The sequence below is a fragment of the Pseudorca crassidens genome, chromosome 1, assembly GCF_039906515.1.
Source record: "Pseudorca crassidens isolate mPseCra1 chromosome 1, mPseCra1.hap1, whole genome shotgun sequence".
NCBI lineage: Eukaryota > Metazoa > Chordata > Mammalia > Artiodactyla > Delphinidae > Pseudorca > Pseudorca crassidens.
This window is the reverse complement of record NC_090296.1, coordinates 193,946,951-194,091,129: the sequence shown is the minus strand read 5'-3', so window position 1 is coordinate 194,091,129 and position 144,179 is coordinate 193,946,951. Positions and strand designations below refer to the sequence as shown.

The window sequence follows — 144,179 nt, the reverse complement described above, 5'->3', positions numbered from 1 at the left end:
TTTGGTAGGGAGATGACACAGACACACAGGTAGGACCTAAGAAGGTGTACGGAGTGAGTTGGACAGCCCTACCCTGCCCAGGCCTCCACCCCCCTCCTCTAGCCACATCTGGATGAACAGGCACGGGGCTACAGAAGGTCCAGCCGTCTAAACGTGGCCTGGCATAACCTAGGCCAATCACTTTCTCACCCACAGGAATCTGAACTAAAAAAAGTGGAGAATTTGACAAGTGGAGTTAAAGGAGGCCATGATTTTGAGTCAGGATCAGAGCGGCTCAAACTGTATGTGCTAGAACCACCCCTGACATGTGGTCAAACTCAGTAACTAGCTGAATGAATGAGTGAGTGAATGAATGAATGAGTGAATGAATGAATGAACAAATGGAAGCCAAATGGTGAGGGAATAGAGGTCAATCCAGAGAGTGAGCTGACTGGGACAGATCGATGGGGCAATACAAGCACACAAAGAAAACCAGTCCCCCAGCTGCTCGACTCTCCAGGTCACCTGTATTCTTACAAAACAGGGCTTCCATTCTTTGCAACCAAAGGGCTTGAATATAAGACAAAAAAAAAAAGAAAAATGTGTTTATGAGCAGGGGTCAAATATCATACAGATACAATATGTAAAACTACTGGATGATTCAGAGGAGAGGATTGAAAAAAAATCAAAGTCAAGTTGATTAGAGGTGAATTTTGACCTGCATTGATTTTTCTTTTCTTTTCTTTCCTCTTTTTTTTTTTTTTTTTGGTTTCACAGGGGAATTCTAAGAAACCTTTATTTTTAAAAAAAATTTTTATTGCCGGATAGTTGATTTACAATGTCGTGTTACCTTCTGCTGTACAGGAAAGTGAATCAGTTACGCATATACATACATCCACTCTTTTTTAGATTCTTTCCCATGATATCACTTATATATGGAATCTAAAAAAAAAATGGCACAAATGAACTTATGTATCGATTTTTCTATTGACTCAAAGCAAGATCTATATATTGTTACAGCAATCTTCTTTATATAGTATAATTGTATTTTCTCTGAAAAATAATTTTAAGAATTTTCATGATGCAGTGAGGTGGGGAGAGGGGTGGGAGAGAGAAGAAATGGATGTTTGTTCTGAAATACTATAGTTGTAGATTTAAATGTAAATTTAAGATCCAGAAAGATAGTCCACCAAACTGTTAAGAGTGATATCCCTGGGGAATGGGTGAGTTGGGGCAGAGGGGTTTTTGCGTTGTTTTTTAAATTAATATTTGCATAGTTGGAATATTTCACAAGCATAAAAATTAGAAAATAATTTTACACTAATAAAAGTCAATTGGGGGAGCTTCCCTGGTGGCACAGTGCTTGAGAATCTGCCTGCTAATGCAGGGGACACGGGTTCGAGCCCTGGTCTGGGAGGATCCCACATGCCACGGAGCAGCTAGGCCCGTGAGCCACAACTACTGAGCCTGCGCGTCTGGAGCCTGTGCTCCACAATAAGAGAGGCCGCGATAGTGAGAGGCCCACGCACCGCGATGAAGAGTGGCCCCCACTTGCCACAACTGGAGAAAGTCCTCGCACAGAAATGAAGACCCAACACAGCAAAAATAAATAAATAAGTTAATAAACTCCTACCCCCAACATCTTAAAAAAAAAAAAAATTAAAAAGTCAATTGGGGCTTCCCCGGTGGCACAGTTGTTGACAGTCCGCCTGCCGATGCAGGGGACGTGGGTTTGTGCCCCGGTCCGGGAAGATCCCACGTGCCGTGGAGCAGCTGGGCCCATGAGCCATGGCCGCTGAGCCTGCACGTCTGGAGCCTGTGCTCCGCAACAGGAGAGGCCACAACAGTGAGAGGCCCGCGTACCACACACACAAAAAAAAAGTCAATTGAACAAAGAAATCCCAGCTTAATAAAAATGTTGTGCTCTATCTTTTAGAATCTTCCTTCCACAAATTTGTTTTCCCTCACTTCCAAGCAAAATGAACAAATTTCACTCCCACTTATCCCTGCAGTGGCTGTAGTTAATAGCAGTGAAATAGCCAAGAGGCAAGCAGGAGATGGGGGAATGCCCTGAAGAACTGTTTCCTCCCTGGGCAGTTAGGGTTGAATTTGAATGTCTTCTCCTGACCTCACAGGGCAGTGTGAATAAGTGTAGTCTTCACCCTTCAGCCCCAGATTAAGGGTTTTAGCCTCTGTGAAACCTTTCCTTACTCTCCTTCTCCAAGTAGAAGCGAGTATTTCCTCCTGTATGTAAAATAGCTTTCAAATACTCCCACTGGAGCACTTGTCTCCCTACAATGTTTGCACACTGGTTTCCCTACAAAACTGCAAGCTCCTTGAAGGCAGAGAACATCTGCTTTCATCTTTGTACCATCATTTCTCAGCACAATGCCTGGCACACAATAGGCCCTTAGTACATACTTGGGAAAGGAAGGAATGAACAGATGAAGGGTAAGAGAAGTGGTGGGCAGCGGGGAGAATGTGCTAGGCTGTGAAAATGGCTAACTCGTCTTTCATTCCAAGAGAATGCAGTTCCTACACTGACCCTTCAGAAGGAGAAGTCATGTACTACCTGTCCCAATACAATCTGTTCACTCAGCTCATGAGTTTCAATGTCCTTGAGTGGTCCCAATGACAGCCGCCATGTCTCCTTCCTAGATAGCCATGGCTCCAAGGGATTGCAGAGCTTGTTAATCTCACGATGCGTGTTCAGAAAAGACTATGCCCCTTACAAGCATTCACAAAGACTTTATAGGTCCCAATGTTACAATGTCTTTCCCAACATTTTCCAACCCACATGCCCTCAAGAATGCATATCCATGATGAATTTGCATCGTTAATGAAGGACGTTGGAGAGGACTGTCTGGTAATTGTCTGGTCCGAGGCATAGCCTTTAATCATTTCAGGGTCCTCAGCCCTTCCAAAGTATCATTTGTCTAAATTTTCCAGAACAGAATGGGAGGCAGGGAAGTTTCCTTCATGAGGGATAGAGTAACTAGCGAGCTTGCCAAAGAAAAAGAAAGCCATGATGCCAGCATTAAGCTACTGGGGAAAAAATAATGCCACACCCCTGACTCGGAGACAAAGACAAAGGGATACAAGAGAGGGTTTACGATCACCTACCCCTTCAGCTGGGACCAGTTTATGCCAATCCTGATTCCTTCCCTTCTAAGTCCCCTGATGAGTCCACCATGCAATTGCACTGCCAGTAATTAGAAGGACACGGAGGGGGACATTTTCAAACCACCCAAATTCTTTACTTGGATTTGCACAAGACTGATTTGAAGAAATCTGTCCCTGAGTCTGCTCTTTAATGCTGGCTTTAACAACTTCCTGGTAGGAAACAGATTTGGTTTTCTGAAGCTGGGTCTGTGGTGGAAAGACTGAGTCTTGTGGTTAGAACTCACTTCCACACTGGAGTGTTGATGCAGTGTTTTTTATTTTAGTAAGCAGAAGATATCATGCTGTCCAGGGTAGCACCTGTTCTCCACACTTCCAACTGTCATTTCCTTCCTGCAGGCAGGAAGTCAAAAATTGAAAGTCTCTTAAATTGTTAGTAAGATCATTTGTAATCTCAAGTTTTGCTCATTGTTTTCGGCATTTCATTCTGTGAAACAAAATGTACAAACTGCCAGGAATGTTCTGGCATATCTGTGGCTTGTTTCCTGTGATCACGTGGTGTTGATATGCAAAAAGGCAGGGTCTGGTGGCAGTGAAACTGCTCTCGGGATCAAGCTGGATCTACGAAGAGCCCAGGGAAGAGGCAAAAGTGTGTCCCTACGCTTAATTTACTGATTATTTATCATTTCCAAAGAGTATTTCCAAAATACATTACTGATCCTCATAAGATGATGTCATCAAATAAATCACCTGAAGTAAACTCAGTAAGATTATGTTACCATGTGATATAAGCCCCTTTACTAATGTTATGCTGTCATAGTCCAGACTATACAAATTCATATTATAGGGAAAGGATTAATTTCATCTCTCTGGCTATTTATAAATAAACAACTCTGTAAGAGCAAAGACGACAGCATATTCACTCTTGTAACCCTTTTAATATCTGGTATCTAGTGACTTTATGCTTCAAATTAACAAATTGTATAGAATGTCCTTACTTTTTTTTTTTAATAAATTTTATTTATTTATTTTTGGCTTTGTTGGGTCTTTGTTGCTGCACGCGGGCTTTCTCTAGTTGTGGTGAGTGGGGGTTGCTCTTCATTGCGGTGTGTGGGCTTCTCATTGCGGCAGAGCATGGGATCTAGGCATGCGGGCTTCAGTAGTTATGGGGTGTGGGCTCAGCAGTTGTGGTGCACGGGCTTAGTTGCTCTGCGGCATGTGGGATCTTCCCGGACCAGGGCTTGAACCCATGTCCCCTGCATTGGCAGGCGGATTCTTAACCACTGCACCACCAGGGAAGCCCTAGAATGTCCTTACTTTTTAAAAGTAATGGTGCTCTCTTGTAAAATTTTTTCTATCATAATTGTCCAGATCTCAAGAAAGCAGGAAAGAAAGGAAGAACTAAAACTTCCCACTCCTGCTATATAAACACAAATTGTGTGTAGTGGTATATAAATGGGACCTAAGAATCAGAATATTAAAGAGGGGCAGGAAGTCACTTCATTCTTTACAGTAATTCTCAGTTTTTATTTTTTAAGGGACTACAATAATCTAGTTGACCTTTGAGTATTCCAAAGTGACAAATTTAAGCAAAGAAATAAAATCCATTTGAGTGTAGATGCAGCCCTAATTTAACTACCGCATATTCATCCCAAAGTTCACAAGAATGATTGAACCTAAATTTCCCAAATCTTCATGGTTAAGGATATGATGGTAGGTTTGCAGCACTCCAACTGTTCCTTACTTAAGATAAAATAACTTGAGAACAATGTGAGTAGATATACCAGAAGTGACAATTATCCAGTTATTTTGGTTAATCTAGCTAGAACAAAATCTCTAAGTGGTTGGCCTAAAGGCAATGCTCCCTAAATCCATTGCACGGTGCAGGTTTGTTTTGGTTTGTTTTAAGAGGATAGTTTTAAAGATATTGTGGGTTTGGAATCTTCTGACCTAAATTACCATTTAGACTATAAATGTACATAATTAATATGTCTTCTTGGACTATTTAGTTTGATAAACATTAAATGAAGTAAGTCAGCTGATCTCTTCTCTGTCAAAAGCCCCCCATTGGCTTCTCATCTCATTTAGAGTAAAAGCCCAAGGCTTTACCAGAATTTTCAAGGCACTACCACTCAGTACATTTCTCTCTGACTTCATTTCCTATTACTCTCTCTCAATATTCTTCAAACACGCCAGGCGTCAAGGCTTCACCCAGCCCTCCTCCTTGCTGCTGTCTCCTGCAGATATCCAAAGAGCCAACTACCTCATTTTCTTTAGGTCTTTACTTAAATGACACTTTCTCAGTGAGACTGCTTATCCAAAACTCCAATATTCTCCCTCTTCAATTTCTTATCCTTCTCCCCACTTTTTCCTTTTACTTATTAATAGCATAACGTTTATTTGACTTATTTATTACGTTAATTGTCTGTTCCCCCAACTAGAAGGTAAGTTTCTTTAGGGCAGGAATTTTTACCAGTTTTGCTCTCTGTTATATACTCATACTAGACTAGTGCTTAGCACATAGTAAGATCTCAATAATTATTCATTGAATGAGTGACATAATGAATTCACAAATGAACTGAGTGGACTCTCTATGCTAGCTACTATGCTAATGCAAGGATACAAAGATGACCAAGACATGATGCTCTCTGCCCTTACAGGCTTACGACCTGGTTGAAGAGACGGATAGAGCCACGAATCATTTCAGTACGAGTGCAATGAGAGATGCGTGTCCGAGTCATCTTCAGTGCAGAGAGGAAGGGGACGTGGTCAACCCAGAGGTTCAGATAAAGTTTCCTGAATAAAAGCAGGCACATTCTCGAGCTCAAGAAACTAGTCTAGCTAGAGAAGTAGAAGATTCCTTCAAAGGTCTTAATAGAATAGACTTTTAAGTTTGCTCCAAGGTGTGACATCTGCAAGATGGTGGAATGGGAAGTCCCCAGCCCTAGTCTCCCAACAGAAACACCAGTTTAGCAACTATCCATGGACAAGAATGCCTTTGTGAGAATTCCAGAACCCAGGGAAGAGGCTACAGCACCCCAGTAGAGCATGAAAACTAAGAAAAATCACATTTAAAAGGATAAGAAGAACAGTTTCACTTTGTCTGCATTGCCCCCCAACGCCCCCCAAGCCGGCACATCAACACCAAGAAGGATCCCCTTTGGCCCATGATTTCTCTAGTGGAGAAAAGAGAGACCAAGGTGCATATCCAACTTTCCCAGCATTTCAGGGCACTCCTCAGGAGGCCCACTTCTGTCTCACCTCATGCAGAAAACTGAAGAAATTGGCACAGCTAGACCACCTGGAGACGGTTAAGAAGTTAAAAACAAGTAGGGGTTTTCAGCGGCTAGTACACACAGATCTCAGAGACGGCACCGCAGCCACACAAACGACCCCACCTGACCACAGAGCTCCACCAGCCGGCCCCATTCAACTAGAGACCCCACTAGCCAGTCCTGCCCATCACAAACCCCACAAGCGCTGTTGAACTACAGACCCCAAGGACCCTGGAAGTGAACCCTCCCTGCCTGTGGATGCCACCAAAATACAGAATCCCAGGATCCCAGGCCAGGCTGAGTCACACTGATGAAGTCCTTTCCCTTCTGGAGCCAGCCTGTTGAGACGGTCTTGAAATTCACAGACACCAACAAAGGATACAAACATCACCAAGAATCAGGGAAACATAACACCACCAAAGGAAACATTTACTTCTAGTTACTGACCCTAAAGAAATGGAGTTCCACAGACGGACAAAGAATTCAAACTAATCATCTTAAAAAACCCCATGGACTACAAAGAACACAGATAAACAACTAAGCAAAATCAGGAGAACACAGGAACAAAATGGGATGGAGTAACATCAGCAAGACGGCAGTATTAGAATTTCCAGTGCCCATCCTCTCCCAGAAACATCCGCTGGAACAACTATCCACCTGTAAAAATACCTTCAGAGGAGCTAAGAGCTCCAGGTGAGGGATTACAGCACCTGGATGGAGCACAGAAATAAGAAAAGAGCATTGAAGATGGCAGGAAAGATAATCACATTATGTGAAGTTACCTAAACTTGGGCAGCCCATTGGGGAAACAGACATCCTTCCCGTGGCAGGAGAATGAAGTGAGCACCCAGCTTCACTGCAGAACCCAGCACTGCCAGCTTCCACAGCCCCAGGTGGCTCCTGTGGTGTCAGGCTTCCGGTGGGCTGCTGTAAACCCAGGATCCCAGCCCATCCCAGCACTGGCACCAGACTGGCCCCCATGAACCCAGGCTCCCGGCCAGGCCCAGTGCCAGGTCTGCTATCACAGACCCAGGCTCCCAACCCACCCCAGCACCATGTCAGCTCCATGAAGCCAGGTGCCCAGCCTAGCAGCAAGCCAACACTTGCAGACCCAGACACTGGGCTCACCCCAGGTTCACACCCCAGGTTTAGCTGGCTCTGTGGAGCCAGGATCCAGGCTTGACCACAAGGACTCAGGCACCAAGCCTGCCCATCTGCTGATCCAGGCACCAGAGCTGCCAGCCCAGGGCCTCCATCAGCAAGGCCAACCACAGACAACACCAGATGGTTCACCTGGAATGTCTCACTAGTAAAGGGCGTTCCCTGCTGAAGCCAATCTGTAAAGACTGGAAGAGGTGCCTACTTCCTCAAATGCACAGAAACCAACACAAAGCCACAGGATCACTAATAATCAAGGTAACATGATTAGCTCCAGTGACTGACCCTAAAGAAAGGGAGATCTATGAACTGTCTCACAAAGAATTCAAAATAACCCTCTTAAAGCAGGGACAACTAAAGGACACTAGGAAAACAGCATGAACAATATAAGAAGTTCAACAAAGAAACAGAAACTATTAAAAAAAAATCCTAGAGTTGAAGAATAAAATGAAGTGAATAACTCAACAGAGAGCCTTGATAGCAGACTTGATCACACAACAGAAAAAGTTAGTAAACTAGGATATAGGTCATATGAAATCCTTCAGTCAGAGCAGCCCAAGAAAAAAAAATGAAAAAGAGTCAACAAATCCTCCAAGAACTGTGGGACACCATTGAGAGAAACGATCTACACATTACTGGAGTCACAGAAGGAAAGAGGGAGAAATGACAGAAAGCTCACTGAAAGGAATAATGGCTGAGAAGTTCTCAATCTGGAGGGAGACTTGGACACCCAAGTTCATGAGGCTAACAGGTCGTCCTGAAATTTCAATTCAAAAAGATTTTCTCCAAGATACATTATAATAAAACAGCCTAAGATCAAAGAGACAATTAAAGAAAAAGGATAAATAAATTCGTCACATATAAGGGCCCACATAAGTCCATCAGCAGATTTCTCAGCAGAAACCTTGCCAGCCAAGAGAGGGTCAGATGATATATTCACTGTGTTGGGGAAACAAACACACAAACACAAAAACCCTGCCAAACAAGAACACTTTACCCAACAAGGCTGTCTTTCAGAAATGAAGGAAAGATCCAGACTTTCTCAAAAAACAAAATCTGAATGATTCCATCACCATTAGATCTGCCCTATAAGAAATACTAAAAGTAGTTCTTCCAAGTTTTTTTTCATCAAGGAAAGGATGCTAATCAGTAACTTGAAAACATGAAAAGATAAAACACTGGTAAAGTATATAGTCAAATTTGAAATACTCTAATACTGTAATATGGTAGTGTGTTAATCATTTATGCTAGTATAAAGGTTAAAGTACAAAAGTATTAAAAAGACAGAGAATTCCCTGGCAGTCCAGTGGTTAGGATGCTGCGCTTTCACTGCCATGGCCCGGGTTTGATCCCTTGTCAGGAACTAAGATCCCTCAAGCTGCATGGCATGGCCAAAAAAAACCACAAAAAAACTGTAGACACAATAATTTGTTAATGTATACACAATATTAAAAGAGATAAACAGTGACATCAAAAACATAAAGTGGAGGGAAGTAAAAGGGTAGAATTTCTATAAGTGATCAAACTTATCAGCTTAAAATAGACTTTTATATTTTTAAGATGTTTTACCTCATGGTAACCACAAAGCAAAATCTAACAGTAGATACAAGAAAGATAAAGAAGGGGAAATCAAAGCATACCACTATGGAAAATCATCAGTTCACAAAGAAATACATCAAGACGTATCATGACAGCAAAACAATAAGAGTTGGAGACTATGATACTGCATTTTCAACAATGGATGTACCTTTCAGATGGCAGATGAATAATTAAACAGCCGACTTGCACAACACAATAAACCAATTTGACTTAACAGCCTATACACAATATTCCAAACCAAGAGCAGTGGAATATATACTCTTTTCAAGCATACATGGAACACTTTCTGGGATAGATCACATGCTAAGTCACGAAACAAGTCACTGCAAATTTAAGAAGACAAATCGTTTTTACTTTATTTTATTGCATTCTTCCATGAAATAAAACTAGAAATCAGTAACAAAAGGAAATCAGGAAAACACACAAATACATGGAAATTAAACAACACACTCTTGAACAACCACTGGGTCAAAGAAGAAGTCAAAAGGGAAATTTAAAAATATCTTGACACAAATGAAAAAAAAGAACAAAATATACCAAAGTTTAGGGGATACAGCAAAAGCAGTACTGAGAAGGAAGCTTTTAGTGATAAACACCTACATTAAGAAAGATCTCATGCAACCTAACTTTACACCTCAAGTAAACAGAAGAAGAACAAACTAAGCTCAAAATTAGCATAAAGAAGGAGATAATAAGGACTAGAGCAGAAACTGATGAAATGAAATAAAGAATAGAAAACAATACAAAAAACAGATAAAACTAGTTTATTTTTTGAAAAGATAAACATATCAACAAACCATTAGCTGAACTAACTGAAAAAAATGGAGAGAAAATTCAAAATCAGAAATAAAAGAGGAGGCATTACAACTGATGCCACAGAAATTTAAAAAAAAAATAAGGGACTATTATGAACAATGATATATCAACAAATTGGATAACTTAGAAGAAACGTTAAAAACTACCATGACCGTGTCAAGAAGAAACAGAAAGACTGAACAGATCAATAACAAATAATGAGATTGGATCAATAATCAAGAATCTCCCAACAACCAAAAAAAAAAGCCCAGTACCAGAGGGCTTCATAGGTAAATTCTATCATCGAAATTTAAGAAGATTAATACCAATCCTTCTCAAACTCTTCTAAAAATAGAAGAGAGAACACATCCAAACTCCTTTTACTAGGCCAGCATCATCTTAATAGGAGAGCCAGACAAAAACACCACAAGAAAAAAACAAAAAACTACAGGCTAATATTCCTGATGAACATGGATATAAACAATCCTCAACAAAACATTAGCAAACTTAATTCAACAACACATTAAAAGGATCATAAAGCATGACCAAGTGGGACTTATCCCTAGGATGTAAGGATAGTTCAACATATGCAAATCGATGTGACAACATCACATTAACAGAATGAAGGACCAAAAAGTAATGTCATTATTTCAATACGTGCAGAAAAAAGTATTTGACAATATTCAACACTTTTTCATGGCACTCTAAAAATTATATCAAGTATAGAAGAACTTACTTCAACACAATAGAGGCCATATATGAAAAGTCCACAGCTAACATCATACTCAGTGTGAAAAAGCAAAATTTTCCCTCTCAAATCTAGAACAAGACAACACCTGTTGAGATAGCTATTATCCAAAAAAAATAAAATAAAATAAAATAAGGGTTGGCGAGGAGAGATATGGAAAAGTTGGAATCTTTGTTGTACACTGTTGGTGGGAATGTAAAACGGTACAGCTGCTATGGAAAATAGTATGGAGCATCCTCAAAATCTTAAAAATACATCTACCAGATGACCCAGCAATCCCACTTCTGGGAGGGAACTGAAATCAGGATCTTGAAGAGGTATCTTCACTCCTGCATTCATTGCAGCCTTATTCATAACAGCCAAGAAATGAAAATAACCCAAGTGTCCACTAGCACCAATGGATATGGAAATTGTGGTATATACATACAACGGAATACTATTCTGCCTTAAAAAAATGAAGGAAACCCTACTCTTTGCAACAACACTGAAGACATGATAAGTGAAATAAGTCAGTCACAGAGGACAAATGTTGCGTGATTCCTTTTATATGAGGCATCTAATATAGCCAGACACACAGAAGTAGACAATATAATGGTGGTACCAGGAGATGGAGAAATGGGAAGTTGTTGTTCAATGGGCATAAAGCTAGTTATATGAGATGGGTAAGTTCCAGCGATGGGCTCCAAAACACTGTGCCAGTAGTTAATATTAAAGTATTATGCACTTAAAAGTTTAAGAGGGTAAATCTCACATTAAGTGTTCTCACCACAAAAACAAAACCAAGGGACACAAGGACAATTTGGAGATGATGGATATGGTTATCACCTTGATTGTGGTGATGGTAACACGAGTATATATACATACGTCCAAACTCACAAAAGGGTGCACGTTAATTACGTGGGTTTTTTTGTGTACCGATTATTACCACAATAAAATTGAAGAAAAACTTTTGCTCCAAAACACTGAAATGACTAAAGCCTGTATCTAACTCCCGAGTTGCCATATTAGCCCTTATCTCTTCTTATAGTACTGAATGCCTTACCAAATTCTACCTCGTGCTGTAGTTTTAAAGTACATGTTTTCTTTCCTTACACATTCGTGACCTCCTTTAAGGCAGTGACGGGATCTTGTGGTGTTGTAGGGATCCCAATGCCACCCGCAGTTTTGATGATTCACTAGGAGGCCTCTCGGAGCTCAGCATACTGTACCCATGGCTGTAATTTATTGCACTGAAAGGACTTGAAGCAAAACCAGCAAGGGGAAAAGGCACATAGGGGGATGTCCAGGGAAACCAGGTACAAGCTTCTAAGAGTCCTTGGTCCAGAGTCACACAGGACGAGTTTAATTCCCCCAGAAACAAGCTGTGAAAACACATGTGTAATGTTGCCAACTAGGAAGGCTCTCTAGCCTCAGTGCCTGGGGCTTTTACTGGGGCTGATCATGTAGGTACTCTCTACCTGACAAGTCCCCAGATTCCAGACTCCCAGAGGAAAGCAGGTGTTCAGCATAAACCACATCATTTGTGCAAATAGCTTAGGCCCAGTGAGCCACTCTTGTCAGTTGTGAGAATGGTGGGAACCCTCCTCAAATCCAAGTTCCCAAATGCCAGCCAAGGGCCAACCTTGGAAACAGAACTTTCAAAAAAATGGCAGTCAGGCCTGCTATGCCAACTTTTTTTCTGTCCACTTAGTAGTTGTTAGATCCCCCTGGTGCTCAAACATCTGCTGAATACCATCTTCAACTTTACACTATTGTTAAAAAGAGATCAAGGGGGCTTCCCTGGTGGCGCAGTGGTTGGGAGTCTGCCTGCCGATGCAGGGGACACGGGTTCGAGCCCTGGTCTGGGAAGATCCCACGTGCCGCGGAGCAACTGGGCCCGTGAGCCACAATTACTGAGCCTGCGCGTCTGGAGCTTGTGCTCCACAATAAGAGAGGCCGCGATAGTGAGAGGCCCATGCACCGCGATGAAGAGTGACCCCCGCTTGCCACAACTAGAGAAAGCCCTTGCACAGAAACTAAGACCCAACACGGCCATAAATAAATAAATACATTAAAAAAAAAAATGAGATCATGGGAAATAAATAAATGAAAATCTCATATATACAAAGAACTAACTTTACATTTTAAAACTCTGCATGTGTTTTTAAAAACTTTGTCTTGCCACTCAACATGAGTTATGGGTTTTTTTTCCCTATATTACTTAAGCTTGGATAAACCAATTTTACATAAACAGCTAGCTAATCATTATAATAAATATAGAAGTGAACACAATGTAGTGGTTAAATCACCATCACAGAGGTAATGGCCCAGATATGATTTCTATTTTTAGTATCTATTTGGGATCTGACCTAAGATATTGGAATTAAGTCTATAGACCTTCCTCTGTATTGATAATAATACTTTGAACTTATATTACAGTCAGTAGCAAACTGCTAAGTTGATTCAGACTAGTAACAAACCTATTAGTCTCAATAATAAAAAGAAAACTTTGAGTGACTTGACAGCTCTGCTGGTAGAATCCAGGCCTGGTGATGCCAAAGGAAGTTTTGGAAAAAGACTGAAGAAGCCTGACGTGAACCCTCATGCTTCACCACAGTGCTGCCAGAACACATTTCCCTGTGGTACGCCATGGCCCTAAAATTATGCTCGAAATAAAAGGCTTGTCTTTGAGTCTAGAAAAAAGTGGCTTAACAGGTCAACGCAATCTCCTTTACCACTTTTTTTTCCTGGAAGATGTCAATGATGCAAAATATGAAATCCTGCCTACATCATTTCCTCAATAGACTGTATTCTGTAGTATGAAGAACTCACATAGGCTGTACAGAAACCATACGGGTTCTTTGATTTCAATTTTTCCATTATGGTCAAGAACATAATCTATAAAATCTTTTCATCTTCACACCTCCTGAGTTATGATGGAAATAATGGGGCAAAAGGGTCCATCAGTGGGGTGGGCCGAGGTTAGGGGAAGCCTCGATATCTAGACTGAGGAGTTTTAAACTTATTCTATAGGACAGGGGTTCATAAAATAGCCTCTATAGATGGACTATAAATATCTATGAAGGACTTCTCTGGCGGTCCAGCGGTGAAGACTTGCCTTCCAATGCAGGGGGTGCAGGTTCGATCCCTGTTCAGGGAGCTAAAATCCCACATGCCTCGCGGCCAAAAAACCAAAACATAAAACAGAAGCAATATTGTAACAGATTCAAAAAAGACTTTAAAAAAAAAGTCCACATCAAATAAATAAATATAAATAAATAAATAAGTAAATATCTCTGAAAAACCTGAAATTATATGTAACACTCTAGGTGGGAGAATTTTTCTGGGGAGAAGGTCCACAGCTTTCTTCACCTTTTCAAAGGTGACTGCGACCCCAGAATGTTTGTGAAAACTCAGGCCGAGTGTATAAGGAAACGTAGGCCACAAGAAGGCTGCACGTTGTCAGCATTTTCCAAACCAGTGTGACCACAAGGACTGCTGGGGGCACTTGTTAAATTGCATGTAATTCTCTTCTCCAGGAAATTAAAATCGAACCATTTAAAAAATCTTGATGCACATTTTGATTCATTGCTTACATCTCAAAGCAATGAATCACGAAGGCAATAGTTAATCCCCAGTGTAGCATGTCAGAAAATGATCTATAACACGCCTATCCTTCAGATTCTGTGGAGACACATCCACTGATGCTCCTTTGTTGGGCAAGTCCAGAATATTCCACATATTAAGTAAATCAAAATTCTAAAAATCAATGCTTTTCAGATGTCATGGAAAACAATAAATCAGAAATTGACGGCTCTGTCACATTCTTTCCCACATAACCTGTCTGAATCCTAATCTTTCAGTTAAGTGTCTGTTATAGATTTTTCTGGATTCAATCTCAGCAGCACCACCTACTGATAATTTATTTTATTTATTTTTGGCTGCATTGGGTCTTCATTGCTGCGTGCGGGCTTTTTCCAGTTGCAGCAAGCAGGGCGAACGGGAGCTACTCTTTGTTGCGGTGCGCGGGCTTCTCACTGCGGTGGCTTCTCTTGTTGTGGAGCACGGGCTCTAGGTGCGCGGGCTTCAGTAGTTGTGGCACACGGGCTCAGTAGCTGTGGCACGCTGGCTCAGTAGCTGTGGCTCGTGGGCTCTAGAGCGCAGGCTCAGTAGTTGTGGTGCACGGGCTTAGTTGCTCCGCGGCATGTGGGATCTTCCTGGACCAGGGCTCAAACCCGTGTCCCCTGCGTTGGCAGGCGGATTCTTAACCATTGCACCACCAGGGAAGCCCACCTACTGATAATTTAAATTCAGTACTTTATGTAAACTCTTAGCAATGTGAATATTAAACGATTAACTGGAAAACACCTAGAACATGTCTGGCTTTTCATAAAATATGTGATAATACAATTGATAGAGGAAAATTTTTAATATTTTTGCAAGCAGTGAATCAAATTGCATTCAATGACAATGCACGCTTCAATCATGCTATAGATCGAATACTTATGTCCCCGCAAAATTCATGTTGAAATTCGAAGCCCCAGTGTGATGGTGTCTGGAGGTGGGGTCTTTGGAAGGCGATTAGGTCATGGGGGCAGAGCTCTCATGAATGGGATTAGTGCCCTTATAAGAGAGACCCCAAGGAGCTGCCTACCTCCTTCCTTCTGCCGTTAGAGGTTATAGTGAGAAGACAGCTATGAACCAGGAAGCAGGCCCTCATAAACTGAATCTGCCAGCGTCTTGACCTTGGACTTCCCAGCTTCCAGAACTGTGAGAAATAAATTTCTGTTACTTATAAGGCACCTGGTCTATGGCATTCTGTGATAGCAGCCTGAATGGACTGAGACACATCCAGATATGTTTCTCCCATGCTGGCTGTTCTCCATTTGTCCCCCCACATGGATGTCCCCATCATTCTGTATTCCAGTTGGGTTCAGCCAATGAGCGGCCCAGCAGGAGATCCGAGGGCAGCAGGGGACACCAGGGTATTCACTCCCCTTGCGCCTCTTTCCTGCTGCTGTGCCAGTCACAGCTCTGTCCGTCTGTCCCTCCTCCAATGAGTCCAGCTCTCACTGGGCTCCGTGCATTGCTATGGAGCACTTACCCCTTTTCACTCAGGGGTCCTGACGGTAGAGGATGCCTCAACTTCCCTTGCTCATTCCCTTAGTCTTCAGTAAGTAGTTCTTTCACGAAAGTTTGTGCAGTTGACCTCCTGAGTGTAATTCGACTTCCTGGCAGGTCCCTGACAGACACAGAGCTCTCTGCAGAATCATCTTGCACACTGTAAAACTGAATTGATCATTCACTCAACACTTAAATGAATACAGTAGGAAAAATATTACTCTAGGTACAATACAGATAAAAAGATGAAAAAGATTCCATTCCGATCCTCAAGAAGCTCATATTAACATACATACAGGGGATTTGGTTTGACTAAGAACTTTTAAGGTAAATGATTCAGCATAACTATTTTAATTTCTACACATATCATTAATCTTAGGTATCAATTAAGTAGGCCTTTTGACTATCGTGTCTCCATAGTCCCCTGAAAGAATCTCACCTAGTTTACCACCATCAGATTAGAACCCTGTGGTTTATTTAAGCCATCTTAAATAAACCAGTTAGAAACATGGAACCAATTACTTAACCTGAAAATGTATATTTTTACATTCTAATGTGGTAGGCTCACAGATATCTACCTTGGAGTCCTTATGTGGGATACACACACTCACACACACACACGAGTACAAAATCCTCCCTTAGTGAGAAGATTCTGGAGAGCAGGGGCCTGCCTCATTCTCCACAGCTGCATCCAGAGTTTCCACATGGTACAGAGTGAATCAACGTTTCAATGACAAACTGATGGACAAGAGTGCAACCTTTACCTAGGTTTGAGCCCCCGCTTCACCTTCATCTGGCTGGGTGACCTTGAGCAAATTACCAAACTCTCTGCCTCAGTTTCCTCACCTCCAACGTCACCCTAGTTTAAATGAGTTATCTGAAAAGCACTTAGAGTGGTACCCATCTCACAGTAAGAACGACACAAGTGCTTGTTAAATAAATAAAATTAAAGTGATGCTGTTTTTCACATCACCTGGAGGAAGTGCAGCTGGAACAGAACTTAAGAGACATAACTCACTTTATAGATGATTAAACTGAGGACCAGGAAAAGTGAATGCAATAAGCCAGTGTAGATGTGACCAACACGGATAACCTCACCCCTAGGAAGACTCGCTCATTTACACAGTATGCTTTAGAAATAAATGGAGGAATTTTGTCCAACAAAACAAAAATCTGTTGATGTCAAAATGAACATGTAAATAACCTGTATTCATATTTTCTGATTTGTAAAAGTACTTCTACTATATTTAGTGCTGCGAAATAGGTAAAAATTTAGAAATCAGTTAGTAAACCTTGAAAACCTGGTACACATTCAAAAGTCAGCCAACTGAAGGACAAATTAATAGTTAATTTTAAAAATCAGTGGAAATAATGGCATGATGGCTATGCCCACTTAACTCAGAATATGATGGTTTTCCTTAATTTTCCTTTCTTTTTTGGAAGGAGAGGGGAAGGTTGTAGGGCATATATTCTCACCATAATAAAGCAAAACGCATAATTCTTTGAATTTGAATGTGCTCACATGCTCAACTGGGATCCTTTCTGATCTAGTAGGGGGAAAGAAAGCTTTGTATCCTAGATATCCATAATTCTTATCAATCGTTTAAAAGTATAAAAGGTATTTTTTTAAGTTAGAAATTAATAGTGACTAGCCACTCATTCTCCATCTCTAAATGACTTTGAGAGTCAGTTTTCATATAATGACTGTTTGGAAAACAAAGCTTGCTGCAGGAGAGAACACTGAGGAACAATGTAAGCAAAATGCAAATTCCAGTTTGCGCGGCTTTGTCCAGGAGAAATGGTGGGGGAAGTGCGGAAAACTGCACCCAGCTAAACTGAGCAGCACAGGAACGCACAAAACACACGCAGGAATAGGCAAAACACACACGCGTGCACACCTCACACCACCAGCGCCCTCAGCTCACCCAGGTCTGGTGTCGCAACCTGCCCTCCGACACCAGCGGGCCCTCCGCCCACCTTCAGTCAATCCACAAATACAACCCTTCCCACACCCACTCCCACAGGCATGCCTCAGGTCTCTTTCAAGGCAAAGTGCCATATTTATTGTAATATCCATGGATCTAGAAACCATTTAACATGTAGAACAGTTAATACTGTTTATATTAGATTTTTCTTTTTTTTTTTTTTTTTGGCCACGCTGCACTGCCTGCAGGATCTTAGCTCCCCAACCAGGGATCGAACCCGTGTCCCCTGCAGTGGAAGCTTGGAGTTCAAACCACTGGACCACCAGGGAAATCCCTAAATTAGGTTCTTATTTTTACTCTTTAGTATGTCATTGCTGAGGTTTAACCAGTTTTCCCCACAAAACCGAAGGCTTTTTTAGTTTGCAGTTATGCACAGCACAGTGATTTTTAGAGCACATACACGAATGACAGCAGAATTTCCTGTAGTCTATTATGAGCTCCAGGTCACCAAAATTACAACCATTCAAGTCCAATATACAGGAGTTATCTGCTAGACAACGTTAAGGTTGCCCTTGAATTGATTTCAAACATTATGTATAGAATCTTACATTTCTCAGACAATAGCTCTTGCTGTAAATACCCAGAAAAAAAATGAGTTATACATAGCACTTGATTAATAAGCTGTGAATTACTAGATAAAAAGAATATTTAGAAATATGACTTTCAAAACATACTACACACAGTAATTTAGATCATGCTAGTTAATTTTAATTTAATGACGCTTACCTCTTCGTCAAAAATGGAAAATAATACTTCAAAGTTTTTAATCTTAAAGTGTTTTTGACAAAACTGTTAAAAACAAATATGTTTTATGCCTAAACTCAGCTCCTTTAGCCATTAATCTATGCTTCTCTGCTTAATTTTTGAGAACAATTTCCCTGACCACTGTGAATTATAACATACATAAAACAAACATTTAGTATAAACTGGACACTTACCCAATGTTAATGTTCCCCACTGAAAGCATAAACAGAGTCATGTTGCAAATAAAATAAAATTTGGGGGTGTTTTTTTGCTTTTCAAATAGGTCCTCATAGTTAAATATATACAAGTGCTGGAAAAGAGTTAAAATAAACAATAAAATAAACTCCCGGAATTATTCTTGAAAAAATTAGCATGAGACAGCAAAAAAGATTCTGAAAAGTCAGTGACTATTCCTGCTTACAAAGGGAGAATATGACACAACCAGTGATAACAATTGGAAATTTTGTCTTTCCCCCCCTCTGAAAAAGCTTATCATCTACCTTATTGAATACTTGATATAAGCCTTTTTTATCAGATTCAGCATAAACTAATTTAGGAAAGAATTTTCTTTAATGCCAGCAGGGTATGTAATTGACTAAAGTGCAAACAAGAAAACTAAAAAATATATATTTTACCCTTGGAATTGTTTTATATAACTATATAAAATAACAGACACATGTAACTGATTGACATACAAGAAAAAAGTTGACTAGAAAAAAAACCTTTAACGGCTAATGTTTATGTGTATTAACATTAATAACTTGTAACAATGTATAATGACATTTTTCTAGGCCAAATATTTGTGATGTAAAAAAATGCCGTTGCTGATTGTGTACCTTATTTGGAATTATTAGAAAAAGACTCACTTGGCCAGCCTCAAAGATGGAAACTGCTACTTTCCATAGTTCTCTAACATTTCAGGTAATCTGCTTACTTAGTAAATAAAAGAGCCAAAGGATGGCAAGTATATAGTATGTTGGCTTCATCATCATTTTCACGTCAATAAACCCAACTCTGCCTACAAGAACATCAAAAACGGTAAAATTTCATAGAGTCCAATGCTACCTCTCTCCTTTAGCTTGAAGATATGAAAACAGTATATGCTTCAGTCGTAATTATTTAATTCTTCCCCCAATGAAAGTGAAAGTACTATCAAATGAAAGTGCTTCTACTCAAAGTGCAGATGTTCCTGGTGGGGTCACTCAAACATCAACAAAAGGCTCAGGAGTTTACTAATGAACATCAGGTATCCCCAGATTACTCACAGGGAGTATACTGTTATGACAGTGTGCTGGAAACATGTTCCCGGGTTTCAGTACCTTTTCCTTTTCTGAGCTATGAGGTAACTGCAGTGGCACAGATGAGTTATTCAGGCTGAATGGCAGGGAGGCTGAGGATCTGAAGCACAAAATTTCTGCAAGCTTCAAAGGATCATGTAACAGTTACACTAACACTACAATTTATAAATAAGTAGAAGGCCCAAGAGATTGACGGAACTGCCCAGGATCACATATCTAGCAAGATATTCTTTTGAGAAAAGATATATCTGGGTTAAAACCTAAATTCCTAGGGCAATGAACTGAAATTTCCACTTCATAGCAGAATAGAACTCCAATAAACTCCCATAACGTAATTTAGTTCTTATTCTTTTCTTCAACCAAAAGTATTACCACATCCTTTACAAAAAACCCATGTGGTCAAAACGGACATTTTACAATGCAAATACTGAAATCTTTCATTTTATCCTGTGCCGTCTGCCATTTATAGAAATGGACTTGTTATAATGAAGCTTCTTTGGTAATTATTAAATGAATTTACCTGTATTCTTCACTACAACTTCTTCAGTCATGTTTCACAACTAAGTGTTATCATTGTATTTTTAAATCACAGAATATCAAAGATATTAAATTGAAACTTATTTTTCTCTGAGGGAAAAGGAACAAAATCCAAAACCAGTATATAGGTATTTTTTGTGTATTTTTAGTTCTGAGGAAAATCATCATACCGTATGGACGTTTCACATTTGGCATCTTAAATGCCTAACATAATATTACACATAATTAATCAAAAACATTCTCAATTGTTTATATATCTCTTTTTAAAGTAACAAGATATTTAATTATCCTGCACTTAAGAAACTTCATATATCCTGCCACAGAAACAATGGATTCCAAACATTTATTCTATTTTTTTAAAAGCCATTAACCAACTGAAATAATGTAAGGGCTTAAACAAGCTATTTCACAACCTGATAGTGTACATTATTGTAACTTGCATGTGTTTCTAACTTGACTGTGGGTATAAATTTTAGTTGGCCTGATTCCAATTTGGCAACCAATTCGAGGAAAATAAGTAAAAACTAGAACTTTTAAAAAGAAAGGATTTCCCTTCCTCTGAAGTGATTTCAATATCTTAATAGAAGATATGACTAAAAGGTAAAGAGAAGTCTTTTTAAACAAACATGCCAAAACGTACACATCCCAAAACAAAGTGCTATAATTGTTGACGACATTTCTAAAATACCTAAAAGCCATCCGGAGTGAATCAGGTACATTCACAAGCTTGAGAAAAGCTCATTTGGTTTTGAATGGTGGACAAGGGGAGCCAATTATTTTTTTCAAGGGCACAAATTTTCTTCAGGTACTCTGAACGCAATTTGAAAGGGAGAACACAAAACTGTACTGAGCCACGGTAGCATCAATGGCCTGAGCACACCGCCTCTTATACAGAATAACCATACTTTAGGCTAACAATGTTCATTTATATGTACAGTTTTCTGATACGAGCTTTAAAAATTTAGATTCATCCCCTGTAACCATAAGTCACATAGTTCTGACTGCAATTTGGGGGGATTAATTAATAATAAAGAGTACTATAATGAGAACAGTGCATCAAGTTAATTAAATAACATCATAAAGAAAGAAGAGATAAATCCAGAATGTGGGACACACTATGAGACAACTGGTGTAGATCTTTAAAAAGGCGGGGAAAAAAAGAAGAGATCAATCCAGATTAATAGAGAATAAATGGACATTAAAAATGTGATATATTTCCTGGATTTTTAAAAAACTGTCCCTATAAAACAGTTTGGGGATGTTTGGTAAGAATATTACAGAATTACTGTTAATTTTCTTAGATGTGACAACGGTTTAGGTTATGAAGGAATATGTACTTATCCTTACAAAATACATGATGAAATGCTTAGGTGTCTAGTTTAGTGCGAAGTCTGTAACTTTGTCTATTCACCCAATAAGGTATATGTGCATATGCACATACAGACACACCTATGCACAAACATGGATACACACACACACGTATATATAAACATACATAAAGAGATAAAGCAAATGTGACAAAATGTTAATGATTAGTCAATCAGGACGAAGTGTACTCAGGTGTTCAATACATTATTTCAATCTTTCTGTAAGTCTCAAAATTCTCAAAGTAAGAGTTACTGGGAAAAGCACCACCTGTAGTATCAGATACTGACTTCAAAGGGCCAACTTAGTAACATCGTACTCCCCTCTGCTTAATCTTAACCTCAGAAACAGTGGTCTCCAAATCGGGCATATACATCCTAGGGCACAGACTAAATGAACCAGAGATACGGGAAGAAAATATTAGAATTTCTATTAATAATTTATCTCTGGCCCTGTAAGATTTCTATTTTTGGTGTGTTTCATAATGTGCTATATGTATTAGTAGTATATGTTATTATAGTACTAATACATATAGTATATACTATATATATACTATATACTAATACTATTAGTACTATATGTATTAGTTCTACTACAGTAGAACTTCTATAATTTGTAAATACATAGACACATTTTGAGGCTATAAACTCAAAAGGTATTTGTTACTGATGAGGGCAGCAGATCAATGAATTTGTATATACTCTTTTCTAAACAGACATAACTTTTTTTTTTAAGTCTCTGAACATCAAACGATTATTAGAATCAGTTGCTTTCGCATTTATACAAGGGCTTACCGACACAATAATTTAATTTGCAATCTTTATCAGAAACTCTTGACTCTAAAAGAAGCAGGAAACAGAGAATAATGGCAGAGGGAAGTATTAACATAAAGCTAGGGAGTTGAAAAATCAACAAAGAACAAACAGTATGACCACAAGTTATCACCAATAAAATGTTAGGTTTTGTTCAATAAGGAAACCTAATATTTTAAACACTGAGATTTAAAATGCTCTAGAATATTATAAGGAAAAAATATTGCTGAAGCTAGAAAAACTTCAGGGAAAAAAATTACTAAGTATTATAATTTCAAAGGAAGACCACACTAAAAAAGAATACATAAAACTCAAGGCAGCTTTGCTTAAAAACAGGGGGGCATGTAATTATAAACAGCATAGAAAATAATCTAGATAGTTGACTAGAACACTTAATCGAACCATGATTGTAAAATAAAAGATAACTGAACATAACGTCTTTGAGAAAATATTTAGGTAAGTTTCTTTTATATATTTATTCTAAAGGGTACAAGGATTCATCGACAATGAAAAAAATTTTTTTTAATTAGAAAATGATATGAGTGAAGAATTTAAACTATAATTTTGTTATTAAATATTTAAAGAGTTATATAACAGGATGCTACATAATTGTTAATACAATTGGTAAGATGAGAAAAAGAAAACTAATTTTAATGTATTAAAGAAGTAAAAATTTGGGCTTCCCTGGTGGCACAGTGGTTGAGAGTCCGCCTGCCAATGCAGGGGACGTGGGTTCGTGCTCCGGTCCGGGAGGATCCCACATGCCGCGGAGCGGCTGGGCCCGTGAGCCATGGCTGCTGAGCCTGCGCTCTGGAGCATAGGCTCCTCAACGGGAGAGGCCACAACAGTGAGAGGCCCGTGTACTGCAAAAAAAAAAAAAAAAAAAAAAAAAAAAGGAAGTAAAAATTTGACCAATTATACCAACGGACCTCATTTTAGAAAATAATTATATAGTTTTTGCAGTTGCATGGTTTATCATATAGGACACTAATTTATCTTGTATAAACTTGAAGCTTGGGACTAAAGATAGTTTCATGCTGAATTATACACATGTCATATATGAAAATTGTATCTATCAGAAAAGAATGTTAGGGGTCTATTAAGCATTCTAATTACAAAAATTAAGAGGTATAGAAACAAGGTGCAGAAGTTTTTAATAAAAAGAAGGGAATCTCTGGGCACAGGAAAAGGTTAATCACTGAGTAGGAGAGACAGGTAACGGTGAAGCAGGACCAGGGAGTTAGAAAAGACTGTAAAATCATGGTAAGGACATACTACATATTATTCCCACTAGGTAGGTTTAGGGCACTGATATATTGTCCATCCAACTGACTGTGGGGTTTGTTGGCTACTCAAGCTAGATAGTATATAACTGGGCTGAATTTTTCCATTCAAATGTCACTGGCTTATGGATACACAAACTTTATAAAGGAAACAAACTGAGAAGTAAAATTTGCTTCACAGAAATTCATATTATAGTTAGTTCTTTTTATAAATAATCCTATTCCCTTTAAAAAGGGACAGCTATCTTTTAAAGAAAGATTTTACAGAAGTGCAACACATACACTGGTTGCAGAACAAAATCACTGTGCTCCTAACTGGTCCTTTCCTATTTCCGTCCTTGCCATGTCATCTGAAAGATGGAAAATACAGTGGTTCCTTTTCAGTGGAATTTTTTCCGTCTGCTATTTTCATACCTAATAAGTGAAAACTGCAAACTAATATAGTATCAGTTTTAAGTATTCATCATTTAAATCTTTATAAAGGTAAAGAAACTTGCATATGCATTGTAATAAAGGGAGTCTTTTCTCATTTCACCATTCTTTGACTTTTACAGGGCAAAACACATACTAGGGAATATATCATTAATTTTACATCATGAAGCATATCAAAATAAAATGGGAAAAATGATACATTTGCCATTGGTAAACAGGAATTCATCAAAAGACAAAGAGAAAAATACAATATGACTTGAGACGAAGTGTATCACTTAAACTAGAGTATTCAAATTGGAATGAGAAAGAGTACAATGTTTTGACAATGTTCATCAAAAAACAACGTATTAAAAAAATTTTAATGTAAAGTTTGAATTCAAATTTTAAAATTACTATTTGAGGGCAACGTACTCTAAACTCAGGAAAACACAACACTAGGGTGAAACACCCTAAGTTGAAGATGAGGATTTAAATTTGAACCTACCTTGCCAAAGATGGAATCATTTGCCAAAAGGAAAGCAAGTACCTGATCATAATAGTCTCAGAAAATATAAATTAAATCTTCAATTATGGTGTGACACCTGTTACTAAATCAATTCATTTACTACGATGCTCAACTCAATTTTTCAGTTGTTTAAATAATAGCACAAAACTAGGGAAATTATAAATATTTAAGGAGATTAAAATGTCAGTAGAAAACGTATTACATATGGATTAAAAGAAAAGCATTCATTCAAACTACTCCTGAATAAGAAGCCAAAATAATTCCATTTAGAACTTTAAGAGAGAGAGCAGCCCATAAATCCCGTTTGAAAGACAAGAATAAATAAACTGTTAAGCAAAGCCAGGAATCTAGATGACTTTGAAACATCCACTTACATCCATTTTAATGAAGAATTGAAGGATACACTGTGTTAAAGACATATTTAAAAGACTAGCAGTGGAATAAGACAGATGAATCAAATTTTGTTATAGCCTAAATAATTACAAGAGACTTTGAAAACGTAGTGTAATTCATGTTTTCTTTCCAGTTTCAAAGCTTCTATCCATTGCCTCTATCTTTGGTGTCACTGCCACCAATAAACACAGTATACAGCTTAGAAACCTAATTACTATCTTCAACTAGGAAAAAGTAAATTAACATTATTTCTTTAAAAGTAAGATATAAAGAATGTGGTCCAACTTAATTTTGTCTCATGGTCCCACAGTATTCTGAAATATCATGCCAAAATGTAAAAGTTTAAAAGGGAACATCATCATTTCCTATAAATGCACCAAAAATTTAGCTACTGTACGCTGGTGTGATGACAGCTAGTAGTATGCAGAGGCCACACAACGACATAACATACGTGTGTTCAGCGCACAATTACTCCAAGGAAGGTTCAGTTTAATGGGAAACTGAAACATGGACAACATAATGCCTTCATGTACATATGCTACAGCGTTGTTCTCTTGCAGTTCAAAAGGACAGTGTAATTCTCTTAAATTTACACAAAACATTATGAAACATGGTAGTTGCTCATGATTAAAATAAAACAGCAATGTCAATTAAGTTAACAGTGTTAAATATATTCACATGATCACCACCGTGGTTCAAAGTGGCCACGAGTGAAGTTACACAGCGATCTATGCACACATCTGCCACAACGGTGCTTGCCAGTTTGACTTTCTGCAGACAGGTAATTTTACGAGACAAATAATCTTGCACTGATTCTTTCATATTACGAAAGGAATTAGATGTTGTAAGTAGTTTCATTCCTCTGGGGGAGGGCGAGGGGAGGACCTCTAAAAAGTCAGTGCAAATTGAAGAGAGGTCTCCCTTCTTGAATATTGGAACTTGCTGACCAAGATACGATTCCTATAAGCTGAGGATAAACAAATCGTAAGATATCAAAGAATCTCGTAACATTGTCATCGGCGTTTAGCAGGTATTTGCCACAAAGAGGAATCCCAGCCCTACAGCAGGGCCTTCGGAGAGTACGGCTGCTGGGGCGGAGGCGGCTGGGCCAGCGCCGATGGTAAAGTATAGTTCGGCACCTGGGACAGGCTGCTCCCTGCGTTCTGGTATATGGTGACGTCGGGCGTGGCAGGAGGAGGACTATACACTGAAGCCTGGCTGGGATACGTGCCTCCTTGAACGGAAGTGCCCATCGTGCTGTGGAAGGGAAAGAACACTCGGTTAGGTCAACACTGACTTACCCGGCCGTTTAGAGATGAACAGGAAAGCTGTTCATGAAACAGTTACTCATTCATGCAACGCATTCAATAAATACTTAGTAAATAGCTTAACGTGACAAACGCTGTTATTTGAGGCACTGGGATATCATCAAGAAGGAAGGGGGAAACGTCCCTATCATCACGGAGCTTACATTCTAACAGGATAAAAAAGATGATAAAAAAAATGTATAATATGTCAAGAGTTAGTAACAAGAGGTGGTATAAAGAAACGTAAAGCATCGTGGGAGAACCCCCGAGTTCCTGGGACAAGAGATTCCTGGGTATCCAGGGTGGTCCCGGAGGCTGCCCAGACACAGCTACACTGAAGCAGAGACCTGGAAAGAGGGGGAGGGAGTGACACCGATTAGCTAGGAAAACAGGCTTTCAGGCAAGGAGAAAAGCAGGCCCTTGAGAAGAGAAAAGGCCCGGCATGTTCAAGGAGCTACAAGGAGGCCTGGGCGGCCGGAGCGACGCGGCAGAAGCAGGGAGGAGGAGCCGCAGATGCAGGGCCGTGCAGACTCTGGCGTGTACTGGAGTGGGACGGAGACACACTGGCTGCTTGTGGACACAGGAGCGATGTGATGTGACTTGGCTTTAACAGGCTCACCGGGCCCAGGACAGAAGCCAGGTGACCTGACAGGGGGGGCTGCTGGAATCGTCCCTGTGAGAGCCCGTCGGGCGGCTGGCGAGAGCCATGGAGGAAAGGGGAGGGAAGGGTCCGATTTTGAAGGAACTTCCATCAAAGGAAGTTTACATCATGTCTGACGTAAAATCTTAGAACTAAGTCCTACTCTACTCTGGTATAGTAGCCATTCACTGAAAAGGAAAAGACTACAGATAAGGGCCACGGCAGATTTGGGGAGGGAGAATCAAGCACAGTTTTGGACATGTCAAGTGAGATACCTAGGAGACTGCCAAGAAATGCCAGTGAGCAGGTGGTCAGCTATGCGGGTCTGGAGCCCAGCAGAGAGGTAAGGGCTCGGAGCTCGAATTCGGGGGTCATCGGCACACACAAGCGGCGTTCAGGGTCAGGGACCTGAATGACATCCCCCAGGGAGCGACTGCAGACAGAGGAAAAAGCACTCCGCGTTTTGAGCTCTAGAGCTAGAAGTCAGGGAGATAAAGAGGCACTGGCAAAGAAGGCTGAAGAGTGGCAATAAGGCAGAAGGAAAACTAAGAGAGCACGGTCACGGCCAAGTGAAGAAAGTATTTCAAAAAGGAAGTGACCACTGGGTCTGGCCACACGGAAATGGCTGGTCCCTAAGAGCAGTGCTGGAAGACTAGGGGAGATGAAGACCTGATATCTTCCTTTGTCTTATTCCCTGAAAACAGAGAAGCAAACAACAGAGACCTTCTATCTACTCCCACTAACACATATACCCACTGTCTGCAGCCACACCCACGGCTACATCCTGCCTCGCCTCCTGCTGGGACCGACCACCTGCCAGTGTGCTCCTGTGCAAGGTGCCCCCCACTGTGCACGGATCCCATCCCACCGACCAGAACTCCTTCGAGCTGTCTTGATTCATGTCTCGGCTTCCTCTCTTCCCATCCCCAACCTGACAGTCGAGTTTCCACTATGTGTAAGACACCAGGATACAAAGAGAAATACGAAGAGCTTTAACAAGCAGATTTCCCCCCCACCTCTCTGTGAAAAATGTAAAACAAGCTATACAATGGGCAATTGCCTAAAATTTTCAAAATACTGCCTATTTTTAATCTTTTCTTCAATTCCTAGATTGTTTATAAATCAATGTTGGTAAATCCAATACTCTTGTACTTTGCACAAATTAAACCAATTCACTATTATAACAGATAGTCATTTGCTACTATATTCCACCAACTAATGTAACCATGTAAGTCATGCTTAAAGGTATCACCCATTATCATTCCACAAGTGCTGTGTTGTGAAATATAGAGTATTACAAGAACTCAGGTTTCATGCTATTGGTCACATCGATAAGGGTCACAACAATGCTATTGTTATCATGTTGAGACTAAGTGCTAAGCTCTGGTGCCAAAATGCCTAGTTTTGTATCTTAGCTAAATGGGACCTTAGCCGTTGCTCCCTGCCTCAATTTTCTCATCTATAAAATGGGGATAATAGTGTAGCTACTTCATGGGTTATTACCGTCAATGAGTTAATACACATAAAGCATACAGCACAACACCTAGTGCTTACTACCCCATAAATGTTAGCTATCATTGTAATCATTCCCACTTTGTACTATATTCCTTATCTCAACTTAAAAGTTCTACCATCCACCCAGTTGTTCAAAGGTTAAAACCCAGCAATTCTCTCATATCTCTGCTCTGCACTATCTCCCCACCGTGTTACCCATAGGCAATCATTTGCTCATCTCTAAATAACCCTTTTCTCATCCCTATCTTGTAGTTAGACACTCATCATTTCTTGCCTAATATACTAGCCCACCAGCTCCTCATCTAGTCCCTATGAATCCATCAACACTATCACCATCTGAAGCTCTTTACGGGCTTTCCCAGACAAGACCCAAGCTCCTTAACATGGTATCTCGGACCATCCATTATCCTTGTCAATAAGTCCAAGCGTCTCTCTCACCTCTCCCCCAGAGACTTTAACCCTTTAGTAACACTGCACCACTGGTAATGCCCAACATGCGCCGTGCGTTTTCACTGCTCCCCATTTCATCCATTCCATGGGTACCATGCATTTCACAGCATGTCAGGTAAACAAAAGCATGAGACCCACATCTTTGTCCATGACAGACAATCATTCTTACTTTTTCCTCCAGTCTTAAGAGCATATTTTTCTTGGAAATCTTCCCTGAACCCTGAGGCTCCTCAAGCACTCTGCACATACCTTTATTTGTAATTTGTGTTGTAACAACATACTTTGTGTGTGTTTGCCTCCATTAGCCCCTAAGAGCCTTGAGGCTCAGAAACTCCAAATCAATGGTCAACTAGTACCTGCCAAGGGAGCCAAGAGTACTCAATGGGGAAAGGATAGTCTCCTCAACAAACGGCGCTGGGAGAACCGGATAACCACACGCAGAGGAATGAAAAAGGCCCCCTGTCTTACACCGCACACGAAAATGAACTTGAAATGCAATAAAAACTTAAATTTAAGACCTGAAACTGTAAAACTCCTAGAAGAAAAGACAGGGGGAAAAAGTTGCTGAGACTGGTCTCAGCTGCGGTTTCCTGAATATACAGCAAAAACACAAGCAACAAAAGCAAAAATCAGTAAGTGGGACTACATCAAACTAAAACGCTTCTGCACAGCAAAGAAAACCATCAACAAAACCAAAAGGCAACCTGTGAAATGGGAGAAAATATTTGCAAATCACATTATCTGGTAAATATCCAGATAGGAGTAAATATCCAAAATACACAAAATACATAAAGAACTCATACAATTCAATGGCAAAAAAACCAAAAATCCATCGCTTAAATAAATCATCACTTTGTTTTCTTGACCTCCCCTCTGTCTCTGAATTCTTTCTGCCACAAGAAACTACCCTGGGAACCATCCTTGTTGGAGCCATCCAGGAGAATTCAGGAGGACCTTCAAGATGGCGGAGGAGTAAGACATGGACATCACCTTCCTCCCCACAAATACATCAGAAATACACCTACACGTGAAACAACTCCTACAGAACACCTACTGAACGCTGGTAGAAGACCTCAGACCTCCCAAAAGGCAACCACCTCCCCACATACCTGAGTAGGGCAAAAGAAAAAAGAATAAACAGAGACAAAAGAATAGGGACGGGACCTGCACCGCTGGGAGGGAGCTGTGAAGGAGGAAAAGTTTCCACACACTAGCAGCCCCTTCTCTGGTGGAGATGGGGGGTGGGGAGGGAGGAAGCTTCGGAGCTGCAGAAGAGAGCGCAGCCACAGGGGTGCGGAGGGCAAAGCGGAGAGATCCCCGCACAGAGGATCGGTGCCGACCAGCACTCACCAGCCGCAGAGGCTTGTCTGTTCACCCGCCGGGGCGGGCGGGGCTGGGAGCTGAGGCTCCAGCTTCGGAGGGCAGATCTCAGGGAGAGGATTGGGGTTGGCTGCGTGAACACAGCCTGAAGGGGGCTAGTGCGCCACAGCTAGCAGGGAGGGACTCTGGGAAAAAGTTTGGAACTGCCTAAGAGGCAAGAGACCATTGTTTCGGGGTGCGCAAGGGGAGGGGATTCAGAGCACCGCCTAAACGAGCTCCAGAGATGAGCGCAAGCCACGGCGATCAGCACAGACCCCAGAGACGGGCATGAGACGCTAAGGCTGCTGCTGCTGCCACCAAGAAGCCTGTGTGCGAGCACAGGTCAGTATCCACACCTCCCTCCCAGGAGCCTGTGCAGCCCGCCACTGCCAGGGTCCCGTGATCCAGGGACAACTTCCCCGGGAGAACACACGGCGCGCCTTAGGCTGGTGCAACGTCACGCTGGCCTCTGCCACAACGTCACGCTGGCCTCTGCCGCCGCAGGCCTGCCCCGCACTCTGTACCCCTCCCTCCCCCTGGCCTGAGTGAGCCAGAGCCCCCAAATGAGCGGCTCCTTTAACCCCGTCCTGTCTGAGCGAAGAACAGACGCCCTCCGGCGACCTACACGCAGAGGCGGGACCAAATCCAAAGCTGAATCCCAGGAGCTGTGTGAACAAAGAAGAGAAAGGGAAATCTCTCCCAGCAGCCTCAGGAGCAGCGGATTAAATCTCCACGATCAACCTGATGTACCTGCATCTGTGGAATACCTGAACAGACAACGAACCATCCCAAATTGAGGCAATGGACTTTGGGAGAAACTGCAAACTTGGAGTTTGCTGTATGCAACTGACTAGTTTCTGATTTATATGTTTATTTTAGTTTACTTTTTAGTGCTTGTTATGATTGGTGGATTTGTTTATTGGTTTGGGGGCTCTCTTCCTTTCTTTTTTATTACTTTATTTCTTTATTTTAATATTTTTTTTATTTTAATAACTTTATTTATTGTAATTTTTTTTCCTTCTTTCTTTTTTTTTCTCCCTTTTCTTCTGAGCCATGTGGCTGACAGGGTCTTGGTGTTCCAGCCGGGTGTCAGGCCTGAGCGTCTGAGGTGGGAGAGCTGAGTTCAGGAGATTGGTCCACCAGAGACCTCCCAGCCCCACGTAATGTCAACCAGTGAGAGCTCTCCCAGAGATCTCCATCTCAACGTTAAGACCCAGATGCACTCAAGGACCAGCAAGCTTCAGTGCTGGACACCCCTATGCCAAACAACTAGCAAGACAGGAACATAACCCCATCCATTAGCAGAGAGGCTGCCTAAAATCATACTGAGTTCACAGACACCCCAAAACACACCACCAGACGTGGACCTGCCCACCAGAAAGACAATATCAGCCTCATCCTGCAGAACACAGGCACCAGACCCCTCCACCAGGAAGCCTACACAAGCCACTGAACCAACCTTACCCACTGGGGGCAGACACCAAAAACAATGGGAACTACGAACCTGCAGCCTGTGAAAAGGAGACCCCAAACACAGTAAGTTAAGCAAAATGGGGAGACAAGAAATATGAAGCAGATGAAGGACCAAGGTAAAAAACCACCAGACCAAACAAATGAAGAGGGAATATGCAGTCTACCTGAAAAAGAATTCAGAGTAATGATAGTAAATATGATCCAAAATCTTGGAAATAGAATGGAGAAAGTACAAGAAACATTTAACAAGGACCTAGGAGAACGAAACAGCAAACAATGATGAATAACACAATAAATGAAATTAAAAATCCTCTAGAAGGACTCAATAGCAGAATAACTGAGTCAGAAGGACGGATAAGTGACCTGGAAGATGAAATAGTGGAAATAACACTACAACAGAGCAGAATAAAGAAAAAAGATTGAAAAGAATTAAGGACAGTCTCAGAGACCTCTGGAACAACATTAAATGCACCAACATTCAAATTACAGGGGTCCCAGAAGAAGAAGAGAAAGAGAAAGGGACTGAGAAAATATTTGAAAACATTATAGTTGAAAACTACCCTAATATGGGAGAGGAAATAGTCAACCAAGTCCAGGAAGTGCAGAGAGTCCCATACAGGATAAATCCAAGGAGAAACACACCAAGACACATATTAATCAAACTATCAAAAATTAAATACAAAGAAAAAATATTAAAAGCAGCAAGGGAAAAACAACAACATACAAGGGAATCCCCATAAGGTTAACAGCTGATCTTTCAGCAGAAACTCTGAAAGCCAGAAGGGAGTGGCAGGGCATATTGAAAGTGATGAAAGGGAAGAACCTACACCAAGATTACTCTACCCAGCAAGGATCTCATTCAGATTCGATGGAGAAATTAAAACCTTTCCAGACAAGCAAAAGAAGAGAATTCAGCACCACCAAACCAGCTTTAAAACAAATCTAAAGGAACTTCTCTAGGCAGGAAACACAAGAGAAGGAAAAGACCTACAATAACAAACCCAAAACAATTAAGAAAACAGTAATAGGAAGAAAACATATCGATAATTACCTTAAATGTAAATGGATTACATACTCCAACCAAAAGACATAGACTGGCTGAATGGATCCAAAAATAAGACCCATATATATGCTGTCTACAAGAGACCCACTTCAGACCTAGGGACACATACAGACTGAAAGTGAGGGGATGGAAAAAGATATTCCATGCAAATGCAAATCAAAAGAAAGCTGCAGTAGCAATTCTCATATCAGACAAAATAGATTTTAAAATAAAGACTATTAGAAGAGACAGAGAAGGACACTACATAATGGTCAAGGGATCAATGCAAGAAGATATAACAATTGTAAATATTTCTGCACCCAACATAGGAGCACCTCAATACATAAGGCAAATGCTAACAGCCATAAAAGGGGAAATCGACAGTAACACAATCATAGTACGGGACTTTAACACCCTACTTTCACCAAGAGACAGATCAAACAAAATGAAAATAAATAAGGAAACACAAGATTTAAATGATACATTAAACAAGATGGATTTAATTGATATTTAGAGGACATTCCATCCAAGAACTAACAGAATACACTTCCTTCCCAAATGCTCACAGAACATTCTCCAGGATAGATCATAGCTTGGGTCACAAATCAAGCCTTGGTAAATTTAAGAAAAGTGAAATCGTATCAAGTGTTATTTCTGACCACAATGCTATGACCTTAGATATCAATTACAGGAAAAAATCTGTAAAAAATACAAACACGTGGAGGCTAAACAATACATGACTTAATAAGAAAACACTGAAGAAATCAAAGAGGAAATCAAAATATACCTAGAAACAAATGATAATGAAAACATGACGGTCCAAAACCTATGGGATGCAGCAAAAGCAGTTCTATGAGGGATATTTATAGCAATACAGTCCTACCTCAAGAAACAAGAAACATCTCAAATAAACAATCTAACCTTACACCTAAAGCAATTAGAAAAGAAGAACAAAAAAAATCCAAAGTCAGAAGAAGGAAAGAAACCACAAAGATCAGATCAGAAAAAAATGTAAAACAAATGAAGAAAACGATAACAAAGATCAATAAAACTAAAAGCTGGTTTTTGAGAAGATAAACAAAATTGATAAACCATTAGCCAGACTACCAAGATAAAAAGGCAGAAGACTCAAATCAACAGAATTAGAAATCAAAATGGAGAAATAACAACTGACACTGCAGAAATAGAAAGGATTATAAGAGCTTACTACAAGCAACTATATGCCAATAAAACAGACAACCTGGAAGAAATGGACAAATTCTTAGAAAAGCACAACCTTCCGAGACTGAACCAGGAAAAAAGAGAAAATATAAGCAGACCAATCACAACCACTGAAATTGAAGCTGTGATTAAAAATCTTCCAACAAACTAATGCCCAGGACCAGATGGCTTCACAGGCGAATTCTATCAAACATTTAGAGAACAGCTAACAGCTATCCATCTCAAACTCTTCCAAAATATAGCAGAGGGAGGAACACTCCCAAATGCCTTCTACGAGGCCGCCATCACCCTGATACCAAAACCAGACAAAGATGTCAAAAATAAAGAAAACGATAGGCCAATATCACTGATGAAAACAGATGCAAAAATCCTCAACAAAATACTAGCAAACAGAATCCAGCAGCACATTAAAAGGATCATACACCATGATCACGTGGGGTTTATCCCAGGAATGCAAGGGTTCTTCAGTATATGCAAATCAATCAATGTGATACACCATATTAACAAACTGAAGGATAGAAACCATATGATCATTTCAATAGATGCAGAAGAAGCTTTCGACAAAATGCAATACCTATTTATGATAAAAACTCTGCAGAAAGTAGGCAATATAGGGAACATACCTCAACATAATAAAGACATATATGACAAATCCACAGTCAACATCATTCTCAGTGGTGAAAAACTGAAACCATTTCCACTAAGATTAGGAACAAGACAATGTTGCCCACTCTCACCACTATTATTCAACATAGTTTTGGAAGTTTTAGCCACAGCAATCAGAGAAGAAAAAGAAATAAAAGGAATCCAAACTGGAAAAGAAGTAAAACTGTCACTGTTTTCAAATGAGATGGTAGTATACATAGAGAATCCTAAAGATGCTACCAGAAAACTACTAGAGTTAATCAATGAATTTGGTAGAATAGCAGAATACAAAATTAATGCACCGAAATCTCTTGCATTCCTATACACTAATGATGAAAAATCTGAAGGGAAATTAAGGAAACACTCCCATTTACCATTGCAATAAAAAGAATATAATACCTAGGAATAAACCTACCTAAGGAGACAAAAGACCTGTACTCAGAAAAGTATAAGACACTGATGAAAGAAATTAAAGATGATACAAACGGATGGAGAGATATACCATGTTCTTGGATTGGAAGAATCAACATTGTGAAAATGAGTATACTAACCAAAGCAATCTACAGATTCAATGCAATCCCTATCAAACTACCAATGGCATTTTTCACAGAACTAGAACAAAAATTTCACAATTTGTATGGAAACACAAAAGGCCTCGAAGAGCCAAAGCAACCTTGAGAAAGAAAAACGGAGCTGCAGGTATCAGGCTACCCGACTTCAAACTATACTGCAACGCTACAGTAATCAAGGCAGTATGGTACTGGCACAATATAGATCAATGGAACAGAAAGTAAAGCCCAGAGATAAACCCACACACATATGGTCACCTTATCTTTGATAAAGGAGGCAAAAATATACAATGGAGAAAAGACAGCCTCTTCAAGAAGTAGTGCTGGGAAAACTGGACAACTACATGTAAAAGAATGAAATTAGAACACTCCCTAACACCATACACAAAAATAAACTCAAAATGGATTAAAGACCTAAATATAAGGCCAGACACTATAAGACTCTTAGAGGAAAACAGAGGCAGAACACTCTATGACATAAATCACAGCAAGATCCTTTTTGACCCACCTCGTAGAGAAATGGAGATAAAAACAAGAATAAACAAATGGGACCTAATGAAACTTAAAAGCTTTTGCACAGCAAAGGAAACCATAACCAAGACAAAAAGACAACCCTCAGAATGGGAGAAAATATTTGCCAATGAAGCAACTGACAAAGAATTAATCTCTAAAATATACAAGCAGCTCATGCAGCTCAATATCAAAAAAACAAACAACCCAATCCAAAAATGGGCAGAAGACCTAAATAGACATTTCTCCAAAGAAGATATACAGATTGCCAACAAACACACGAAAGGATACTCAACATCACTAATTACTAGAGAAATGCAAATCAAAACTACAATGAGGTATCACCTCACACCGGTCAGAATGGCCATCACCAAAAAATCTACAAACAATAAATGCTGGAGAGGGTGTAAAGAGAACCCTCTTGCACTGTTGGTGGGAATGTAAATTGATACAGCCACTATGGAGAACAGTATGGAGGTTCCTTAGAAAACTAAAAATAGAACTACCATATCACCCAGCAATCCCACTCCTGGGAATATACCGTGAGAAAACCATAATTCAAAAACAGCCATGTATCACTATGTTCATTGCAGCACTATTTACAATAGCCAGGACATGGAAGCAACCTAAGTGTCCATCAACAGATGAATGGATAAAGAAGATGTGGCACATGTATACAATGGAATATTGCTCAGCCATAAAAAGGGATGAAATTGAGTTATTTGTAGTGAGGTGGATGGACCTAGAGTCTGTCATACAGAGTGAAGTCAGAAAGAGAAAAACTAATACCGTATGCTAACACATATATGTGGAACCCTGAAAAAAAAAAAAAGGTTCTGAAGAACCTAGGGGCAGGACAGGAATAAGGACGCAGACGTAGAGAATGGACTTGAGGGCATGGGGTGGGGGAAGGGTAAGCTGGGACGAAGTGAGAGAGTTGCATGGACATATATACACCACCAAATGTAAAACAGATAGCTAATGGGAAGCAGCTGCATAGCACAGGGATATCAGCTCGGTGCTTTGTGACCACCCAGAGGTGTGGAATAGGGACTGTGGGAGGGAGACACAAGAGGGAGGGGATATGGGGATAGATGTATACTTATAGCTGATTCACTTTGTTATACAGCAGCAACTAACATAACAATGTAAAGCAATTATACTCCAATAAAGATGTTAAAAAAAAACCAACTTAACAACCTGATTAAAAAATGGGCAGAGGACCTGAATAAACATTTTTCCAAAGAAGACATACAAATGGCCAACAGGCACATGAAAAGGCGCTCAACATCACTATCCACCAGAAAAATAAAATCAAAACCACACGGTATCACCTCACACCTGTTGCACTGGCTCTGATCAAAAACACCAGAAGTAAGGACTGCTGGCGAAGATGTAGAGAAAAGAGAACATCTATACAGTTGGTACAGTCAGTATGGAAAACAGTATGGAGGTTCCTCAAAAAATTAAAAATAGAGCTACCACATGATCCAGCAATGCTGCTTCTGGGCATATATCCAAAGGAACTGAAATCAGGATCTCAAAGAGGTATCTGCATTCCTATGTTCATTGCAGCATTACTCACAATAGCCAAGAAACGGGAAAAGTTAAGGGTCCGTCAAGGGATAAATGGGTAAAGAAGGTGTGAGGCAGAGATAGAGGTACACACACACATGAATAGTATTCAGCCGTGAGAAAGAAGGAAACCTTGCCCCTGTGACAGAGAAGGACAAACACCGTATGATCTCACATACCTACAACGTCAAACTCAGACAGAAAACATCTGTTTAACAGATGTAAAATGAAATAACCGACAAGTAAGTACGTAGCTTTGGTCACCTTAGTATCATCGTGGCCACCATCACTCAGGTAGGTCTAGAAAACTGTATCAGTACCACCATCCCCAGTTATCAGTAATATCACCCTAGGGTGACAGAAGTCTGGAAAAGTGACCACCCTGAAGCCAAAATTCTATATAAAAGAATAAGAAATTGCCTCCTAGATACAAACTGAGGGACATGAAAAAACCTGCCTACCAAAAACGGGGGGGGGGGAAAGAATTCCTCCTTGGGCTTCCCTGGTGGCGCAGTGGTTGAGAGTCCGCCTGCCGATGCGGGGGACATGGGTTCATGCCCCGGTCCGGGAAGATCCCACATGCCGCGGAGCGGCTGGGCCCGTGAGCCATGGCCGCTGAGCCTGCGCGTCCGGAGCCTGTGCTCCGCAACGGGAGAGGCCACAACAGTGAGAGGCCCGCATACCACAAAAAAAAAAAAAAAATTGCCTCAAAGCCTGTGTGAAGCCTTTTCAAGGTATTGAAACATATATCTCACCGGCCTAACACAGCCCTTGAAATTACCATCAAATATTTACTGAGTTCCTACCAGGTGTAAAACTCTGTGCTACATAGTGTGGCTCTAAAGGTGAAAGCTGCCGCTCCAGCTCTCAAGATATGACAGTTTAGTGGAGATACAGAGGACGACACGATAACACGAGGTGCTGGGGGCCTGAGACGGCATCAGAGGAGGAACAGTGCTGGCGAGGTGCGAAGGCAAGACAAGCTTCTAGTAAAGACGAAGCTAAGCTAAGAGCTGAAGAATAAGCAGCAATTAGCCCGGCGAAGAGGGCTAAACGTTTCAAGGAAATGCTCTGCAAAAAGCACCTACTGAAATGTGCTCGTGTTTCTGGAGAGGTGACATTTACAGCTACAGCACGTCAGAAGCCAGGCCCTGAACACAGCGCGGGTCCTGCACGGGGGTCTCGCATCCAAATGGCAGAAGAGAACAGAGCAGCCCCCAACAAACAGGGGCAAGGTGCTCTGGCTCTACAGCACGTCACGGTTTAAGAACCTCCCAACAGAGAATCTCACTTACAAGGATAATTCCTCAAGGCTCTGAACTAAGAATGGATCCCAAGTAATCTCCAGTAATGAGACATCCAGAGCAGCATGTGACATGGTAACAGAGGACTAGCTGGGACAGAGGCGGCACTTCTGGCTAATACTAAAGTATCTGAGAGGTTCCTATACACACTACTCGAGTACCCTGGCTAACTTCTCAGCAATACCTACCTCTACTCACTTTGATCTAATTTTAAAGCAGCATGTTACTCTCCTAATAGTTGCTCCCTACCAATTTCCATGAAAGGGTATTCGCTTTTTACCAAACTGAGACTTAAAAAAAAAGAAAAGAAAAGAAACAGAAGTCCTTGGACAAACAGAGTTAGAGCTAACTTTTTCCTAAGCTACATGACCCAGTAGGGGGCGCTGTTTTCTTGTTGCTGCTGTTTGATGCCTGTAACAGGCTTCCGCATCACCATCCTTCTTAAGGTCACTTCAGAATACGAGATGTGACCACAAAATCATGTTTGACAATCCCCAAGCATCCCTAGAGTGTGACTCTTTGGAGGATGAACAATACAATAGTGAGGGCAGTATAGGAGCATTCTGGGCAACTCCAACATTGATGGAAAGGTCCCTAGAAATTGTACCTGTGCCACCAAGAAACTCCTGTTGTGAGTCAGAACATCATGACCTCTGGAGTTACACACTGCTGAATTCTTAAGCCTACCTATTCGATCCAAAGTGATGACTTCAGCTTAGATGCCCACTGAAGTAGAAAAGGCATTTATAAATTATGAATATATGATTATATAAATATAATCATTTACATGATAGGGGCATTCTAAGTAAATGACCAGAACAATGGGCCTGTCGTTTCATACTCAGCTACTCGCCCCATGAACCACAGGGGCGTACAGCTTCTTGTACTGTCTCTTTTCATGTGGTTTATCGTGCTGTGATATATACTAAATTCCCACACAGGGTAAAAAGAAGGGAATATTTGTCTTTAAGAGACAGCCCAGAACTATAAATTCTAAAATAATAACCACAGGAACATTCAGCTTTTATGTGAAATTTGTGTAAAGCATTAAATTATAGTTATCAAAATAAATTTAAGTTACATTGAAGTTCTTAACAAATATTATCACAGACTCAGATTAAAACAAAAGAAATTATGATGGAAGGAATATAAAAAACACAAAGCTAAAACCAGAATACAGCAGTTCAAGAACTCAATAGGACAGAGGGCTGGCATGCTGGCTAGGACTGCAGCACTGCAGGGGGTTCCTACAGAACCCACCTGCCACCACAGACGGGGCTGACCGTCTGGCATCAGTGATGACACCTACCCTGGATTTTTCTTATCCATTTTTTATGATTACAGACGACCAAGGGCACCTGAGAGTTTTAACAACACTAAAAGCAAACAAGAGCCAATGATCACATTACTTGGGGTAGGAAGCCTGAGCCTGCTGACTAGGAAGGGCTGGGCTGGCAGGCAGCACGGCTCCTTGGCTGAGAGAAGACAGCTGCTCTGGGGGAAGGCTGTAGCTCTGGGGCTGGCTCAGCTGCGCGCTCCCTGCGACCAGGTAGGCACCGCTTTGAGGAGGGCCCGGGTACACCTAGGACAGTCAGAGACAAAACACATTAGGGTCCCTCGGATTTCAACAGGCATGCATTCACTTACAAAAGAGCAACGATTACATCTCTGAAATGGTTTTCTGAGTTCCTTCTGGTGACAGGCATTTTATTTTATTTTTTTATGTAGATTTTATTTATTTTTAATTGGGGTACAGTTGCTTTACGACAGGCGTTTTAAAAAGTGCTTTTCAGTGAAGTGGGCTTCTGATGATTTTTGTTTTTAGGGAAACATTAGCTAAACTCGTGTCTGTCTCTGTACAGAAGCAGTAAAGAAACTTACCTTGAAATTTTATACTAATATAATCCCTCTTTCCACGTTGATACTGTATCTCCCTAAAATGAACCCCCAAATGCTGAAGAAGTGTGTTTGAATTCACTGCATTACAGCAACAGTCTGCATTTGTTTCTAGGCATCTACACAGAGATATATCTCCTAAGTTACAGCTTACTGAACATAGAGCAAGCTATCCTCCTAAAGCAAGGTCAGCAGACTTCTTTGTCCAGGGCCCAGACAGTAAATGGGGTGGGCTTTGTGGGCCATGTGCACTCTGTTGAAACTACTGGGCTCTGCCCATAGAGAAAGCAGCCAGCAACGATGGAGAAACGAATGAGAACAGCTGTGTTCCAGTAAAAATTGATTTTAAAAAAGAGGTGGGAGGCTGGACTTTGCCCTTGGGCCATTGTTTGCGTACCCCTGCACCTAAAAACTATACTTGTTTTAAGCTAAAGAGATTAGTCTTAAGTGCCCCCCGAATCTTAAACACACATAATATTCTAATTTTCTGTAGTATCCATTAGATCCTTCCATTTCACATGTTTGAAAACAGAACTCCACTGTCCAGGGAGTGAGACTTGTAGCAGCTGTTAGGACAGTAACACACTCATCAGGAAACAAAACAACAATCATCTGAAGGCTGTGTTAAGCCACACGAGACTCACTACACACAGAATCCAAAAGGTCTTCATTATGGACGCAGCTAGTCCAGTCCTCACAAATACAACTGTTTGTACTTTGCGAACTGAACGTGAAGGGTTTCTCTTTGTCTGCTGGCTCACACTGGCATCAAGACTCATGGGTAGGTGTCATCCAGCCTCACGTTTCTCAGGCCTGGCTGCTCTTCTCCAGGGTTCTGGCCCCTCACTCCAGAAGTGGACTGCGTCAAAAAAAAATTCATCTACACAAAGTTTATGCTACCCTACATGGATAAAATGCTGTGTCTGACTAACTACTCCCTATACCCTGAACTTAGTGAGTTTGTGGGAAATGGGCTCTTGAAATAGTTGCTGGGCATGACGAGAGGAAAAAGCGCTCTCTGTTGCATTACACACATTCTCATGTAAAGGAATGGAAAAAATGCAGATTAAAGAAAGTCACTATAAAACTGAAAATGGTAGATACTCACAAGAATTTAGTAATAATTAGAAATTTTACTCAGACAGACAAAAATTGTAGTTCTTAACTAGATAATTAGATATGAAGCTTTAAAAATATACAGATGTTTGGGCCTCATGCCTGGATTCAATAGGTCTGGGTAGAGTCAAAGTATCTGTTTTTTTTTTTTTTTTTAAAGCTTGACAGTGATTGATGTGCACCCCTGCAGAAAAATAATTTTTTAGAACAAGAACTATTATTATAGCTAGCATACTACACATTGTATTTGTCAAGTGAAAAAATCTTTTTAACTTTATTTTTACTCCAAACATCACTTTTAGAAAGTTTCACTTCTTACAAAAACACAGCTATTCCAAATAATCTCAAATATATTTGAGAATTTAAAATGAAATACTTGCATTTTTAAAAGCTTACCTGAGAACCAGAAACACCAGATGACTGAATATAATACTGCTGATTCTGTAATTTTGCATACATGGAATACATTGGATCTTCATTCATTAACTTGGTATACAAGGACAGGGCCTCCATCACTTTAACATTGAGCTCTGAGAGTTCTGAATGTTTTCTGAAATATACAATAATGTGACACATAACTGCTATTTAAATGATATAATGTTCTAAATAATAAGATGCATCAAAATAGCAAAAATGGCAAAGAGTGGTGTAAGTAGACATTATTAAAAATTTAACCTTGTAATGAAAAAAAAAATATCCTATAGTTTAGCTCCAAGGCAACCAAAACTGTTTCAGATTTAGGTGCTGTGCTGGAAGGACTCTAGCTTATTGTACTTGACTTTACCTCAAATATCCAGGTTTCCCTCATTAATAACAGATGGGTCATGTGTGGGCCCTGATGATGCCGCTTACAGCAAATATGATTATAATAGTTAACCCTTATTTTTAAAACAGACTAACATAATGAAAGTCAAATAAATCCTCATTTAAAAGCAGGAGTGGGGGCAGATGGGTCTAATTTTAATTCCCACATCAAGTAGAAAACAAGTGAATGAGAACGGGCATATCTTTAAAATGAAAATAAAATAAAATACAAGGCAGCTCTATTCCAATATGCAGTTTAGAGAGATCTGTGGAGAAGAAGGTACACAGTACAGACGGAGCGCATGTTCTTTTACCTGTCAATATCTTCCAGCTTCTCATCAATGAGAGGCCCCATCTGGTGACACATGGCTAAGATGACAAGATTTAAAGAAATATAAGAAAATGCAGCAAAAGAAAGCAACTCTCTGATGGATATTCATGTAGTTTAAGGAATAAAAGACCTAATTTGGAATAATAAAAATTCTATTAATTAATCTTAGCCCACAGAACCCAAGACTGATTTTCCTAGCTATTTATAAAATCAATACTTTAGACTGACTGTATTGATCTCAGAAATTTTTAATACCAATTTTCATTTTATAACATTTTAAATGTTGAATAAAATATTTAATTTGGGTAGAAAAGTATATGAATTTGAATTCTACCAAAGGTTCAATTAAGCTGCATATAAACGTGAGACTGGTCACAGAAGAGTCAGAAATGTTAACATTGTTTATATCATTTTCAATTTTATTTAAATATAAAACCACTCTGTAACAGAACACTAGATTTAATCCTAATTATTCTTTATTTGCAAGGGAAATGGAAAACAAGGTTTACCTTCAAGATGAAGTAACTCGGGAAGATCTGGTTGATCATCACTGGGATCCGTACTTTGCAACATCTGTAGCAGTTGGTCCATTTTATCCTACAGAAATTAAACTGTTACTATAAAAAGTAACAAATCATTATGCAACAATACCTTCTCACTTCATTCGTTAGATAGTGGCTAATCCTGTAATGCACAGATATGAAGACTTCAATTTCGCTTCTATGTATTTACTGTCCGTGTGTTCTCTTTACTATCATGTGAAGTCAGAGCCCTTTTGAAACGGCTACCAGAAATTCTCTTAGATGAGAAGAAATAGAGCAACATTTAAACTTACAACATGTGAGTTCTTTAATCTCTTAAGTCATGCTAGTGGACTTCTGTGTCACTTTGTTTAGGGGCAGCTGTAGTCTTGCCATGCTGACAGGTGTAACCTCTCTCTCAAGCTGGCAGTACTTATGACTAACAGCTCCATTACTACTTCTCTACAAGGGAGAATACAGCAGCTGTTTCAGTAAGGCACAGCTCAGCTCTGGTACAGCTGTTCTTCTAAGTAGCACCAGAAGGATTTATTCTACATTCTCTTTCCACCAATGCTTCACTTTGTCATCAAAAAAAGGAGGAAGATTTATGGCTTCTCTATTCTCCTATGTGAAAGGCTGGAAGGCATCTCAAAGCAATGACTCAGATCTATTTCAGAATCTTTTGCTGTAAGACCAACAGAACTAATGAAGGCATCATTACATAAATACATCTATACATTACATTAGTAGAGATGTATCTATACGCAAGTTTTAAAAAACCAAAATATAGATCTCATGTACCAAAGAATATTACTGTAATAATTACAAACTTTTCTCCATTCATGGTTTTTACATGGTTATGCTACTGAGTATAGTTACTTAGGTAAATAATTTAAAGAGTACCAATTCTAAGCAAAGTAGTTATTTATACCAAAACAAAACTCTATACTCTGTACAGAAGGATAACAGTTTGAGAGATGAATTAATCACTAGAGAGTGAAAACGACACACGTATATTAATACACTCTTCTGAAGTCAAAAGAATTCCATATTTAGAAATGGATATTATTTTTCAACGTAAAAGATTCACAATTTTCATTTTAAGTAGTCTAAAAAAGAAGGCACATGTCAGAAAAGTTTGCCTACAGCCAAAAAAAGGAGAGGGGAGTAAAATGAGAGTGAGGGTCAACTAATACATGGATAATTTCTCTTCTCTTTGTTTACAGAATTCTACAACCTATTTGAAATTGTCTACTATCAGAGAAATGAGGTTTCTAGATAGACCGCTAGCATGCATTTTCCAATGGAATGCTATAGCCAAACCTAACTTTCCCTGACTCCAGTACATTCTCTGGGGGCTCTCAGCACAGCTTCTACAACCCGTTTCGCTAAAACAGCGCTCTTCAAACTTTCTGCTTCTGGCTCCTCTAAAAAAAGGCTAAAAACCTACAAATCCCCTCACATAGTTTAAAGATGACATCTCATTTTTCATCATTAGTTTAAAATGTTACAAAGAATATAATTTCCAGAGCATTTAAAAATAAAAGTCACACACGACCTAGAGGGGTGGGATGGGGAGGGTGGGAGGAAGGCTCAAGAGGGAGGGGATATGGGGATATATGTATACGTATAGCTGATTCACTTTGTTATACAGCAGAAACTAACACAACATTGTAAAGCAATTATAATCTGATAAAGATGTAAAAAAAAAAGTCACACATTCTTTTGAATATACCCAAAAAGTCTCATTATGATAGTGTTTGTAATAGCAAAAAACACACAAAGAACTGAAAACAACCTAACCGTCCAACAACAGAATAATGAAGTCATGATAAGTCCATTCTACGGAATATTAAGCAGGAATTAAAATAATGAGGTACAACTATAAGCACTGACATGGTAAGAATGGGACTAGGGAGGAACTTTCCAGGAGAATCTTTGCTTCGTCTGTATTTGAAGTTGTATAACAACAAAACACATGCATTAATCAAGTACTGAATTTTTTTTAAATAAGAGAAGAAAACCATTGCAACTTCAATGGTGAATTCAGTATGATGCTCTCAGGCAGGAAATCACTCACTTCATCAATGTAGGCTTGTTCCGGCTCTGGTTCTATCGTTTCTACCTGAACATCGTCACTAAATTGTACCGTCTTCTTCTCCGTTTTAACTGTAAAACATGTAACATTTATCGTTTCCTTATAAATTTAAAATTTTATTTAAAAGCACTTTAAGGAGAGAACTTGGATTTTTCTTGTATTCCCTTCAATCTGAGAAACTCAGTTTAAGGGATAATTCGGTTGCAGATTTAGGCAACCATGACAGAACATGACATTATGAAATTCTGTGAAGACTTCTTAATTTTTTCTTCTAAAGATTTTATGTTTTCCATAACAGATACTTCACTAAAAATAAGAACTGTATTTCTGGAACAAAGATTAATCACCTATTACATATGAGAGTTTAGTAAACTGCTGAACAGAAAGCAAAGTTTTACAATGGCATAAATGAATTCTGCTATTGAAAATAAATCCTCTTTTCAAATTACCAGTCCTTTCAAAGAAAAATCTCCACTTTTCCACAGGCCACGCTCTTTCAATGTAATGAATTGGGAAGTTAGCTATATATTCCCCTCACGCCACTCAGTCTTTTTTTTTAAACTAAGGGAATGACACCCAGGCCAGTGGAGAGCTTTACAAGTGGCCTTGGCAGGGATCTGAATTTTCCACTAAATCAGTCTGTATTTTTTAGTTACATTATTCTTGCAACTGAAAAGGTGGTTATTAGGGGATCTGCAAACCAGAAGCACGTATTTCTCTTGCTCAACAAAGCAATCTTTAAAAAGATTCAATGTAACATTAACCAGCAAGTATAAGGTTATGATTAACATAGTAATTAATCTTATCCAAAGTAATACTGAGAAACACATACAGCTTTAAAGGAATGAACTTCCTTTTGGGATTTTTTCATCCTGGTATCAATGTAGTCAATCAGTATTCATAAAAATTAAGAATCAGGGGGATGGGAAAGGGGCAGAATTAAGGAAGGGAAATAATATTAATTAAACTATTAAATATGCTTAATGGAATATTGCATTTCCCCCAATGAAGCTCCAATACAATCCTATGAGATATGCCCATCTTGTAAATGAGGTTAGCAGTGGCTTAGAAAGATTAAGAACGCTTGCATAGGAGAAAGCTAATAAACGGCAAAGCCTGGATTTGAACGCCAATCATTCTAGCTCTATTAGCCCACACTACTGGAATCTGGCCTGTGATTTTACTCCGAGAACAAGAAGTCATATCACTTATGTATTCTATGCTATAGAATATAAATGGAAAATAGGTTAATTTCCAATATAAGGAATATAGTCATCCCACACAAGTCACCATAAAGTAAAACTCTACATACAAAACCAGTTTCAGCTGATTTCACTTTCCCATGGAAGAAAAAGAGCCATATGCTATACATATTTTTGCTTTCATATCTTGAGCTATTAACAAGCAGAAAGCTGGGACAGCACTGCATTGGCTGCTACCCATAAGAAACACATGGTAGACTTCACATCCTAACAGCTGACCATGCACAAGTTTGCAGTGTTTTTTCTCTCAGGGACTAATACTATTACTTTGTATGTATGTGTATGTTTGTGTGTATATTATGTGTATGTGTGTATAAATAATATTTTACACACACACACAGATGTGTTTATGCATATACATATATAAAATACAGTGCTTGCACGAAATCTTACTGCCTCTCCAAAACGAAAACAAGCTAAGTAGGTCAGGCACTTCTAATTGACACATTCAGTGAAATGGGCTTCTGTTTGCTCCTAAAGAACGATGCTACAAGGATCTTGCTAACACTCATTTTCCAAGCCTGAGAACTGTAACCACTGTATAAGCTCTGATGCTCTGGTTTCTCTTTTACATGGTCCAGAGTGAAACACATGAAAATAACTAGAATATTCATTTTAAGGCTACATTTCTATATAATGGGAAAAAAAGATGAGATGGCTACTTTATCTACCTGAGATCTTGGATCTCCTCTTGAATGGAAGTCCAAGACAATTCCATCCTTTCCAACAGCTATTTCAAGATTTAAAAAAAAACAAACCCAAACCCAAAAATCAAGCAAAATCCCCCACCACCATCAGCCCAGATTAAAAAGTTAGCACGTTATGCACTGCCATCTAAACAAGGTTCCACAGGACGTTTTCTGAGTTTACCAAAGAGAACTTTATTAAAGGAATGGGTATCACAATCTGTCTCTATAAAAGTGACACAAGACATCCCAACAATAACTAGGAGAGGGCATTACTTTATCAAAGATCTGTAACATCTGGTCTGTTATTAAAGCCTTCTCTTGAAAGAGAAGCATTTTTATGTTTTCAAAGAAAAGTGTATCTTTACTGTTAATACACAGACACTTGCGCTTCATTTACTGTATAAACATTTATATAGTCTGTATTCTGGATAAGATTCAGTACAAAGAACTGTTGGAAATAAAAAGACAACTGAGACAAAGATCTTTTCTTAAAATTCCTGTAAACTAAAAATGACCAAAGCAGATCGTGATTTATAACTTTCTTTGATCTCTTCTACCTGGCATTATAGAAAGATGAGATATTTTGCCAAGATAACTGTAGCTTACCAACTTACTTACAAAAAAACTCTTAAAATTCTAACCATTTCAGTCGCTACAGAAATCTTTCTAGATTAGAACATATTTCTGTTTCCTTAAAAAGAGGAAGGTTGTGACTTAATCTTGATGCCACAAAATCATCATTATGAAGATTCATTACAGTATTGCCTAGAAATACAGTGAACCGCCTACCAATATTTCGATAGACTACTGGCAGTTACATGTCCTGCAATGATTACGCCTGCCAGTAATATCACTTTTCCTCCTTTGCCCCACTTTCTAGTCTGTTTCTCCTAGTCAGCAAAGGTTTGAAACTCAAAAAGTTATTGACATGATTCGTTATAGCTCCTTCTGAATATCTGACATGGTGGCTTAGGAAAGCTATTAAGTTGCTAAGAGGCCACTGCTTCCAAATTTGGGGCTGGACACTAGAGAAATGAGCTAACCTTTGAATAAGAAGAACTCTCTATAAGGTTACACTGCATTTGTCACCCTTTCATCAACTGATGATACCAAAAATACATAATGCATAAATTCTATAACACTTCTTAATCTGCATTTTTACAATGACATATGTATACATACATACATATATATATGTGTGTATATATATACATTTTTTTTTTTTCCTTAAAGAAAAGTCCATAGTCTGTCTTAAGATAATCTTGGTAGACAGATGATTTCAATTCTTAGATGATTAGATGACTCCTCATAAATAATCTGACCGGGGAGCTGCATTTTTAATAAACACCTTGGCAGCACTAACTTTGGAGAGTCTCTGCTCCAGAAAGCTGAATTTTAGAGAGAATTGTGGATCATCATCCAGTGACAGGCTGGAAAATACTTACTCATTTCTGGTTCAGCAGTGAGATCCGCAGTCACAAAATTAGAGGGGAATAACCCCATGCCTTGATGGGTTTCACCCTTCCACCAGTTGGGGTCACTAAGAGAAACAAGAAAGAATGCTTTACTATAACAAAGAACTTTTATTTCTATGTATCTTTACCTTTTATAGTGTTTAACCTATATTATTACCAGATCTGAAGCTCACAACAATCCAGTGGAGGAAGTGAATGTATCATTATTACAAATTAGAGATGAGGCCTCAGAGAAGATAAGACGCTATTAAACACACAGTTCTTTCTCATATTCTGGAAGGCTGGCGAACGCTTCGAGGATCTAGTACAAGGCTCTGAACTCTCTCCCTCAAACAGAGGTCCCCACACTTGAAAACTGTCAACTTCGAATGGTTCATAGGCTCCAGCGTGAGAATCCTTTATAAGATAGACGGTAGGCTCTGAATCCAGACCTCCATTCCTAATCAGTGCTCTTTCTAGCACACATTAGGAAACTTTCCCCCCGACAAGAGAACACACATGACAGTAACACCATTTACAGCACAAAATGTTCACAAGGAACACACTCCCGGGTGCGTACCCACGCTAACCACTGGATCCCCAGCACCTAGGATAAGGAAAGCTAGCAAGTGCTCAATAAATACTTTTTGAATGAATGAATGATCAAGGTTTTGTGCAACTTCCAGCTAACCAGCTCAAACTTTACTTCATTTTCTTCCATTCAAGAAAACATATTAGTATGTAAGTGTGATACTATAAGAATAATCTTAAATGTATTTGAATCGATCTTTAAAAACCACATGCAGGGACTTCCCTGGTGGCACAGTGGATAAGACTCCATGCTCTCAATGCAGGGGGCCCAGGTTCAATCCCTGGTCAGGGAACTAGATTCCACACGCATGCCACAACCAAGAGTTCACACACCACAACTAAGGAGCCCATGTGCCGCAACTAAGAAGGCCTGGAGCCACAACTAAGGAGCCCGTGTGCTGCAACTAAGGAGCCAGTGAGCCACACTGAGGAGCCCGCCTGCTGCAACTAAGACCCGGTGCGACCAAATAAATAAATAAATAAATATTAAAACGAAACAAACAAAAAAACCTAATGCATTTATCCAACCTCAAAAACAAAGATTTAGGCTTCCCTGGTGGTGCAGCGGTTAAGAATCCGCCTGCCAAGGCAGGAGAGACAGGTTCGAGCCCTGGTCTGGGAAGATCCCACATGCCGCACAGCAACTAAGCCCGTGCACCACAAGTACTGAGCCCGCGCGCTAGAGCCCATGAGACACAGCTACTGAGCCCGCGTGCCACAATTACTGAAGCCTGTGCACCTAGAGCCCATGCTCCGCAACAAGAGAAGCCACCGCAATGAGAAGCCCGCGCACCGCAATGAAGAGCAGCCCCCGCTCGCCACAACTAGAGAAAGCCCGCATGCAGCAACAAAGACCCAATGCAGCCAAAAATAAAAATAAACAAAATAAGTAAAAATTTATTTAAAAAAAAACTGCCAGGTCAGCTCTCCCTTTAAAAAAAATAAAGACTTAAAAAAAAAAACACTTGCAAATTTTAGCACTTCATTATGAGTAATAATCGTCAGTAACAACTAATTTTCAAGTAAACATAAAGCTGTAGTAGAAAAATAGATGCACTGTATCACCTCCCCTATGATATAACGTATATAACATCATGTAAAATGAACTTGTTCCACACTGATATGCTATTCTGTGCAAATAAATTAATTCAATATATTTTGTATTTCTTATAAATTCCATATATATACATATATATATATTTGGTGTATTTTCTAAAATCTTAACCTTTTTTTTTTTTACTTATTTAACAATCTATATTATAAGATGGAACCAAAAATGAATAGAGTAAACTAGGCCTCCAAGACATATAAAACCCATTTAAATGATAGACGAGGAAAACTTAAGCTACAAAATACGAATCCAGACAGTATGACACAAGCAAAGCAACTGACCGTCCTACAGAAAAACTACCTGCATCAGTATTTGATTTTATTACGTTTGATAAGGCATTCAGCAAGAATAATATGAAACACAGAATATGTTATATATTTTCACATGAATGTTCAACTTAATAGTAACCATCACCTGTCATCAAGAACTGTAATAATTTCTCCAGCTTTAAAAGTAAGTTCGTTATCTTCAGCAGCTTCAAAGTCGTATATAGCACGAACTTTTCGGCCTTCGTGTTGGTGGTTAGTTAAGAGATTAGATGTACTTGGATACAAATTGGAAAGGGTGGTTGACTGCTGCCTTTGTTCCTTCAGCGACAACTCAATGGCTGGAAAATAATGGGTTTAAAAAGATCCCAAATGTTAATATACCCAGCAATCCTAAGAAGTACAAAAAGATATCTGAAGGTAAAAAGTATTCTTCTTCTAATAATGTAGAGGGAAACTACGACATATCCTGATATAATATTGAACAAAAATAATGTCATCAGTTTTATTCATTCATTCACACTGAGAGCTTAAAAAATAAACTAAAAAAAAAAATGAACAGCATGATGACTATTTTTACTGAACAGGTACAATTTTAAATATTCTGGGTAATAAAAAGACATAAACTCAAATCAATTTTGTTTAATTTAGCTGCAGATATTTTATATTTTCTTTCATCTTTTCAATGTATTTCTGTAGCTTAAGTTTACCAAATAATAAACAAAATCACTTGGGAAGTCCAAAGTCCCAAGCTTGAGTCCTTCACTGGGGGCTTACTAAATAGGAGTCCCAAAGGAAGTATCTGAGAACCTACATTTTATTGTTCCAAAGGTCATTCTTAGGTAATTAGTCTAAGAACTGGAATTTGGAAATAACTATGGTAAAGTCTCACCTAACAAATCCCTCAAAATAGATTTCAAATGTGTCTGCTCTATCTCCTCCCCTAATACAGGCCATCACCATGTGTCACACAGGCTCTGTAACATAATCTTAATGAACTGACTACCCTGCTTTCAGTGCAACACATAACCCCGTCTTCCCTTCCATTTCTGTTCTAGATGAATAAAAGACCAGATGGGAAAACAAAACTTTAAAATTATCATAGAAAAATATCTTTCAGGATCCTGGGGGAGAGAAAAATATCTTAAGACATTAAAAAAAAAACCCAAAATCATAAAAGAAAAGGAAAAATTTTGACTACATGAAAATTTAAAACTTGTTTAATAAAACATGCCATTATCAAAGTTTAAATTGTAAGCCAAAACCCAAGAGTAGATATCTATAACAGGTATAACAGGCAAAAGATTAATATCCAAAATAAAGATGTTCTATACATCATTATTAGAAAAAAAACAGAAAGAGAGACAATCAGAACAGCTAATAAATGTTCAAAAAAGGACTGAACCTCACTAGCAATCAAGAAAATAAAAATTTAAAACAATTAGGTATCATTTCAAACTCATCAGAGTCACAAAAATTAAACTCTGACAATAACAAATGTCATGAGTCTAAAAAGAATAAGTGAATAATAAAAGCTTTCATACACTGCTGATGGAAAAGGAAATACTATAACTATTTAGCAAAGTTAAAGATGCACCTACTCCATAAGCCAACAATACCACAAAACAAAATCTCTCTCTCTCACACACACACACACACACACACACGAGAAGGTGGACAAGGATACTCAGTGCAGCTTACTTGTTATAGTAAAAAAAAAATCAGAAAACCCAGCTGTTCATCAGTAGGAGGATAAATTACAGCAGATATTTATTAGTTCACTGGAATATTACACAGCAGTTAAAACAGATGAACTTGATATACATGTCTCATTATGAACAGATCTCAAACATACTGTTGCATGAAAAAAACAAGTTGTAGATGATACCTAGAGTACACTATTTATGAAAAAGAATTTGTTGGACACAAAAAAGTATTTGGTATTGTTTATGGACACATAGATAGTGTAGTAAAAACATTATAGAAACATAGACTGAACGGACATACATGATAGCAGTTGCCTCGGAAGAGGAGAGGAAAAAAGTGACACTGAAGAGAGGAACAAAGGAGAACAAGTAGATTTCAACTTTAGCTGTGAACTCCTATTTCTTTTATTTTTAAATATCTTGGGGGAAAATAAACATCAAGTAAGAGACCTATCTTCTTTCCATGATCAGGGACTTAAAAATGTACCTTTTGCTAAATCTTCTTCTTCTTTTTTGTTAGCCACAGTACCAGGATCCTTGGCTACCAGAGCTGGGCTTGCTTTTGCTTGTTCTGCAGCCTAACACACAAAAAAGGAAAATGATATTTGAAAGTTGTTCTCAAATTTTCCTACCCCCAACTAATCTAAGAACTCACAAGACCCTTCCCATCAATCCACCACAGACTTCTGAACAAGAAAGAAATCTGAACCTGAGCAGCCTCCTCTTTGAAAGGAGCCAGAGAACAGGTAGAACTGGAGAAAACAGACTGAGAGAGTTTGTTTTCTTAGAGTTAACAGTCTAGCCACACTCTCCCAGGTTTCTGTGAAGAGGTTAAACTAGAAGCAGACACTATACAAACCAGAGAAGACAGACTAGAGGAGATTTCAACAAAAAGGGGTTGAGAGTGGGAAGGAGGTGACTACTTTAAAAACAAGCAGTTTAAAAATTTTTTAAATATCTATTCAAGAGTTTTACTGTTTCCTTCCAGATCAAAAGTCAGGATGTTATCTTTAGGAATCCAGACTGATATACAGTAATACAAATGCTCATAAAATTATACTATTTTCGGGCTTCCCTGGTGGCGCAGTGGTTGAGAGTCCGCCTGCCGATGCAGAGGACACGGGTTCGTGCCCCGGTCCGGGAAGATCCCACATGCCGTGGAGCGGCTGGGCCCATGAGCCATGGCCGCTGAGCCTGCGCGTCCGGAGCCTGTGCTCCGCAATGGGAGAGGCCACAACAGTGAGAGACCCGCGTACCGCAAAAAAAAAAAAAATTATACTATTTTCTAAACCAAAATACTAGCACTTAATTTTGACAATATATTACTCTACCTCTTAAACATATTTTGTATATAAGGTAGTGTACAAGTAAATAAATACATACATTGATTCACACTTACAGAATTACAAGCTTCTAAAGTCTTAATGGCTGCTGAGTTTTTGTGTGGCCATCGAGGCCAATGAGACTCCAGCCTCATTTTTCAACCACTCTATCAGTTACCAGAAACTTGGCGCGCGCGCGCGCGCACACACACACACACACACACACGCTGTGACACACACGCTGTGACACACGTTTGCTTCTACTCATGACGTCCTCCCCTCTGGCTCACTGTACTCCATCCACATTGTTTCCTAGTGAGATTCAACCCACCAGTCAGTGAACAGCTGAAAATCACTTTCTCAGTGAAACGTTCCTAAACCCTCTCATTAAGCCTTCCCTTCTCTGTGCCCCTCTGGTAACACTTTTAAACAAGGTATTATATGATTCGGGTAGTTAAGGACAGTTAAGGACGCAAGCTGGGGAATCAGGCTAATGGGGAGTCAGGCTAATGCGGTTCAAACCCCAGATGCACCACCTTCTAACACATGAACCCTGAGCGCCTAAAAGCCTCCTTTGGCCTCAAGTTCCTCATCTACGAAATGAGGACAACAATGGCCCACACACCACGGGCTGTCATGAGGATTAAATCAGCACACGTAGCTTCCAAAGTCAGATGCAATGAAGGCCATTCAGGGTTTAAATCACAGAGTATATAACGTTGTCTCCTGGGCTTAAAATGTATGCAGAGGTGATACATGCGATACATGTGATAACTACAGCACAAAGGGTGCTGAAGTAGGGAGTAAATAAACTCTCTACAGTTGCAAGGTTTCTACATTTTACGTGAAATAATTCGCTATTAACTCAAAATAGACTGTGACAAGTTACAAATGTATACTGTAATTCCCAAAGCCATCAATTAAGAAAAATGAAATTCTAAAAAATATTCAAATTACCAAATGCATAGCACTTAGATCACTGCCCAGTACATAGTAACAGGCAATAAATCTCAGCTCCTATTATAATTCTCTGCTTACATGTCTGTCTCCATAACCAGGCTGCATGTTCCTTGAGGGTATATGGAGCTAAATATTACAAGAGCTCATAAATGATTGTTGAGTAAATGAAAGGCAAAATATTCAACATTATAGTAAATACCGTGCAATAGTCCACTTATATATTTATAATGTCAAACAAATACACAAGGCATTTATTTTTAGAAAAGCTGATTAGAAGAGAGCTTTTGTATTCAGTGAATAGAACTTCAAGCACTCTCAATCTGACCCACCTCTAGTTGTAAACTTCCTTAAATAAAAATGTTTTAATTATCATACACTTCTGAAAATTGAACGTATGCTTCATCAGAGGCAACCTTTATTGTTATATATGAATTTTTTTCACAATTTGTGAACTTCACAAAATAGACATATTGATCTTTTGTGGTCTGAGAAGGGATCTCTACTGGTCAAGTAGGAAGTGCAGAAACAAGCTATATTAAGCCCTACATTCCTGAACTGCTCTCTTTTCAAAGTTCCTTTCTATCATCAGGTTCCAAGTATAGCAACGCTACTTGTCTGATTAACCAGTCAAACACAGTAGCAGTGCCAGCATCACTTCAACCTCAGTGTCCAAAGTCAGTGCTAAGAGAACCACAGCAGCAAGAGTTAGGTGACTCAAGTATCACTTTTCTTAATATTTTTATATTATTTTCTTCTGTACTTGGATGAAAAAATATACTTTAAAAAATTCTCATTTCCAGAACCTTTTTTAAAAATATGCTAACAAAGGTCTAGTCTGATTAAAATGTAATAACTGCTTAAGCAACTAAGTGACTGTAAGATTTGGAGGGACTTCTGCAGTTGATCCCAGATGATAGATTTTTTTTTTAATTAAACATGAAGCTCTCTACAAACATGGTTTTCAACGAAAACCTCTTCAGAAACTACTATTAAAAAAATCACCATTCTACCTCATCATAGGTTACTTTATATGCATTTTACATATTTCTTGTGGTTGAAAGACAGCAACTATAACAAAATGAGCTTTCACATATTTTATAAGATCTAGATGCAAAAAAGAAAAGTAACTCTTAACTTTACTATTGCTGATCTACACCCTGAATCTTTTGAACAGGAGAGTAGTCTCACATCTACACCAATTAGTACATAAACGCTCTTGCCAGTGTTCACTCCACTTCTTGTCCTTCGAAGCCTAGTCCGGACAGACACATATCTACTAACCTCAATATCAAACGGAAGGCAGGATCGTGTAGTGGAAGGAACACTGGACTGAGAGTCAGGAGGCCTGTGTCCTAGTTCCAGCTCTGTCAACTACTAGCTGTGGCCCTGGGCAAGTCACTTAACCATTCTGGGTCTCAGTATCCTCATCTGTAAAATGAGGGGATTAGATTAGAGGATCACTAGAGCTGTTCCCACAACTATCTGAGATTCTAGGTTAACCAAACAAAGCTACGTATCAAATGGATCAGTAACTCTTCTTCCTTCTCTTACAGGGACTGAAATGCAGTTTTGTTCCTTTGTGGACTGAAATGCAGTTTTCACCTGCACTGAAAGCTGTCCTCAAGAGTCGTGCTGCTCAAAACAGAGTCATCGGGGGGCTTGTTAAAATGGACACAATGAATCCACTGCTATGGAGGCACATTTCCACCCGTGAATGAGATGTTACAGTTCTCACCAGCTTCCAGGCGGTGATGATGATGGCCAACCAACCACACTGTAAGTAACAAGCTCTGGAACAGGTTCTCAGAATACAGAACCTGCCATTCCACTAAGCAACTACACTCTTTGGTTCTCCACAGTGAGTCTACTCTTCGATAATTAAACATTGCTTCTATTGTCAAGGATATCTTATTATAAGATATCTTGGATTATTCTGCATAAAATTATTCCTTAATTATACAGATTTAGAAATTATTCTGCGGTAGTAAAAATGAGCTATCAATTATGAATGACTACTTCTCAAAGATGTAATTTATCATTGTAAAACTATTCATAAGCCAAATTTTTTCAAATAAGAAGAAAAATATCCTCTCTTCCTTTATCTCCAAAATATATTTCTAGGTTTTCACATCTCAAGAGTACCTACATAAATTAGAAGTGCCTTGGGAAGAAAGTCTAGATAAGTCTGGATGAACCACTTCATAATTCCCTTGAAATGGTCAAAACCCTGAATGTGAGCCCTCTACAACTAAGAGTTTTCTGCTCATGCTTTCACATCACTCATTATATTCTACCCCAAGCCATACAATGGGGAAAGACAGTGCAGTAAGTTACCACACACTTTAAGCCTACTTAGTTAGCTGGGCATCCTAAAGGATGGTTACCGGAATAGAAAAGGAATAAAAGAGATAATCTTCCTTTTTTTCTCCTATATGACGTAAATTAGAGATTGAGCTCATTACATAAATAATTTTTTTTTAAGGCAAGTTAAGTCTTTCAGTCAATCATATTTATTAGGAAAAAGAAAGAAGACACGTACATGCTGGTCAGCTCTTAAGGGGAATTTTTCTTCCCAATGACTCCCTTTTATCTCCCTACCATTTTTTAATACAGGTGCTCATAAATTTCATAATCCAAAGAACCTCTAAACACATCCTTAAATTTTAACGAAACCTGATTTTTGAGCTGTCATTCTTTGTAGATAAAATTACAGCACCAAGAGCATTTAACAAGAATGTCAGTATTACCTAATAAAGCAATTTTGTCTGTATTATTAAAATTATATTAAAAATTTTTTAATTGCAAAAACGTTAAATGAATTCATTAATAAAGAAGGAGAAGCAGTGGGGAAATAGAAGTTGGAACACATTAACATTCCACTATATTTTTCTGGCAACTTTATATGCAAGATTATTAACAAAAATTCCTCTGGAGTATTAAAAACTACCTGGGTTTGGAGGAAAAACTCAAATAAACATAGCTACTTTAGAGAAACGAACTGCAGAACACACACAAATTTATATAAAATACCTGAGAGCCAATAGCTGGAAATGTAACACCTTGTTCCTTAAGGTTCTTAATCATTGCTGATATTAGACTAAGTTGTGGATCATTCTTAAATTCATCCGTCCATTCAACCATAAGAGCCTTTAATTTTTCACACACTTTAGGATGACCCTTAAAAACAGAGAAAAAAAATTAATAAAAAAGCACTAATTTCCTGGCAAATGATTTAATACAGATACCGTAAATATAAAACTTAAAAGTGTTGCAGATCTCTTTTTAAATCATAAATTATCCCTAGCTATAGATGACACATAAGAAAATACAGATAGTTACTAGAAATAAACTAGTTTTATTTCCACACTATGAAAAAAAATAGATGATACCATCACATACCTCATAACATATTAAGACATTAGATATATAGTAACTTATTCTGGAGGTCAGAAAGACAGGACTTTTCAGAGTATTTTGCAACTAAGCAAGTGTTGTCTATGAGGAAGACATAGAAAAGTTTGTTTTCTTTTTTTGCAGACCAATGAAAACTAAGTTGGAAAGAGAGAATAAATAGTACAATTCCTTTATTCCTAATTCCTGACTTTTAATGTGCATGGCTGTGTTTTTACCCAGTTACTTAATTATCTGAGGCCTGGCATGAGGTCTACTATATGCCGATATTCCTGGAAACTTCATTTCTTCAAAATAACATTTCCCCCTTAAGTATAAAACCAATAGGTTCACTGTAAAATATTTGAAAAATAAAGAGTTCTTTCTCCTATACACAACTGTTTGCTTTTTAAAGTTGTTCACGTTACTAAATACTGAGTACAAATCTTCAATTAAGGAAAATACTACATTAGAATCTCTTCATAAACCGTTGTACATTTTGATATACATTGAGGACATCAAAAGAATGGTAAATAATTAGCACAAAATACCTAAATATAACTGAATAACTGAATAAAGCAGAACCGGAAAAAATTATCACATAACCATGTTCTAAAAGGAGTACAGAATTTTAAATTCTTATTTATGTACTATTTCCTACTAAAATCTGGAAATACTCATTTTTTCCAAAAAACATGAAGCATTTTCCCTTTTAACACTTAAAACATTTTTTATATATAATTATCCCCCCCCCAAAAAGGCCAGAAATAATTACCTTTAGAATGCATGAATTTTTACTGAGAAAACTCACATATTACTTAGTAAATTAAATTTTTTTAATTCCTTAAATTGCTTGATTTGAATTTTTAACTCTACATTCAGTTAAGTAGATGACCTCTGTGACTAAAAAAAAAAAATGGTTATAAAAACTGTGCCTAGAGTAAACTGGTACCTCTTATTCAGAGAAATACACATATTTTTCATCAGAAGAAAGGAATGGTGAAGAAAAGAGGTTAAATATATTCTAATCTGGCTTGGCCAAAACCAAATCTCCAAGTTATATAAATGTGTAATCTCCTCAGCAAAACCTAACATGGACGTATACAGGGACAGACGTAGCCTAGAAAGAGTTAAAAAAAAAGCACAGACTAGTCCTTTGTGATTTAAAATGTGAAGAACTGAACAATAAAATATATGAAGAAAGAAGACAGTGCTAATTCATTTCTAGAAATAATGTGCCTTACCTTGTTTAATACGTTGCTTACTTCACTAGCAAAATCTCTTGAACATACTTCTAAGTGAAAAATTTTGCCACAATTTGATACACACGCTCCTAGAAGCTAAAAGAATAAAATAGGGAGTTAAAAGGGCTCAATTTCGGTAGACAATTTTGCAGTAGATCTTGAAATGAAACCACTCACAGTCAGAGCCTGCATAGCAACATGAGGATCTTTATGGTTCACCCTCCTCATAATAGACCGAAGACAATCTTTAGGTCTAAAAAATAAGAAATGTAACAATTAGTAGTACATTCTACTTTTTTTCCCCTTAACTATAAAAGGCAATAGACTATGATACAAAAGGGAGAATATGGTAGAGAAGTTTAATTCTTACTAATGACACAATTGAAAAACTGTACACTAAAAAGTTCCTTTAAATTTTTCAAACAAAATTAACAGGCTCTCTTCCTTAACGATCATAGATAAGGCATTCTGGGTGAATTCTAGATGGAAAGTTTTGAAAATAAAATGACAGACCAAGACTTCCACTTCCAGTCACGATGGAATAACTGGAACCAGACTTACACTCCTGTTGTAAATAATTAGAAAACTGGAAAAATATATTTAAAATACATTTGGGACATCAGGCCACAGGTAGCGCTGAATGATGATGTCTAAGAAAGAACACAAATTAGATAAACAGACGTCTGCCTCAGCTTTCTACCCAGGGGCATTTTCCAGGTAGCGAAATAGGCTTTCTGTCTAAAGGCAGTTTCTGGATCTCAGCACAGAGAAGCTGATCCCAGGAAGATGGTGGTGATCTTACTGCTGAGGGGACAGAAATCAGAATTCCGGCAGGCTGTGGGAGCTAGAATTTGCAGGACAGAGTAGAGGAGCTATATGAAGAAAGAGTGCTAGATACCTGCATGGGTCCACTGAGGTCTGCTGCCCACCAGGCTGGACAAAAAGTGACTGAGAGCTCTACTCTGAAGGGTTCCCAAAACTCACACAGCTGTCAGAGCTCATACCAAAGTGGACAGTCCTTGCAGCAGAGCGTTTAGGCCTTGGTGATGGGGCTACACCATCCCAAAAGACTATCCTAAATCCATCCAATAACAGCTTAAAAAACAAGCCACAGAAGAATAAAATTGATCCAGGCCTAACCTCTAACAGAATCAAGTCCAATATTCTTTAACAGGAGTATGACAAAACCTGGCATTCAACAATATAAAATTCATAATACTAAGCATTCAATCAAAAATTACCAGACGTGACACGAAGTAGGAAGAAGTGACACTTAACTAGGAGAAAACTCAGTCAAATGAAAATGTGGAAATTATATAAGCTATTTTAAGTATGATCAAGGATGTACAAGGAATCATCAACATAGCAAAGGAAAGAAGTGGTATACAAAAAAGAACCCGATAAAACTTCCAGAGAAGAAAAAATATATAAAATGAACTAATTAACTAATTGGATGAAATTAACCTGATAGAAACGGAAGGACGTATCTAATAAAGGATTAATATCCAGAATATATAAAGGGGTCCTACCTCTCAACAACAAAAAAATGATAATCCAATTCAAAAATGGGCAAAAGACTCAAAACAGACATTTCTCCAACGAAGATATATAAATGGCCAGAAAGCACAAGAAAAACCGCTCAGCATCATTAGGGAGCTGCACATGAAATCACAGTGAGACACGATTTCACATTAAAAAGGAAGAGGCAACCAGCCGGGGATGTGGGGAAATGGGAATCCTTATGCACAGCGGTGCCCACGGCGATGCGAAACGAAACAACGTAGCCACTGTGGACAAGTCTGACGGTTTCTCACAAAGTCAGACATAAAACTGCCCCGTGACACAGGAACTCCACCACTATGTGCTGAATACGCAAATAAAAGAACTGAAAGCAGGGATTGAAGCAGACATCTGTACATCCATGCTCAGAGCAGCATTATTCACAACAGCCAAATCTCCACCAACAGACGAACGGATTAACAAAATACAATGGAATACTATTCAGCCTAAAAGAACGAAATTCTGACACATGCTACATGGGTGGACCTTGAAGACATACTTAGTGAAATAAGCCAGACACAAAAGGAGAAATATTACACGGTCCCATTTATACGTGGTACTCAAAACAGGCGAATTCATGGAGATACAAGTAAAATAGAAGTCACCAGTGGCTAAGAGAAGGGGGAAATGGACAGTTACTATTTAACTGCAGACATACAGAGCTTCCACTTGGGATGGAAGTTTAGGAAATGGACAGTTGGACACACACAAAAGAAAAAACAGTATAAAGTGATCTGAACAACACTGAGCCCTGGGAAAATTGGCCAGTAAGAATAATTGTCCTAAAAAATTTCTTTAAGAATTGAAAATGCAATTACTAATGATAAACAGGAAAAAAAGTCATTTTTAATAGGGAGATATTAGAATAAAAAATAAAATTTCTGTTTCTAAGGCTGTTTCACTGCCTGTTGGGAAGCTTTCCACCTAAAGAGCATGGAAAAAAAGAGGGGGAAAATTGTATTTATGGGATACCTATTATATGTCAAGCATTCAACTCATGATTCTGCAGCTCTTATTCTACTGATTTTGTATTAAAAGTGTCTAAAAGCATCATCATTAGACTGAAGAAATAACATAACATTATTTAGATTCTGCCTTTTTTACAGTTGGACTTATTTTAGGAGCCAGAATCTGTGACCTCATGCTAATTTTTGCAGTTGTGAAAAGCATGTTGACAAATACAAAATTATCATTTCAAAGCACTGGCAGAGGCCAAATTATCTAAATACCAAAATTCAAATCATTTAAAAATAATGATCCAAAGATGATTCAGCTCAGTGAATAAAACATTTTAGAAAATAATCCTCAATACTTGCTTTACCACCAAATTTTAAATGAAATTTCTGACGTATTGTTCATAAACCACACTTTTTTTTTTTTTAAAGAAAGAAATCTAAACTGTGGTGACTTTTGGAAAAGAGGATGGAGAAAGGGGCTTTGAAATGGAACTTTTTACTTTTTATTTCACTGATTTCTATACTGTTGAAATGTTTAACCACAGCCAATTTTAAAAACCAAGGCAAGGACATGTCTGGAACCAAAGCAAAGTTGGCTATTGCATCCATAAAAAGGATAATGCCCAAAAAAGCCAACTAGAATGTTTATAAGTCCTGACAAACACTTTATGTATGCCAACAAAGCAATATCTTTTTAGGTATAATAAGCTAAAAAAAAAAAATCCCTTCAGAACTGTGTATAAAACTGGCGCTATTAAACAACAGAAGTGACCCACAAAAATCTAGTATTTAACGACCTCGTTCTGTTCCGTGTTTTTTTTCAATTCAGCTTTTCAGTATTTCCACAAAACGATAAGTAAAATACAGATGTGAAAGTATATTTTTATATATTTCATTATAAATCTTACAATTCAACAAAAAATTATAGCTAAAATATTCTTTTTAAAAAGGTTTAAGAGTTATAATTGAATTTAAAGTAGGTGTCTATGGCTATTATCCTCTCAATGACAAATGAAAATGGACTACAAATATAGTGTCTGTATAATTTATCATCTATACGAGTGCCCCTTTGAGAGTGAAAGGGGGTGCTAACCAGGCGTAATACAAGAACAGCAGGCATAGAGTGAAACTATCCAAGGGAAATTGGAAGCATGGTCAGCCCAGCCAAAACTATGTTCATCCAAACATTATCTTTTTATGTATAGATCTCGGACACGTAGTTAATACAAGAGTGAGAAAAAAAGGCAGTACTTCCATCTAGTTGTGGCTTCTACTGTCTTTTCCTTGAATCCTAGACCAGACAAGAAAACAGGCTTTTCATGAATGGACACAGCTGCCTCGGCATATGTCAGCTCTGATGAACTAAAGCATCAAAGTCCGTTTCATTATTCACAACATTACTCCAGGCCACCTCAATACACTGTACTGTGGGCTTCCACGAAAAGAAAGCCTTAGGAGGGGGCTCTTCTCCACTAGACCCTCTCACTCCAGCTCCCCTCTCTCCACACCACTCTCCATCTTTCAGGTTCTATGTCTTCAACATGGCCGATGCTCAAGAAGTCATTGAACTAAATGGGAAAGACACGAATTTTCACTGTTGTACAATAATTAGTATTTAGAATAACTGAATAATCGCCATTATAAAGCTCTATTTGTTACCAACTTCTGCATCTTCCACTGAGTTTGCTTTCTATGTGGAAAATGTACATGCACTCGCAAAATCTATTTCTGAAAAATTACGTGATGAGGGGAAAATGCATAGTAAGTAGTGCTGGGAGGAGCACAGGATGTGAGGAAAGGGACTGTTGATACATACTAATGAAGCATTTTGTAAAATTACCTGCTAAGATAAAATCTGCATGTGCATTTAGAGGAGTCTACCAACAGTTTCCACCACCAACCTTTCGTAAAGGGTAGTCAAATCCTGATCTCTCTCAAAACGCTTCCCAAAACTCCATTTTGGTATTTTAAAACATTTTGTAAGACTCATCCTCTCTCTGCCTTATCTTGAGATTGGAAAACAAAAAGATAGGAGAGGTCAAGGATACAGACAAGAACAAGGAAAGAACTCTCTCTCACCCTTCCCAGTTTTCCAACCCCAAAATAACTCTCTTAACTTACTATGTGATAAATGACCATACCACAAATCACACCACTGTAAAATGTAATGGAATTGTACTGTTTGCTGAGTTTCCAAAGTAAGGATAATAAGGCAAAAATGGCAGTTAATCAATTTTCTTTGATTAGGGAGTTACTGTTGCAGAACATATTCTGCCATCTCCCAAATATGCTCAATACAGGCAATTTCTCCTCAATTACTGAAGCAAAACTGTTATGTTGAGCACCAGGTGAAGAAGATGGCTTGTATATTCAGGGCCATGTTGTTTAAAACATGTATACTCTGAGCAAGAGTCATACTCAGTGCAGGGAGATATACACACTCTGTAAGAGAAAGGGGAACTGGAATTTAAGACAGCACATAGAGCTCACTAAATGGACAGAAGAACAAGTTTTGAAGAAAAATAAAATTGAGGGGGCTGCAAAAGAATACAGTTAAATTCAGAAAGTAAACATGCATAGGATGTAGCTCAGATCTAGAGTTAAGAGGACCAAAGAAAACTAAAACTAATTTTGCATTCCTACAGTTCTCTTTTCAAAGAAAAATGAAATTTCAAATCTCTTTGAATAGCCCTGAGTACATTTCCAAAACTGTCACCACATTATTTACAAATGTCTATCTACTTGTAGGTATGTTGTTGTACAGTATGACAGATAAATAGCTCAGCATTCATCTCTAGTCACCAGTTAGTGAGATTACTGAAAACGTCTTTCCATTAATATATAAGGAGAAAGCCAAAAATATTCAATGATTTAGTTGGATAAAGGAGCCAATATTTGTGAGATCTTATGCTTTGTATAAGTTTTTAAAAGTTTCTTATTTAAAAATATGTCTCATCTCTACATCTTAATTGAAAAGTACTTTTGTATTATAAAGATAACAGGTTAAACTGTGATGAGATTTTATACGCTTGAGGAAATTATTACCATTGAAAAGGCAGTGAATTCAAATACTACTTATTGCACCTATTACTAAACCAATGATTTTAGATCAATCAACTTTTCAAAAAGAGGGTACCACCTCTTTATTATCCCCCTCACGGGGCCTGACAGAAGAACAATAGGACATTTTCTTTAAAGTATTGTAAATATAGAAGAAAAGCAATATAAAAAAAAAGTAACAAATAACAGTGTATAGCACAGTTCATGAATGTGCTTGCACGGTTAACCTCTCCTCACCTTTGAGGCAGGACTGAAAAGGTACAAAGATACTAACAGTATGTTTCTAAATAGGGGCAGAAAAATTCCTGCAGTGCAAGACTATCTGGCGTATCACATCTCTGGTCCCCACCTAATCAATGTCAGTAGTAACCTCCTGTCATTGTGACAACCAAAACCATCCCTAAACCACCACTGGGCTGAGATCTACTGCTAGACAAAAGCAGCACTGTGATTCAGTAGAAGAAGATTTGAGGCTTGACAGACCTCATCTGTAAAAGGGGACTTTAATGCTTCCTGTTGAGTATGTTATTACATTACTCCCTGAATCATGCCAGGGACTTAGAGATGCTCAATGTTAGTTCTAGAAAGCACAAACATATTCTTCTGTCAAGTTACTTTTACAACATTAGCTTTCAAAGCTACTTTAGAGTGATTTAAACTTTACATTTTCTTTTTACATGCTATAAAAAGTGCTTTACTACAACTCACAATTCAGGGATATATGTATAACTGTATTGTGGAGTGGGGAGGGGATATGTGTATGCGTAACTTTTATAGGTCTTAGTACCCAGCAGGCACACACTACAAGATATGGGACCTCAAATCTTTGTTGAACAAAGTAAAAAAAAATTTTAATTAACAGAGAATATAAACCCTCCTTGAACACTAAAGGGAGTCTAATATAGGGCGTGGCTTTCAAAAGCAAAAAGGCATTACATTAACTATAAAATAAGCTTAATATTATAAAATGTGAAAGAAATCAGAACTGAAATGAATAATAATTGTATATTCAATGGCATATTCAAAGTACATATTTGGTTCATAATATAAATTACATAAAACACAGTCTACAGAGCGCAAGGGGGAAAAGGGCAAAACACTGAATACAAATATCAAATTCTGATTCTGAGCTTGTTAAATAGGTATTTCTTATGAGATAGCTGATGGAACATGAATATAGTTTACAAATTATGTTATTTGGCTATTTAAAGAACAAGTTCACGTGCCCGAAGGACTTCATCAGAAAAGGAGGTAAACTTCTACATACTAAATATTGAGGGTTAATGGAAGTATAGATAACAGTCACTGAACACTTAAATTTAGTATGATATTTTGAGTTTCCCAGATCATATAAAACTGGAGTATATTTCAGTGAAACAGAATACAATGTAATATAACATATGGGAGAGAGAGGAATCACTAAAAACAATAAAATTGGTATGTCTTGACTCATAATTTAAAAAAAATTTTTTTTAATAATTATTTATTTTTTGGCTGCATCGGGCCTCAGCTGTAGCACGAGGGATCTTTCATTGTGGCACGTGGGCTCTTCGTTGCAGTGCACAGGCTTCTGAAAAGGCTATACATACTATATGATCCTAATTGTATGACATTTTGGAAAAGGCGAAATTATAGAAATAGTAAAAAAAAAAAAAAAGAAATGAATGGTTGTCAGGGGTTCAGAGAGAGAAAGGAGAGGAATGAATTGGGGGAGTGCAGGACATTTTAAGGATGGTGAAACTACTCTGTGTGATACTGTAATAATGGATAAGTCATTATGGGCTTGTCAAAACCCATAAAACTGTATAATATAGAGTGAGCCAATGTAAACTATAGACTTTAGTTAATAATAATGTATCAATATTGGTTCATTATTTGTAACATATACCACACTAATGCAAGATGTTAATAACAGGGGAAACTGCATATAAAGGGTGGGAGTGGGTTATGGAATTCTTCGTACTATCTGCTCAATTTTTTTTTTTTTTCTTTTTTTATTTGCGGTACGCGGGCCTCTCACTGCTGTGGCCTCTCCCGTTGCGGAGCACAGGCTCCGGACGCGCAGGCTCAGCGGCCATGGCTCACGGGCCCAGCCGATCCGCGGCATGTGGGATCTTCCCAGACCGGGGCACGAACCCGTGTCCCCTGCATTGGCAGGCGGACTCTCAACCACTGCGCCACCAGGGAAGCCCTCAATTTTTTTCTAAACCTAAAATTGTATTAAAAAAAACAGTCTATTAATTATAAAACAAAAAACAAAACCATAAAGAAAACATGAGATAATTCTACTAAAACCCTGGAGAAGGCAAGTCTCGTATAACTCAAAATTCTAAACACTGTAAGACTGATAAATTCAGCTATATAAAAATCAAAATTTTCTAAATGGAAAAAACAACAAAACAAAGTCAAAAGAATAATGGAAGGAGTTCCCTGGCGGTCCAGTGGTTAGGACTTGGCGCTTTCACTGCCAGGGCCTGGATTCGATCCCTGGTCGGGAACTAAGATCCCACAAGCTGTGTGGCGCAGCCAAAACAACAAAAAACAAAAAATAATGGAAAAATATATGCAATTCATAAAACAAACAAGATATGTCCCTAACATATCAAGGACTCCTAGAAATGAGGAAAGGATGGATACAGACAGTTCACAGAAAAGGAAGCACAAACAGCTCTTAAATACAGGAAAAGATGTTCATCCCAGAAAATGGTAAGAATGTACCTTTGACTCTGGAAGACCACCCACCTCAAGCCTCTTCACCTTTATGGAAAGGGGTCAAAGGGAGTCCCGACCACTCCTTCCCAGGACTCCAAGGTTCCTTCTGCAGAAGTCAAGACCAAGTCTTGGGCACCCAACTTTCTCTACGATCCAATAATTGAGAACTTGAGAACATATGCCTGTTATTCTTGTTTAGACAAGTCCCTACAAGAAGCTCCAGACTATCCTCTCCATCATTAAACAGCTCTGCATATCCATTACTCCCCAGCTTCTGCAATCTTTCCACTGGACCCTCTAGAAGTCACAGCCCATGATCAACAAAAGGCCCTACCCCTGGTCCTTTTGCTCTACAGAAAACTGGCTCTCCAAGGAAGATAACACTTCTCCTGCAGCCACCTCAAGTGGTAGCTTTCAGTTTTCCACGGCTCTTGTACCTCCTAAATGAAGGGTCCTCTTTGCTCCCTTTGCTACTTCAAAACCACTCTCCCTCCCTCTTTCCTACAACAGCCGAGTTCAGATCTTCTCATTTAAAAAAACCTCACTGCCCCCTCATCTTTCAATGATTTTAACTCCTGGCTCACTGCCACTCTCTCTAATGTTACTTCTGTCTTAACGGAAGTGATGCTTCCAACACCATTGGCTTTTTGACTCCACCTTATTATTAACCGTCAAGGTCTACAAACTCCATTTCAAGGATTCCAACTATCATCTTCCATTTCTCTAACCCACTCACTCTCTTTATACCCACCTCTGTGCTTGCTCAGGGCAACTCACCTCTCCTCCAGCTAGCCCGTACCTTTCAAGTTCTTAGAAAGCGCCAAGTGTCCTCTACCCTGCAGCATTCACGTGAAGGCTGTTCCCTCTGCCTGGGACCTCTGCTTGCAGCTCTTTGCTTCTTCTCAACTTTAAAATCATAGTATAAATGTTATCCCTCACGCCTGTGCTTCCCTGAAAAACCTAAGTAGGTCTCCCTTTTATTCTCCACTGAAGCCCTCTGCTCACTATCTTCTTAGACCATTACCTGTTTATTTCTATCTTCCACTGGCAAACTGTTACCATAGCTGATGACAAAGGCTGTACCTGCTTTATTCACCACTCTAGACCCAAAGCATGATACCCAGCCAGTACTCACTGTTTGTCAAATAAAAGAAAAAACGACTGATACAAAAAGAATGAAATGAACTGAAGTAATTCTGTGACATTAAGAAAGTGAAAGAGACCAGGAAATCAAGATCACGCTTTACAAAAAAGCCTTTAATTTTATTCCTGCTATAACTCTTCCCCTAGTTTAAATTACATTTTAAAAAATCCTAAATATGAATCAGATTGTCATTTGTTAACTAGAAAAAACTAGAGTACCTACAGCTGTTGTGATGATTAAATAAAATGTTTATAAGGCACTTAAACAAGAGCCGGCAAATGATAAGCAGTCAGTAAATGCTGGCTATTATCCTTAACAGACACTGAAAAGACTTTCAAGCCTAAGGCCAGTAAATGGAGGGTATGATCATTACAAGACATATGTTGGAAGAAATCTGTTTCTAGAACTGATGCTGCCCTTCCAACTTGAAGAAGTCTAGGTCAGAGATTACTCTTCCCTTAAAAAATCAGGACATATTCTATCAACCTCCAGCTAAAGGTCAGAAGTAGTCAAAGCCCGGGTCCAGGACAAGACAACATAAAGCCAATGAAAAATATTTTTAACAAACTCTTTCCCAAAGGCTTATATTTATATTTTTCACAAAATATCAGTAATGACTATCATTTTCTCCTTCTAATTCTGTACGAATAAATCAAAGACTTACTATCCAAATAGATCCCTTATCCAAGTAAAGAAAAAAGTTTATCACGTTGTCCACTCTCAGTCAACTATATTTTTGTCTAAAGCTAAACAAAGACAGTTAAGACATAAAATAATAGCACAAATTAATCTGGATGTCAATTACAGAGTTTTAACTTTAACTTTTTATTGTGGATAATCAACACCCACCCTCACATCTATTTTTTATATATGAAATTATAATCAAATCAATCAAAACTAATAGACAAAAGCTATTTATTATGGGAAGCTATGTATTATGTTAAAGAAAACTGCTACTATTATTCTGAAAGTTCTCTTGATTCTGAACAGAGACTTTTCAGTCCATCATATGACATCACTGGCTAAGTATTTTTCAGTACTTAGACGCTGGAAGAACCGCACACTAAAAATCACGTGAATATCTTTGGAAATCAGAAAAAAATTTTCAGAATTTTTAAGTCCAGCATATTCAAACATTTCAGGCTGACAGGATATATTAGGGAATTAAGTAATTACAAATGCAGAATAGTGTATAATATGCTTATTGTCTATTACGGCAGGGAAAAGATATTCATATTTGTGTAAAGAAACAATGGAAAGGTACAAAAGAAACAAAAGTGGTTACCTATAGAGGATGGAGGAGGGAAACAGGAACAGAAGTTAGACTTGTCAATGTTCATCTTTTTAAACTGTTTTAAATTTTGAGCCATGTGAGTATTTTTGAAACAAAAAAGTACATATTTCATAAGCATAAGTATTTCTTTAAATCAACAAACATAAATACACACGTACGTGTGGCTCAAAGAACAGTACATTTTTTTTAAAGAGGAAGAATTAAAGAGGGTTTTTCGAAATACTGCTGGAACCATGTTTCTGGGTCACAGTTCTCTGACCAAATGAAATTTCACAATAATTGGCTCTTCATTTCCCCTTAAAAATTGAGAATATTTCCCAAACAACCATAACTCCAAAACAGATGACTCGAAAAAAAGAAAGGAAGGGAGGGAGGGAGGGAAGAAGGAAGGAAGGAATTCTTTAAAAAGGGCCCAAAAGGATTTTTAAATATTATTTTCTTAGGGAAGAAAGACTTTAATATAAGTTACTTTATGCACTAAATAATTCTACAATATATTGCTGGTTACAAATCATTTTGTTTAAAAAAGAATCTTACTGAAATAGAAATGCTTTTCTTAAAGTTCCCTCAACTGTCCCTAAATCTGTCCTCTTAAATAGATCTGTACATTTTGAAAAATTACAGATTAATACCATATGGCAATGTTTTTTTTAAAAAAAAAAACCTAGACTGTTGCCTAGTATACAAGTAACCTGATGAACTGCATTCCCGTCCATAACGTGCCTCTACTTCAACCTGCCCTATCTACATTTGCCTCAGGAAAACTCATGTCCCCTTTTCCCTCTCACACCAATGACATGTCTCAGTCTTTTCTAAAGCACACCAGGTACCTAGAATACTTCACTGACAACCTACAATACTGGTTCAATATTCTCACGCTACCATCAGCAACCCATACTAAACATATGTATCTAGATTCCTAGACAACATAAACCAGATTTCCATGTTTTCCATATAACTAATTATGAAATGATTTTAAAAATTAAAACCAAACAGTAAGTGGTTACCAGGTTCTGGGGAAGGGGGAAGTGGTAAGTTGTTTAACAGGCAGAGCTCACTTGGGGATATGATGAAAAGATCTGGAGATGGACAGTGGTGATGATCCCACAACAATGTGAATGTGCTGAATGCCACAAACTTGGGTCAAAGAAAATGTTTTCACGTATAATAATGCACTTGCCTTTATAATAATGCAGTCATAAAATATTTTTATTACTTTTTTATGGAGAAAGGGAACCAGGAAGACAAAAGTGCTGACGGCCCATGAAAGTCAAAATGTGGCCCTGATGCTTATTTCCTACTATGAAATCATCAAGGTACAGCAAGAAAGTGAAAATAATGAAAATACAACTGGATATGAATGTAAAACATTATTTTTAAAGAGAAATCACACACATAAGCAAATTTTGTGGGTTTGATTTTTTTTAAACCCTAGTAATATTAGAATGGCATCTCAATTATTACACAATCCTTTTCAAACAATTATTTATTAATAAGGGCTATAAAGAGATATCACATTTCCATAAACAAACAAATAAATGCTTGGAAATTAACTTAATGAGAATTTAAAGGAATTAGAGAGCAAGTATTAAGGAAGAAAAAATAAGTGAAAAAGAAAAAAGGAAAAGAAGGGAAGAGGAAAGGAAAAAATATTGATTAAAAACAAACAGAGGGCTTCCCTGGTGGCTCAGTGGTTGGGAAGTCCGCCTGCCGATGCAGGGGACGCGGGTTCGTGCCCCGGTCAGGGAGGATCCCACATGCCGTGGAGCGGCTGGGCCCGTGAGCCATGGCCGCTGAGCCTGCGCTCTGCGGCGGGAGAGGCCACAGCAGTGAGGGGCCCGCATACCGCAAAAAAAAAAAAAAACAGAACTACCTCTCATTTAAATTAACAAAGCTGAAAACACTTCCTAAGTAAATTCATAGATTTAGCATAATGTCAATTTAAATCTCCAAAGTATAATGAAATACTAAGGAAAAATACTGAGAGAGAATATCTTGTCTAAAGTAAATTTGAAAAAATTAAAGAATGAGGATTATCTAAACCTACTGATACTAGATAACAACAAAAAGCAAATAGAAAACAATTACTTAAAGCTATAAATTAGTACATTTTAAGTACACAAGGACAACATGGATGGAACCTTGAAGGCATTATGCTAAGTGAAATCAGTCAGACAGAGAAAGACAAATACTATATGATCTCACTTATATATGGAATCTAATAAAATCAAACTCACAGAAACAGAGAACACACTGGTGGTTGTCAGATGGGCAGAGGGGTGGGCAAAATGAATAAAATGGGTCAAAAGGTACAAACTTCCAGTTATAAGTAAGTTCTGAGGCTGTAATGTACAGCCTCAGTACAGTTACAATACTTTGTTGCACATTTGAAAGTTGCTGAGACAGTAGATCTGAACAGTTCTCATCACAGGAAAAGACAGGAAAAAAATAACAGATTATCATTTCTAGTATAATAATGTTAACATGAAGAAAAACAAATTGATCTCTTTAAATCTCCATGACACATCATACAGGATTTTTAGGTGGGTTACAACTTTATTTTTTAACTAGAAAAATATGGACTATTTCTAGTAATGAAAGGGAGTTTGTCCTTTCATTTCAAGCAATTAATCAAATTATTATAAAAAGTATCTACAAAATGAAGACTACCAGACTAAAGATAAAAAGAAAACTGATGGAGTGAAAAGAGAGAGGAGGGACTTTGCAGCTGGAATGCTAGATAAAAGTTTTATCTCCAAAATACACAGGGATGGAGCTAGGTCGATACCTAGTCCTCAACAGACGAACTGTCACAAAATGTCATTTTAATCAAAAAGAGGCAGGTTTGACATAAATACACTACTATGTGTAAAACTGATAGCTAGTGGGAACCTGCAGTATAGCACAGGAAGCTCAGGTCGGTGCTTTGTGATGACCTAGATGGGCAGGATGGGAGGCGATATATGTATACATATAGCTGATTCACTTCATTGTACAGCAGAAACTAACACAACATTGTAAAGCCATTAAAAAAAAAAAAAAACAAAGAGGCAGTGGTGTACCCACTTAACCATGCACCAGATACTATTATAAACACTTTATATATATTAACTAATCTAACACTCACAACAAGCCCCCTATAAAAAGATACTATTTTTATTCTCTTGTAGCAAACTAGAAAAGAAAGTTACTATTTACCCACCAGTGACACAGCTAAGCAGTCAGAGCCAGGATCTGAACCCAGGCAGTCTCACTCCAAAGGCCATGCTCTCAGCCACTAAGCTATTTGCTTTCCTCCTCACAACAAAAATTCATAGACCTTTCATCCTACAAATCTAAGTCTACTAGATGTATATAAATTACTATTATACAAGGCAAAACACAAATAAGATTGGTTTTGATAGAGTGTTTTGAGGATTCAGGTTTTCGATAATGATTTTCAGTACTAGGGATAAGGAAGGCCTTTGTGGAAGAAATAATATCCATAGTGGGTCTGGAAGGATATGAGACACAGAGATAGGAGATGGGAGAAGAGAATATTCGCCACTGAAGGAACACAATGACCAAAAGCATTACAATAAAGCAGAAAAGCACTGGCAGTTCAAATATTTGAGTTGAAAAGATCAGTAACTACAAAAGAAGTAAATGAAAAATAAATGATTCAGAGGCCTAAGGAGGTTACTAGACTTAACTCAGTATGGAAGACAGGGGAGTAACATGGTCAGAGTTGTCATATGGCCACCGGCTATAAGAACTGGACAGAAAGGAGATGGAAACAGAAGGAAACGCCAGAAGGTTAATTCACTAGGCTAGGCGTGGTTAAGGACGGCTCAAGTAAAGTGGGGCCAATAGACGTAGAGAAGAAGGAACAGACACATAACACACAGTAACTACTCAAACATCAACTAAATTAAGGAACTAACCAGGCTGGAAAGGATGCAAAGACAACAAAGGGGATGGTCAAGGCCACAATCTTCGGAACCTGCCAGAGGGAGCACATTACGTACTAAAAAGGGCTTGAGTGACGGGGTGGAAAGGACTTAAACACAAACTGCCCCACCTGGTTTGACCAATGTTCAAGAACTTAACTAAGGAGACTCTATGACATCAATATCGTGAGAGATATTATGGAGGCGTGCTGACAGAATTTAGTAAAAAGCTAAATGCAGAGGAGAGTCTGAGGCTTTAGGTGTGAATGAAAGAATAACCTTGTCATTAACAGAGACAGGGGACAAAGGAGGGAATGTAGGTTTAAAGCAAAAGGAGACATGAGTTCAGGATTCTAGATGTGAGGCCGCGGCTTATGTAGTGTGATGTTCAGAAATTATGCTGCATCCCCAATATTAGTGCTTGAGTTAGGGATTCAGAGCTAAAACTACAGATGTCACATAAAGAAATTTGAAAGCTGGGAAATTTCAAAAGAAAAAGTATCAGGTAAAAAAATGGATCAAAGAAAGTTTAAGGAACTATCTCTATTTAGAAGGGAAGGAAGAAGAGCCAGAGAAGGCACCATCAGAGAGTTAAAATTACCACCAGAAGAATCAAGCAGAATCCAGCAGTGCTCCCAAACATTCTTCACATGAAAGTACGTAAATAAAACAATATTTGTGTGGCACAAAGGGGTAAATGTGGCTACTAATAACTGGACGTTATTAGCCCAGGAATGAAGGAAACCATTACTCTGTACATCAGTAAATCCCTTTGCGGCACTGATGAGAAAGCCCTGTAGTACCAAAAAGTCTGTATGCCAGAAAGTTTACAATTCTATTTCCCTAAAACTGTCTCTCTTTCAACAGTCACTGATTAGTTGGGTCGAATGGGCACATGTGACAGAGAAGAAAAGAACACAGAAATAACCAAAAAACTTGGTAATTGAGAAATCACTGATGACTTTAAAAATCAGTGGGAATGAAAACAACCTAAATATCCATCAATAGATGAATGGATGAAGAAGATTTGGGGAATACACACACACACACACACACACACATATATAATATTCCATTGGATATATATATCCATTGTGTGTGTGTACACACACACACACACATATATATAATATTCCATTGGATATATATATCCATTGTGTGTGTGTACACACACACACACACACACACACACAATGGAACACCACTCAGCCATAAAAAAGAATGAAATAACACCATTTGCGGCAACATGGATGGACCTAGAGATTATCATACTAAGCGAAGTCAGAAAGAGAAAGACAAATATCATACGATATCACTTATATGTGGAATCTAAAATACAACACTAATTAACATATCTATGAAACAGAAACAGACTCACAGACATAGAGCACAGACTTGAGGTTGCCAAGGGTGGGTGGGGGGAGGGAAGGACTAGGAGTTAGGGATGAGCAGATGTAAACTATTACATAGAGAATGGATAAGCAACAAGGTCCTCCTGTAGAACACAGGGAACTATAGTCAATACCCTGTGATAAACCACAGTGGCAAAGAATATGAAAAAGAATATATGTATAACTGAATCACTTTGCTGTACAGCAAGAATTAACACAACATTGTAAATCAACTATACTTCAATAAAAATTTTTTTAAAAATCAGTGGGAAAAGTTAGATTTCAGAAGGCAATTATGGACAAGGGAGAATAATTAAAGTATCAACATTGTTACCAGTCATGTTGTCCCTCCTGGTTACAGGGAGTAACCTAAATGGGATGATTCCTCAAATCTCACTAGCAAAAACATTCTCTTTTTAAACTAAATTGTGATTGTAGTATGCTTTACCTTCTAACTCTTGTTTCATTCATGTTAATAAACAGGAAGAATAAATAAAAATCCTTTGAAACTTTGCAACACTTACCCAGTGCGAGACTGACCGACTTTATCACAAATATCCAAAATGAGGCCCCAATCCTCAGCAGTATTCATCTCACTGGTTGCTTTCTCTGTATATTATAAAAAGAAATCGCAGACACATTATTTTTAAAAATCTTTACAAGGTAAATGATCGCATTCAAATTACCAAACTGTAGTATAATCAAATATCAACAAATCACAATAGTTGTCAACACCTGGTTAATGAAATATTTAACTCCATCTTTAAAAGGAGGTAGGGCACCCTTATTACCTATCATAATTATTTTCCCCATTTATACTTCATTTGTTTGTTACTTAGTATGAAAAAAAATAGGCCACTGATTTTTTGTTATAAAAATACACCCGCAGGCGCACACACACACGCGTGCGCACAAATCTATCCCTTTCTGCACACAGAAAGACTAAAATAAGGAATATTTTCATTCAAATAATTCTTAGCTTTACTCGCCAGCAAAAGAGCATGACTAGGCACAGATCTCTAACAAAATGTTTCAGGTAATTAAATTAATTAACTATCTAGTTTTGCTGATTCTGTTGTTGCAGGGGTGGGGGAGCGGTGCTGAGCAAAAGAAAACCAAGCTTTAACTGAATATTTTCCCTTAAATAAAAACTTGACAAGTTGAAAACAACAATAGAGGTATGGCAGATTGAACCAAATCACCTAATTTAGATCCCTTTCTTAATTACAAAAAAGGGACTTTTTTCTTCTTTAACACAAACACACAAGGATAAGGAAAACATGAGAAGCAATAACAGCAACAATATCTCAAAAGCTATAGGACAACATTGATACATGGTAAACTACTTAGAAGACCCAAGAACGGTGAATCCTGTATTGGCAGTAAGAAAAAAAAGCTTAAGAACCAGCTCGGTGCTTTGGGACAACCTAGAGGGGTGGGATAGGGAGGGTGGGAGGGAGGCTCAAGATGGAGGGGATATGGGGATATATGTATGCATATGGCTGATTCACTCTAACACAGTATTGTAAAGCAATTATACTCCAGTAAAGATCTATTAAATAAATAAATATTAAAAAATAAAAAAAGAACCAGTCTGTTGAATCCTCAGAAAATTCAAGTACTCATAGCAGAAAGAATGTCTGCAATTGAGAATGAAGAAGAAAAAGAGGACCTCCAAGTTAGCAAAATCGGTTAATGCTGTTTGAAATGTAGGTAGTCCCTACTTTGCTTCCTTACAGGCTCTAGCAATCACCTCTCCCCCTCGGAGCAAATGTGTGATGGTTTACTTTCTGCAGGTAAAGCAAATTTCTTTTCTAGACAAGGAGATACCAGGTATAGTTGAGACTTAGGCACCAAAAATAAGCAATTACTTCCATTTTCCAGTCCAGCATGTAAGGAGCTTGGAAGTATTCACTTCATCCTAACAAGTAAAACAGTAAACAAAGTGAAAAGTCAACAACTCTTCTTAGATGCCTCAGAAGTGAGGTCACAGGGCAAACTGCTGCCCCCAAAACGAGACAAACAGATAGGTGGATACACAGAATCACAACTTAACAGAGCAGAAGCCCCTGAGCAGAAACATCTCCAGGAACCAGTACCAGGGCACAAACATCTAAACTGAAACTGACAAACTGCCAGAGGAGAAGTGTGCACAAGTCGGAGACTTAAAACTCCAGAGAAGCCTAGGCTTTGGGGAGCCCCCACACTTTATTTATTTATTTATTTTGCGGTACGCGGGCCTCTCACCGCTGTGGCCTCTCCCGCTGCGGAGCACAGGCTCCGGACGCGCAGGCCCAGCGGCCATGGCTCACGGGCGCAGCCGCTCTGAGGCACGTGGGACCCTCCCAGACCAGGGCATGAACCCGTGTCCCCTGCACCGGCAGGCGGACTCTCAACCACTGTGCCACCAGGGAAGCTCCCCCCACACTTTTGTGAGCTTTTTTTTTTTAAAATAAATTTATTTATTTTTGGCTGCATTGGGTCTTCGTTGCTGCGCGCGGGCTTTCTCTAGTTGCCACGAGCAGGGGCTACTCTTCGTTGCTGCGCATGGGCTTCTCATTGTGGTGGCCTCTCTTGTTGCGGAGCAAGGCCCCTAGGCGTGCAGGCTTCAGTAGTTGTGGCACACAGGCTCAGTAGTTGTGGTGCACGGGCTTAGGTGCTCCACAGCATGTGGGATCTTCCCGGTGCAGGGCTCAAACCCTTGTCCCCTACACTGGCAGGCAGATTCTTAACCACTGCACTACCAGGGAAGCCCTTTTGTGAGTTCTACTTCCATGGGTTCTCCCAAGTTCTCAAGGTGAATATCACAGAAAATTTCTCCTATTTTTTCCAGCAGGGGGAGAGAAACTGATAATTTTGAAATACACCAGAGTATTCTCTTCTTAACAAGGCCTACTCTCAAGAGAAATAATTTTACCAGCCCCTAACTAACTAGAGTTTTATCAGAGATTAACCCACCTGGGGGAAGGGAAATCCCAACGCTAGCCTGCTCTAGCCTTCTACGTGGGAAAAGGGGAATATCCAACTCCAGCCCACTGTAGCCATCCCGTCCCAACTTAAGGGAGAGCAGCACACGAAAATTCACTCCCCGGGGCAGAGGCTCACTGAGCCCTAATCACAGGACTATCAGTACCTGATCCTCACACCACTAAAGGCTGGTGTCCCTTCATCTAGTACATCGTCTCCAGCTTCCAGCAAGCCACATTCTGTAATGCAAAGACCACCGTTGGAAGAGACCAGACTAGCATCAGAACCAGACTCAGACATGACAAGGATGTTGGAATTATCAGACCAGAAATTTTAAAGACTATGATTAATATGCTAATAAGAACTCTAATGGAAAAAGGAGGTAACATGCAAGAACAGATGGACAATGTAAGCAGAGATATGGAAATTCTAAAAAAGAATCAAAAAGAAATACTGGAGAAACGAATGTCTTTGATGGGCTCATCAGCAGTCTGGACACGACTGAGGCAAGAATCTCTGAGCCTGAGGATATGTCAATAGAAATTTCCAAAACTGAAAAGCAAAGAGAAAAAATGACTGGCAGGGGGGAAAAAACTGCAACAGATTATCCAAGAATGTGGGATACTATAAAAGCTGTAACAAAGGCATAATTGGAATACCAGAGAAGAAGGAGAAAAAGAAATGGAAGAAATATTTGAAGCAAGTATGACTCAGAATTTCCCCAAATTAATGTCAGACACCAAACCACAGGTCCAGGAAGCTCCAGGAACACCAAGCACAATACCTGTCAAACAAACCAACCTCTACACCTAGGCATATCACATTCAAACTGCAGAAAATCAAAGATAAAGAAAAAATTAAGAAGAAGCCAGCAGGAAAAAACACCTTTCCTATTCAGAAGTAAACATAATGGTTACACCTGACATCTCAGAAACTATGCAAACAAGGAGAGAATGGAATCAAACAGTGTGGAGAGAATGGAATCAAACACTGTGGAGAGAAAATAACCACCAACCTAGGATTATACACCCTGTGAAATTATTCACAAGGAAAGGAGAAATAAAGACTTTTTCATACTAAGAAACATTGAGGGAACCCGTTGATAGCAGACTGGCTTTGCAAGAAATGTTTTAAAAAGTTCTCCAAGGAGAGGATACAGGAGACATGTATACACGTGTGTGTGTACGTATTTGTGTGTGTGTGTGTGTGTGTGTGTGTGTGCAGGCGTGTGTATAAGTGAAATGAATCACAGCAAGGACACCAGGAACAAAAGAGAGAAATTAGGAATAGTTTGCTACTAGAAGGTGAGTTGTACTACCAGTGAAGTGGTACAATGTTATTTGCAAGTGCACTTGGACTAGTTGTAAATGTATATTGTAAATTCTGAAAGTAGGAAAAAAAGGATAACTGATATGCTAAAAAAAGAGAGAAAATGGAATCATATAAAATGCTCAGTTAAAACCACAAAAGGCAGGGGGAAAGTGTAAGAAACAGGAACAAAGAACAAGGGCTACAACTAGAAAATTGTAACAGATATGGTAGATATTAGTTCAACAATATCAATAATCACTTTAAATGTTAATGGTCTAAATACAGACAGAGATTGTCAGAGTGATCAAAAGATGAAATCCAATTATATGTCATCTACAAGAACCCACTTTAAATATAAAGATACATATAGATTAAAAATAAAGGGATGGAGAAAGATATACCATGCTAACACTAATCACGAGGAAGTGGGAGTAGCTGTATTTCTGACAGAGCCAACCCTGGAGCAAGGAAAATTATCAGGGACAGAGGCATTACATAATAGTAAAGGGATCAATTTTCAGAGAAGACAACAATCCTTAACATGCATGTGCCTAACTACAGACTGTCAAGATAACTGAAATAAAAAGTAATGGCACTGCAAAGAGAAACAGATGAAGCCACTATTATAGCTGGAGACTTCAACACCTCTTTGTCAGAAATGGACAGTTCCAGTAGACAGAAAATCAGTTTAAGGACACAGTTGAACTCAACAACACCATCAATCAACTAGATATAATTAACATCTGTAGACTATTGCATCCAACAACAGCAGAATACATTCTGCTCAAGCTCACCTGGAACGTAACAAAACAGACCATATTCTGGGCCATAAAACACACCATAACAAATTTTAAAAACTAGAAATCATACAATGTCTGCTAACAGGCTACAATGGAATTAAACTAGAAATCATTAACAAAAAGAGCTGGGAAATCCCCAAATATGTGAAGATTAAATAACACACACTTGTAAATAGTACACAGGTCAAAAACCGGAGAAATATTAAAATATGAATTAAACAAAAATGAAAGGACAACCTATCAAAATTTGTGGGAGGCATTTGATATCAATGCTTAGTGGGAAATCTGAATTTATACATCAGAAAAGAGAATCTAAAATCTCTAACATAAACTTCCCCCTTAGGAAACTAGAAGAGGAAATTAAATCCAAAGTAAGCAAAAGGAAAAAATTTAGAGCAGAAATCAATGAAATTGAAAACAGAAAAGAGAGAAAAATCAGTACAATCAAAAATTGGTTGTTTGGAAAGATCAACGAAATTGATAGACAGGGTAACCAAAAAAAGAATGAGAGAGAAAACACAAATTATTAACATCAGAAATGAAAGAGGGGACCTCACTACAGATTTCATGGACATAAAAAGGCTATTAAATGAATACTACTATGGGTGAAGAGCCATGAAAGAATCATGGGAGCCTCCAATCTACAGCCAGTCAGTCAGAAGCACAGGTAACCTCCTGGACTGGCATCTGAAGTGGGGAGTGAAGGCAGTCTTGTACGACTGAGCCCTTAACCTGTGGAATCTGATATTCTCCCTAGGTAGATAGATAGTGTCAGAATTGAGCTAAATATGTGGGATATCTAGTCAGTGTTCACTGAAAACTGAAAAACTTCTTGGTGGTGTTGAATAAAAGCACATAGTAATTAACAACAACTCTATGCCCACAAATTTGATAACCTAGGAAAAAATGGGCCAAGTCCTCAAAAAACACATTTGCCAAATCACAAATAAGAAAAGACAGACAATCCGTATAGGCCTATATCCATTAAAGAAACTGAACGAGTAATCAGTAACCTTCCAAAATAGAAAGCACCAGGCATAGATAGGTTAATGGTGCATTCTACCAAACATTTAAGGAAGAAATTATACCAATTCTCTACGATCTCATCTAGAAGACAGAAGCGAAGAAATACTTCGTAACTCATTCTATGAGGACAGTATTACCCTAGTACTAAAACCAAAGACATTAGTGGAAAAGAAAACTACAGTCCAATATCTCTCATGAAAATATCAATAGATGCAAAAATCCTCAACAAAATATTAGCAAATCCAACGCAGAAGAAAGCAACTTAGAACAAACAAGAGCCTATGTAAGAGGGAAAAAAACTTCAAAAAGAAGTAACTGTTATCTTCTGAAACAAAAACTACACCAAAGCAGAAGGCAACCTGTCTTGACTGGAGCACTGTAATGCCAAGAACAGATATGTTAAAAGACAGCACCTCCAAGATCTTCACTAATATTTACATGTTTTTTAACCTGAGATGGTTTGGGGGTAGAAAGCCTGATCCCTACCAAGATTCTTACCTATAATGATAGGTCTTGGTGATGAGATAACGAAATTCCTGATCCCCTATTCCCCTCAATGCCCTGCTACCTCGTTCAACAGGCAACACTTACTTCCCCATTTTGACATATTACTGAGAGCTGGAGGTCAGTCATAGCCAGTTTAAAAGCAGAAAATACAAACAGCCAACTCTGTCCAAATTCTTTGTAGGTTTGCAATACCTGAGCCATATCATGGTCCCAACGGCTATAGCAACACCTACCCGTTAAGTCACTGCCATGGAGAACTATCCATAGAATAAATAATAAGGCGGCAGTGGGTGATAACCAATGGGTAGTGGCAGATAGGGTACCTATGTCCAATTACCCTACCATTTTCTAAAAGCAGATTATTCACACAAATTAATTCCTGTTAAGAATTAACACAAATGTCCAAAACATCTGAGATCATGGTAAGGTGACTTATTTGCAGGAAATTACAAAAGCTGGACAGATATTCAACAAAATGGAATAAGTTTCTAGTCTAGGCCAGACCCTATCTGAAGTAGCTCAGACTCTAAAAACGGAAAATGAAACCAACAGATAGAGACCTGAATATATATAGAAAAAATATCACACACAAAAAATACAAAGCCTAAAGCAAATTGAAAAAATGGTAAACACCTGGGAGGAGAGAGAATGAGTATCAGGAAAGGGTTCTTAATATATTTAGAAACTAAGACAGAGGAGAACAGGATTAAAAATAAACTCTTATTTCTATTTAAGTGAATACAGTAAAGTTATGAAAACAGAAGAGAAATATAAAGAAGAATGTAGGCTGGCTGAAATAGAGACTACTTTGTGAAAGGCAGGAAGCACTCTAAGACCCAAAATACAAAATGAGGCATCTGTATTAATTCAAGAAACACCAGAAAGCCTAGAAAATCTTGAGCAAGGAAACAATCTGATCAGAGCTGGACTTTTAAGAAAAAAATGAATCTGTTGCCAAAAAGGAAGAGGGAAAAGAAGAAAATATAATGAGAAACTTAACATTACTCTGGAAACTAAATGGTTTACTTTGAAAGCAAATGTTTAAATGCTGTTTAATTTGTTCTTGCTGGCAGGTATGCCAAGAGGGTAACTGAGTCAAACTGACCTGTTCAAGCTTCCATAATTGTAAATCCCTTGAAAATAACAATTTCTATTTTGGGTAATTCTTTCAATGTTCATGCTTTCAGCCTAAATGCTCAATAAATAAGAAATCTAATCATGTAACTGCAATGTGAATCCATAAACGTCATAGAAACATGGACCTTTAATAGCATCTACTTCAATGGTTTTCAAATTTCACTTTTCAATGCAGAAACCCTCTACAATGTAATTCTGATGCTGACTACACAGAGTTAGCACACACTTCACAGGTTGAGGGCACAGAACTCCCCAAGTCTCCCCTCACTTCAGACACAGAAACAAGCTCCAGGGTTTCCAGCCACATGCACTTCTGACCAACTGGCTACAAATTCAGGGGTTTCCACTATCCCCTCAGGTTCGATAATTCACAGAACTCAGAAAAGCACTTATAATTACAGTTTTATTATAAAAGATACAAATGACAACCAGCCAATGAAGAGAGACGCATGGGACTAGGTCTGGGAGGATCTCAAATGCAAAGCTTCTGTGCCCTCGGGACTCACCATCCTCCTGGCACATCAGTGTGTATCACCAACCAGGAAGCTCAACAGAGGTTCAGTGTCCAGAGTTTTTATTGGGGTTTCATTATGAAGGTATAGTTGATTGAATGCTTGGCCACCTCCTAGAACTCAATCTCCAGGCCTCCTCCCCCTTTCTGGAGGTCTAGCTGATATCGTGTGACTCAAAGTCCCAGCCATCTTTATCAAAAGGTTAGTCTTTTTGGAGCCACCAGCCCCCATGCTGAGTCATCTCTGTAGCATAAACCAAGGTATTGTCCCAGGAACCCACCATGAGTTAGAAAGACACTCCTATCACTCAGGAAATTCCAATGATTTACAGGTTCCCTTCCAGAAAACAGGGACAAAGATTAGTAAAATTCTTTATTATTCAACAATCTCTTTTATATAAAATATTTGTCTTAAAGGAAACCAATATATGAAGTAAATTCAAGTGGAATTGCTCTAATTTAGGAATCCCAGAGCCCTATCCCATAAACTCCCAATACCTCTGAAGCCCAAGAAGACTGAGTGAGTCATCCTGAACAATATCCTCCAGTCTAACACTTACAGTCCACAGATTCAGCATCCACAGGTCAAAAATAGTCAGAAAAAAAATTCCAAAAAGTTCCAAAAAGCAAAACTTGAATTTTCTGTGTGTGGGCAACTATTCACATAGCATTTACATTGTATTTACAATTATTTATATAACATTTACATTTTATTAGGGGTTACAAGTATTCTAGAGATGATTTAAAGTATATGGGAGGGGTGGGGACTTCCCTGGTGGCGCAGTGGTTAAGAATCCACCTGCCAATGCAGGGGACATGGGTTCGAGCCCTGGTCCAGGAAGATCCCACGTCGCGGAGCAAATAAGCCCGTGTGCCACAACTACTGAGCCTGCGCTCGAGAGCCCGTGAGCCACAACTACTGAGCCCGCGAGCCACAACTACTGAAGCCTGCATGCCTAGAGCTTGTGCTCCACAACAAGAGAAGCCACCACAATGAGAAGCCCGTGCACCGCAATGAAGAGTAGCCCCCGCTCACCACAACTATAGAAAGCCCACACACAGCAACGAAGACGCAACGCAGCCAAAAATAAAAAATTTTAAAAATTTAAAAAGTATATGAGAGGGGAATTCCCTGGCAGCCCAGCGGTTAGGACTCCGTGCTTCTGCTGCAGGGGCCGCGAGTTTGATCCCTGGTTGGGGAACTAAGATCCCACATGCTGCGACACAGCCTAAATAAATAAATAAATTAAATAAAGTTAAAAAAAATAAAAGTATATTTGAGGATGTACGTAGGTTATGTGAAAACATTATGCCATTTTATATAAGGGACTTGAACATCTGCAGTTTTGGTGTCTACGGGAGTCCTGCAGATATTGAGGGATGACTGTACTTCATCTTAGAAAAAGGAAAGCAAGTTATCACTTTGATCTGGTAGTGCGCTTAATTCATCATCCTCACTGACTGGTAGCCAAGCAGATTTTTTAAAAGCTTAGTGCATTCTTTAAAAAGAACACACTTAAATCTTAAAACCTATCACTCTGTTTAAAAATAGTTAAGCTTATTAAAACTTAACTTATTAAAAAGTAAATAGTTAACTAGAAATGACAAGCTTATGTCTGTTAAAATACAAATTGTCTATTATCATAACTAAGGATGATCTGAATTAAGGCAAACCCAGGAGTGTCTGGTACGGTCATTAACAGATACTATGCTAAACATTCTCCTATGCACAAACAGGATCAGGATCTGACTCAGACTTATATACACAGATCAGAAATGCAACCCATTTCAGAACGCTAAAATTGTTCACATTATTTATTGATGCTGCCTCAAGATCAAGAGCTATAGTAGTTCTTCTACATTGTAAAACAACAAATACTTTTTAAATCAGAAAAGTATAAACTACCAGTAGCAGTTCAACATGGCTTTGTGAATAGCAAATGAATTCAAAACTATTTATTTTCTAAGACAAAAACACGGTATGTGGGAAAATAACACACACTTGCTTCTAAAGAATTCGAAGCTTCATAATAATCTCATTTTATCCTCAGATTATCCTTTTCCTTCTACCCAAAAAGAGGAGATTGAGAAATTTGCCTAGCAGTACCCAGAAAAATCACACACTGAGTCTCATTTGAATTTCAGTAGTCTTCTCAATGGATTGAAGCACTTTTTTCTGATAAGCAGCTACTTTTGATTTTCTCAAAATTTATGACTGCCAAAGATTTGGGGAGGTAAGAAATGCTGAGAGGATGACTGCCCATCACATTCAGGCTATAGGAAAAAGACTGTCATTCAATCAGTTTGGAGACATAAAAGTTCATCAAAAATGGCCAATGGAAAAAGCAAGTCTTAAAGAAATTACCCTCTTTTTGAGATCGGAATCAATTTTTCAAAAACGTTTGTTTCACCAAATATCCCTATCCCTCCTGACCACTGGAAATTCCATTGGAAGAGCAATCTGAAGCTCTTCTAACCAGAAAGGGAAGTAGGTGTCAAAGGAACAGCATGAAAGCATCTCAGAAAAGAGCACAAAATAGAAATGAAAATCTAGACGCATTAGAAAGAAGAGCTTACAGGAGAAGTAAAATAGGTACAGAAGAAACAATGAGCACAAAATTTCTTAACCCAGTGGATATCAGACCTTTAACAGACCTGTATTCTAGATTTTTACATTTTTCTCCTGAGGATGTTTTTACAGTAACTGATTCCAGCCCTTAGAATCTGAGTAGCCTCTAAAGGTTCCGAACGTACTACATGGCAGGTACTGGGCTAAGTGCTTTCCGTGTATCATCTCCTCAAAACAACCTTAATGGGGACTAATGAAGAGAAAGGTATGGCAGCTCAGAGGATCCACAGATGAAAAAGCCGTGGTGTAAGACCAACAAGGAAATATGCCTTGAGGAAAAGAGTGGAGACTGAAGAGGTAAAAAAAGGAGCCACATGCTACAAGGTCTTATATGCTATGTTGAAAAGTTCAAATTCCTGTGAAAAGCTGTAGATTCACTGAACTATTTTAATCAGAGGAGCCATATGATTACATTTACATTTTAGAAATATCACTGTCACCTGGAGAATGACTGGGGACAGACTGGAGGCAGGGATAACAGAGCTACCGGACTCTCCTAAGAGAGCAAGCTAAACTTGCTGGGCAGTGGCGATGAGAACAGAAAGGATGGGAGGCCTGAACGGACGGACAGATGAATGGACTCAAGAGCTATCAGGAAGAGAAGCACACAGACTATGGCAGCACCAGAATCCTGGAGGGCAAGTTCAGGGTGGCTGGGACACAGCAGACAGTATATATTTGCCATGGGGATGTAGAAAATTACAACTACAGAATTTAAGAATGACTCCCAGGTTCTTGACATATCTGACTAAATAAACTGAAGTACCAGTCATGAGAACAGAGGAAAAGCAAACTTGAGAAGAGAAATTTGAATATGAGTTTGAACATGCTGAATTGGAATATTCAACTCCAATAAAGAGTTAGAACGTCCTGTGCTTTTTAAGTGTTCCTCATAGCAACTCCTTGAGGTAGATATTTTTATTCCTATTCACACAAGTGGAAGGAAAACTCAGAGGGGTTCTGTACTTGCCTATGTCCATATTTTGCCCACTTACTAAGAGCAAATGCTGCACCTGCAATTTAAACCCAAAGCCCAAGCAAGGTTTTTCCATCACACTAAACTGCAGAAGAAGAATGTGACATTGACATTTACGAAGATGAAACTGGTTGTGGTTTGATATTGACTGGGCTAGCAACACAGACTAAAAACATGTCCAATTCTATAGGCTACGAGCCGGTCCAAAGTAGTGTGACTAGGAATGCAATGTAGTATAAAAACAAAGACATGATGATTTGGTAGAGGCAGGGTCATGATTCAAAGATGCCTCTTTGGTTTCAAATCAACATAACTAGAACATTATAAAATAACTGCATAATGAAGGAAGAACTAGACTGGAAAGATAAGTTCAGTTTTCTGATAGATTGATTTTTTAGGTGATACTAGAACACCAAATAGATATGCAAGACCGGAAAGATAGCAAGATATCAATAACTCATCCTTTAATAAATACTTATTGAGTGCTTACTATGTACCAGGCACTGTCCCTGAAGTACTAGGAATAGAAATGAAAAGTTCTTGTCCTTATGGAGTTTACATTCTACACAGGTGGCAATCAATCAACCAACCAATCAATCAATGTGAGGTAGCTGAGTACTATAAAGAAACAAAATGGAACAAGGACACAGAGAGGGTAAAGATGGATATTTTTTACAAAAGGTAATCAGGGAAAGCCTCTCTTAGAAACTCTTCTGAACAGAGTCTTGAATAATGTGATGGACATCAAGACCTTCACATATACCTGGGGGAAAAATAACCTAGGCAAAGAAAACAGCACAATATAGATAGAGAGGCAGGAGTGAGCTTGGCATATTCAGACCCAAGAAGCTTAGAATGAGAGAGAGTGTTTGGAGACTGTCATCATATCAGAGACATAGGAAAGGCCAGACTATGGGCCACACTAAGGAACTTGCATTTCCCTGTAAGTGGGATCGGAAGCTCCTGGAAGGTTCTGAGCAGGTAAATGACAGTACCTAAGATTTTTAAAAGATCACTGACCTTTGTAAATGAGATCTGATTGTAAGGGGCAAGAGTAGTAGCAAAGAAGCCTTCTAGAAATCTCCTGCCACAGTCTATGAAAGAGAGAACGATGGCTGGAGTAAGATAATAGTGATGTGAGACGGAGAAGTGATGAGATTCTGGATATATTTTTAAAGTAGAGCCAGAAGATCTTGCTGATAGCATGGATATGAAGCGTGAAGGAAAAAGAAGAATCAGTGATGACTCCTAGACATTAGAGATGAGTGGCAGTAAATACCAACAGTGCCATCTACTGAAACAGGCAAGAGTGAAGGAATGAGTAGGTTTGGGGAAGAAACCAAAAACTATTATCATCTCTCTATCCCATACTAAAGATAAAGAAACTGAGGCACAGAATATCTAAGCAACTAACCCAAAGACTCACACTGCTGGGAAGCAGCAAACCTGGTAATTGAGTTCAGGCAGTGTAGCTCCAGAGTCTGAATTCTTAGTGCAAAGCTAAATTGCCTCCTAAGACTCCAAGGGGAAAAAAAGTCTCAAAAAAGAAGTTCTAGAACTGAAGATTTGGAAGTCACAAAAAGGAGAAGCCAAAAAGACTAAAAAAGAGCTAAGCAGAAAATCAGAAAAAGTTTGGTGTCCTGGAAACCAAGTGAATAAAGTACATCAAAGAGGAATGTTAAGAGATCAACAAAGAAATGAACTAGGAATTGACTGATGGGTTTGGCAAGACAAGTCACCATGGACTCTGAAATAAAAGCTTGATGGAATGAGTTATCTTCATAATTTAAGAGTTGAACTTAGCAAGAAATATAACATCCAAAATGAGATTCATGTATTCAGTAAGTGTTTACTAAATGTTTATTAGTGCCAGAGACTGGTCTACGTGTTAGGGATACAGTAGTGAACAAACCAAACAAAAATGCCTGTCCTCATGGAGCTCACATTCTAGTAACATATTTAGGCGCTTCTTCAAAGGAAAAGTGATCACCAGTATTTTATCTCTTTATATGAAATGTGATGTGGTATATATCAGTATGTAAATTTCCAATTTACCATTTCACTTTATTGATGAATAAAGCTAAAGGCAATTAATTTTGAAGTAGTAAAACTATACACTAATGTTAAGTGATAAATATATCAAGTGAGTTAGTGGGAGTACTTTAATATCACTGACATACTCACTGACAAAGTAAGAAGAAATATTGTTAAATGTATTCTACATACTATATTCTACATGCTAGTGAAAAAGTTTAAATGGGAGTCTATTGGACTCTGTCCAAGGATGATTTGCTGGGGTCTCCGGCAGGTCTTCTTAGATAAACTTTCACGATATTTTGATACATGGATCATGAGGAGAGAATTGATCCAAACACTAAAACCTAACTTTAAGAAGTAAGCTTTTCTGGGAGTTCCCTGGCGGTCCAGTGGTTAAGACTCCACGCTTTCACTACCGAGGGTGCGTGTGGGTTCAATGGGGAACTAAGATCCCGCAAGCCACACAGCAGCGTGGCCAAAAACAAACAAACAAACAAAAGCAAAAAAAACAAACAAAAAGTAAGCTTTTCTGGAGCAAAGCAATGTTCCTACACTCAAGAAGCTTACCGTCTACAGGCCCAATGGACACGTTCTCAATTCAACAAACTTTAATTAAGCACCTACTCTGTGGCAACCAATAAAAGAGTTCAGGGGCTTAATACAAGATATAACTATCTTTAATGCGAAATAATTTGGTAAAGACAAAACGTGTTGCAGGAGTTTTGAAAAGGGTGGAGATTACAGTAGGCTAGAGCAGTGTTTCTTAACTGGAAACTATTTTGTGCCCCCAGGGGACATCTAGCTATGTCTGGAGATGTTTTAAATCATAACTGGGGTTTCGGTGGGGAGAGGTGCCACTGGCATCTAGTGGGGACAGGTCAGGGATGCTGCTAAACAGCCTACATTGCAGAGGACAGACGCCCACGATAAAAGACATTTATCTGGTCCAAACCATCTGCAGTGACGCTGATAAGAAACCCTAGGTTAGAGTAATAAGGAAATGACTCAGGTATGAGTTGGATTCTGAGTTGACTTTTAATCATAAGTAGGTGAAGAAAGGTAGAAGAAATAATACAAGCAAAAGTATAAAAGCAAGAAGGAGCCTGTGTCTGAACTGGGTGGTGTAGGTACTGGGAAAGGTGTGACATTAAGAATCCAATGGAAATGTGGGTTCAAAAGGCAACAGGATATAAAAGTGATTGGGTAATTGGAAGCTAGATTACATACGAACATGAAAACTAGATCAAGGTGCTGGAAACAGAAGAAGAAGGTGTTAAGAAATTGTTTTACTTTAAGCATTTGCCCTGGAAGTTAACGTGGTAAGTTACACACCTGCTTGAGAGCAGCAGCATGCTGCTTACTCATCGCTCTCTTATGTCACTGAGCAGTGTCCTGTAAACAGTGTGTGCTAACTGCCTATTAAATTAAATGTAATTTCCAAATTAGTTATTTATTAACTATTACTAGTCAGCTCTAAAGTTCCATCCACTGCTAAGATTCAGGACATTCATTTAAACTGGAACCGAAGAAAGCTATCATTTAGTCGCTGCCCACCATATAAAGGCACTGTAGGAGGCCCCGCTACACATACTATTCCACTGAACCACAAACAGAATGCGTCTTCCCTCTCTTTAAAGACAAGGATGTTGGGACTCAAAGGGCTCCAGTAACTTGCCCATGATTCCACTCTGAGCTAGGCAGCGGCAGGGATGGGACTGAACCTTTTTCTAGTCTTAACCCAAACCTTCAAGCTTCAGTGGCAGGCTGTAAATTAGAGTTAAAAAGAAGATTCAAACCTTTTATCATTAAGATATACAAAGACATGAAAAGCAACTCCATTAGGGTGTCCTTATTCTTCTTTACTCTAGCAATTAGGCACGGTATTTAACTTGCTTTCACTCCACACGTGTGCGCCCCAAATGCTAGGAGCATTCAAATCACCCCAAAATTCTCTCCCTGAAAACTCAAACTCCTGTAATTATTACCCTCAGACCAGGAAAACACACACACACACACACACACACACACACACACACACAAACTAACCTGTTGAATTGGTATGATCAGTACCTAAAACCGATGACTCAGAAAACCAAAAATAGACCATTTCAAATTCAGAACAAATTAGCATTTTCGGATCCCAGGTCCTCTTCCACACTTAAAGTACTGAGACCTACCCAAGGAAGGCAGCCCAGTGTCTCCGGCCCCCAATGACGTCTACACTGTTGCCAAGTATTCCATCTTCATCATTCTCTCCCAAGATCGCTGACAGTCCACCCTGAACCAGAAGCTCTGTCCTCCCGCTACAGTTCTATCACAGATTTTAAAGTCCCCTAAGGAAGCCAACCTAAAACATTCCCCTAGTTCTAGATGTCTGACATGTGTCCCGGGAAACACTCTATCACAGGGCTTATCATCCTACGCTAGCGAAGACTCCCTAGCTCTCGACTCTGTCCTCCCAGAAGCACCGTCCCAGCACCAGCTCCCGCCCCAGCTGTTCCTCCGCGGCCTTCGTCACCCACCTCTCCAGCAGTTCTTTCGGAACCCACAGCCCCAGCTCAAGGCCCGTTTCCCAGGCTCTCACAGTCCCCCTTCTTTCCAAGAGGATGCGCCGAGCCCCCAACCTCCTCCAAACTCTTACAGAAAGAGCCTCAGGGAAGGGGCAAGACTCGCCCGGCCCGGGGGTCCAGACCGTCCGCCAGGTGCGGGCACAGAGGGCTCGCGGTCCGCCGGAGGTGGACAGGGGGCGGCAGGAGCACCTACCGACGTCCTGATCGAAGGGATTGGTGGCAAAGAGAGGCATCTCAACTGCGTGCTGAGGTGTCCGCAGGGACTCCCTCTCGACACCGCGGGAGTCAGGGTACGACCGAGGAAGGAAGGCTCCTCAGACAAAAACAGCGACCGAGACGGACCCCCAGGGCTCCGCGACAGCTCCTCCTCTCACCGACACCCAGCTACCGCGGCGTCGGCGGCGGCGACAGGAGCGAAGGAGCCGCGAAGGCCCCCGGCGCGGAGCCTGTCGGGAATCTGGGCGCCCTCGGCGCCGCCTGCCCAGAACCTGCCCGGAACCTGCCCCGCCCAAACCGGCCCAACTCCAGAGCCCCCTCCGCCCGGCCTCGCTTTGATTAGCTACACGGGAGAGTGGCCGTGATGCCTGCGCTTCCTGCTTTGGCTTTGGTCGGGAACCTCCGGAGGACGGGGTCCTCCGGGCGCGCCGAAGCCGACTAGCGAGCCCAGGCGTGAATCAGAGGCTGAGTAGAAAGAAAAGGGGTCGAGGCTGGGGAGAGGGGAGATCCCTTTCTCCCACCCGTTCCGTCGGTTGTCACAACTTTGTGGTCCCTGGGGAGGGGGAGGGAAGCCCCTTCACTCGAGGGCATCTAAGTAAAAGGGCTGTGAGTTCAATTCTCTGCCTGCGGTGACAAGGAACTTGCTCGGTGAAGTCATGTGAGCGGGGCGGCTTGGCCAGAGTCCCCACGAGGGGAGTGTCGGGCGCGCGGCTGCTCGCGGCGGCTGAGGCTGCGCTGGCACCTTCCCGAGAGGCCCCGAACGCCCGCTTTGGAGGCTTGGTCAAAAGCACTTCTGGCTGGGCGTTGGCACCTACTGACTGACTGTGCACTCACTAAGCGATTACGGTGATTGGCAAAGCAGTGGCACAGCGCAAGAAGGTCTACGATACCCGCCCCCCCCGCCCCAAACCGAGCAAAAAGAGAAAACTGAAAAATGGAGCTAGCGATTGATTAGTGATTCGTAATAACTTAAACTATTTAGTCATTTTATTTATAACTTTACAAAAATATTATATCCTGTAGAAATGTTAAGCAGCATCTTCTAAAGAATTTTGCATCCCTCTTGGAAGGAACTTAGAGCATCTTGCATGTAAATTGAAGTTATGTAAGTCTACCAAAATTAGAGCACTTCCGAATGTAGCACGTAAACGTTTACAACGTGTGGACAACAGGATTGGTATTGTGGAATATGACGAGGACTTAGAAACATCCATTAAGAATGAAGTCCCATTTCTAAAAGTGAAAAATGACGATTAGAGTAGCATTTAGATACGTGTTTCTCATTGAGACAAAGATGAAAAAGAGTCAGGGATGTGGGGAATCGTACACTCATAATGTTGGATGAAATTATTACAGTCTCCCTACAAGAAATATCTGGAAGTATGTAACACAAGCTTTTAAAACCGTGAGTACCTTTGGACCCAACAATTCTACTTTTTTCAATTCATCCTAAAGACATTCTTTAAGAACGTGAATAAATATATTCATGGCAACCTTGTTTATAATATCAGAGCATTGTTAAACACGAAAATGCCCGACATTTAGGGATTGGACACACTACTTCCCTCTTGGTGCCTCAGTTTCCTCATCGGTATGAAACAGGAGTAATAATCAGGTTGTGAGAATCAAATGGATTCACACAAACGAAGCTCTTAGGTGCCCAGCATACAGCAAGTGCTAAATAAATGTAAGTAATCGTTTTAACTAGTATTCGTTCAGTAAATCATAGTACACACAATGTAAAAACTCCCCGGCTATTAAAGGTGATAATATAGATCTATATTTACATAGACAGACATCTAAATACATGAGTTTGTAAAAGCAGCTTACAAAACCATATGAGATTACAAAATACCCCCAACTTTTAAATTCTGACAGGAAATAGGTGAGAATATTCAGATTATCTCTGAATGGTAAGACTTGTGATATTTTGCTCTTTAGGCACTTTATATTTTCCAGATATTTTAGTGATGATTCTATATGTCTTTCAAGAGCAGAAAAAAGTTAACACAGCAATGTAAAAAATGTGGTACATTAGTGCCCCCGGTTCTTAATATTTTAAGGAGCCATTACCAAAACTTGCTTGTGTTTCATTATGATGAGTATACAGTTCTTCCAAAACATCACTCTTGGTATGTGAAGCAGAGCATTCTCTCTCAAAAACCGGTTCTTGATTACTGGGCTGACAGAAACAGGTGTCTACCTCAAGTTTCCGGGCATTAGTGTCTGGGGCACATTATCATAATCGCCATGTATCAGAGCCAAATATTTATGAAGATGCATTTGGATGTGCTTTGTGCTTCGCTGAATAATTCTGTTGCCAGCGATAAGCTAGTGATCAAATTGTTCAAGCCTTGATCATCAATATGTGAGCACTGGAAATAGTGAAGTAATAACATGACTATTAGTCTTGATAGCATTATCTATGTATTCTGACCTAGAAGAATGGTTATAGCTCTTTGGGGCTTTTATCATTAATATGCTATAAATAATAAACATTTTAAATATTATTTAACATAAAACCAAATAGAAAAAGTGCAAGTGGTTTGTATTTTGAGGTTAGCTTTCCATTATTATCCCCTGAAACATTAAATACATGAGTTTCACTTTTAGTTTTACCATAGTTTTTTAATCGTTGTAGAGACACTTTCAAGTGTTTCTGTAATATGTGTTTATGAAATTCTATGGTTAATTTAAAAATGTTAAATCCCTTTTTTTTGTTTGTTTGACTTTGAAAATTCTTCTGTCTTTAAAAACAAGAGAGCAACGTGCAAGTGGAGTTACTCCAGGAAAAAACTATAATTCTAAGGTTTAGGAAAAGAAATACCCTAAGAACGTTACTAACACTACTCTAGTTCACACTCTTATCATCCTTTGGATGAATTATTACATTCAGCTCCTACTATGTTTTTCTCCTTTCCTACTGCTATGGACTGAATCGTGTCCCCACAGAATTCATATGTTGAAGTCCTAACCCCTAACGTGATGACATTTAGAAGTGGAGCCTTTGGTAGATAATTAGGTAATTAGGTTTATATGAGGACATGAGATTGGGGCCCTCATGGTGGGATTAGTGCCATTATAAGAATAGACACCAGAGACCTTCCTTTTTCTCTTCTCTCTGCCATGTGAGGACACAATGAAAAGGCACCTGTATCTGCAAGCTAGGAAGAGAGAGCTCCCCAGAACCCAACCATGCTGGCACCCTGATCTCAGACTCCAGCCTCTAGAATGGTAAAAAATAAATAAATTTCTGTTGTTTCAGCCACCCAGTCTATGGTATTTTCTCATGGCAGCTGAGTTAATACACCTACCTGTCTCCAAACCATTCTCCACACCCCTGCTGGAATGATTTTTCTAAAACACAAATCTGATTATGTTATTCCTTTAAAATTCTCATATGGTTCTTCAGTCACTCAGTCATTTAATAAATATTTATTAACTCCTTATGTGTACGAAGTACCATACTAGATGCTGGAAATATCATAGGGATAAAAGCTCTTTTAGGGAGTACAGCTTATGGGAAATACAGTCATTAAAGAAATAATTAAATTCTAATTCCTTAGCATTACATCCTTACAGAACTGGCCCCTGAAAATCTCATTTTTAAATTTTATTTATTTATTTATTTTTGGCCACACTGAGTGGCATGTGGGATCGAACCCATGCCCCCTGCAGGAAGCGCAGAGTCTTAATCACTGGACTGCCAGGGAAGTCCCTCATTTTTTTAAAGTTTTTTTTCATCCCCTCTACTTTAGTCTTTCTGATGCCCCCATACTTTCCATGTCTTCAAACAAGCAATTTGTTCTGCCTTTCCTGCTCTGATTCCATACCCTCTCTAAACCTCCACTCAATTTCAATTCCCAAAAGCCTTTCCTAACTCAGCACCTGACCTGTACTAGGCATGTAATAAGTATTTGTTAGTTGATTATTGGCCGTTTCTATCATAGCACTTAATGGTATTATATTTGTTCCAAGTGTCTTTTACTACATAAAAACCACCCAACCTTAGCGACTTAGGACAACAATAATCATTTCCTTTGCTTGCAAATCAAAAAAGTCGACAGAGCTCTGCAGGCACAGCTTGACTTTCTTCCACACAGTGTCAGCTGGGGTGGCTCAAGGCTGGGATGACTTTACACCTGGGGCTGCAGTCATTCGAAAGCTTGCACACTTACCTGTCTGGCCACTGTTACTGGCAGTCCGTGGAGTCATTGGGGCTGCAGCCCAGAACACCTACAGGGAACCTCCCACGTGTCAGCATATCACGCTGCGCATTGCAAGAGGCAGGAAGAGGAAACCTCCAGTTTCTAAGACCTGAGCTAGGAGGCGGGCACAGCAGGGTTTCAGTCATATTCTACTGGACAAGCTGTGGCAGCATCTGCACTGACGGGGAAAGGAAATAAAATCCAACCTTCGATGGAAGGAGTATAAAAGAATTTGGGGGCCATATCTGAAAGCTGCCACACTATTATAACTTTTCACTTGTTTGTATAGCATTGGTCTGTGACTCTCTTATCTTGATATTTCCAGACTTTCCACTATGTGTTCCATAAATATCTGTTAAATGTAGTAATAAAATATGTCACGATTAAATTGGCACACTTCTGTTACCAGCCATGGGAGAGTAACAGGATCCGGACTTACCTTTCACCATAACCAAGAGAAAGCTGGATAAAGTGTATGGAACAACTGCTTTCAGACCTAAACCAACAGACTGGGATCCCAAGGAGAAAGGGAACAAGCCCTGAGCCCTATGATCGCCACAGCTTTCTGTCCACGGTCAGTTTCTGGACTGTGCCACAGGGAGGGGAAACCGCAAAATTACCAAAAGGGATAATAAATGACATTTTACAATGATAAAGGCATAAATTCACCAAGAAGACATAATAGTATCAATTGTGTATCAACCTAAAGACAGAACTGGAAAAAAGGAAGCAAGATTTACAGAACTGATAGGAGAAATAGATACATCCATAGTTTTGTTAGCTGTTTTAATATTCCTCTCTCAGGTAAAGATAGAACAAATAGAAAATCAGTAATTACTTAGAAGACTTGAAGAACTCTCTCAACCAACTTGATCAAATTGACGTTTATGATAGCCCACCCAAACTCTGCAAGATAACATTCTTGCCAAGTAGACACAGAACAGTAACAAAGATAGACAATATGCAGGACCTTATAATGACTCAAAATAATTTAAAGGATAAAATTAAATAGATTTTGTTCCTTGACTAAAACAGAATTAACTTAGAAAGATAACAAAGATATCTGAAATTTTTCAATTTATGTAAAAATTAAACAGAACAGTTCTAAATAACCTATGTGTCAAAGAAAAATCAGAAAATATTTTGAACTGGATGAAAGTGAAAACAAATCAAAATTTGTGAGATGCAATTAAAGTGATGCTTAGAGGAATAGTTTAAGCATTAGATATTAGAAAAGAAACATCTAATGTCAATGAGCTAAGCTTCTACCTAAAGAAGATAGAAAAAGAACTCAAGTGGAAAAGAGAAATAATAAAGATGAAACCAGAAATCAGTGAAATAAAACACAAATGATAGAGAAAATCAATAAAACCAAAATTTAATATTTTAAAAAAATCAATAAAATTGATAACACTCTACCTAGATCAAAAGATAAAGAGGAAACACATAAACTGCCAGTATCAGGAATTAAAGAAGCAACATGACTATAAATCCCATAATTAAGACATTACAGAAATTAAATAATATTAAACCAAAACATTCATAAAGAAATATTCTTTTAAAAACCTTTACACCAATAAATTTGATAACATAGGCAAAAGGAAAAAAATCATTGAAAGATGTAAATGATCACAACTGGGTCAAGAAGAAACAAAACCTGAAAACATATATATATACATATATATATATATATATATATCAATAACAGAAATTAAGTTCCTAGTTACACTCCACAAAAATCTCTAGACCCATGAATTCAATAGTTAATTCTATCAAACTTGTAAGGAAGAAATAATATCAAACATCTACAAAATCTTTTAGAAAATACCTCAGTGGGGAACAATTTCTTAATTATTTTATGAGGCTGACATTACCCTGACACTAAAATCAAACAAAGACATTATAACAAAGCATTAAACAATATCCCTCATTAACAGAAATAATAATAATCCTTTAAAAAAGAAATTTACAGGAATATAAAGAGAATACATCATGACTAAGGAGAGACTATCCCAGGAATATAAAGTTACTTTAGCCTTTGAAAATCAACGCAGTTGACAATACTAACAGAACGTAAGAGAAAAATCATATGAAAATCTCAATAGGTACAGAAAAATACCATTTGACATAATTCAAAAGCCTTTGTGATAAAAACAACAAACTAAGAATAGAAGAAACATTTCTCAACCTGACAAAAGGCATCTTCAAAAAACTTAGACCTAACATCGCACTCAGTGGTGAAAGAGAATGATTTTTCTATAAAAAGAAGCCACACAAGAATGCCCATTTTCACACTACTACTTAATATTATAATGATGGTCTTAGTGCTAAAGTCAAGAAAAAACATTAGCGCAATATAGGTTTCAGACTTTGCCTTTGGCCAAGATGGAATAACAGAGATTGGATTTATCATCTTGCTGGAAACAACTGAAAAAACAGACAAAATATATGAACAACAGTTGTCAGTGACCCTGTACATCAGGCAAAAAAGAGAGTTATCCCTGAGAGGTGGGACACAAATAAAGGGAGCCTTATGATTGCCCTTGTTTACTGCCTGGATAGAGTTTCCAGGCCATGGCATAGAGCTCAGTCTCCTTGAGATGAGAAAACAGAGCTGCAGGTCCAGAGGGGCCAAGGTTGTTACGGTTTACAGGGCAGAGCACTGGAGACATGCTGGAACCCAAAAATATGCATCACCTGACAAGATAAAATACACAACGTCTGACATCTAATAAAAAATTACCAGGCTATCTACAAGAAACCTATTTTAAATACACGACTATGTCATGGTATATAAACATATACCATGCTAACACTAACCAAAAGAAAACTTGAACAGTTATATTAATGCCAGACAAAGTTGGTTTCAGATCAAAGACTATTACCAGAAATATAGAACATCACTTTTTAATGAAAAGAGAGTCAAATAATCAAGAGAATATGAGAAAACTATATAGTTTTGCATATAGTGACAACTTCAAAGAACATAAAACAAAAACTGACAGAACTTCAAGGAAAAATAGACAACTCCATGATTATAGTTGGAAATTTCAACTCTCCTGTCTCGATAGTGATAGAAGTCAGTAAGGCTGTAGAAGCTTGAATAAAACTATCAACCAGCTTGTCTTAATTGAAACTGATAGAACACTACATCTGATGAAAGCTGATTACGTATTCTTTTTTTTTTTTTTTTTTTTTTTTTTTGCGGTACGTGGGCCTCTCACTGTTGTGGCCTCTCCCGTTGCAGAGCACAGGCTCCGGACGCACAGGCTCAGCGGCCATGGCTCACGGGCCCAGCCGCTCCGCAGCATGTGGGACCCTCCCAGACCGGGGCACAAACCTGTGTCCCCTGCATTGGCAGGCGGACTCTCAACCACTGCACCACCAGGGAAGCCCCCTGATTATGTATTCTTTTTAAGTGCACATAACATACTTATCAAGATAGAGAATATTCCAGGCCACAAAACAAATCTCAATAAATTTAAAAGGATTCAAGTCATACAAAGTATGTTTTCTGAGTACAATAGAATTAAATTAAAAATAAATTACAGAAGAATATTTAAAAGTCCCCAAATATTTGGAAACTAAGGTAACACTTCTAAATAACCCATTGGTTAGAGGAGAAATAAAAATGAAAAATAAGAAGTATTGTGAATGGAATGATATTGAAAATACAACATATCAGAATTTATGGGAAGCAGTTATAGCAGTATTTAGAGGGATATTTATAATATAGCATATATACTGGGAAAAAGATCTCAAATCAATTGTCTCAGCTTTTGTTTTAAGAATCTAGAAAAAATTGCAAATGAAACCCAAAGAAAGCAGAAGGGAAGCCGTAAAATCAGAGAGGAAAGCAATGAAAAAGGAAACAGAAAAACAATAGGGGAAAATAAAAGTCAATAAATAAAATTGATAAAACTGTAGTCGGACTGATGAGGGGAAAAAGAGAGAAAAGATACAAATTACAAATTTTAGGAATGAGAGAAGTGATGTAACTACAGATGCTACAGATATTAAAAAGATAATAAGGGAGTATTATGGCCAACTCTAACTATAAATTAGATAACTTAAAGGAAATGGCAAATTCCTTCAACTGCACAAACTACTAAAGCTCAGGACAGAAACAGTTAACTTGAATAGCTCTATTTCTATTAAAGAAATGTAATTTCTTGTTGAAATCCTTTAACAAAATTAACTTTGGGTCTAGATGGATTCACTGGAGATGACCAAGGGGCATGAGGAAATTGGGAAGGGATGGGTTGATGGTATATCTTCATCATTTTGATAGTGGTGGTAGTAGTTTCATGGATATATATATATGTCAATACTTATCAAATTGTACATTTTAAATATGTACAGATTATTTTATGTCAATTATACCTCAATAAAGCTGTTTAAAAATCACCAGCAAGAATATCCTTTGCAACAATTTATAGTTTTGATGAAACATTTTTAGACAATCACTTAAAAATACAAGTGAAGGTAAAAATGTTTGAAAACCACACCCTCAGGTCATTACCCAGCAAGATTGCCCCACCTCCCCAGGCTCTCCTAATAAATAATTCTAAAACAACTGCTTCTTCTGACTAACATGGTTTAACATGTTTTTTTTTTGAGCAGGTCGGACCAATCTGTAAAATGCAAGGGTCTATAAATAGCCTTTTCACAACAAAAGATAGTTTTATAATAAATATAAACTCCCTTGATTTGTTTTAGCTCAACTCTTGACTTCCACTTTTGACCCCTTGCTTATTATAAAGATTATACATCTTCTTTAACCTAATAATGCTAATGACTGGGTAACTGGATTAGCAATACTCAACAGTTGGTGAGGGTTTATGGTGGTTCCGCTGACTCAGTTTGCAGCTGGTGTATCATGAAGGATCTTTGAAAATGAAGACGTCACCAAGGAATGTGCTTCTCCCCAGCATTTACCATTCAAAGACTTTTCAGAGGCTTCCAGGCATGTTAAAATAAGCCACAGATTTTCAAAACAGATGACTCCAATTATGAAGGTAGCTCAAAGTTTCTGGGCACAGTGAAAAATGAATGTGCTTACTGTAAGGAAATATGTAAGAAGGAAAAAGGCAGCTTCATTCTAAAGCTCCCTTGCTATATCTGTGCCTATGTAGCAAATGTTCCCCAAAGGAGCACTTAAAATACTACTTTTTATATTGTGTTTAGTCTAACATAATTAATGTTTATAATAGCATATGTGTATCTTTCATTTCGTTTTCATTATCAATTTTGTAAGGTATGAAATTGTTCTTCGAGAATGAATTTCTTACTTATAATAATATGACTATAGAACAGAAGGGTTTTACTTACAAAGGTTGGACTTTCAACTTTCTGCCTAGAACCACATTTGTAGGATTGATTCTATTTTAGAGGAGATGCTAGTAAGCTCTAGGTAATGACATCACTGTGCCTCAGTTTTCACATCAATAAAAAATTAAATTAATCCAACATTCCTCCCAAAATACAGTGCTAAATTTATCATTTTCTAGATTAGTACCTCTGTGTTTAGAGGTTTCTCACTCTTAACATTTCAGTTCTCGTTCTCCTTGTATTTGCTTTCAGCTGTACTTCCCTTACTCACTTCAGCTGCATTTTATAAATACTCTCTTCTTGAATCTATCAGCTTTCTTCTCTCTCATATTCATTCCTATTGTGATACTTACAAACAGAAAAACTGGTTAAAATTTTTAATTGTTTTTTTCTCTTCAGTTACTGACATCACTTCCCATTAATGATATCATTGTTCTTATCCTGTTGAAATAACCACATCAAGCCTAGTTAAGTTTTATCACTATATGCTAAAAACACGCATTACATATCACATTATATCACTAGCATTACGAACACAGTCACTAACACTGTCACCAACACAAATCATTAACTCTGATTTCAAGATTTGTTTTAAAGCTATGATAATCAAGACAGTATGGTACCGGTATAAGGATAGACAAATCAATCAATGGAACAAAATAGACATTTGAGAAATACATCCATACATATATGGACATCTGATTTTTGACAAACATACAAAGGCAGTTCAGCAGAGAAAGGATAGGTTTTCAACAAATGATACTGGAACACTTGGATATCTATAAGCAAAAACATGAATTTCAATCTATATTTCACACCATATACAAAAATTAACTCAAAATGGATTACAGGCCTGAATGTAGAACTCCAAACTATTAATCTTCCACAAGAAAACTGCACAAAATATTTTGTGACCTTGGGTTAGGCAAGAGTTTTAGATATGACATCAAAGACATAATCTATCAAAGAAAAAAATTAGTAAACAGGACTTCATCAAAACAAAAGCAACTCACAAACTGGGAGAAAATATGTGCCCATGATATATCTGATAAAGGACTTGTATCCAGAATATATAAAGTACTCTTGAAACAATAAGAACACGATCGTACCACTAAGAAAATGGGCAAGAGATCTGAATAGTCTCTAAAGCAAAGAAAATACCCAATTGACAAACAAGCACATGAAAAGAAGATCAGCCCATTAGTCATTAGGGAAATGAAAATTAAAACCACAATGAGATAGCACAACACAGCAATTAGAATACATTAATATAAAATTTCAAAGACTGGCCACACTAAGTGTTGGCCAGGATGCAGAGCCACTGAAAGTCTCCTACATGGCTGGTGGGAATGTAAAATGGTACAACCCCTTTGGAAAACACTTTGGCAGGTTTTTTTTTATTATTTATTTATTTTTTAAATTAATTAATTTATTTTTGGCTGTGTTGGGTCTTCGTTTCTGTGCGAGAGCTTTCTCTAGTTGCGGCAAGCGGGGGCCACCCTTCGTCGTGGTACGCGGGCCTCTCACTATCGCGGCCTCTCTTGTTGGGAGCACAGGCTCCAGACGCGCAGGCTGAGTAGTTGTGGCTCACAGGCCCAGTTGCTCCGCGGCATGTGGGATCTTCCCGGACCAGGGCTCGAATCCATGTCCCCTGCATTGGCAGGTGGATACTTAACCACTGCACCACCAGGGAAGCCCATTTTGGCAGTTTCTTAAAAGGTTAGGCATATACCAACCATGCAAGCCAGTCATTCCACTCCTAAGTATTTACCTAAGAAAAATGAAAGCATAGATCCGAACAAAGACTTGTCAACGAATGTTCATTGATGCTTTATTTGTAACTGGAAAAAAACCAAATATCTAAGCATGAGTAGATAAATTATGTGGTGAATGGATAAACAAACTGTGGTATATCCATACAACAGAATACTTCCCAGCAATAAAAGAGTGAATTACTGGGGCTTCCCTGGTGGCGCAGTGGTTGAGAGTCCGCCTGCCGATGCAGGGGACACGGGTTCGTGCCCCGGTCTGGGAGGATCCCACGTGCCGCGGAGCGGCTGGGCCCGCGAGCCATGGCCGCTGAGCCTGCGCGTCCGGAGCCTGTGCTCCTCAACGGGAGAGGCCACAGCAGTGAGAGGCCCGCGTACCGCAAAAAAAAAATTAAAAATAAAAATAAAAATACAGTCGTTCATGATCGGTGGTATGCAATTCTTCCCCACAGCCAAAACACACACAAGTGTGTTAAGTAAAAGCAGAAGACAATATATAATTAGCTGCTAAAATGGATGACACATTATCAGTACAAACTAATTCTGTGGAAGAGTAAGGATCCAGTATGAGCTGAAGCAATCAGCGAAAGCCACTTGAAAACACTGGTATTGAATGTAGCCTTGAAGAGTGAATGAGACTTACACAAACAGGAATGGGAAAATAGCAGTTTGGGTAGGGAGAAAAGAATGGAAGTTTGGATTAAAAGTTAGCCAGATCAGTTTACAGACAATGGACAGACCTTCTTAGCTGGGTCAGAGTATTTTGGTGACGGGCACTTCCTAAGAGATAAATGTTCGATTGGCTCCCCTGGGTTCAGGTTATAGTAGACAGCTCTGAAGCCAAGCTAACTAATCCATTTTTACCCTAAAGACAAGGGCTAATGTGTAGATTGATAAAAGATGTTTTGAAAAGTGAAACAATGTTATATGCAGAAAGCTATTCCAAATCTTTTTTTGCTTTGGGGACACCTTGCTTTCAAGCAGGCTCCCACCTCAACTTTTTTTTCCCTGCCTCAAAATACCTCCATCTCCACTTCCTTCATGCCTGTCTGAGAAAGAAGGGTCCTTTCTCTTTTTGAAACCTAATTCCTCCATCTATGTTGTTAATCGCTAACCCTCTCACAACCACAGGGATCTTGCTTCATGAAATAGCCTATTTCACATAGACAATCAGCCTCTTCATATCTTATTGCCCCTTTGCTTCAACAAATAAGCAAATGAAACCCTTTTTTTGGGGACTCTGCTGTGTCTCAAGATATTTCCTTATTCATTCCCCTCTTCATGCTGAAGTTGACCACCAACCTAGCTCTGGGCTGTATCATTTCTCTCTCAGACTGAAACTCATCTCATTTCCTGCATCCCTCATGCCTTCTGCATTCAGTTCACTCTGCTGCCATATTAACCTTGGGAAAGAGGCTTCTTCAGTATGATTTTCCTTCTCTCCAGTCTTCAGAAATTCACTCCTGCCTTTTAAAATAGAGTGGTTCTCAACGTGTTTCTAGTCTCGCCTGATACTTTTAAGATTTAGTCAGAGTGCACAACTCACTTATCCTCAAGCTTCTTTGTTTTTCCCACCCCCACGTTCATGGTGAGCCCTCAGCCTGCAAGATCCTCCTGCAATCTGTCTGTTGGAATCATACTCATTCTTCAAGTATTCAAAAGTGATTTTCTGAGCCCCCAGACAAGTTATTCCCATAGCACTCCGCGATTCACTTTTCAATTTCTTTTACTCTGCATTTGATGATAGAATACGGACTTTGGTGTCAGGAAGAGCATCAAAATCTCTACTTATTAGCTTCTGACCTTGGGCAAGTTTCTTAATCCCTCCAGAGTTCAACTGCCTCATTGGAAAATGTGGATAATAATACCTATCTGTGAAGATTGTTGTATGGATTAAATCAGTGGAAGTGCCTGGCATATGAAAGGTGGTATGTTTCTGACATTATCTTGGAATACATTTGTGTGAGTTTCTTATCCACTAAAAAGCACTGTAGGTCTTTTGAGGACAGGCCCCATTTTTCATTCATTTTGGTACCCCCTATTGGTACGTAGTATACAGTAAATTATTTACTTTTTAAAGGGACAGTTTTAGAAGTCTGTTGGCATGTAATTTACTCTTAGGATATTTCAAAGTTTTTTCCCCAAAATGTTATATTCAACTTTGTTAAAAAATATAGCCACTCTGAAAATGTTACATCTCATGTCATATTCAATGTTTTAAAGAAATAATTGGAGGAGAAACTATTAACTGTAATATACAAACTCATTCTGCCACAAAATTTGGGTTTTATGCTAAACATATCAATATTGTAAATTTTACACTTTAAAATATTTATTATGCATGACACTAAAATTGACTCTAAGTAATAATTTATATACATAAAATGCATCTGCTTTATGTGTTTAGTGTGATGAGTTTTGACAGATGTATACACCTGTGTAACATCACAATCAACAAATAGAACACTTACATTATTCCGAAAGGATTCCTGTGTCTATTCCCAGCCTGTCCTCTTTGCACACATCCCCAGCACCAGGCAACAACTTTCCTGTTTCTTGTCACTGTATATTAGATTTTCCTTTTCTAGTTTCATATAAATGAAATCATATACTATGTAATCTTTCTGCTTTTGCTCAGCATAGAGTTTATTAGATTCATTCATGTTGCATGTTCAGTAGTTTGTTCCTTTTCATTGCTGTCATATTCCATTGTATGAACATACTACCATTTGTTTATCCATTCACATGTTGATGGACATGGATTATTTTCAGTTTGGGGCAACTATGAATAAAACTGCTATGGGCTTCCCTAGTGGCACAGTGGTTGAGAGTCCGCCTGCCGATCCAGGGGACACGGGTTCGTGCCCTGGTCCGAGAAGATCCCATATGCCGCGGAGTGGCTGGGCCCGTGAGCCATGGCCGCTGAGCCTGTGCTCCGCAACGGGAGAGGCCACAGCAGTGAGAGGCCCGTGTACCGCAAAAATAAAATAAAATAAAATAAAATAAAATAAAACTGCTATGAACGTTGGTGTCCAAGTCTTTGTATGGACCTATTTTCGTTCTCTTGGTTAAATACTTGGTCTATCCTTATGCCTACCCCACTGTCCTGTAAACTGTAGTTTTATACTGTTGAAAACAGATATGTATGTGTTCCAACTTCATTCTTACTACACATTTCTGTATCAATTTTAGAGTTATCTTGTCAAATTAAAAAATATTCTGCTGGGATTTGGAGAGAACTGACAGTTGAACAACTTGAGTCTTCCAATTCACGAACATAGAATAGGTATTTACTTAGGTCTTCACTTTCTCTTGACAGTGATTTATAGTGTTCAGTGTACGGGTCTTGCACGTTTTGTTAAATTTATCCCCCTATATTTCACGGTTTGGGATGCTGGTAAGCATTAGATTGTTTTACTCTAAATTTCAATTTCCAGTTGTTCATTTCTAGAATGTATGAAAGGATTGACTTTTTGTTACATTGGCCTTGTATCCTGCAACTAGTTCCAGTAGCTTTTTTGTGGATTCATTAGGCTTTTCTAATAACACAATGTTGTCACTTGCAAATAGTTGTACTTCTTTTTCCAATGTAAATGTCTTTAAAAACAGTAGTTCATAGTTTTCATGAAATTTGAACAATTTTCAGCCAGTATTCCTTCCCCAGGCACACCTCAGACTTCCCCATCTCCCATTGTTAACATACTCCTCAAAATTATCTAAGTTTCTCAGATCAGGCTGGTAGTGCCGTCTGGGGGAGGTGCCCAGAGCCCAGATCAGGATCCGCGTGGACCAGGTCCAACTTTCGTCTCCGTGGTCTTTCGGGGGTGGTCTCCAGCCCAGGGCCAGGATCAGGTTCCCGGAGGACGACCTAACAAGTAGATCGCTTCCCTTGTTCTGCGCAGAATTTCTTTCACTGGATCACCAGAGATCCGAGTTGCCCGAATGGCGCTCACACACTGATGTGGGGTGACTCAAACTGTTTCCGGCCTGTAAGTGGTTTACATGGATTTCACTTAAATCTCACAACAACCCCACGAGGTAGGTTTTAAAATTATTCCCATTGAGGAAATTGAGGCATGGAGAGATTTAGTTGCCCAAGTTCACACAGCTAATAAGACTGGTGGAGCCTGGAATTTGGGGTTTGAATTCCAGTCATCTGACTCCAGAGCCTGCCTTCTTAACTGTGTGCTTTAAGGGGAAAGAGGAAATAACTGTTAGGAGAAAGCATGTGTATCTGGAAGACGATTTTTAAAAAAGGAGACAGTGCATAACAGTGGGATACTACGTTTCTTGAAGGAAGGGCTCTTGCTAGCTTTCCACCCGTAGGTTGCCTCTGTCTGCGCAAACTTTTCTCCTTTGGTATCTTGTCACGTCCTATTTCCTCCAGTTTCCCTCTAACATCCAGCATCCCGCGCTGCAGTGCAATGAACGCCCACAGAACACTGGCTCCAGTGGAACTCCTATTCCACCCCCCGCCCCATGCCTGCTCCGCCGGCTGGGAAAAGTGAAACAGTGTGAAAAGTTGGCGCTTCCTCCCCAGAAGCTCTGAAGAATGAGTCTTTGGCGGGAGGATCCCACGGCCTCTCTCCACCTCCAGAAACAATCTTACAGAAGTCTGGGCGGGGCAGGGCCACGCCAAGTCCAGGTGCGTTTCGGCTCAAGGCACTAACTAGCAAGGCGCCCGTAGTCTGCGCCAAGACGCCCGGGCTGTCTCCAAGAGGAGGCTCCCCCAGCTGGCGAGGCGGATGGGTTTCCCCGAGAGCAGAGCTTGAGCTCGCACCCAGGGGCTCCCGGGACCCCCGCGCGCCCCCTCGCCCAGGACCGGCGGCCGGGTCCCCGCGCGGCGCGCGCTCCCGCGGGCCGGGGGCGGGGCGGTGGCCCGGGACGCCCTCTCCTCCCCCTGCGGGCGGCCGGGCTGGCGGCGCCGAGGCTCCTGCGCGCAGCACATGGGGCGCCTGACGGAGGCGGCGGCGGCAGCGGGCGGCGGCGCTTCAGCGGCGCGCTCGGCCGGACCCCTCCCGCTCCCCTGCCCCTCTCGTCCACGTCCCCCGGCTGCGCGGCCACCATGGCGTCCAGCGAGGAGGACGGCACCAACGGCGGCGCCTCGGAGGCCAGCGAGGAGAGGGAGGCCGCGGGCAAGAGGAGGCGCCGGGGCTTGCTGGCCACCGCTTGGCTCACCTTCTACAACATCGCCATGACCGCGGGGTACGTGCGCCCCGAGGGGCCCTCCTCGCGCCGCCGCCCCTTGGCGTTCCGCGCTCCGGGCGCCGGCGGGCCGGGGGGCGCGCCCGGAGGCGGGGTGGTCGCGGCGCGGGGGCGGCGCGCGGCGCGGTGGCCGTGGGGGAGGGGCGTTGCAGCCGCCGCCGGGCTTGAATGGAGCGTGGTCGGGGGGGCCAGGGGCGCCGGGGCCCTGCTCGCGGGGCATTGCCTAATACGGTGCACGGCGTGCGCTGCGGCCGCGGGGCGCGGGCCGGAGGTTAAGTATAGACCCGGGCAGGAATGCGGGGCCGCCCCGCCGGGCAGGCGGCTCCGGCCCGGCCGCCGCGGGCGCCGCTGCTGCTGCAGCTGGAGAAACGCCGGGGTCCCGCCACCCCGGAGCCCGGAGCCGTCTGGCCGGGGGCCCAGACCTGCGTCCTCGGCCGCCGGCCCCTGGAGTGCGTCCTCGTGCCGCCGATGGTTGGGCAGAGTGTTCCTAACTGTTCGTGTCGCTACGGGGTTTTTTGCTGTTGTTTTGTTTTGTTTTTTAAATAATAGTGCTCCCGAGAGCTTCTTACTTGGGACGGTTTTCTAAAAACCCTGCCGGATCGGAGCATAGCACTCGTGTCCAGCATCTTGTTGGCTCCATGACTGATACCCCGTACTTTTATTTGTGGCTTTGAGTACGACTTACAAGTTAAAGTTACACAATGACTGTCTCTCTGCAAAGAGCTGTCACAGTGACTTGTGTCGACCGCTTTTCAAAACCGGCTGGGAAAATGCTCTTGCGTTTCTCAATGGCGTTGCCGTTTAAAAAAGTTATTTTCCCGTTATCACATGAAGTATTATTAATCTATACAAATCTGGGGAAACGTTTAATACCTTTAACTTTCTCTAGGGCTTATAGAAAAATGTGATCGATAAAGATTTAATAAATGATTTGACACAGTACTGAGTACTTATTATGTGCTTAATACCAAATACAGTTAATGAAAATATTGGTATCTATTGAGGATTCACTGTGCGCTAGGCACTGTGTCAGTCACTCTAGGTGTAGTATGTCATTTCTGGTCCTCTGCAGTCCTGTGAGGGGTGCATGATATTACATTTGATAGACTAGAAAACCGAGGCACTAACAGGTGAAGTCACTTGCTCAAGTTCCCCAAACCAGCAGGTGTCAGACTTGGATTTCGGCACAGTTTGAATCCAGAGCCGTGCTACTTCTTTCCACTTCACTAAATTTTATAATCTTGAAAGGGAAAACTAATAGAGTCAAAGCTACTGGAGAACAATGGAGTACCCACTGTGTGCTGCAGCCTTTAGATACCCTGGAGGCTGAAAAGATCCTCTGTCCTCTGTGCTAGTCTCATCCAGTTAATAAACACTTTGGGGACGCCCACCATTTTTTTTTTTTTTTTTTTTGCGGTTCGCGGGCCTCTCACTGCTGTGGCCTCTCCCGTCACGGAGCACAGGCTCTGGACGCGCAGGCTCAGCGGCCATGGCTCACGGGCCCAGCCGCTCCGCGGCATGTGGGATCTTCCCGGACCGGGGCACGAACCCATGTCCCCTGCATCGGCAGGCGGACTCTCAACCACTGCGCCACCAGGGAAGCCCCCACCATTTATTAACTGGTCTTGTGCCTTTCCTTTCCAGGCCACTCTCCCTTTTGAAGGCCGAGTTACCTTTTCAAAAAATGGAAGTCAATGCATAACTCCAGTTTAAAGCCCTCGGTGACCCCCCACCCCCACCCCGCATTGCCTCCACTGTTGTGGAAGGGATTTAGGCTGTCTGTCGTTCAAGGCGCTTTGCAATATCTCCCTGATTTCCTCTTTCCAGTTTTATTGCTTTTGAAGTCTACTGTAACTAACTACGCCCTCAAACACCATGCAGTTTTGTTTTCATGGCTCTCTCCGTCTTCGCTCAGGCTGCTCATCCTTTGGGTAATAATCCCCATGTTTCTGCTGTGACTTCTAGCCAAGCCGCCTCTGAAGTTTTCTGGGTCTCTTACCCGACCTGAAGTATAATTAAATGTGCTCTCAGCTGTGTTCTCACACTTCATTCCTAACCTTCCTCCCTGGCTCAGCAAATTACTGCTTCCCCGAAAGTTGTGTCTCCCTGCCTATGTTGAGAAGGTCCCTTGCCAAGGGGTGGGATAGGGAGGGTGGGAGGGAGGGAGACGCAAGAGGGAAGAGATATGGGAACATATGTATATGTATAACTGATTCACTTTGTTATACAGCAGAAACTAACACACCATTGTAAAGCAATTATACTCCAATAAAGATGTAAAAAAAAAAAAAAGGCAAGGGGAATGGAAATGGAATAATCCATATAATTAACTCTTTGGAGGCTTTCTAAACGTGTTGAGATTTGAAGAAGGGATAGGATTTGCATATGTAGAGGGTAGATATTCCAAGTGAGATTAATTCTGGAAATAGGCATGAGATGCAAGAAAGCCTCCCGATTTAATTGGAGGGTTGGGGCAGAGGGACCCTGTTGTTTATCCATCCTCTCTATATACTGGTTTACATCTGCTAATGCAAAGGTTCTTTTGTTCATTTGCTTGTTCTGTTTTTCTCTTTTAGCAGACCTTTGGAGGGTTTATTAATTTTTTTGTAATCGTCTTGAAAACAATCAAAAAAATATTTAAGAATTAAAATTTTACATAAATGTAGAAAAGAACTTGCCTAATTCTATAAGCTTAGCATGGCCTTTCATTTTTCCTTGTTATCGCTCACGTGAGTTACTTCCTTCAGATTTTTACTCAAATCTCCATTCTCAGGGAGGCCTTCGTGGCTATCTTCATTCAAATAGCAAAAACCGCACACAGACACTCCTTATCCCCCTTGCTTGCTTAATTTTTCTCTATCGTACTTATTACCGTATAACTGTACAATGAATTCTACTGATTGGTTCTGTTGCTTATTGTCTGCGTCGTCCTGTAACAGTGTCAGCTCCGTGAAGCACTCAAGAAATATTTGTTGAGTGAATGAATGCACATTATAGGGTATTGTAGTTACAGTATCTGCTGTGTAGGATATTTTCTGTTTTCACTCACTGTTTCACCAAATATTTCTACATAGTTTTCATAATTACACTCTTTCATGGTTACATAAGAGGGAATAGAGTTAAGGTACAGTAATGGACTAAATCATGCCTCTAATGATGTTTTACTTTAATTTGTTTCTCTTGAATTAGTTGTTTAGGATGAATTCCTGGAGTAGAACTACAGGATGTAATTAATTTAATTAAGTAATAATGTAATTTAAAGGATGTGAGGATTTTTATTGTACTTGCTCACAACAGATGCTTGACTAGGAAAGTGAGCGTTTCTCTCTCTCTCTCTCTTTCTCTCTTTTAATTCTTTTGCTTTGCTACAAACACTTTTGAAGCCCACATGTGTTAGTGCATTATCCTAGGTCAAGCGAGAGACAAAAGCTAAATATTTTGGGCCCTGTCCTTGTAGAAGTGCTACCTGGGGCATTTGTAGATTGCAATAAAAGACAGGATGAAGTAAGTGTTCCGCAGAGGTGTCAAGTCAGACAGGTAGGGAGGATCAGAGAAAGCTTTGGGCGGGGGAGGGGGACCATCGCATTCCAACTGAGCTGCGGGGATGAGGAAAGAGCAGGAGTTAGGGAACAACTCATGCTGACGTGCGGTTGGGGTGACAGCAAGCGGGCCTGCAATGTAGGCTGGGAAAGGAAGGGAGCCTGGCTCACTGCACAGCCCTTACATGCCTCGCTAACACGTTTGGATTTTAACCTGTAAACAGTACAGGAAGGTGTTCATTGAAGGTTATGTTTTCACTCCTTTTTAGCTGGGTGACCTTAGGTAAGTTCCATAACCTCTCTGACCCTGGGTTTTCTCATCGGTCAGGGTAGCAAAGCAACTACTTTGCTAGGTTATTACAAGGAATTAAGAAATAGTGGATATGAAGTGGTCGGCAGGGTGCTGGGCACACAGTGGGTGTTTAGAAAGGATAATTCCTACCCCTAGTGGTGAATTGAAAAATGCACGTCATGCAGAAGGAAACTATTTAAGATATCCTCACAGTGTACATAGCCTGCATTAGCAGAGCACCAGACCCAAGGTTCAGGCACGTACATTTCTTGAAGTGTTGAGTAACAGACATATATTTTATTCCTGAGGTAGGTGGATCCATGTATGAACCTACCACAGCTTGTTTCTCCTTCATCCGTGGATGGACGTTTGGGTTCTTTGCAGTTTGGGGCTATGACAGATGCCGTGGTGAGCGTCTGTATGCAAGTCTTGTGTGGACACACGCTTTCATTGTCCTTGGGTAAATACCTATGAGTAGAATGGCTGGGTCATAGGGTAGTCACATTGCTGGTTTCTTATAAAACTGCCAAACTTTTTTCAGAGTGGTTGTACAGTACATCCCCACGGGCAGTGAATGAGCTTTCTGGTTGCCACATATCCTCATCGGCACTTGGTGTGGTCAGTCGTCCTAATTTTATACCTTCTAAGTGGTGTATTGTGTTACTGTGATTTTAATTTGCATTTCCCTAGTGACTAATGACCCTGAGCATCTTCATGGGTTTACTTACCAGTTGTGTACCTTTTTTTGGTATAGGGTCTGTTTAAATCTTTTGCCCATTTTTTATGGGTTTGTTGTTTGATTTTCAGCTATTGAATTTTGAAAGTTCTTTATATAGTCTGGATACAAGTCCTTTATCAGATATGTGATTTGTAAATATTTTCTATCAGGTATGGCTTGCTTTTTCATTCTCTTCACAATGTCTCTCAAAGAGCAGAAGGTCCTAATCTTACCGAAGTCCAGTTTATCTGGCTTTTTTCTTTTATGAACCTTTCAGTTTAACTCTGTTGGCATGAGAGCCTTATGTGTGATAAATTGAAACACATGTTGGCTACTAAACGAGTCTGCATGTAGTCTAGGAAAGGAAGTTTAGAGTTGTCAGTGAACACCACACAGAAGTATGGATTGTATGAACGTCAAAGATCATCTCCGGGGCTTCCCTGGTGGCGCAGTGGTTGAGAGTCCGCCTGCCGATGCCGGGGACACGGGTTTGTGCCCCGGTCCGGGAAGATCCCACATGCCGCGCAGCGGCCGGGCCCGTGAGCCATGGCCGCTGAGCCTGCGCGTCCGGAGCCTGTGCTCCGCAACGGGAGAGGCCACAGCAGTGAGAGGCCCGCTTACCGCAAAAAAAAAAAAAAAAAAAAAAAAAGAAAGACGCAATAAAATCAGAACATCATCATTTCTCAGTAACTGCCGAAATAATGGATGTGGATAATGACCATCGGTGCTAACATCACAACGAAGAGGGACAGCCAGAAATTTTGGGCTCCCTGGGGAAGTACGCAACACAACGGAGAAATTAACCTTGAACGTGAATCTGTCTGATCAATCCTTTAGAACTAACTACGCACTCACAGGAAATACGGAGGCCAGAAGAACATAATAAATGACATGGGGGTATCCAGTTAGCAAAACCCAGACCACGGGTAACTCTGCAGGAACCACTCAGGGTCTTCAACAGATAAATTTCACGAGAAAGAGGGGAGGAGAGATGAGGATGGATGGAAGGAGGTGAAACCTATAGATTTAAAAGAGTCATAAAACACATAGCAACTAATTGCAATGTATGAATCTTATTTCAATCATGATTTTAAAAAATTATGAGACAGTTAAGGACATTTGTATCTTGACTCTAAGTTTTGTGATTGAAGAAGTTATTGTTCAGTTCTTCACATGGGGTAGTGGTGTTTTGGTTATGTTTATGAAAAATAAACCTTTTAGAGATACATAATTAAGCATTTATGAATCATATTATAGGATGTATGAGATTTGATTCACAATAATCAGGGAGGAAGGCTTGTGGGGAAAGAAGTGAATAGAGATTTGGATGAAACAAGACTGTTAATAAGATGATACTGGTTGAAGCAGGGCAGTGGGCAAATGGGGGTTCATCGTACCACTCATTCTCTATACCTTTGTATATGTTTGAAGTTGTAAAAAAATTTTTAAAGCGGTGTTGAAATTAAGAAAAAAAAGTATAGGTGTAGATAACCAAGTTCTTCAAAAAGCAGGTGGTCTCCAAGAAATCTGAGGAGAAAAAGAAGCCCCAGAAGGCAGCTAGAAGAGCTCCACCTTCAGTAAGATTTTTCAGGGTAATTGTAGCCATAGTGGCATGAGAAGAAGGCATTTAGTGAGTGTTAGAAGGTGTTTAGGAAGTTATGCCACATCTCTTTCGTTGCTGCAGTGTTCTGTCTCCACTTAGTAACTTAAGATTTCCTTGAGGCCAGAACTATGTCTTGTTTATCCCTAATTCCCCAGCACCTCGCACAGTACCTGTCCTGTATTGATCCTGAAGATGAATGAATGAATAAATGAATTAAGCAAGTGAGAAACCTACATGCGGAACACATGTTTATATTTTCCAAAGAGAGTGTTTTATCAAGGACTAATAGTGTCTATTTGGGTTCATATTTAGGCAATCATTAGGTCTGGCATTTTTTTAAAAAAAAACTGTCCAAAAAAGAATTCCTAATTGTAGACACTCCTGTCGCTTTGGGAAATTTTTAAAATTACAGTTACTAAACTGACAGATAGAGGAAACCCAACGTTAGCTGAATGTAGAGCCCTCAAGAGAGACTTTGATTCTCACCCTTTGTGATTGGGTGGGGGGGGGGCTTAGGAAGTGAGCACGGGTTAGTTCAGATGAGTTCCTGGCCATATTTACCAAAAAACAGAGGAGAGGTTAGTATAGATAGTTCCATGGTCCTTTCTAACCCCAGAGTGTTAATTTCTTTTATTTCCAACAGGTGAGTGGGGATAGTATTGTTATACTGTACTAGTTGGTACAATACTGCCGCCTATGGGAAAACAGTAAAATTTGTTATACTGTTAAAATGCATGGATTTTTATATCATGCCTTTAAAAATGTAGAAAACTTGCCATCTAAATTAATCTTCTGATGAATTCTTTGGTAGGTTAACAGTTACCTCTTAAATCGGTCTTTGGTAAAAATCTGATTTGGATTTGTCTAAAGGAAAAGACAAGTATATGGGAAAATGTGAATGAAAACATTAAACTTTTTGTTTTCTTGTTAGAAGTAGTGTAAGGACTTGGAATTGAGGATAATGAAATCAGAACATTTTAAACCTGGAAGGTACCTAAAACATTATCCAGATTAGCACACTCAGATTATCCCAGCACAGGGTTGAGTGTTGGCTCTAATGCGGGATGGAACTGTGAGGTGAATCCAGTAAAAGCCATGGTGCAGTAGGAAGGGAAGAGCAGTGAGGGTTAGGAGACCTCCACCATTAACTTACTTACTCTGAGCCTTAGGGTAAGTCGCCAGATATCTCTGCATGGTGATTGTTTCGTATAAAACAGTGGCTTTCAAACTTTCTTGATAACGTACTACTATCAGTTAAAATATTTGAGCATAACATTCTGTATAACTTTAAAAATTACTTATAATTTAAATACATGAATTATTATGATTAGCTAATATCCCAAGGCACAGTATATGCTTAGAGCCAGACCAGTACAGCAGAGTAGTTCAAGAGCGTAGACTGTGAGATGAGTGGTGAGTTGAGGTCCCAGCTGACTGGCTATAGGGCCCTTTCTGCCTATTTCCACAGCAGTGAAATAGGATAGTAGTAGTCGCTACCTCATGGGGTTATTGTGAGGAAGAAATATTAATATACTAAATATGCATATAAGACAGTGTCTGGAACATTGAAAGCATTCTGAAAGTGTACCTATCATTATCATTGTTGTTATTATCCTTAATACTTATACATTTCAAAGGTCTTTGTGGTAGTTTCCGGCACTTGCCTGATTCCTTGTCATATCTCACTAAAGGTCATTGTTTTTAACCTCATGGTGTGCTGAGGAGAAGAGATTCCCAGGGCTGAGGTGCCTCTGCCATTTTCTTGCTGTTTGATTGAGTCTGCATTTTCACCCCCATTCAGTCGCTCGTTTCTTTGCAGGCACCTTTAAGCCATTTGTCTATTTTATTGAGTTCTCTTTAATTAAAAAGTTAAAACTGTATAAAATTATTATAAATTTTATAGTTCATAAATTCATTTAACTAGACACTTTGGAGACCACTGTTTTCAAAAGCCTGGGGTAGCTATTCATTTCCATGGGTGTATTATTAAGGAGTTTTAAAAGTTACAGGAGACGCAACTTTTTTAAACTTCAAAGTGCTTTTGTAATTGCAAAGGAAACTGGAAAAAAACATTACCTCTCATCAGTGACTCTTGGAGATTGAGTACCCGGGTGACAAAGGCGGTCTCCACAGGTGTAGCTTCTGTTTTTAAGTGCCATTAATTCACAGCAACTATATTTAATGTACAAGTGTAAGTTAAAAGGGGGGAGGGGACATATGTATTTTTTCTTTTTCGAAAACAAACTTTTTTTTCAATTGAAGTATAGTCAATTCAGGTGTGCAACATAGAGATTCAGTATTTTTGTAGAATATACTCTACTTGAAGTTATTAGGAAACAATGTCTATATTTCCCTGTGCTGTACAATATATCCTAGTTGCTTATTGATTTTATACATACTAGTTTGTATCTCTTAACCACCTGCTCCTGTCTTGCCCCTCCCCCCTGCTCTCGCCCCCTTGGTAACCACTAGTTTTAAAACACACTGTTTAAAAGCAGGCTTATGTCTGACCTTCTATATGTGTCCCTTCTGTGGTACCACAATTGTTTTTATTTAGAGAAAATGATAAAAGTGTTAATTAATGATTCTCATTCAAGATTTTTACCTATAATTACATATAAATATATACTATATATTTGTATAAAATACATATTTATACACACACAGCTTTTTACCTCAAATTTTTATATAATTATTAAATGCTTTATAATAACTTCATTTTTGGTACAGAAACCTATTCCTTCAGTCCGTCAGTTTATCTGCTGAGACCAAAAATGCAATGCACAGTGTTTGACATTTGTATGTAGTTGATCTCGAGTATGTTCTCTTTATTCCCTTGAAGAGTCGATGTAAAAACGATGTTTGTCATTTCTTCCTATGGGTTTTTAAAATAGAATAATGAACTGAGAGCATAATAACACATACATGTTATTACTGTATAAATTATGACATTTCCTTACAGGAGTCAGTGGAATTCGTTGTGACAGAATTTTATAAAATGCTTTTACTTTCTCTAGGTGGCTGGTACTAGCTATTGCCATGGTACGTTTTTATATGGAAAAAGGAACACACAAAGGTTTATATAGAAGTATTCAGAAGACACTTAAATTTTTCCAGACATTTGCCTTGCTTGAGGTAAGTTTTCAACGACGCTGTTTATCTATCACTGCCATATTTATTTGAAAATATATCAGTGGAGCAAAATTAGCCTTATTTTGCTGATTATGTACTCCCTACAGATGCATTTAAAACCAACGATGACAGGAATTTATTTTATGTTGTATGCTATTGACATGTGATTTTTTGTGTGTTTGCTTACAGATAGTCCACTGTTTAATTGGTGAGTTTTTGATTTAATTTTTATGTTTGGCATAGATGGCATTTCGGGCAGTGGTTGACTTGTTTTTTTCTTTAAGGAATTGTGCCTACTTCTGTGCTTGTGGCTGGGGTCCAAGTGAGTTCAAGAATCTTTATGGTGTGGCTCGTTACTCACAGTATAAAACCAGTAAGTGACACAACACTTCGTCTACTTGAGCCTGCGGGAAAGCTTTCTTATTAATAGGAATCCAAAGTGTTAACTGTATTTCAGGAAGCAGAACCCTTGGCCAAAGAAAGGTTGGGTTTGGATGTAAGTGTGATTGTACATTGACTTAGTGCGTTCGTAGAATGGCTTTGAAACACCAGCAAAACCAAAAATTGGCATTTTTATAGCCATATAAATTGGGGTTTTCCAATTAAAAAAAAATTTTTTATTTTAGGCTGCGTTGGGTCTTCGTTGCTGCACGCGGGCTTTCTCTAGTTGCAGCGAGTGGGGGCTACTCTTTGTTGCGGTGCATGGGCTTCTCATTGCGGTGGCTTCTCTTGTTACGGAGCACAGGCTCTAGAAGCGCAGACTTCAGTAGTTGTGGCGCATGGGCTCAGTAGTTGTGGCTCGCAGGCTCTAGAGCGCAGGCTCAGTAGTTGTGGCGCATGGGCTTAGCTGCTTCGTGGCATGTGGAATCTTCCCGGACCAGGGCTGCAACCCGTGTCCCCTGCATTGGCAGGCGATTCTTAACCACTGCACCAGCAGGGAAGTCCCTATCCACTCTTTTTTTTTTAAGATTCTTTTCCCATATAGGCCATTACAGAGTATTGGGTAGAGTTCCCTGTGCTATACAGTAGATCCTTATTAGTTATCTATTTTATATATAGTGGTATGTATGTGTCCATCCCAGTCTTCCAATTTATCCCTTTCGCCTCTTTTTTATATTACAGAAAATCTCTTCCTTGGTTTTACTATTTAATCTTCTCCAACAGTGGTATCTCATGGGCATCTTTCCACCCATCTTTAATTAATTCAACCAGCATGTATTGAGCGCATTCTATACCCCTGGCACTGTGCTTACTTTGGGATTTACAGAAATGAATAAGTCAGTCTCAGCTGTCAGGGGTACTGACCATCAGGGAGTAGGGGGCAGCCCTACAGATGTTGAGTCATTCAACAAGTATGAATTACGCGCCTATTCTGTTCCTGACGCTGTGCCGGGAATCTGGCTATTTATAATACACGTATGGTTCCCACCTCATGGAGCCTGGAATTGGGAGAGATGGTGCACAAGTTGTTGCAGAAATAATTGTTTGATTTTACTAGTGTTAGTGCTTTGAAACAAGAGGCCAGTGTGGATTGCAGTAACCGGCAGACTTGGCCTGACTTAGGGAGTGAAGGAAGGCTTCCCCGAGGAAGGAGTGTATCAGCTGAGTGCTGTAGATATACAAGCGTTTGGCAGACAAATCCTGATAGAAATTGGCAAGTGTTATAATACAGATATGAACACAGTACTGTGAGAACAAGGAAGGGGAGCACGTAACTGCTCAGGGTGAGAGGAAGGGGTTTGGGACAAGTTTTCCAGAGGCCGTGGTGGTTAGCTGGATCTTAAAGGTGAGAAAGGGTTTTCCATGGGAAGTATTGATAAAGGGAGGAGCATTCAGGGACTTCCCTGGTGGCGCAGTGGTTAAGAATCCACCTGCCAATGCAGGGGACACGGGTTCGAGCCCTGGTCTGGGAAGATCCCACATGCCACGGAGCAACTAAGCCCGTGCGCCACAACTACTGAGCCTGTGCTCTGGAGCCTGCAGGCCACAACTACTGAGCCCGCGGGCCACAACTACTGAGCCTGCACTCTAGAGCCCACGAGCCACAACTACTGAGCCTGCGCTCTAGAGCCCGCGGGCCACAACTACTGAAGCCCACGCACCTGGAGCCCGTGCTCTGCAACAAGAGAGGCCACCGCGATGAGAAGCCCGCGCACTGCAACGAAGACCCAACACAGCCAAAAATAAATAAATAAATTTATTAAAAATGAAAAGGGAGGAGCATTCTATTGATAATTAGAGGGAATGGCGTGTGTTAAGACACATTCAGAGCATATTCTGGAAATAATACAAAGTTTTGTGTCCCCAGAGAGAGCTGGGGGTGGGGTTGAGTCGTTGCACAAGAAGTCAAGATTTCTGAGCTCCAGCTGTAAAGATCCTTGAACATCATGCTCAGGTGGGAGGGTTTTACCCTTTCCTCCTGTTAAGCAGTGGGGAAGCCATGAAGCTTTTAAATCCTGGGACTAGCACCTTCCAATTTTGTTTCTGTTGGTTTGCTTCTGTGTTTTGCTTTTAAGAGAAAACGTCCACCTCTGAAGTGGACACTGCATAGGGGGCTGTGACAGCATTCTGCATGAGAGGTGATCAGGTCCTAAATTGACACCGTGGTAGCAGGGCTGCAGTGAGTGGGCAGATTCGGGAGTTAGTGCTGCAGTAGGATGGGTGTGATTTGACGACCAACAGAAAGTCCGAGGGTCAGATTGTTCCCAGACTGGTTTTGAGGGGCTGATGTTGTCCTGGGATGGTTGAGTTATTGGCTAGAGTGAAGGGTGAGACAGAGAACCCAATAGAAATGGGACCATTCCTGTGCTTAGAGCACATTTAAATCGCTTGTTTGTAAAGACTTATTAATGGTGACTGCATTGCGTTTTCTGTATTGCATCTGTCTAACCCTAGCTCTCCGTTATAATAAAAGGCACGTACCAAATAATAAACAGAAAATATCTTCGTGGAGAAAGAAGTTCAAGGTTAAACAACGCTGTGGCTTTCTCTGTAATTCTGCAGATCCAGAATGAGGAGAGTGTGGTGCTTTTTCTGGTCGCGTGGACGGTGACAGAGATCACTCGCTATTCCTTCTACACATTCAGTCTTCTGGACCACTTGCCATACTTCGTTAAATGGGCCAGGTGGCGACGATGTCTTGCAGTTTAGTTGCTCTCGGTCCTGCGCATGCGTGTTTTGTGTGCTGAGCTAACACAGAGAATTAAAATGTGTGTCTTAGCCCTGTGTTGCCAGGAGGCTGCTGTTTTTGAAATCAGCAGTGTTATACCTTGCATTCTAAAAGCTTAACTTAATGACCAGGCAACAATCATATTAACATATATCTTGAGTGAAAGCAATGCCAGACAAACTACGTTAGTGTCCTTAGCCTCTGAGTCGGTCATTCATTTTTCCTTGAAAGCAAGATATACATCTTTGGAATTATGTTAAATCAACTCTTGGCCAAAAATATGGCATTTTGTTTGATTGACTTAAATTTTTTTTTTTTTTGACAACTCACAAGGTTTTTATTCTACAAAACAAAGTTAGGAAAATAAGCTAAAACACTAAAAATAAACTTTTAAAATAGGCAAGCTTTAGTAACAAAATGCATATTAAAGAAATTATTTGAAACTTCCAGTGCATAGAAATTATTTTAACACGACAGACTTTCATTGAATTAAATACATACTGTTCTTGTAATTGCTAAAAGTGGCCCTTACATCAATCAGTTATTGATTTAAATTACTTTAATATTCCACCTAGTATCCACAAGTTTTAGTATCTTATATATACAATGTCAACTTTTTTGTGTGTGTATAAAGTAGCAGAGACAGACATTTTAAAAAGTCACCCTTAGAGACTTCCCTGGTGGTCCAGTGGTTAAGACTCCTTGCTTCCATTGCAGGGGGCACGGGTTTGATCCCCAGTCAGGGAACTCGGGGAACTAAGATCCTACATGCTGCATGGCACGGCCAGAACAACAACAAACAAACAAACAAAAAAGTCACCCTTATTTGAAATTGTATTGTTTCTTATGAGGACAAAATTTGTATTTCAAGGGTTCTAAACATAGCCCTCCCAAAGCAACAGTTTTTAAAGCAGAAGATGTTCCGTCCTTTTTAAAGTATGCGTTCTTTGAGCAGCTGGTATTTTACAAAGTTATTATAAAAACAACTTATTATTTGTGCCCTTTGGAGAACAAATCACAAACCAGCATAGATTTGTTCATTTCATTCTCCATGTTGCACTTAGAGTTGAAATAACAATAATAACAATGACATATGCTGTGTACCTACTGCATACCTGAGGTGCAGGTGTGAGTGCAACAAAACCTCTGTCCTCTCAAGATGGAAGGGACAGAAAATACAACAACTAACAGGTGTGAGAAATGCCAGGTGGTAAGAAATGCAGGGGAGCAGTTGGGTTAAGAAACGTCTATCCCATATATGTCTATGTAGATAGGTAAATTAGATAGATAGATACGGTAGGTAAGATAGATAAGATAGGGAGATAGATAGATAGATAGGTATCCCACATAGGTAGAATACAAGAATTTGACAGTATCTTCATGTGTCAAAATTTTTATTAAGCTACAAAAGTAATATGCTTTCATTGTGAAAAACTCTCAAATAGTTTTAGTATATAGAATAAACGTGGAAAGTTCCTGTTTGTACTCCTACGTGAGCCCCACTCCCTTTCCTTGGAGAGAGAAAGTTGGGAGTTTACCATCAGACTTTGTTTTAATAACAGCAATGTGAACACACAGATGTGAGTTTTTAAAAACATAAATAGGGGCTTCCCTGGTGGCGCAGTGGTTGAGAATCTGCCTGTTAATGCAGGCGACATGGGTTTGAGCCCTGGTCTGGGAGGATCCCACATGCCGCGGAGCAACTAGGCCCGTGAGCCACAACTACTGAGCCTGCGCATCTGGAGCCTGTGCTACACAACAAGAGAGGCCGCGATAGTGAGAGGCCTGCGCACCGCGATGAAGAGTGGCCCCCGCTTGCCACAACTAGAGAAAGCCCTCGCACAGAAATGAAGACCCAACACAGCAAAAATAAATAAATTAATAAACTACCCCCAACATCTTCTTTAAAAAAAAAAAAACATAAATAGGATACGATACTTGATTTTTGTTTATATATTGGAGATCTTTTTTTAAGTCAGTACAGGTCCATTTAGATCTAGCTCTCTAAATCTTAATGCTGCATAATATTCCATAGTATGACTGACTCAGTTCTATATTGCTAGAATTTAGATTATTCCCAGTTTTCTGATGCTATAAATACTGCTTTGTGATATTAAAAACAATGTAATATCCGTATTTCCATTATTTTTTAAAACTCTGATATTTGTATTAATTCATAGCTAGCTTATAAAGGTAATTCATAACTAGTGTCAGACTTGTTTTTGCTCCCCTTATACAAAAAGCCTAACATTTTTTATTAATTACTCCTTTTTTAATAACTCATATTATACATGTTCAAATATAATAAATTAGTATATATAAATAACCTAAAAGAATAAAAACCTTTTAAATTGTCTATATTCCCCCTACAAAGGATTATCACTCTTAATTATACTATATACCCTTTCAAACGTTTTTATATTCTCTAGCTCTTTTTTAGATATTTGTGGCTTACCATTTTGAATATGACAAAATACTTCAAAATTATAGTTGGAGCTTAAACGTTTCGTCTGTCATAAGAAGGTTGCACTACCATTTATAAGCATTTGGCAAAATTGGCAGTTTGGAATGTAGCTGGATTCTAATCCCAGAATGCATCTCATGCCATTTTGAATGACCTCCGTCTTTCAGACTTCTAGCACCTTTGAAAATACTAATTCATAATATAGTCTCTTTTTATTTGCTGTATTTATAAAATTTGTTTGCGGGAGATAATGGTCTCTAATGCTTTGCCCGCCTTTTAGAATGCATTTGCATGTCTTGAATTTCTGGAAAATTTCCAAACTCTACCATTGCATGTTTAAATTTGCTGTTAGAAATCCTTTGTCAATTGCCTTAATGTTAAACAGGTTATTATAAAATCTTTCAACTTTGAAATGCACATGTTAACATAACACATCACGTCAGTTAAACATAATCGTGAATAATTATGTTTCATGTCAAGAATCTTAAAGATCCCAACCAGCTGTGTATTTGCCAACCCCATTAAATAACCTAAAATAACATTTATATTTATGTTCCAGTGTTGAAGCTATTCTCAAGTAAAGCTTAAAAATGGCTTCTTATTTATAGAGTTGCCCTGCTGTGATGGTTTGAATATACTTTGATTCTATTTATCTGCCAGACATGTTCCTAGAAAAACCCACTGAATAGATAAATGCATAATGTTATGTTTTCATATTGATTTCCATTTTAATTTCAAAAATGCAGTCCCTTCAGAAAATTTTTGATGACAATTGGGAATCTGTAAGGAAACATCACGTCTCTTTCTGAATAAGTAGTTAAATCTGTCATGCTGCCATCAGAACTTAGAGAGTTGGTGACATAGAGCCTTTTCAAAGTGCAAGTAAAGTCAAATAAATTGTGGAATTTTTTCCCATTTCATTAAAAATAATCACGTCTTTAAGGCTTTAACCTAGTTTATACTTAGTGTGATATTTTTTCAGTTAAAGAACAATCTTGGGCTTCCCTGGTGGTGCAGTGGTTGGGAGTCCGCCTGCTGATTCAGGGGACACGGGTTTGTGCCCCGCTCCGGGAGGATCACACGTGCCGCGGAGCGGCTGGGCCCATGAGCCATGGCCGCTGAGCCTGCGCGTCCGGAGCCTGTGCTCCGCAACGGGAGAGGCCACAACAGTGAGAGGCCCTCGTACCGCAAAAAAAAAATTAAAAAAAAAAAATAAAATAAAATAAAGAACAATCTTACCCCCCAAAAAATTATCTGAAAGTCACATAAAGTTAAAAAAAAAATTTAAGAGGTTTGAATGTCTTACTTAAGAAGGGAATATAAAATGCTCAGTTATGTACTTTTAAATTGAGGTAGGAAATCGAGGTTGGAAAAAATTGATTTAAATAATACACACATAACTACACCAGGCTGGTGAGGAAGCAGGCGGCATGCACAAGGCAAGGAGGGGACACAGAGGGACAGTAGAAGGATCATTTTCTTTCTTTACCAGTTCATCTATTTTGGCAAATAATTCTGCCCCCCTCTGTCCTCTCTTGTCCTTGCATATCCTTGGCACATAGGAATAAGGAAACTCTTAAGAAATGTCATTACCTTGGGCGCTTGAGGCTGTCCTGCGGGTCCACTAGTGGACACTTGTGCAGTGTTCCTCTAACTGTAGGTGGAAGTGATGCTGGCCCCGCTCTGTGTCGGAGGATGCTCCGCAATGCAAACGAACAAACTGTGACTTGGATTTTGACTAGAACTCTCTCAGCTCTCTTTTAAGCAAGCTGACTATTCCTTTAATGTGCAAATTCAGGAAACGACCTGTCTTCCTTGTTTTGTCATGAAAACAGTTTTAGGCAGTATGTTCGTTAGTAGTTACTGATGCTTCAGGTGGTTTTATCAGTTTTCTAAAACAGTCGTTCTTTTAATTAGTAACCACAAAACGTTTTCCAAATGTCTCCAAACAACGGCTTTGGCAATTTCAAGATTTAGATATAAAATTAGGATCATAACTGGTCTTTTTTAAAAACACAGCATTTGATCAACAAATGACTAGCTGCAGGGAAAAAAAAATCAGTATGATTCCAGGTGTCAAAGCAGTTACTTTTACAATGCCTTACAATGCTTACATTTACTTTACAATACACTAGAATAGTTACAATACTTGTATACTTTATTATACTTTAAAAACTGCATCAATCAGTCACTGACTTTAAAATCTATTGTTATTTCAATTCTGTAAAGTAAGTTGACTTCTTACTTTATTAAGATCTTGCCACTTAAAATGGAAACTACTATAAGAAAAAAAAGCGATGATAATTAAATTAATAAGCAAATGATTAAAGTGAAAAAAAATTAACCTTGTTACGTGAGGTTAATATAAGTATGTATAGAAAGGAGAATTTTTAAGCTTAAATAAAGTAGTAGCAAAAGAATCATGATATAAAATCCAATAATTATTCTAGAAAATAATTGTCAGGTTTTTCTTTCTCCAGATATAATTTTTTTATCATCTTATATCCTGTTGGAGTTGCTGGTGAACTTCTTACAATATACGCTGCCTTACCATATGTGAAGAAAACAGGAATGTTCTCAATAAGACTTCCCAATAAATACAATGTCTCTTTTGACTACTATTATTTTCTTCTTATAACCATGGCCTCGTATATACCATGTAAGTATGTCTCTATTAGTATTATACTTTGATTTAGCATATGCTGTCAAAGTTTTTCAAAAGATGTCATAAGATGCCAGATTAATAAACAAGGAAAAATAATGTCTTAAAAATACATCAAAACCTCCGTTCAATGCCACATGTATTCATAATTTGAAATAACTGAAGGGTGAGTTGTGAGAAAAAAAGGTAAGTAAATTAACACACAAATGATTGCCTTCTCAAAATCACTTAAAAATAAGCTTAGTATGATTTATGTTTTTAAAGAAAAGATAAAGCCTGCAGTGAACTCTTTGAAAGCATTTAGAATTATGTATCTGAACATGAACATTTTATCCAAGAAAATCTAAGGTCATTTCTATTCATTAAGCACATACTTGGAAAGATCATCCAGGAGTACTTGTTAGTCTTATGTGTGTTGCCCTGTGTACTAGAAAATAATAAAAAAGCTGCTTTTCTTAAAATATTTTGAATAACTCAGTCTTTCCACTAATTTCTCCTCACCTTTCAATAGTTGCAATGCATTGGTGAGACTCTAGTCATTTCATTTAAATACAAAGTGGTATATTTTTAGGTCAGATTTTGATAATCACTAGCAGGAAATATGAAGATAAAGCAAAGCTGTTGTTTGCACTCCTCAATAAAGTTAGAGACTCTGGGGTCAGTGCGGGGGGAAAGAGAAATGAGAAATGTTTATAGAATCTAAAATCGACATTGATGCAATATGAAATAATTTCATCTAAAGAGGATGAACGTAAAATTTGGCCACTTCCTTGGGACCTCCAACTTTTAAGCTTTTCCAAAATCAAAATTGCCTTGATGGTCATATAGTGATTTTATTCCCCTCATCTTCTCCCATCTCAGCCTGACTCCTCCGATTATCCACCAGGGCCAGTTCAGGAGGGCTCGGGGGTGGTGTGCCTATGACACTTGTTTCTTCCCCTGCTTTGCGCAACATCTAGTGAATGTTGGAGGTCTGGAGCAGAGCCAGACCTGTCCTATCATAGTTACAGGTTCAGGTCTTGGGTTGCCTTTTTTTCCTCATAGCCACTGAGGCATCTCTGTGGAAACCCAGGGCCCAAGAGATCATGGTTTGAAACCATCAAACCAGTAACTTGTGACGGTGCATTTTCAGGTGTCCTATGAAGACCAGCCTTTGCCAGTAGCTGCTTCTCAGTTTAGGAGGCTGTCAGTTACCTGAGAGCCCCACCTGCTGGAGGATCAGCCAGCCAGGGGGGTGTTTTCCACCTGATTATTAGTATTAGTAGTAATAGCAACTAATTCTACTTTGCTTATTAAATCCTTTGCTAATTACAAGTATAAAAGTACATTTTGAGCACTTAGTGCTCAAAAGAAGTCCTTTTAGTTCTCATTTATCGATGGGGCCATTAGAGATTAGAGAGGTTAAGTGAATTGCTTTAAAAATCACTCAGCTAGTGAATAAGATCAAGGTTTGAACTCAAGCCCATACTTCTACTAAACTACTCAAGATGTTATAGAAGTATTTGCAAAAATCGCTTTAAGTCTATATGGCCTGAATATATTTAGGCCCTTAGGTATAATATGACTGTTACATTACTGAAGGTTGGATACGTAAATAAAAAAATAAAATCTTTTATGCATGTTGGCTCCATTTGAGCTAAGTTCAAGAAGTAGTTACCCACAGTTTTGCCTAAGCAAAATATTCAAAGCTTGTTTTGTCATTAGGTTCATTAGTTTTGGCTATTCTGTTCATCGTTTTCAGAGGTATTTGTATACTTGTATTGTTTGTAGCTGATGTTAATTTGTTCATGCACCAACATTTACCCTATAACTTAAAGTACTGGTTCAAATTGGCTCAAAATCATTCTCCAACTTTGACAGGGTGGATGACCATTTGTCTAACTGACCTAATACATATATATTTGTGTGTGTACCAGACCACCCTTATGCCCAGCCAAGAGGGGTTTTGCTCTGGGCCCAGTTTTAGATAGAGGGCCATGTCCTGGCTCACTGCTGGTCACCACTCCACACAGGACCCCCTTCCTTCAGATCACATCCTGGAAACCCGGGACCATGGAATTTGCAACCCAGATGGCACTGAGCACGCATCTAGACTGCATAGCTCTCTTCCCCAGTCTGTTCTCCTGGGGGTTATAGCACCGTTACCTGTGTACACATCCCTGAGATCAGGGGGCAGCTGTTTGTGAGGGGGGTGGATGCAGCTGGGCTGTGCGGCCTTGGACATCCACACAGATGTTCACGAGACCCCTCATGGTACAGGACAGCCGATGGAGTGGAGCGAAGGGGCCGGGTGGGACAGCTTTCCGTGTGCAGCACTGTTCCGGCACGGTGTTCCGAAGAGTTATAGAATTCTAAATTCAGACATGGCCTTCCAGGTCATTATGAAGAGAGATTTATCAAAATATTTAGGTTTGCTGAAGAGACTGACAGTTGATGGCATTAAAATATTTAGGCATCTGGTATGTGGCCCTCCCTTTGTACACTTACCCTGAACCCTGTAAATATTAGGGGGTGGTAGCAACTGTATATGATGTGCTTGCTTTCAAAGGCCGCCATGTTTAAGAGGTTTCAAGTATAAAAGATTTCCAACCATAGCTTACCTTCTCTGTTTTCTTTTTTCAATTAAGTGTTCCCACAACTCTACTTTCATATGTTACGTCAGAGAAGAAAGGTGCTTCACGGAGAGGTGATTGTCGAAAAGGATGATTAAATGATCCCTACAACAAGGTGCCTTTTCCAGAATAACCAGGATTACTTGAGTCCAAGTTTTAATAATAAGAATAAACAGCTTCATGAAAGATCGCGGATTGTGTTATTTCTTCAACTATAACTTGGGACATGCGGTATTTGCCAATATTTGCCTTCAGATTGTGCCAGGTCCGTTTTCTCCAAGAACTATGCAAGTGTTTATTATCAACTCCTGGGTCGGTGATGATCATAAAAACAAATAATTGGGTGTATTACCTGGAAAAACAACTTTTGTTAGTTTTTAAACTAAAAATAAGTGTTACTAAATTTTTTTGCAACATATGTTCAAAGCTTTTGAAATCAATATTTAGAAATTAGTTTAATGATTTAATATTATGATGCCTGCCAGTGATATTTATAAATGAAACTAAATACAGAATTATAATAACTGTTAATAATGTATTAGCATTTCTTGAACCCAAGGTCTATTTCTCTTAAGTTATAAGGTAGCATTTTTGATTAATAACAATTTTTGGAAACATAGACATAGTTTGCTATGGTAAATCTTTTGATCTAGATAAAGTAGTCATATAAAAAGCCCAAAATATTCAAGTATGTGTCACAGTTGGAAAATATTCTTTGGAAATATGTTTAGGCCACTGAAATTATACTCCTAAGCAAGTTTATTTTTATTTGAATTAACTACTCAAGGTCAAGCTTTTCAATTGTAAGGATTTTAAGGGATTAGAAAGAATGTATGTACATACTTGGCCTCACTTGTAAGAAAACATAGTAACATTGAATCTGATGGTAACACTGTGTCTGTTACATTCAGAACTCTGGCTGAAAAAGGCTGCTCTATACCGTGGAATCATCTAATAAAAAATCATCTTGTGACAATCCCTTTGTGGTACTTAGGCAACAAAACGTTTTAGGGTATGATCTGAAATAGACTCATTTTATTCTGAATTCCATTGAATAGCAAAAATCTTATGGTAAAGCTTCTGTCCACGGGTTGAATAGAAAGATGCACTGAAGATAATCTACTAATGCTTTAGTTCTAAAAATGTTTTAATTCTTAAAAATGTCCTTAAAATTTTCCCCCTTATAGTAAGGTAAGCTGCTTTGCTGGCCTGTTTTAGAGACACTATTAAATGTGTGACTTTAAAAGAAAGGGAACTTTGGGCCTGCTGTAGATATGTAGGTGTCATTTTGGCTTTACTTATTCTGTATTCTTTGCATTTACAATCAGCATGTAACTTTACACTTTCCAGAATTGCTTGTTTTGTGTTACTACCTCCTTTTCAAATGATTTCATGTGGAGATTTGTAGTGCAGAATAGTTTTGCAAACTTACATTTTAGATAACTTGATTTTTAAAAAGGTGCTATTTCTCTTATTATGTTACATTTTTAATATTTCCTTTGCAGGATTAGGTTACTAATTCTCAAAAACGCTGATGTTCATTCTGTGTTTACATGGCTTTGATCGTTTTCATCTTGAATTTTTATACGGAAGAAATTTTCAGGGACTTTTTCCTTTTGGTAACATAGTATAAGAAGCTCACATATTTATCTTGTTAGATGCCTGTCTTATGAAAAATATTTTCAATCCTTTTCCTAAAATTTGCATTAATTCAACTTGTACTCCCTACCAGCAGCTGTAATTCTTTTCTTTTCCCTTAAGTGATGGAATATCTTGAAGTAGGAATTGTGATCAACTTTAATAAAAATGAAATACGTCAAACTATTCAGGGACTATATTAATATACTCAATGCATGCCAAAACTTTAGACTTAGTTTATCTTTTTTTTTTTTTTAAAGAAGATGTTGGGGGTTGGAGTTTATTAATTAATTAATTAATTTTTGCTGTATTGGGTCTTCGTTTCTGTGCGAGGACTTTCTCTAGTTGTGGCAAGCGGGGGCCACTCTTAATCGCGGTGCGCGGGCCTCTCACTATCATGACCTCTCGTTGCGGAGCACAGGCTCCAGACGCGCAGGCTCAGTAGTTGTGGCTCACGGGTCTAGTTGCTCCGCGGCATGTGGGATCCTCCCAGACCAGGGCTCGAACCCGTGTCCTCTGCATTAGCAGGCAGATTCTCAACCACTGTGCCACCAGGGAAGCCCCTAGATTTGGTTTATCTTCAGGATCTTTTGTTTCAACAAATTCTAAGCTGTCTTTTGTGTAGAAAATAAAGTGCTTAAATGGTAGTTTCATTTTAAAAAGAGTATTTGAAAGTCCTTTGCACTTGTTTGCTGTGACAACATTTTCTTTTGAAAATCTCCCAAAAGCGTTCCTTTGAGTAGGCAAGTCAGGCTTGAATCAAATAGACCTTGAGGGCTTCCCTGGTGGTGCAGTGGTTCAGAGTCCGCCTGCCGATGCAGGGGACACGGGTTCGTGCCCTGGTCCGGGAAGATCCCACATGCCACGGAGTATCTGGGCCCGTGAGCCATGGCCACTGAGCCTGCGCGTCCGGAGCCTGTGCTCCGCAACGGGAGAGGCCACAGAAGTGAGAGGCCCGCGTACTGCAAAAAAAAAAAAAAAACTATGCTACATGATTTTAGTTCAATAGTATTGTTCATTGAACAGAACTTCTAGTCTTTTCTTTTTTGGTCAATAACCTAAACACACACACACACACACACACGCACGCACGCACGCACACCTCTTAGGAATATATTCAGGATTGTGAAAAACGTATATGTTCCTGTTTTTGAGAAATATGCACAACAGAAAGTAATTATAATTTGCCTGAGTGATTTATGACTTAATCATCAGTTGACTAAAATAGATTTGTGGTTAGATGTGTATGTTCAGAAGCTAGTTTTATTGAGTATACTCTAACTGAACTTTATTAAAACCTTTACAACAGAAATTAATCTTAAGAACTGAGGAAATGGAAAGATTAATTTACATTAAATGTACTCAAGAAGAAAAAAATGACTTAGTTTTCAGCTGGGAGAATGTTGATATTTGAGCATCAAATTTTTTTTTCAAAGCTACAACTTTGTGACTTATATGCATAAGCATTTGCTCTAAGATTAGGTATTACTTTTTTGTTTCAGTTCCAAAATCAACATATATGGGATAATTTATATAGAAACTGATTTTGTAGCATTAAAAATGTATCACATTTTAGGGGCTTCCCTAGTGGTGCAGTGGTTAAGAATCCTTCTGCCAGTGCAGGGGACATGAGTTCGAGCCCTGGTCCGGGGAGATCCCACATGCCGCAGAGCAACTGGGCCCTTGCACCACAACTACTGAGCCTGTGCTCTAGAGCCCGCGAGCCGCAACTACTGAGCCCGAGTACCACAGCTACTGAGCCTGTGTGCCTAGAGCCCGTGCTCTGCAACAAGAGAAGCTACCGCAATGAGAAGCCCATGCACCGCAACAAGGAGTGGCCCCTGCTCTCCGGAACTAGAGAAAGCCCTCGCACAGCAACGAAGACCCAATACAGCCAAAACTAAAAACAAATAAATAAATTTTTAAAAAATGTATCACATTTTAAAAATGGAAATTAAAATTTCAGAAAGTTCAAAATTTGAGGATTTTTTTTTTTTTTTTTTTTGCAGAAGAGTTGATACTATCTGTACTAGGTAGTATGAACTAACAGTGTGATAGCAAAAGTTAGGTATGAGCATAGCTAGTGAAAATGGCCTTTAAAAACAGGTTTTAAGAATGTTGGTTATCTCACAGGCTGTACATGTTCATAGTTACGAAGCATTTTTGGCTCTGAAAAGTTCCTAATTATTATTATGCTTATGGAATTATCTGCTTTATGTAAATGCATTCAGATAGTTTTTGAAGAAGTGGGTTTTTTTTGTTTTTTTTTTTTGTTTTTTTTTGCGGTATGCGGGCCTCTCACTGTTGTGGCCTCTCCCGTTGCGGAGCACAGGCTCCGGACACGCAGGCTCAGCAGCCATGGCTCACGGGCCTAGCCGCTCCGCGGCATGTGGGATCTTCCCGGACCGGGGCACGAACCCGTATCCCCTGCATCGGCAGGCAGACTTCCAACCACTGCGCCACCAGGGAAGCCCTGAAGAAGTGTTTAAAAATATTTTAGATGCATATATACCTTGTGAACACTCGAGTTTGCTTATTTTTTTAATTAAAAAAAATTTTAATTAATTTTTTATTGAAGTATAGTTGATTTACAATGTTGTGTTAGTTTCAGGTGTATAGCACAGTGATTCAGATATATATATCTTTGTCAGATGCTTTTCCCTTATAGGTTATTACAAAGTATTGAGTATAGTTCCCTGTGCTGTACAGTAGGTCCTTGTTGGTTATCTATTTTATATATAGTAGCGGAGTTTGCTTATTTTAAAATACGTGTTTCATTCAGTAAACATTAAAAGAAGAAAAGAAGTCATTGCCACATTCACTTTAAACTTAAGGCTGAGTTGTTTTAGTACTAATTCTCGCCTTGTAGTGAATGAAATGGATTGATTTAAAGCTATAAATATTTCTTTAGGGGTAAAATGTACATAGATTTATTTCTTGACAAATATTAACAAAATAAAATTATAAACAATACTGTAGGTTATTTTTACTAGATTCTGATGGCAGGTATTTTTAAATTCATCAGCCACTTTCAGTGAAAGAATGATGACACTTGTAACAGCTAAGAACTGGGACCTGGGAGTGAGACCTGTGCTAGATTTGGGGGGAAGTACTTAATTTTCTGAAGATTCTGAGTCCTCATCCATAAAATGGGGTAAGGAATTGTCTGAGTTGCAAATGAGATAACATCTATAACCGTGTAGCACAGAGCTTGGCAAATAGACGTAATCAGTTAATGACAATTTGCTTTTAATGGTTTTGTAACAACTATATTGTGCCAGGTGAAATTTCTGAAGTCATATCAAACCCATTTACTTCTGGGGTAGAATTTAATATCACTTCCAGAGAATTGTTTTGGTGGAATTTTCTTTTCCTATACTTTTTCTGTTTTTATCGATTTGAACGATGGCTTCGATTTAGCTATTTTTCTTATCTTGAATTAGAAGGAGAAAGCTATAATTTCATTTAGTAGGGGAACAGTGGAGAGGAGCTACCTAGGCGTTGGTCTCTTTTAGGATATAAGTGGTATCCCGATTGACAAGCCTTTTGATAGTGAATATTTCAAATAAGGCAGAAGCTGTAGTGAGATACTTTCCAGCCAGCCTGGCCCCCTGGCAGTGCTCACAGGAGTGGGACGCGGGCTTTGATTCACTGACAGGAGTCCCTGGGCTGAACGAACTATCTTTACAACAGAAGATCTTTTTAGAGAATTCTATTATGTCAGCGTATTATTAATAACTTGTATTAATAGAAGAATATAAAAGTGTTACAGGTTTCTCAAATGAAGAGTTCCTTGATCAGAATGGGATGAAATAATTTTGCTCCGAAACGCCTCGTTAATCTGCCATTGTTAGCAATAAGATGATTCTCCAAAAACCTTAAGCTCATCATAAGTCCCCATTTTAAAAAATTAGATATAAATCTCTGACATCCTAAATGGTGTGCAAAATCTAGATGGTAAATCATCTTCTCTCGTGTCTAATCTGAAGAGCTAGGTGACCACATTGGTCAGAGTTGACCGAAGGCATATGGTCCAGCTGTTATGGTTTCAGATGACTCAAGTTCATGGGTTTTGGAGGGGACATTGCAGCTTCTACTGGCTGTTCAGAAAGGTCAAAATTCAAACAATACAGAATGACCTAGAGTAAAAAAGTGTAAGTTTCTCTTCACTTTTTCCCTTTGTTCCAATACTTCAGGCATTAATAACAATTTGGTATCTTTTTAGACCCTTAAAAAACACACATTTATTCTTTCTCTTCCCCTTTACACACACACACACACACACACACACACACACACACACACACACAAATTGTTACATAAATGGAAATAATCTAAACATGTATTATTTTGCTTGCATGTCTTGGAGATTTCACGTGTGTACATATGTATGTGTGCATGCTACTTTTTAATATGTATTTCTCCATTGATGGACATTTTTGTCAATAATCTATAATCATTGATAGGTACACAAAAATAACATGAGACGGTAATGCTGACAATCGTAGTGTCAATATATAACATTTACTGACATTTATTGTGTACCAGGCCATGTGTTAATTTATCTCACTTAACAAGCAAATGAGGTACACATATTATAATAAATATTTTACCATCGAAGGATCAGGCTCAGAGAGGTTAGGGAACAGCCCCAAGTACTTTTAGACCTCTTTACGGATGTACACATGTGAGAGAGATTCCTAGGTGTAAAATTGTTAGGTTAAAGAGGACACCCGTTTTAAATTCTGACGGATACTACTGAATCGTGTTCCAAAAAACCTATGTCAGTTTAATCCCAACAGCAAGGTAGGGGAGCACATAGTTCTTCATATTCTTACACTAAACAGTGTAAATCTTTTCATTTTTTTCCCTTTTATATTTACTTGATTATTTCAGTTGAACGTATCTTCAGATCTTTATTGGTTATTTGTATTTTTTTCTGTGAATTGCCCTTCCGTATTGTTTGCCCACTCTTCTCTTGAATTGTTAGTCTTTTTTATTGGTATGGGACAGCATGTATGTTATTTACACGCATTCTTTGTCACGTGTGTTTCTGTCTATGGTGTGCTCATCGTTAACTTGTTTATGATGGCTTCTGTCTTATAGGAGATTTCAGTTTTTATGTACAAAATCTGCCAATATTTTCCCTGGTTTTATGTTTTGCTTAAAAAGACCTCGACATCTCAAAACCTTAAGTACAATTTCTTATTCTTCTTCGGCCTGTGTAACTTCCTTTCCATTTGAAATTTTGAGTGTTCTGCTGTAGGGTAGGGTAAGAATCTAATCATTGTGCTTTGACCCGCATGAACCTCAGCTTGTAACAGCATTCACTGAACAAGATCTTCCTTCTTCTCACCGAAGCGGGGTGCGGCCTGCGTCAGTGTCAGGGGAACGTTTCATTTCCGCGTGATCTGAGTCTACGATACTGTCGTGAGACAGAGGAAGAGACTCTTGGCCTCGTCACACGGGGAGGTGATTTGTGTGTTGAGGTTCCCATTCTTTCCTCTGTTTTTGTCTCCGTGTCTCTTCCAGTACAAGCATGGGTCTGTTTTCACTCTGAGATTGGAATATGTGTTTGGCGGAGGTGTGTTTCGTGTCTCAGCCCATCAGTGACGGTGCTGTGGCCCAGAAATGCCCGGGGCACTCACCTTGGCCCGTGCCACCTGTGGGAGCCCCACAGACACTCCACTGGCTGCAGCCCATCTTGTGATGGCGTGGCCAGCCCAGCCCTCGTGGTTCTCGTTATGGTTACCAAAAGCACCTCAACAGCCATCAGGGAACTTTGGCGAAACAAGATTCATGACTCAGGTCCTGGAGGGTCACAAGGACACATCCCAGGGCCACACGGCAAGGTCTTGGGGAGAGAAAGAGAGCAAACTTGGGTTCTGCCTTTACGGGAGGGAAAAGCGAGGTCACTCAAGTGCTCAGTTATCTAGGTCACCCAGGGCTTTCGAAAAGGGGAACTTCACGGATGCAGGGGGGCCTGACTTCGTCCAGTCGTGTTTCTGGCACTGTGTGTATTCGAGATAGATGACTTTGAAGTAGATGCTTCAGCTATCAGAAGCTTAAGGTCAGGTACCTACATGACAATCAAAAACGCCGTACCCTACAAGATGAAGTAGGAAAAATCCATTATGATCTAATTTTGCTTATTTTTTCCCCTTGTAAGGGCAGGCCTCTGTTAGAAATGGTGTTTTGGGGGGGCATTTATGCATCTAGAGAGGAAGGAGCCACCTAGGTTCTAAAATCTCTTACCTTTGTGTAGGCGGTCTAGAAATCCTTTAGTGGGACAAACAGAATTTTAATCTAGAAATAGCCATATGGTAGAAGATTTTCTTTTTTCTTAAAGAATATGATTTAAAAATCGAGTTCCCTCCATGTAAAAATCCCCAAGATATTTTGCTAATGTGAGAAAAAGCAAGGGGGTGGACTAGTGTGTGTAAGGTGCATGTTTTGTTTAAAAAGTGGGAAGAGGAGAAACATCATATATTTGTATGTATATACAGAAACTCTAGAAAGATATCTAATAAAATACAGATGGTTTTTACCCATTGGCGACAGACATGGGGGTGGAACTGGCCAGGTGTGGAAAAAACCTGAGAGGAGACTTCTTGCTGGTGACAATTTTAAACTTTCTAGTTTGTGAGCCACGTGAAAGTATTACCCATGTTTTTTGGTTTTTGTTTTTTTTTTTTTAACAGGGAGTGGTCAGTAGTGAAATGCAGCAGGAATTTCAGTAAGGCGAGAATGGGAAGTGTCTATCGTGTTTCCCAATGATTTGTTAAATTATGAACTTTACCAGAACAGGTTCGTAGGTATGTGAGTGGCTGAAGCAAGACTGCGTGCAGTGAATTGAAATGTGGATGAGAAGCATTTTTATTGTATATTACTGAGTGAAGAAACCACCCCAGGACTTCCCTGGCAGTCCAGTGGTTAGGACTCAGCACTTTCACTGCCGAGGACCCGGGTTCAATCCCTGATCAGGGAACTGAGATCCAGCAAGCTTTGCAGCATGGCCAAAAAAGAAAAAAAAAAAGAAACCACCCAAAACGTAGTGGCTTAAAACAAGTCATTTTACTCTCCCACCGGCCTGAGTTGTCTGGGCTCAACTGGGCGGTTTCTTTACTCCATGTGATATCAGCCGAGGCTGGAGTCACCTGGGGACTCAACTGGGTCAGAGCATCCATGATGACTTGCACGCGTGGCTGTCACCTGGGAGCTGAGCCGGGGCTCTTAACTGGCTTTCCTGGATACGGACGTTCTGTCTGGCCTTGGCTTCTCCAGGGTAGCTGGGTGCAGAGAGACTGCATACCCAGAGCAAGGAGGGGATACTGTTTTCATAAAGGTGAGACTGAGAACTGGTCCAGCATCACTTGCAGCCCATTCTGTTGTTCAGGCAGACCTAGGGCCAGCCCAGAGTCAAGGGGAGGGGACATGAAGCCACCTCCTAATGGGGAGAGTGACAAATCATTTATGTCCATCTTTAAGCAGTCGCAGGAAGCCTTTGCCAGAAATTAATTACAACTGAAACATCCCCTGCACAACTCATATTAGAAAAAGTCCTAGCTGAGAGAATTACAAACTTATTTGCAGAAAATTTTAAGATTACGACTAACAAAAAATCTGCATGCCCTACCCCCTGTGGAACAAGGAGGAATGTAACGGGCAACTTAGTCCAAAATGTTTGGGTAGCTTAAAAACTTGTGTTTAGTGAGTTTTGCTTTGGAATAATGCCCTCTGCTTACCTTGACGGAAACAATAAACCATCACAGGCAATCTGCTTGTGCATTTCTCTCAGAGTATGGATAATATCCTCTACATTACCTATGTGAAGAGCATTAAAGATTTTTTTGCAAATCCTAGTGCTAGGAATCTTTACTTTCTGTGAAGAACTGATACGATTGTTTCTTATAGTCAATGCAAAACTGATTATAAAGAACATACGAAAAATTTACAGGTCCAATTTAATAATACTGTAGTGTACGACTTGCATAACTTTGCGTTAACTACACCTTAGTGATGATTTTCTATACCAGCTAGATGTTCCATGAGGTGAATTGCTATCTATTTCTACTTTTCCAGTTTAATGTATGGTCCTTATAAATCTTCTAAAATCTCTTGCAAAATAAAATAGAGAGTACGTGAATGAATAAAGGGAACAACGACAAAAACATTGTTAGGTGGATAGAGATAAGACATCTTAAATTTATACGCTTATGACTGAAAGCCAGAGTTTGTTTAGTAGGAAGGCAGGAACAGAAGAACATTGAGTCTCTAAGCATCTGAAGAAATCTCAGAGGAATTAGAAAGGGGATGCTGGAGGTCCCAAAGATACTTCATCTCTCAAAAACTCTTGGTTAGAGCTACCCTGTACTTTAAATTGAGAAAAAGAGGGATTTTCTTAATCCAATACCTAGTACCTACAAAGAGCCTACAGCAGACATACTGAAGGGTGATCTAGTGAATGTTTTCCTTCTTGTAACAGGACACGTACGTCCGCTATTACATTTTCAATTCAGCTCTGTTCTGGAGGTCCTGCCTAGTAGAATAAGGGGAGTAAAAGTATGAGGAAGAAGGAGACAAAGCTGTCGTTCTTCACCGATGATACTGCAGAAACTAAAGCAGCCAATGAAGTATTCCTGGTTATCAGGAACAGAGGAGAACGAGAGCTGGGAGAAAGATTGCAGAACTAAAAATGTAGGTGACAAAACAAAAGGGGACATACTGGCTTGTAATGGAGGCTTGTAGCCATCTCCCAAATCTGTTCTCTTTTATGGTAATTGAACCCTTGACTTACAACTTGCCACTGAGAATAAGGGTATTGCCCAGGGTCTCTTACAGCTAGGTGAGCCTGTATGACTAAGTTCTAGTCACACTAGCATGTGATGAGAAGTGGCGCATGCGGCTTCCAGGAAGCATGCTCTTACTGGGATGTGGATGCAGTGGCGGCCATCTGTTTTGGAGCAGGATGCATCTTGGAACTCCCTAGGAATAGCAGAGCAATAGGAAAAAGGAACATGGATCTCTCCCATCATGGAGCAGCCATAGGGCCGCTGGATACAACTGTGCAGTTGGACGTGACATTAGTGGGTACACGTCGCAGAGACCACAGTGTGAATATGACCCCATAGAGTGGTGCAACAGACATCAGGAAAAATGAGTATCCTGCACAACCATACACAGTATCCCAGCGTCACCTGCTCCAGGTAGGGCTACCCCGAGGAGTAAGTCTTGGGAAGCTTACACCTAGACTCTTTCAAATACTGTTACTTTGGATCTCTGCTACAGGTGCTGAACCTCCGTTACAGTTCACACAAGGTTCTAAATTGGGAAGAGGGTGCAGTGTCCTTTAGCAAAGAAAGGAAGTCAGACAAAGTAGTAGCCAAGGGGCAAGATGAATTTCACATTTGTTGAGTGAATGCTCTGTGCAAAGATCTACGGTAAGAGCTGGTGGAAGATACGTGAAGGACAGTTCCTGTCCTCCAGGAACTTAAAGTCTAGTGAGGAAAAACCCATCTATAAACTTCAATAACTTTCGGGAATACAACCTTCAAGGAATTTATAATCTAGTAAAGAAAAATATATTTATACCAGTAATTTTAATACATGGCAGTGAAGTGTGGCTCTGAGGCAGCAATCTAGTAGGAAAAGACATTTATACCAATAATATTAAGTGGGTGCTGGAGGCATCCCTGATGTTAAGCAGAGTATAATTAGCTAGCCCCAAGTTTCCGAATCACAACGTTCATCAGTTTTCCCTTCAGATAGCCTTAAGTTATGAGACACAGTACTAATTTTTCTATTTCAGTGCCCTAAGACATCTGGCTTTCTGCAGCACGTAAGCAGTTTGCCTAGTGTATTTTAAAGAATTCTTCTTAGTAAAAGAAAGAGAAAAAAATCAATATTTTTTTATTTGCACACAGATGAAAACATGGTGGGCCTCAAAGGAAAACAAATCTAATTTATTTTACAGTGGTTTCTAAATATTACTCCAGAGAGACTTATATTTATGGAGAGTATCAATATGACCTTTAAAAAACTTACATTATTTTGGTGGTGTTGTTCTAAACAGACTATGATAATAATAATACCCAATAAAAGAAAATGAATTTGAAAAATAACGTGTGTGTGTACTGGTTATGTGTGGGTGGGGACCAACCACAAGTTCTGCAAGTCTTTTCTCAATATTAAGACTGTTGTTGCTAGAGTAGCAATTTGCTGTTTCAGCCCACCATGGATGTTTATTAAGGATCTATTCTGAGCAGTGCTCTGCTGGGCACTGTGGGAATGTGGTTAATAAAACAAATTCTGCATTCTCATACAGTAGGCCACTGCCCAAAAGGAGGTATAGACACACATACTCATAACTAACCAATACAGAGTACTAGGTAGAGGCCCAAGGAAGTACGAGTATGTTGGGGAGGAAACTTCTTTTGTATTAAAAAAAAATTGATTTATAGAAAGGGGTGGTAGGTGGAATTTGCCTCTCAGGGTCAGGTTTGCTGACCCTGTTCTAGAAGAAGAGAGACTACAGGTGGGATCTTCTCTTTTGGATGACAAAGGACAACCTTAGGTCGGATCCTTTTCTTCCCTGGGTAGCTCAGTTTGTTCTAAGACAGTATGTCCCCTTAGGGTACATTCCCAGCCTAAAAGTCATCGCCATGGGAATATGGGCTGTGATCATCTGTTATAGCTATTTTGGTCCATGAAAAAGGGGTCATGGAATCTATTTCTTTCCCTGTATTGGAGATATGATAAGGAAAGAGTCCATGGTCTCATTCTCCAGCTGTTGGCCAGTCTGGCAGGAGGCTCGCTGGTCAGCATCTCAGAGTCTAAGAGCGAATCTTTACCCACATTTCTATGTACCAGGGAAAAGATGAATTCTTACTGGGTGAAGCTTAAAGGACTTCATTGGAATGATGGGCATTAAGGATTGGAAACATTCCAATATGCAGAGTTAGAAGTGAGTTTGGGGCTGGGGCAGGTTTGGAAAGAGGGAGGGGGTAGTGCAAACCTATAAAACTAAGAGGCCAGAGCATGTACAACAGGACCAACAGGCACACGGTGGGCTACGTAATAAGACGCACGGCTACAAGGGCCGTTGTGTGGGTTCTTGCTCCGTGGAGAGTCATGGTCTTTGTTCAGCAGGCAAAGGCCATCAGAGATTTTTGAACGTGGTGTTGACAATTCCACCTGTACTTCCTCATCGTGGGAGGAGCTGGAGGCATCAAAGATCGAAGGCTGGAGACCAATTAGGAGGCTGCTGCATTATTCCAAGCAAGAAACACTGAGAGACTTGACTGAGGGAACATGAGAGAAAAAGCGAAGGTGGATGAGACATTGGAGACCTTGTCAAGAATGACGCTCCAGGATTTGGTGCCTGGGGAGAGATGGAAGAGGAAAAAGTACACCCTCAAACGGTCCTCTAAGTTTTAAGCATGTACGTTATAAATATGATCTTATCATCTAACAGAAAAATAAAACACAGTAAGCATGGTTTATATTTCCCCCAAAGATACACATTAATGGAATCCCACATATCGGTAAATGGCAGGTCTATTTTCCTCACCTTGCAGTCATCATCAGCATAATATTTTCCCTCGTAACTCACAGCTTGTTGCCTTAACCTTCAAAGTATATCCAGAATGCAAACATTTCCCATCTCCACTGCTGATACCGTTTGGGGGTTGGCTGCCATTTTCTCTTGCCTATGTCATTACTGTAGTCTCCTAGCTATGTTCCCCAGTTCATCCCTGGCTCCCTGTCATCTGCTCTTAACACAGCAGTCACTTATCTTTTTATAATTTTTATTTTATATTGGAGTATCGTTGATTTACAATGTTGTGTTAGTTTCAGGTGTACAGCAAAGTGGTTCAGTTATACATATACCCATTCTTTTTCAGATTCTTTCCCACCTAGGTTATTAGCAGTCAGTTATCTTTAAAACAAAAGTAGGATCACGTCATCCCTCTTCTCAAACTCTTCCAGTAATTCCCCACTTCGCTTAGAGTAAAAGCAGCCCTTCTAACCATAGCCTACACACCCTCCATAACCTGCTGCCTCACTACCACCTTCTGCCTCACTTCCTTTGCTACTTTGCTCTGGCCAAATCTGACACCTTGCCATGCCTGTAAAATGCCATCCAGTCTCCTTTCTCAGGGCCACTGCACTTGCTGTTACCCTTCCCTTTAGGTGTTTGTCACTTTGCAGAGCAGCCATCCCTGACTACCATATGGTGTAGCAACCGTATTCCCTCCACTGCATTCTCCAGTCATTAGACTCCAACTTAGTTTTTTTCCATAACTCTTGACAAAATATGTATCTATATAGTTTGTGTCTCTCCCTCATATGGACTGTAAACTCAACGTGGGCGTGATTAGTCTTTTTCTTTTCTTTCGTTACTGCATTTCCAACACCCAGAGCAACTTGGCATAGAGCAGATATTGAAATATTTATTGAATTAATGGAGTCTGTCAACAGAAGGCTGAATTCCACAAGTGCATACTAGATGTTCCCGTCGGGTTTTTTTCTGTGTTTTTTAAAATTTATTTTATTGAAGTATAGTTGATTTACAATGTTGTGTTAATTTCTGGTGTACAGCAAAGTGATTCAGATATCTATATCCATATCTATATCTATTCTTTTTCATAGTCTTTTCCATTATGGTTTATCACAGGATATTGGTTATAGTTCCCTGTGCTCTACAGTAGGACCTTGTTGTTTATCCATTCTTTATATAATATTTTGCATCTGCTCATCCCACACTCCCAATCCATCCTCCCCCTCCCCTGCCCCCTTGGCGACCACAAATCTGTGCTCTATGTCTGTGAGTCTGTTTCTGTTCTGTAGATATGTTCATTTGTGTCATATTTTAGATTCCACATATAAGTAATATCATATGGTATTTGTCTTTCTCTTTCTGACTTCCTTCTCTTAGTATGATCATCTCTAGGTCCATCCACGTTGCTGCAAATGGCATTATTTCATTCTTTTTTACGGCTGAGTAGTAGTTCATTGTATATATGTACCACATCTTTATCCATTCATCTGTCGATGGACACTTAGGTTGTTTGCACGTCTTGGTTATTGTGAATAGAGCTGCAGTGAACATAGGGGTGATACTCCCATTGCTAACACGTACCTTGAACATAGCATCTGATGTGTTAAGAGAAGCACCTCATTAGAAATTTCTGGTAAACTACTTCTGGTAAATTGTAATTGCAAAAAAAAAGCCTAGTCTTAACAAATCCAAAATCTACAACATCTTGGTAACCATGCTGCTTCACTGAGTTCTAGCAAACGAAAAAGCTCTGAGGTGTGGGCTTAGGTTAATGAGTGATCTGGGCATTATTTTTCAAAACAGCTCTAATCTTCAGAATTCACTCAAGCAATCATATAACAAAATTCCTTCAACAACTATCTATATACCAACACCGTGCTCTGGGCATGGAAAGATGGAAGGTTGTTCCTACCCTCAAGGGCCTTACAGGCTGTGAAATAAAAGAAAAAACAGGTCAGCCTGCAACTAAAAATGCGTGTGTCAAGTGCTTTGTGGGGGGAGGGGTAGTACAGAAGAGGGGCAGCTAACCCAGGAAACAGTCTGCA

The 144,179-nt window shown here is 39.4% G+C and overlaps 2 protein-coding genes across 2 annotated transcripts; one reads left to right on the top strand and one right to left on the bottom strand.

Annotated features, from left to right (window-relative positions):
* Positions 1–23,652: 23,652 nt before the first annotated feature.
* Positions 23,653–92,445, bottom strand: STAM (signal transducing adaptor molecule). Its single transcript, XM_067704475.1, has 14 exons — positions 92,210–92,445; positions 76,070–76,154; positions 59,677–59,752; positions 59,500–59,595; positions 57,896–58,042; positions 53,071–53,161; positions 51,026–51,218; positions 48,901–48,995; positions 45,487–45,575; positions 43,395–43,482; positions 42,869–42,923; positions 42,147–42,300; positions 40,148–40,320; positions 23,653–26,385 (listed from the first exon to the last, which is right to left on the bottom strand). Exons 1-14 carry the CDS (start codon positions 92,247–92,249, stop codon positions 26,187–26,189), a joined length of 1,581 nt encoding a protein of 526 aa, XP_067560576.1. The 5' UTR covers positions 92,250–92,445; the 3' UTR covers positions 23,653–26,186.
* Positions 92,446–108,471: 16,026 nt separating this feature from the next.
* Positions 108,472–129,912, top strand: HACD1 (3-hydroxyacyl-CoA dehydratase 1). The gene is given in 8 exon segments (XM_067704460.1): positions 108,472–108,550; positions 108,553–108,745; positions 117,915–118,032; positions 118,219–118,237; positions 118,314–118,402; positions 121,033–121,154; positions 126,143–126,321; positions 128,952–129,912. Coding segments are annotated over 8 exon segments (867 nt in total). The 5' UTR covers positions 108,472–108,486; the 3' UTR covers positions 129,035–129,912.
* Positions 129,913–144,179: the final 14,267 nt, after the last annotated feature.

Coding starts and splice junctions, on each gene's coding strand:
- STAM (XM_067704475.1), bottom strand. CDS start 92,249: ATGCCTCTCTTTGCCACCAATCCCTTCGATCAGGACGTCG. Junction 59,753..76,069: donor GTCGGTCAGTCTCGCACTGG/GTAAGTGTTGCA, acceptor CTTATTTTTTAG/ACCTAAAGATTGTCTTCGGT. Junction 43,483..45,486: donor AACAAGCCTACATTGATGAA/GTGAGTGATTTC, acceptor TAATTTCTGTAG/GATAAAATGGACCAACTGCT.